Source organism: Papio anubis, chromosome X, assembly GCF_008728515.1.
Source record: "Papio anubis isolate 15944 chromosome X, Panubis1.0, whole genome shotgun sequence".
Lineage (NCBI taxonomy): Eukaryota > Metazoa > Chordata > Mammalia > Primates > Cercopithecidae > Papio > Papio anubis.
In genome coordinates, this window is record NC_044996.1 from 107,084,106 (window position 1) to 107,221,224 (window position 137,119).

Consider the following 137,119-nt stretch of genomic DNA (forward strand, 5'->3'; position numbering starts at 1 on the left):
TATGGCACTACCTTAAAAAATAAATTCTGCCAATAGGATAATTACAGCTTTCAAAGAGAAAAGTTTAAGAAGATATCTTTTTATTGACTCTTCCAATTAAAAAGCAAATGTCAATGGGAGCTGAGCCCTTTGAGAGTTAATGGTTGTTGCTAGGGTGACCAACCATTCTGGTTTATCTTGGATCGAGCTGTTTCTAGGAACACAGGACTTTCAGTGCTAAAATGAGAACAGTTTCCAACAAATCAGGACAGTTGGTTGCCCAAGATGTTGCCAACCACTGTTTGAAAAAGATGGGGAAGGTGTGCAGGTTTCTCTGTGGGTCAAGGGACATTATGCATTTGCCTTTGTCTTCTAGCTTTTTTCTACTCCTACCATCATAGTGGCAGACTGTCGCTCAATGTCATCCATCTCATTATTACCTTTTCTTGCCTACTCAAAGGATGCTTTCAGGCAGCTAGGGTAGTTGGAGGGCTGCATCTTTTTCTGTTTTACATCTGTCTTCTCTGACTTCTGATCTGTAATCCCATGGCAACGAAAGGAATAAAGAGTTGGAAAAACATCTTTGGTTGATTTCCATTTACATGACAATGTGCTGTATGTGGGTGAGTATGCAGGGGCAGAGAGAGGCACACACTGGGAAACATGCAGTTGACTGGGAGGTACTGAACACAGCTTTGCTAATGGTTGAGCAACAAGCCAGCTGGTGCCCAATTTGTACTGTCCTTTATTGATTGATTAATTGATTGAAACAAACACAAAACCAAAGACTTATTTTGGATGTGTTAAAATAATATCTTTACTCAACCTCGCTGGTAATTTATTTGTTGTTTACTTGGTTCTAAGGTTATCAAGTACCTATCACACTGGAAAGTTAATGCTTTTCAAGCAGTTTATTCATCACCATCCTAGCTAAGTTTATTGGACCATAAAACCACCAGAGGTGATAGATTATTAGTTAGCATCTATTGGTAAGTCACTGAGCTGGAGGTTTCAAGTGTTACACTGAATAACAAAGTTGACTCTCTGTTTTCCAAGCAGCAGGCTTTTAAAAAATGCCACACTCTGGTTGGGCGTGGTGGCTCATGCCTGTAATCCCAGCACTTTGGGAGGCAGAGACGGGTGGATAGCTTGAGGCCAGGAGTTTGAGACCAGCCTGGGCAACACGGTGAAACCCATCTCTACTAAAAATACAAAAATTAGCTGGTGTGACATGCTTGTAGTCCCAGCTACATGGGAAGCTGAGGCATGAGAATAGCTTAAACCCCAGAGGGGTAGTTGCAACCTAGGTGACAGAGTGAGACCCTGTCTCATGTATATATATATATATGTGTGTGTGTGTGTGTGTGTATGCGTATATATGTGTATATATGTATATATATGTGTGTATATATGTATATGTGTGTGTGATATTTTATATATATGAAATGTGTATATATATATATATATATAAATTTTATTATCTCTTAGTTTTTGTGGATCAGAAATACAGGCACAGCTTATCTGAGCCCCCTGGCACAGAGTCTCTCCTGTGCTACAATCAGGATGTTGACTATGGCTGCAGCCTCATCTCAAGGCTCCAGCAGGGAAGGACTTACTTCCAAGCTCACTCATGTGGTTGCTGGCAGGTTTCAGGGCCTCAGTTCCTCATTAGCTCTTGAGTGGAAGCCACTCTCAATTCCCTATCACATGGGCCTCTCCAACAGAGCAACTTGATTAGTCAAAGGCAGCAAAATGTTCTGCTAGCAAGATAGAAGCCAGTCTTGTATAACTAACCTTGGAAGTGAAATCACTTTAGCCACATTCTATTTGTCAGGGGCAAATTACTAGGTCCAGCTCACACCCAAGGGGAGAGAATTGTACGTGGATGTGAATACCAGGAGACAGGGCTCATGCGGGGCCATATGAGAAGTCTCCTTTCCATGAAGTAGTTTCAGAAGGAGTATAGAAAACTGCTTGACTGAGCTGCCTCTGGAGCCTTGTTTGGACTCTTGGCATTGCCACATATTAGCTACATAGCTTTGAAAAAAGTTACTTAATCTCTTCAAAGGCCAGCTCACTCATCTATTAATCAGAATAATAATTAGCTCTCCAGATGGTTGAGAGGATTAAATTAAGAGAATTTACGTATGTGGATATTTAGCATGGTGCCTGACACATGGCAGGTACTCAAAAACATGACTTGTCTTAGCCACGGTTCCCCAGCAGCAGACCCTGAGAGATAGAAAAATGGATTCCTATCTCATCTTCCTATGAAGATGAGATGAGCAGAGGAGAGGAAGAAAGGGAGAAAATTTGGCAGCCATTCTGCAAGAGGTAACTTCAGCCTGATCCTGCCAGGAAATTCTGCAGTGTGAGGCCTCCAAGTTGTATCATCCTGAGGTCAGACAGTTGTGCTTTCAAAGTCCCACATTCTATAGCCATTGGTTAACAGTCACCCCCAGGTAGAGGTGAGGGATGAAAACTCTCAGAACTAATCCTCTGACCTGTGGGCAAAATAGCTCCAATAGCCTGAGGGCAGCTTTCAAGGAAGAGCCCACTGAAAGGTGGCAATTCAAAGAACACTGAAATCAGTGGAGGAAGGACACATATAGTAAAATGGCAAAGAAATCTGAAGGAACCTATCTGGAGCACTGACACTGTCCAGTGTATTACTCAATAAAACATACGGTAGTGGTAGTGAGAATGGAGTAAGGGGGCAGATGTAAATGTTGCAAAGAGAGAGAGCTTACAAATTTGGCAATTGATTAGATACTGGGAAGAGCAAAGGATAGGCTTTGAGCTTTTGGGAAAAGGAGGTAATTTGTGAGAGGACATAATGAATTCATCTTTGGACCTGTTGAGTTTGATATGCTGTTGGATTATTCAGGGAGTAATGTCCATCAGGAAGTTGTGAACATATGAATAGAGCTTGAAGAAATAACTAAATTAAGAGAAATAGGTTTTGTAGATAAAACAATGGACTTTGATGAATTCATCGAGGTTCAAGAGAAAGAAAAAATAAGAACCAAGGACAGAGTCTTGGAGAGTCTTTAGAAGCAAGAGGAGGAAGAAAATCAGTGCAAGAGTCAGAGGAGTATCCAGAATTAGGAGAACAAAGAGGCTTCGGTGTCATAAAATTCAGGAGAAGAGAGGCTTGAGAATATCAAAAGAGGGAGAGAGGTGGAGAGGAATAGAAAGAAGGATATAGCAATTGGATTTACAATTAGTAGGTTATCTGTGACACTGGTGAGTGGTTTCAGAAAGGTGGCAGAAATGAAATCCACATTTCGAGGGGAAAAATGGTGAGAATATTATGAGAATTATTTCAAGAAGTTTGAGTGCAGTGAGTTTGGCAGCTCGTGGGAGGCAGGATATAATTATTTTTAATATAGGATAGACGTAAAAATAAAAGTGAGGGGAAGGGCCAGTAAAGCAGGTGTAATTGAAAATATAAATTGATGGAACCAGATCTAAAGTGTCACCAGAAGACAGTGAGGTCAAGAGAATATTCATATTCTTCCTTTCATTTTGGGCTCCAGTAGAGTAAGTAAACCCATTCATGACAGCTTCCTGTAGCTGATGTTATTATCAGCGCCGCCCCCCACGCTGCCCCGATTCCCTTTAAGCTTAGAATCTGTCAAATCATGAGTCAAATAGTGTCTCTAGTAAAGAGTGCTTAATTTCTGATGAAGCTTGCCATTTAAAAAGTAAAATGCAAAAGATGACTATATCAGGATGATGAATAGCAGATGCTTAACTAGCAGTGAGAGCTCACAGATCCACCCACAACACTCATCACTATGGAGGGAAGCAATAACCCTAAAACCAAATGCAATTTACAGACCTAATTTTTGGTTTCTGTGTACTAAAGTTTGCATCAGCATACAGATAAAACAACCTTCAATTGGACTTCATGTGCCCAGTCACTCCTGATATCTATAAAGGTAAAGACTGGGGGACAAGTTTGTTAGTCAAGGGCTCTAAATAGAACCAGAAATAAAAGGATCTTAAAACTAGTCACTGTATTATTTTTCATCTTCAATATGTTTTGTTTTTATTTGGATTTCTTTTCTCAGACACTATGAGAAGGGATTTGGGGTTCTAAATTAGGCCTGGAATGAGGAAAATACAACTATCTTTATGACATTATTAGTATTTTCCCAGAGTATTACCCTGGATTACAAACATGAAATTGAGCTTCTTAGATCCACCAGGACCCCAACTTGTACAGAAAAGGGCTATGGCAGCCCCTGTTAAGAGTTTAGTGGTGGAGGTAAGGACCTCTGAAACCAATTCAGAGCCAAGCTATACTTTGTAGCCACCTTCCTACTGTTAGGCTTATATATGCCATGTTAAACAAACTGGAAATTAATTTCACCATATGATGTATCCATGGAGTGGTTTCTTTTCACCAATCTGGAGCCCACATGAAAAAAAACTAAGGACCAAACAATGGAGTTAAAAAAATTCATAGATGTAATTCAAGAAAACATTGCTGAAATCAAAGGAGCCTTGAATATGCAGATTAAAATGGTGTATTCAGGAAAAACTGGTACTGAATGCACATTCCAGTTATTAATATCTCAGCTCCAAACCTACCCTTCTATATTCCACTTGGTGATGCTGGGACTGGGACCTGCAAATTACATTTCTCATCAGCCAACTGGCTCCTTGTTAGGACCTGCCAAAGAGGAGATATGATGATTAATATTAGGTGTCAATTTGACTCCATTGAGGGATGCCTGGATGGCTGGTAAAGCATTGTTCTTGAGTATGTCTGTAAGGCTGTTTCCAGAAGAGATTGACATGTGAGTCAGTGGACTGAGAGAGGAAGATGGCCCACTCAGTGTGAGCAGGCACCATCCGATGGGCTGCCAGTGTTGATAGAACAAAGCAGGAAGAAGAAGGGGGTATTCAGCTTGCTTGCTCTTCTTTCTTTTGCTCGCTCTCTCTCTCTCCTGGTGCAGTATACCCTTTCCTCCCCGTGCTCTTGGACATCAGACTCCAGGTTCTTCGGCCTTGGACTCTGGAACTTGAACCAGCAGCCTCCCCAGGGCTCTCAGGCCTTTGGCCTTAGAATGGGGATGCACTATCAGGTTTCCAGGTTTTGGGCCTTACAGACTTGGACTGAGCCATGCTACCAACTTCCCTAGGGGCCATGCTACCAGCTTCTATCTTTCTCCCCCGGCAGACAGCCTGTTATGGGACATCACCTTGTAGTTGTGTGAGCGAATTCTCCCTAATAAATTCCTTTTCATGTATGTATATATGTGTATACATATCCATATATATATATATGGTATACATTTTAACGTTTTATATATATCCTATTAGTTCTGGTCCTCTTGGAGGACCCTGACTAATACAGAAAATTGGTACCAAGTAGCGGGGCATTGCTATAAAGATACCTGAAAATGTAAAAGCAGCTTTGAAACTGCATAATGGGCAGAGGTTGAAGAGTTTGGAGGGCTCAGAAGAAGACAGGAAGACAAGGGGGAAATTTAGAACTTCTTAAAGACTGGTTAAATGGATGTGATCAAAATGTTGACAGAAATATAGATAGTAAAGGCCAGGCTGACAAGGTCTCAGATGGAAATGAGGAGCTGATTGGGAACTGGAGCAAAAGTAGCCCTTGTTACCCCATAGCAAAGAACTTGGCTGAATTGTGCCCACGTCCTAGGGCTTTGTGGAAAGCCATACTTAAGAGTACCTAGGGTATCTGGCAGAAGAAATTTCTTTTTTTTTTTTTTTTAATCTTCTCATTTTTTTTTATTATTATTATTATGCTTTAAGTTCTAGGGTAATTTCTTTTTTTTTTTTTTTTTTGAGACGGAGTCTCGCTCTGTCACCCAGGCTGGAGTGCAGTGGCCGGATCTCAGCTCACTGCAAGCTCCACCTCCCGGGTTTACGCCATTCTCCTGCCTCAGCCTCCTGAGTAGCTGGGACTACAGGCGCCCACCACCTTGCCCGGCTAGTTTTTTGTATTTTCAGTAGAGACAGGGTTTCACTATGTTAGCCAGGATGGTCTCGATCTCCTGACCTTGTGATTCGCCTGTCTCGGCCTCCCAAAGTGCTGGGATTACAGGCTTGAGCCACCGTGCCCGGCCTAAGTTCTAGGGTAATTTCTAAGCAATAAAGCATTTAAGAAGTGGCATGGCTACTCTTAGCAGCTTACAAACAGATATGGCAGCAAAGAAGCAATCTAAAGTTGAAATTTATAATTAAAATGGAAGCAGAACATATAAATTTGGAAAATTAGCAGCCTGGCCATGTGGTAGAGAAGGAAAGAGCATTTTCAGGAGAGGAATTTAAGGGTGCTGTGGTGCATCAACTTGCCGAAGAGGTCAGCATGACTGAAAGGGAGCCAAGTGATAATAGTCAGAACAATGGGAAAAAGGCCCCAAAGGCATTTCAGAATTCTTTGACGCAGCCCCTCCCATCACAGGCCCAGAGACCTAAGAGGACAGAATGGTTTTTTAGGGGACAAGCCTGGGGCACTGCTGCCTTGTACCACCTTGAGATACTGCTCCTCGCATCCCAGCTGCTTTGGCTCCACCCACAGCTTAAAGGGCCCCAGATACTGCTCAGGCCACTGGGCCTTCTGGAGGGTACAGTCCATAAGCCTTGGCAGCTTTCACCTAGTGTTAAACCTGAAGGCTCCCAGAATGCAAGAGTAAAGGAGGCTTGGTGCCTTCCACTTAGATTTCAGAGAATGTATTGGAAAGCTTGGGATCCCAGGCAGAAGCCTGCCACAGGTGTGAAGGCCCCACAGAGAGACTCTACTAAAGTGATGCCAAGGGGAAATGTGGGCTTGGAGCTCCCACAGAAAGTCCCCGCTGGAGCATTGCCTAGTAGAGCCACTGGAGCAGGACCACTACCCTCCAGAACCCAGATTAATAGAGCCACCATCAGCATGCAACCTCAGACTAGAAAAGCCACAAACATTCAGCTCCAACCAGTGAGAGCAGCTATGTGGGCTGAGCCTGGCAAAGCCATGGAGTCAGGCTGCCTAAGACCTTGGGAGCTCACCTCTCACGCCAGTGTGCCCTAGATGTAAGACCTGGAGTCAAAAATTATTTTGGAGCTTTAAGAGGTAATGTCTGCACTGTTGGGTTTCAGATTGTATGGGGTCTGTTACCTTTTCCTTTTGGCTGATTTGTCCATTTTGGAATGGGAATGTTTACCCAATGCCTGTATCACCACTGTATCTTGGAAGTAAATACTTGTTTTTGATTTTACAGACTCATAGGTGCAAGGAACTTGCCTTGAGTCTCAGATGAGATTTTGGACTTTTGAGTTGATGCTGGAATGGGTTAAGATTTGGGGGCACTATTGGGAAAGGATGATTATATTTTGCAATTTGAGAAGGACATGAATATGGGGGATTGAGGTTGAATGATATGGTTTGGATGTGTGTCCCCTCAAAATTTCATGTTGAAAGGCAATCCCCAATGTTGGAGGTAGGGCCTAGTAGGAGGTGTCTGGGTCATGGGAGCAGATCGCTCATGAATGTCTTGGTGCCGTCCTCATGGTAATGAGTGAGTTCTCCTTATACTAGTTCCTATGAGAGCTGGTTGTTAAACAGAGCCTGGCACCTCCCTCCCCTCTCTCTTGCTTCCTCTCTTGCCATGTGATCTCTGCACACCATCACTCCTCTTTCCTTCTTCCATGAGTGGAAGCAGCCTGAAAGTCTCACCAGAAGCAGATGCTGGCACCATGCTCCTTGTACATCCTTCTTAACTGTGAGCCAAAACCAGCTCTTTTCTTTATAAATTACTCCCCTTCAGGCATTCCTTCATAGCAACACTACACAGACTAAGTCAGGGGCCCTATAGGGATATTGTAAGGCAGGAGAAGAGACCATTCTTTCTCATTTTTGCATAATGCTCCTGGCAACATTGGCAACATCACTTTGTCGGTTCCTGTCTCCAGTTTCTTTGGCATTCTCACAACTGACTGATCTTGCCCCTTCAGAGACAACAGCAGCAGCCAAGAGTACACATTCTTCAGAGGTCTGAGGATCAGCTCTGCAGGGCCTCTTCAAGCTCCTGAAATGCTAGCACCAGCCAAGCAGCACCCCTTCCTAGAAGGTTGGGGTCCCTGCCTCCAAGCTTCTAGGTCCTGTTAGTTACTTCCATTTGTTCCCACCCCTCCCACCCTGTCTTAGGAATGGTAGCTGTTTCCTGCAGGTATTATCTCTGATGATCACCCCGTGTACTTACATAGTTGTCCCGTATTTTAGTTGTATCTTATTTTTAAGTTTAAAGATTAGATGTTATTATCTTTATATTCACTTGTTTTTTTTATATTCTCCATTTGGATTTTATTCATTATTATTCCTTTTTGCATTTCAGACCTTATGTCTGCCATTATTTTCTCCTGCTTGACTGACAATCCTTTAGAATTTAATGATGATCTACTGATAAAAGCCTTTTATTTTTCTTTGTCTAAAAAAAGTTTTTTCATTTCTGTTCTTGAAATATAGTTTCTGTGGGTATGAAATTCCAACTTGACAGTTACTTAATCTCAGAATATTAAAGATAGTCCACTGCCTTCTGGCTTCAATGGTGGCTATTGATCTAATAGCTATCCTTTTATAAGTGTTTGTTAGTCTTTTCCTCTCCGGTTGCTTTGGATATTTTCTGCCTTTGTTAATTCACAGTTTCACTAAGATATATGAAGGTGTGGATTTTTCTTATTTTTCCTGTTTGGGATTTATAAGAATTTTATAATGAGGCTTGGGTCTGTCAACAATTCAGGAAAATTCTTATCCATTATCTCTTTGAATAGTTGTGTTGCACCATGTCTTTTAAACTTTTCTTTAATAGATTTTATCTCCTATCTCCGGGCTACATTCTAGATCTTCTCTTTAGGTCTCACAGCTGGTGCTATCACAACACATTCCTCTATGGCTCAGGCTCTTGCCTCCCATACTGCAGCAGTGCTGCAGAACTGAGGCTCCCAGTTGCACCTTCTTTTTGTTAATGTGGGCCCTATCTTATGGCCCTCTCAGGAAACATGAATTTAAGTGGAGTTTGTTCCTGGCACCCTCTCTGCTTCGTAGTCATCTACCTTGCCACGTCCTCCCAATTCTTATTTCTCTCCTCCAGGGACAGTCTAGCAAGTTGTCTGGCCTAAGGAGACATCCAATGAGGGAGTGAAATTCCAGTCTCCTTTTCTAACAGGCTATAACTTTATGAATGATTCTCTTGCAACTCCCATCTTGGCTTTGAAAAAGGGAAGTACCCTCGCCCCGAGGTCAATCAGAGAAAGGTTGATGGCAATGGTGAAGGGTCACAACGGCTTACTTTACAGATACAGAGTCATGGGCTCTCCCTGAGTTCTCCTATAGTATATACTAAGAGAAGGGAAGGGGAGGATCTGCTTTCTTTTTTTAATTTCCAGTTCATATTCTTTGCAGTGGAGCAGTTGGCCTCAACTCTAGATGGCTATCTAAACTTAGATTTAGGGTACTATTTAGTCTTTTATTAACAGCTTTAGGCCTTAACTTTAGTTCCAGGGAAACAGAAAAATCTCACTCAACATCTAATCACACATTATTTTTTAGAGAAGTTGCTCAACCATTGGGATACTCAACTGTTACTGTCAGTTGTATTCCTAACTTTACTCCTTAATATACTGTGCTTAACTCAAATAATTCAATGAACATGTGTTTAGAAGAATTATTAAATCTTTCTGAGCTCTTAGTTCTGATATAGCAATTTCTTTTATGATTTCTAGAATTCTATCTAAGGGATAGTTTGTTAAACACTTTAAAACGTATGAAATCTATGCAACTCAATAGACCCTATCCTCATCTTGACTATTCCCTAAAACAGCAGCAAATAAACAAAAACATCTACTTCTGGTTAGCTTCTCAAATTAGAGCAAGTATAAGCACAATCTATTGATTGTCTGGGATGCACACACACTAGCGTCATCCATTAACAATGTTAATTAGAGGAATCATCAATTAAAGTATAGCAGGCCTTGGGCTGAGAATAGACATTACAGAAAACAGTCATGATCTGCTAATTATCTAATCACTAATGGACATGAGTGAGTTAAACAGCATTATGACACTCATAAAAGCAGTAAAAATTTTAAATAAGATGGCATATGCTTTTTGTAAAACAAGTTAAATAAAACAGAAAAGTATTAAAAAGAACGTAAAAATCCCCACAAATCATCTGACCTGGAGGTGAACACTGGGAATATTTTGGTAAACATCTTTATAGACAAATTTTAAAAGAATCACAGTTTGTCATGGTTTTATGTATCACAAGCATTACCATTTCAGATGCTTCTCAATATTCTCTGTAACTTCCTCATATTCTTTCATTTTATAGAAGATTAATGATTCACTAGTGTCTATTTGCAGACATTTGCATAAGGGAGTGGGATTAACCTCCGGAAAACTAGAATGTAAAGAGGTCATGGAGCCTATTTAGAAGCATCAGACTTTAAGAGTTGCCTATAATTTTAAGGAAATTCCCGAGCTTTAATGAGGAAGATTATATCTAAAGGCATAACATAGCAAGTTAGTTTTGCCCTGTTGATCCTATGTTGGTGTTAAATCAGTGGCAAGTTCTTTTTGGTTTTCTTCTGTGTGAATCTTTATAGTTGTCTTTATGGTGTCTCCTTTAATTGCTAAGCAGGACTGCCACCTAGCTTCAATTGCCTAAGCTTTCAGAATGTCAGAGCTTCCATTAGATGATGAGTGGCCAACTTGAAGGTCCCCTCAAATGCCTCTATCACTATCACTTAAAGTGCCTTTATCCCAGGCCAAAGGAGGTCTTCATTTGGCTTTGTTATATTATCGTTGCAGACAATGAAGATTTCAGAGGAAAAAATGTAATTGTTACTCTTTGTATGATCACAAGATAACAGGAATCTGTTAGCAGCCCCTTTGGCTACTCAGAGGATGAAGCCAAAAGTATGCCATGGTCAAGTATGGTGGGCAGGGACATCCTTTTTCCCCAGGCAGATCTTAAACTTCATACATCATTTACAATACCAGGTATTTTGTAATAGAAATAATTATTTAATGACTGTCAGAATCAATGATTCTCAACCCTGGCTGCACATTAGAATTATCTGGGAATCTTTTAATCAGTATCAATGATTACGTCCCACCTCCAGAGACGCTGATTTAATTGTTCCAAGGTTCTTCTCAGACATTGGTATTTTTAAGCTTCTCAGTAATTCTAATTAATGCCCACATTTTCAAACCACTGATTGAAATTAATAGAAAGGAGAGGAAACCTCATTATAGCTATAGTTTAGATAATGAAAGAAGCCAGTTTAGGGCTGGGAGCAGTGGCTCACAACTGTAATCCCAGCACTTTGGGAGGCCGAGGCAGGCAGATCATCTGAGGTCAGGAGTTCGAGACCAGCCTGGCCAACATGGTAGAACCCCGTCTCTCCTAAAATAAAAAATAAAAAAATTAGCTGGGCATGGTGGCATGCACCTGTGATCCCAGCTACTTAGTAGGCTGAGGCAGGAGAATCGCTTGAACCCGGGAGGTGGAGTTTGCAGTGAGCCAAGATTGCGCCACCGCACTCCAGCCTGGGCAACAAGAGTGAAACTCCATCTCAGAAAAAAGAAAAAAAAAAGCCAGTTTGAGCAGATGCTCAAATTTTGAGGAAGGAAAAAATGGGAAAAAGTAATATGTTTTTCATCTTAGTCATGTTTCAGTGCTGTTTCCTCATAGCCAGGATGACCATATAATTTATCACCCAAATCAGGACACTTCTGAGAGTGAAAGAGGGAGCTATTAACAAATATGCTGGAACAAAAATTAACTATTACTGTCCAGGCAACTTGGGACCAGTTGGTGCCATGCTTAGATATATGGCTTGCCTGTCTTCTTGATCTCAATAGTTGCCCAAAGGTAAGCAATACTGTTGTTGATGTTTTAGTATTTGCCTATTGGAAGACTTTTAAGTCACTTTTAAAACTATGTGTCACTATCATATCAAATTCTAGCAGTCATTTTTTGGAAAGTTATTTTTTCCTTGTTTAAAAGATGCATGTTCTCAATATTCTTATTTTACTGCACCACCTTTCTCTTGCAGAAGAGATAGGAAATGCAACCCACATATATTGCCTTAAAAAAAATTTTAACCACTGTGGATACTTTTTAGTACCTCCAGCCAAAATTAAATGAGGCAGAAGTTAGAAACCAGTTGCTGTAATTAAGTTTTTAGTTTGTGTGTGGATCTTGCACACACAAACTTGGTCCATTTCCCATTAACAAGGATAATTAAATGTTAATTGGACTTAAGACATTTGTGAATGTATAGTCTTAATTAATTACGTTTATTGATTAGCTTTATTCTTCTGGCTAAATGAAATGTCTGTGAGAACTCTTTAAAGAAGTAGAAAGTGCCATATAAGTGAAAGACATTATTATATCACTGAAGTTTGTGTTTTAAAACAAATAATCCTAATTTTCCTATGAGATTTGGTTCAATGGGTTTTCAATAGTTTTCTTAACCTGAGAAATATTTTAGCAAATGAAATTTTATTTAGAAACTCAATATATAAAATAGGTTAAAGACCTGCTGCTTGGATTGAAGTGAGAAGAGGAAATTGGGATGGGGACAAGGGGAAGGAGGCAGTACTTTGGCTATTCTGTTCACTCCCCCTCTTTCAGAATAAAGGTATATGAAGAGAGTGGGAGAGAAACTTGGGGCTTTGAAAAATCTATGTTGTGTTCCTAGTTTCAGTACCAGCTTTCTGCTACAGCCCAAAATATTAACTTATTTCCAGGGGTTTCCTTTTCAACTGATAGAGGATAACACAGTCTGCCATCTGCCTGCCACTCAGGGATGATATTTGAGCCAAAGATGATAAATATGACATGCTTTGATTTGCCAATGAGAATTTAATTAAATCTAAAGTACTTTAGGTTTCTATAATAAAATTATTACTAATGAACAAAAGAAGCAACAAGCCCAGAGAGAGAAAAGAAGACAGAGATTTAGTTGCTGAGTTGAAGAATATTTTAGCAAGAATCTTGCTCTCTTTACATCTTCTGTTATTCATAAAGCCAAGCTAATAGATCTACATGATCTTTTACCCAGACTTCTTTCCCTTATGACCATTTTCCCATCAATTGGTGAATGAACAAATTGTGGTATATCCACACAATGGAATATCACTCAGTAGTACAAAGCTAAATGAACTTTTGAAACACATAACATGTCTGAATCTCAAAAACATTATGCTGAAGGAAAGAATCTGGGCACAAAAGACCATATACCCTATGATTCCATTTATATGACATTTGAGAAAAGACAAATCGAATCCATAGTATCAGAAGGAAGATTAATGGTTGCCTGGGCTAGAGGTGGGGAGTATTGAATAGAATGGGGTTGCAAGGGAGCACTTAGGGGTTCGGGAAATGTTTTGCATCTTAATTGTGTTGATGCTTACACGAGTTTATACATTTGTCAAAACTAATCAAAATATACACTTAAAATAGGTGCACTTTAGTGTATATAAACTAATGTCAATTTCATTGATTAAAAAGTTTCATTTTCTTTTCAAAGAAAGAAAGGTATGGGAAGAGAGTGGGAGAGAAACTTTGGGCTTTGAAAAGTTTTCTTTCAGTTCTTTCCAAATTGAATAAATACTAGTTTGTTCTTGGCACTGATGCCAGTGGAACAAGATGAAATATTACATTGAAATACTCCTATGCAATATATTGATCAGTTGGTCTGCTGTTATCTCCTAGACACTATCGTATCTACTTCTAAAGCTTACACTCTAGATGTGAATGTTGTTATTGTTTCTACTTCTATGTTTACTCTTAGCTTCACATTATCCTCTGATTTATTTAATTTCCCTTCATGTAACGCTTGCTATTTTTTATGATGACATGCAACCATACAAGCTATATGTACTAGAAGTACAAGGTAGAGTATAAATTTTTTAAATAAAATAAAATAAACTTATTTGGGTTTTTAAAAATTATAGCCAAAAGCAACGTGAATTTTTAACTCACTGTATGTATATGTATGTGTGTGTGTGTATATATATATACACATAATATATATATAAAATAGAGCATGCATCTCACACACACAATTACTAACCATTAATAGATTTAGAAATCCAATGAAGTTGATGGATTTGGGAAGATAGTTCATAACTGTGACAGGTTCAATAAATGAAATATTTGCTGTGTTCTATGAGTCTTCTCCTAAAACAGAAACTGATCAAATAGGATTAATAGTGGACACCCTGTAATTGAGAAACCTGGCAAAAAATAACTCTAAAAAACCTCATTAGAAAAGCATTGTATGGATTTAGATGTTGCTTTTCATGTTACTGGTGGCAATGGAGATGAGTAACAATAAGCCCTACTCTTGTATTTAGGAATACTGAAAACCAGCTTTTCTTTCCTGGAATCAAAGCTATCTCATGACACCAGTGAGATGTGTTGTTTAAAGGAGATTTGCTATTGGGAAGAGTGCCCAAAGAAAAGTGAATAAATTAAGTTTCAGATATGGAATTGAGGGAACAAATTTAGGAATAACCCTTATTCAGTACTTTCATATCTTATGTATGAAATATATAGAAATATGTCCTTGTAATAAGGATAAAAATCATACAATTCTATTTGAAGGTACAGATGGTGCCTCTATGTGACTGAGATAGGAATTGGCAGTGCAGACATGCTAATAAAATTAAAATTATCTAAGAAAATACCACGTTCAAAATATGTTCAAAATCCAAAAAAGGAAACTAAATAAATGATACAACATAAAACATACAGCAACAACTGCAATCTACGATTTTTGTATCAACTAATTTTTTGTATCTTGAATACCTTTCCTTTAACTTTTTCATAAACATAAATGCTCTATTGGCAAGTACTTTAATTTCTCTTTCCTTCACCATGAATAAAGAGATATGATTATCACATAAACACTTTTCTTTCCTTAAGTTCAAAGTTCAATAAACTAGGGCCGGGTATGATGGCTCATGCCTGTAATCCCAGCACTTCAGGAGGCCCAGGCTTTTCTTTCCTTAAGTTCAAAGTTCAATAAACTAGGGCCGGGCTAATTTTAGCTGGGCTCACGCCTGTAATCCCAGCACTTTGGGAGGCCGAGGCAGGTGGGTCACATGAGCTCAGGAGTTTGAGACCAGCCTGGTCAACATGGCAAAACCCTGGCTCTACTAAAAATACACAAATTAGCTGGGCATCATGGTGGGTGCCTGTAATCCCGGCTACTCGGAAGGCTGAGGCAGGAGAATCACTTGAACCTGAGAGATGGAGGTTGCAGTGAGTCGAGATCACGCCACTGCACTCCAACCTGGTCGACAAAGTGAGACTCTGTGTCAAAAAAAAAAAAAAGTAGATATAAACTGAAATTAAATTTCAAATGTTGAAATGTGCAACGAAACTTAGCATCAATATCCCTACCCTTGACCCTTGCTACTTCAAGTGTGGTCCACAGGTGGATCAGAAGCATCAATATCACCCGAAAACTAGAAATGTAGACTCTCAGGCCCCACCCCAGCCCTGTTGAATCAGAATCTGCATGCATGTTAACAGGAAATTTGGGGACTTTGAATGCAGTTTACCATGAGAAGCCCCGTCCTAAACCAGTAATATAACCAGAATTATTCACAAAATGGCTACAGTAAATAACCATTCCAGTTTGCCCTATGTCTGAGACTTTCAATGCTAAAATTGGGAAAATCCCAGACAAATCCAGATAAGATGGTCACCCCAGAATTGATCAAAATTCAACTTTAGAATTGAGGAGGAACAAAACATGGATGTGGAGAAATTACATCCTGGATCAATTTCCATTCATGTTAGCTCTTCTCCCATAGCCTGTTTCCACTCACTAATTTTAAGTAATAATAAAATAAATGAAATGAGGAACAGCTTTCTGCTCTCTGTGATGTTGAAATCTGAGAGCTCTTTAGGTCCTTCTATAAATAAAAACATGAAAACCAGGGTGAAAGGCCTGAGAGATAAAACTTGCTTTGTCAGCAAATTTCTTGCCACTGGGCTAAAATACTTGATAGTTTCAAGCAAGGTATTCTGTTCCTTTCCTTTCCTGGTTTCTCATTCAGGATTGTTGAGCTGTACCTCTGGCTTCTGTGTGATTATCTTATAGTTGCAAAAACCTCCAACGAAGGCCGCCTGGGATAGAACTGTTTGCTCTCATTAGCTGAGAAAACAAAGCTCTGTTTATTCCTCTTGCTAGTGTCAGGGGAACCCTGGTTTAATTCCAACACAGGTCTGGGTGTTGATTTCACACAAAGGGATTACCCTATGCATCAGTGAAAATTCTAAGGTACCCTCAAAGGAGACATTTGACTCAACACTGTGTGACTAGGAAATACTGGGTATACATAATACATCATAATTTTCTTTTAACACATGTGATTAGCAAATTGTTATAAAGTCAAATCAAGTAAATAAGATGCCAATAATATTGACTCATCTATCATGGACATGGGTATTTATTTTGAAATCATCCCTGATACATGTCTCTTTTTGTACGGTGCTGACCTCCTGTGAGTGTGGAATGGGTAGTCACTCATTAAAGTAGTTGCTGCCAGTGCTCTACCCATAACCTCTTCAGTCTATTCACCATGTTCATGCTTTCTGGCTCCCTGAAGGCTTTCATTTCCAGTATCTACATTTCTTAGTTGGATGACTGCTCTCAGGCAGCTGAAGCCTGATTTGCCCAGAGATATAGAGAGCTGGAAGTGCCTGGGGGCCTGTGTCCCCTGAGAGCAGCTCTTAAGCAATCAGTGACAGACAGTGAAAAGAAAAAACTATTCTACCTCCCTTGCCACCTGTAGGGGACAATTCTGAGGTGTGTTTCACACGGTCTCCGTAACTCTCCTATGAGACTGACCCAGAGCAATATTCTCTGGAACTTTGCTTGCTATCATACCCTGGCTTAGCCTCCTTCTTTTTCTTGTCCCATTTTTCCTTTAGCATACTGTCTTTACATGGACATACCTGCTAATAATTCACAATCACATGAATCCTTGTTTTACGGTCAGCCTCTGGGGCACTGAAACTAAGACATTCATGTTACATAATTTGAAGAGCATTTAAATCTCTTCTGTCTTAAAGAGACAGACTGTCTATACAAATAGATATACAAATGAACCTCAAGCACGTGCAAGGATGCTCTGCTTAATCATGGTAAGATAAACAAATGCAAATGAAAACTACACAGAGATACTATTTCTCACCCATTCAGGGGCAAAAGGAATCTCAAGGTTTGACAACATACTCCATTGGTGATGTTGTGAGGAAACAGGCATCCTCATTGGAAATGCAATGTTTTTGGAGAAGAATTTGTGACATTTGAAAAATTACATATGTATTTATCCTTTGACCAGCAATTTCACTTCTAGAAGTCTAGGAAAAATTCAAGATGACATATACCAAAAACTTCATTTCACCACTATTTGTAGTAGCACAAGCTTGGAAATAACCCAAACGACCCTCAAGGAGACTGGTTGAATAAACTATGCTACATCTAATCAGTGAAGGGCTAGTTTATGTTAAAAAGAATGAGGATGATCTCTTTATACCGTTGTAGGTAATCTCCAAGATATATTGCTAAAACCAAAAAAAGCAAGGTGAAGTAAAATATGTATAGCTTGCCACCTTTGGCACAAAAATGGTCTTGGAACACACACGCGCACGCACACACACACACATGCGCTTGCTTCAATAAGAAACAATGGAAGGAAAAAATTAATAAAGAAATATTACTTACAGGAGGGGGAAGGAAATATATGGGGATATGTGAACAAGAACAATGAAGGAAGTTAGGACTCTGAATGTACCTTATTCTATAATTTTGACTTCAGAATCATAGAATAATTTTTACACAAAACCAAAATTAAATTAGATTGTAGTGATGGAATCTAATTATAGTTCAGTTTGGTGGCATAACCACAGAAGTACTATTTCAAGTGATTTTTAAATGAAACCGTTTTAACCCCCTTAAATTATTTGAGGAATATATCCTAAAGACCAAATAACCTCAAAGAAATCTTACACTGCACTCAATAGTCTTGTTTTTAATAATAATATTGTTATTTCTGAGGCTATGACATATAAAGCAGGAAAATAAAATGATTGATTATTAATATGTTAATATTATTACGATGTTTTCCATTTAAGAGAAAAGGGATACACATCTAAAATAAGTTAAAAACCCAGTAATCTTAAATTTTTCCTTGGAACTAACAGTATAAACTCATGATTTGCTTTTCACTTTATAAAAATGTACACATTTTGTAATTCTGTTCATTGAAAAAATATAGAAGCAATGAAAATCCAGTAGAAACTAGAATCCCTAATGTCCCAATTATGGTCTCTAAATAGCATTTGCCACAAAAAGGAATCAGGGCTCCTTAGAGTAATGTTTGGTTCCATGTCTGCAGCAGAAATGTATAAAAAGAATCTGAGACATCACATTGCTCCACAGAGCAAGGAAGCTATAGAAGCCTATTGAGGTCATGACAAAAAGGCAACAGCATGAGGGGGCTACTGCTGGTGAAAGATGGGACAATTTGAGCATCAAAAGAAATAACGAAGCACACCAGATATATACATATTTATGAATTCACAATATTATTTGAAAAAAGGGAGGCTTCTTTGGAGGTTACTAGAACATCAACTCTTCTGAAAAATCAATAAAGAGACATAATCAAACATTTATTCTATTTATTGTACAAGCTATACTTTAGGTAATGACATAATTGGTGCATGGCATTTCTAGCAGCAATCATCAAAACCTATCAAAATCATTAGATGGATGTCAGTGGGGACCTTTATAATGGAGGATACAGACTTACAACACCTGAACCCAATGTCATCAGTCGGGTCACAGAAGGAAACAATATGGCACAGCCAAATAAGACAGTTGAGGACAGTTTAATAAAAAGACTGCTTATCATAGTATGGGTGTGTTTAAGGAAAACCAACAAGGAATAATGAGGTACCCTAGGAGTCCCATAAGAAGGATACCATTATTGCTTCTCGGCCTTTTGGCTAAGATGAAGTGTAGTGGAGAAGGATGCCATTAACCCAGAGCCTGAAGAGGTAAAGGGAGCAATTACTGGAACGTAGAGAGAGAACTGTAGCTATAAGAGAAGGCCATGCAATGGGAGTTGTGGCCTTTGGTGGAGAACTACAACCACTGCCAACCTGTGGCAACTCAGAAGAGAAGAAACCAAGGGAATAAGTACTCTGACTTCACTCCATTCCCATGCAATGATCTACATGTGTCTACCATTAGACAGCCAGGAATTAGAAGACAAAGAATTCTGTTGATGCAATCTATAAAAGTCAGCTCCTGGGGCAACGAGCATGGTAGAGAGGAGTGGAGAGTATAAATGAGAAAAACATATCTGACATGCAAGTGATAAATCCTTTCAGTACCAGTCTGAATCTTCAATAAACCCAAACAAAAGACCAGACTTCATAAGGATGCTCCCACCATTTAGGATTTTTTAATTCTTCCCTCACTTTGAAAACCAATAAGAAGCAGGCTGATGTTGTAATCAATTCCAACAGAGTCCTCAGGATAGAGGCCATAGGGACCCTATTTGTTCATCCCAATTTCCAGCTGGCGCACTAAAACACCCACAGTGAGATGCAAGATTTGGTTAAAATTCTGAGCTTCAGGAACTCCAGAAAAGGATAAAACTTGTAACAAATTCAATCTGGCCCCTTGCAGCTCCTTTAAGTTGATTTTAAACATAAAATTATCTTCAACAAAATCTTGGCAAAATTTTAAATCTTTCTTCCTCTCTAACTAATTATTTCAGAGTTCCTATCCTTTCTACCCATGAAAAAAACCTAATGACTTTTGTCACTTGATAACTAGGGTGAACTCTCAACAAACTAGGTATAGAAGGAATATACCTAAAATCACTAAAGGCCATATATGACAAATCCACAGTCAACATCATATTTAATAAGGAAAAATTGAAGGTCTTTCCTCTTAGATCTGGAACAAAGCAAGGGTGGTGCTTTTACCACTATTACTTAACATGGTATTGGAAGTCATAGCCAGAGCAATTAAGCAAGAGAAATATATAAAGGGCATCCAAATTGGAAAGGAAAAAGTAAAATTAGCCTTGTTCACAGATGACATAATCCTATATTAGGAAAACTAAATACTCTACCAAAAAAAAAAAAAACCTGTTAAAACTGATAATTGAACTCAGTGACATAGCAGGATACAGAATCACCATACAAATATCAGTAGTATTTCTATATACCAACAGCAAAAAAATCTGAAAAAGAAATCAAGAAAGCATTCCCATTTATAATAGCTACAAAAAATAAAATACCTGGAAATAAATGTAACCAAAGAAGTGAAAGATACCTATAATGAAAACTATAAAACACTGATGAAAGAAGTCAAAGAGGAAACAAAGAAAAAAAAAAGATAGCCCATTCTCATGGATTGGAAGAATTAATACTATTAAAATGTCCATACTATCCAAAGTGATCTATAGATCCAATCCAATTCCTATCAAAACACCAATGACATTCTTAATATAAATGGAAAAAACAATCCTGAAATTTGTATGAAACCACAAGAGACTGTGAATAGCTGAAGCAATTCTTCACAGAAAGAACAAAGCTGGGGCATAACACCACTTGACTTAAAAATGTACTACTAAGTGATGGTAATCAAAACAGCATGGTACTGACATAAAAACAGACACACAGACCAACAGAACAGAGTAGAGAACCCGAAAATAAATCCATGTATTTACAGCTAACTCATTTTCTGCAAAGGCACCAAAAACTTATATTTGGGGAAAAAAACAGTCCCTTCAAAAAATGATGCAGGGAAAACTGGATATCCATATGCAAAAGAATGAAACTAGACCTCTGTTTCTCATCATATACAAAAATCAACTTAGGTGCAGTGGTTCATGCCTATAATGACAGCACTTTAGGAGGCTGAGGTGGAAGCATCACTTGAGTCCAGGAGATTGAGACCAGCCTGAGTAATATAGGGAGATCCTGTCTCTACACACACATACACACACACATACAAAGCGTTATCCGGGCATGTTGGCACATGCTTATAGTCCCAGCTACTTGGGAGGCTGAGGTAGGATGCAGTGAGCCATGATCATGCCACTGCACTCCAGCCTGGGTGACAGAGCAAGACCCTGTCTCAAAAAAAAAAAAAAAAAAAATCAACTTAAAATAGATTGACTTAAATGTAAGACCTGAAACTATGAAACTACTAGAAGAAAACATTAGAGAAACACTTCTGGACATTGATCTGGGCAAAGATTTTTGGGGCAAGACCATAAAAGCACAGATAACAGGCCGGGCGTGGTGGCTCATGCCTGTAATCCCAGCACTTTGGGAGGTCCAGGTGGGCAGATCACGAGGTCAGGAGATTGAGACCAGCCAGACCAACATGGTGAAACCCCGTCTCTATTAAAGATACAAAAAATTAGCCGGGCATGGAGGCAGGCACCTGTAGTCCCAGCTACTCAGGAGGCTGAGGTGGGAGAATGGTGTGAACTCGGGAGGCGGAGCTTGCAGTGAGCCAAGATCACGCAACTGCACTCCAGCCTGGGCGACAGAGCCAGACTCCATCTCAAAAAAAAAAAAAAAAAAAAAAAAAAAAAGCACAGATAACAAAGGCAAAAATAGACTAATGGAATTACATCAAACTAAAAAGCTTCTGCACAGCATAGAAAACGATCAACAGACTGAAGAGAAAACTTACAGAATGGAACAAGATATTTTCAAGCTATCCATCTCACAAGGGATTAATAACCAGAATATGTAAGAAACTCAACTCAATAGCAAAAACAGAAAACAAAAATAATCCAATTAAAAATGGGCAAATGATCTGAATAGATATTTCTCAAAAGAAGACATACAAATGGCCAAGAAGTATATGGAAAAAATATTTGACATCACTCATTATCAGAAAAATGCAAATCAAAGCCACCATGAGATCTTATCTCACTTCAGTTAAATGGCTATTATCAAAAAGACAAACAATAACAGATGCTGGTGAGGATGTGGACAAAAGGTAATGGTTTTACATTGTTGGTGGGAATGTTAATTAGTACAGTCACTATGGAAAACAGTATGGAGTTTCCTCAAGAAACTTAAAATAGAACTACCATATGATTCAGATATCTGACTGCTGGGTATATATCCAAAAGAAAGGAAGTCAATTTAGCAAAGAGATATCTGCACTCCCATGTTTGTTGCAGCACTATTCATAATAGCCAAGACGTGGAATCAACTTACGTGTCCATCAAAGGATTAATAAATAAAGTATGGTATTCAATAACATTCAAGCTGAGAGCCATATCTGTAAAGAAATCATAGATAACACAAACAAATGCAAAAACATTCCATGATCATGGATTGCAAGGATCAATGTAGTTAAAATGGCCATATTGCCTAAAGCAGTAAACAGATTCAATGCTATTCCTTTCAAGCTACCCATGTCATTTCTCACAGAACAACAACAACAACAACAACAAACTATTCTAAAATTCATATGGAACCAAAGAGGAGCTCGAATAGCCAAAGCAGTACTAAGGAAAAAGAAGAAAGCTGGAGTTGTCTCATTATTCAACTTCAAACTATACTACGAGCCTTCAGCAACCAAAACAGTATGGTACTGGTACAAAAACAGACACACAGACCCATGGAATGTCATAGAGGACCCAGAAATAAAGCCATGCAACTATAGCCATCTAATCTTTGACAAAGTCAACAACAATAAGCAATGGGGAAAGGATTCCATATTCAATAAATGGTACTAGGATAGCTGGCCAGTCATATGCAGAAGAATGAAACTGGCTCCCTACCTTTTACCATATACAAAAATTAACTCAAGATGGATTAAAGATTTAAGCATTAGGCCTCAAACTTTAGTAACCCTAGAACAAAACCTAGCAAATACTTTTCTGGACATCAGCCTTGGGAAAGAATTTATGACCACGTCCTTAAAAGCAATTGCAGGCTGGGTGTGGTGGCTCACGCCTGTAATCCCAACACTTTGGGAGGCCGAGGAGGGTGGATCACTTGAGGTCAGGTGTTTGAGACCAGCCTGACCAACATGGTGAAACCCTGTCTCTACTAAAAAAAATACAAAATTAGCCGAGTGTTGTAGTGCACTCCTGTAATCCCAGCTACTTGGGAGGTTTACGCAGGAGAATCACTTGAACCTGGGAGGCAGAGCCTGCAGTGAGCCGAGATCCTGCCATTGTATTCCAGCCTGGGCAGCAAGAATGAAACTCTGTCTCAAAAAAAAAAAAAAAAAAAGCAATTGCGACAAAAACAAAAATTGAAAAGTGGGACCTAATTAAACTAAAGAGCTTCTGCACAGCAAAAGAAACTATCAACAGACTAAACAACCTACAGAGTGGGAGAAAATATTTGCAAACTGTGCATCTGACAAAGGTCTAATATCCAGAATCTATAAGGAAACTATACAATTGAACAAGCAGAAAACATTGAAAATGGACAAAAGACATGAACAGACACTTCTCAAAATAAGACATACAAATGGCCAGCAAACATATGAAAAAATGTTCAACATCACTAATAATCAGAGAAATTCAAATCAAAACCACAGTGAGATACCATCTCATACCAATCAGAATGGCTATTATTAAAAAGTCAAAAATAGGCGTGGTGGCTCAAGCCTGTAATCCCAGCACTTTGGGAGGGCGAGGCAGGTGGATCCACTTGAGGTCAGGAGATCAAGACCATCCTGAGATGAGTGGTGAAACCCCGTCTCTACTAAAATACAAAGAAAAATTGGCAGGTGTGGTGGTGGGATTGCCTGTAGTCCCAGCTACCCGGGGAGGCCAGAGCAGGAAGAATGGTGAACCGGGGTGGAGGGACTTGCAGTGAGCGAGATGCAGCACCGCCGCCTCCAGCCTGGGCGACAGAACCAGACCTCTGTCTCAAAAAAAAAAAAAAAGTCGAAAAATAGCAGATGTTGGCGAGGTTGCAGAGAAAAGGGAATGCTTATATGCTGTTCAAGGGAATGTTAGTTCAGCCACTGTGGAAAGCAGTTTGGAGATGTTTCAAAGAACTTAAAAATAAAAGAGGATTGCCATTTGACCCAGCAATCACATTGGCTGGGTATATATGCAAAAGAAATACATCGTTTTACCAAAAGACTAATGCACTCATATGCTCATCACACCACTATTCACAATAGCAAAGACATGGAATCAACCTAGGTGCCCATCAACGTGGACTGGATAAAGAAAATGTGGTACATATACACCGTGAAATATGATGAAGCTGTCAGATACAACAGATTGTTTCCTTTGCAGCAACATGGATGCAGCTGGAGGCCATCATCCTAAGTGAACTCACACAGGAACAGAACACCAAACACCACATGTTCTTGCTTATAAGCGGGAGATAAACAATGGGTATTTGTGGACAATAGACACTGAAGACTACTGGTGAGGAGGTAGGAGGGGAGCAGGGGTTGAAAAACTACCTATTGGGTACTATGCTCAGTACCTGGGTGATGGGATCAATAGTATCCCAAACCTCAGCATCATGCAATATATTCAGTTCACAAACCTGCGCATGTACCTCCTGAATCCAATGTAAAAGTTGAACTTATTTTTAAAATGTGGTACATATACACAATGGAATATTATTTGATCAAAAAGGAATGAAATTCTGTCATTTTCAGCAACATGGATGGAACTGGAAAACATTATGTTAAGTGGAATAAGCCAGGCACAGAAAGATGAATAATGTGTGTTCTCACTCATGTGCGAGCTAAAAAAGTTGATCTTATAGAGGTAGAAAGTAGAATGATGGCTGCCAGATGCTGAGAAGGGTAATGGGGATGGGAGGATGAAGAGTGGTTGACTAATGGATATAAAAATACAATTAGATAGGAAGGAATAAGTTCTAGTGTTCAATAGCACAGTAGGGTGACTATAGTTAACAGTAATTTACTATATATTTCAAAATAGTTAGGAGATTTGAAATGTTCCCAATGCAAAGAAATGATAAATGTTTGAAGTGATGGATATCTTAATTACCCTGATTTGATCACTACACATTGTATGCATGTATCAAAATATCACATGAATCCCATAAATATTTACAGTTATTATGTATCAATAAAAATCTTTAAAAAATAACTAGGGTAATCATAATATACAGTCAGTTTTCATTATTCATGGATACTGTATTTAGAGATTTGCTTGCTTGCTAAAGTGTATTCATAACACCAAAATCTCTACTTGTGGTGCTTTTGCCATTGTTCATAGACCTGCTCAGAGTGACAAAAAATTTTAGCCACTCAACATGCATTCTCCTTGCTTAGGTTGAAGAAGGTGACACCCTGCCTACTTGCTTCAGCTCTTACACTGTAAACAAGAGTTCTTTTCATGGTCTATTTACTGCCACATTTTCCCCATTTTTGTGCTTTTACTTAATGATTTTGCTGTTTAAAGTGGCCTCCATGTGTAGTGCCGAAGTGCTGCCTATGGTTCATAAACACAAGAAGGCTATAATATTTCTTTTTCTTTTTTTTTTTTTGAGACAGAGTCTCGCTCTGTCGCCCAGGGTGGAGTGCGGTGGCGCGATCTCGGCTCACTGCAAGCTCTGCCTCCCGGGTTCTCGCCATTCTCCTGCCTTAGTCTCCCGAGTAGCTGGGACTACAGGAGCCCGCCACCACGCCCGGCTAATGTTTTGTATTTTCAGTAGATACGGGGTTTCACCGTGTTAGCCAGGAGGGTCTCGATTTCCTGACCTTGTGATCCGCCTGCCTCAGACTCCTAAAATGCTGGGATTATAGGTGTGAGCCACCGCGGCCTATAATATTTCTTAAAAAGAAAATATATATGTCAGATAAGTGTCCTTCAGGTGTGAGATAGTGTTGTTGGCCGTGAGCTCAATGTATAATCTATAACTATATGTGAATGTATAATGAACCAACAGTACACATTAAATAAGGTGTCTTTAAACAAGAACACACAGAAAACAAGGTAATATATTGATTTGTTGATAAAAATGTGACCAGAGCCTTGCAGGAACCTGACCTTATGTTTTACCTAGGAGTGATAGTTCAGTATTCACCAATTTGGTGTTTGCAGTGAATTTATAGAACATAACTACTGTGCATAACAAGAATAGACTCTATTAAATAAAATACTTTGGGAAGTGAAAGATGGCAGGTATGAACAACAGATACAGGGTGGGGCTGCCCTGGACACCCCACTGATAAGATTATATCTAATGTGTTGTAGCCAGCTCCCACTAACCTGCAGAGCTGATTGTGGGTGTCCCTTTCCAACTTCACATTCATTGATTCTACATTGCTAGCTTGATATTGGCCATTGTGGGAGTATTTACACCATGGAAATAGTCAAACCCTGTAAATCATGGATTTTTTCCCCCAGGAGAGCCAGTTGTTAAACATTTACCAGCACACCACTGACTATAACTCTTCATTTCTGTAATTCTCCCCTCAAATTTTTCACCAGTTGGAGGGATCTTTCCTCAGGTCATTGATTATCCCATATGCTTCCTAGAAAATGGAATTAATTTCTGTCTCTAGTTAATTCCTTTTTTGAACACTTCTTCTCAAGTGGAATCGACTAGGAAGCCCCAAATATCCCAAACACAACCATGACAAAATGTGATGAATGATCTATATCTCACCAAATATGTTGAATTACAGGGAAGCTACCAGCAATGATATCAGCTGCCTGCAGCACTGGAGAGAGGAATGCTAAGGCAAATGCCTGGAAGTGTGTGGCAAAACCCCATGCTTTTTGTCTTTGTCTGCTGATGCCCATTGCCTTCTATTGTGGAATAATAGCTCCTCCTTCATTCCACTTTCAATGTCTCTCATATCAAACTCTAACTGGAACTGTGATGGCAAAAGAATCTGGGAAATATAATTTCCAGGCTTTCAGTCCTTGTGGTACAAGAAGGTGTGGATAATAATGAATATCAGTAAACTCTATGTGACATGGAAGGTAAATAACTCTGATATTAATATATATTAATAAATTATTCAATAAATAAATGTGCAAAGCAACACGCTAGAGCAGTAATTTTCAAATTATGGGTAAAAATCTATAATTGGTTGTAATATAAATTTACTATGTTGTGTTCGATATTATTTTTAATACAATTAAAGCAGAATAGAAGAGAAATATCAAAGTGCATCCCACATAGTATGAGTAAATTGTTTTTCTAAAACTTTTAGATAGATATATGTATGTATCTACTTGTTTGCTAAGTAAAATGCATTTCTTACTGTCAATTACAGTCAAAGTTTTTAAAAAAAATGTTGCTTTAGAACAGGGATCAGCAAGCCTTTTCTGTAAAGGGCCAAGTAGTAAATATTTGAGGCTTTGAGAACCATACAGTCTCTGTTGGAGCTACTCAACTCTGCCTCTGTAGTGTGAAAACAGCATATATAACAAATGAATGAGCATGACTGTGCTCCCATAAAACTTTATATACAACAACAGGTGGGTGACCAGTAAGATGTGACTAACAAGCCATAGTTTGCCAACTCCTTATTTAGAGCAGTGCTTTTCAAACTATCTGCATTAAAGCACCAGTTCTGTTGTTCTTTTTATTCCTAATTAATTGCAAGCCAGACCAATACATGGTTCTGCTGCCAGGGCAAGTATACAGCTCACACCACATGCAAGTCATTCTAGCCAGTTCAATCTGGCCTGTGCCTTGTTCTACTAGACGAGTGTACTCATCATGCACTTAGATGGTATGGTAATAGTAAATTTCCACAAAAGATCTTAAATATGTACTCTCAATTTGTGTACTTATCTTGTTGCAAACTGGCAACCAACTATTCCCAGACCAGCTCCTCTCCATGAATCACATCTCACCGCTTTAGAAAATACAAAGAAATAAAAGATACTGCCATTGTATTCAAAAGGTTTGTAAGCTAATGGAGATGAACTTGTTAACAAAGAGCAATAATACAAGGTAGAATACAATAGGTGCTCTAATACAAAAGCTAGCTCATAGCACACATTTTTCCCAAACCTAATTTACCTGTCTGGAATGGCATATGCCATTTACAAAATTTCAAATAAATTATTTAATGCATATCAGTCATTATTAAAACTTTGTATTTGATAATAAGATGTATGTGTGTATCACAATTTTACATATATATATATAAAAGAATTTTTTACCATCTTTTTTGTTTTGAAAGGTGCTCTGTGAAATTTAAGAGGAAAAAGCCTCTGTGAAATTTAAAGGAAAAAGTTGTTCATAGACATCATTATGAACAACTCTGTGAATGAAGACTTGGAAAACATCCAACTCAATTACTGCTGGAACTGCGGTTGACCAACTAGAGACAGAAGCGATTGTTATTTCCATGTCAAATGGCTTGCTTCTGTCTCCAGTGAGAACCATTACTCTCCATATGCTAGTAGCAAAAATAATTTAGGAAATATGTTTAGATTTATAAATATATAATATGGTAGATGAGAGCCAGATCATAGTGCGATGGAGTCACACTTTTTGACGTGAAAGTTTCTGGCAATTCCCCCTCCCCATTCCCTCGAAAATGGACTGTTTTCTTGCTATTTCTTTTTCTACCCAGCAAGGAGGGACTGATGACAGACTGGTTTGAGAGCTTCTATGCTGGAGAATCAGAAGAAAATGGTGAAGCAGGGTGTGTGATCAAGAGTTGCATGGAATCCTGATTTGCTAGATGTGGCTAGATCCTTGCAAGCATGGGTTGCTGACGTCAACTTCAATTTTAGTTATGTGAAATGTACTTCTTTGAAAGATAACACTATGTGAGGGATGGTTTTATAACAGTAATATTGTTGTCTTTAAACGAGTAGCATTAACTAGCAACGTTTTACCTCGTCATTTTCCTCCCTCAAAAGTACTCAATGTTTGAAGCTAGATCTTCAAAATCTGTCAGAGCTATTTTTTTTTTTTTGATGAATGCAAAACCAAACATGGATAATGCTGAAAGAATCCCATGAGTCATAGATTTTAACACTATTTTTGGCTCTTATAATATTGACTCAATTAAAATTTGGGCATTTTCTCCTTTATAAGAACCTATGAAATGAGGAAGAGATAATCAATATAATCTCAGTTTTACAAACAGATAAATTTAGATGCAAAAGATTAGATGCTTGATTTAGAGTCACTTGGTGAATTAGGTCTCCTGATAAATTAAATTACAAAACTGGCATGGACTCACAGAACTTTTTGTCCCAAAGAGAATGACTAGATGATTTTGGCAATTGGAACAGCTACAGACATAAGAATGAAGAGAAACTTCAATCAGCTACTGATGTTCCAGCATCATCCTAATATCCTGCCGTGAACACCAGCATGTTCCACAGAAACACTACTGTTAAAGAAAGATCTTTTGGGACTTTTTGTGCTTTGAAAAAGGCTACACTCCACCTATATCCCAGACCCCCACCTCCAGCTTCTCCTCTGCTCACATATTACCCGAGAAATGTCATACTCTTCATTACTTTAAGTTGGACTGACATCTGGGGGGATTTGGGACAATGCATTTTTATAAAATAAAATTTTTATTTTATACAGTATGTTTTGAGGGGAAAAGACCCAGGAAATATCACCAGGACAAAAATGGGACAGAAAGAAGACAGAGGATGAATTTTGCTTGAGTTTGTTTTTTATCATGCCATGAAATAGAAAGCTTGGAACTATTCTTGATAGTATACCCATGAATAAATGGGTCAAGGAGGAGCATTCTGAATCAGTCCTGTCACTAATAAGAGAAGGGAAAGTTGCCAGGCTCTGAAATACTTCCCCATGGGCAACAGATCTATTAGGTAGATATTGTCCCTCTCCCTGCTGGCAGAACACGATTAATATCATGGGAAAAGCTCAAGGATGATTAGGAAGCACATATTTTATTTTTAAAAAGCCTAACTGTCTAAAACCTGAAATGTATGTATTTAATTTTCTCCAGAAATGGTTTGCAATCATCTTCCCTTGTCACTGCATTTTTCAGGATAGAGAAAGCTCATGCCTTTGTGTTTGTGGTACACTTCAAGTTCTTGGAGTGACTAATAGCACTGCATTCTTGGATGATTCAGGAAGGACATTTAGTATTGTTAATGTATTATTTTAATAAGTAAATTTAAGGCAGACTATTTCTCCAGTTGAATTGCCTTTGTGAAATTCCACTGAGTCTTCCTAGTTTATATAATAAGGCTGACTCTGTTGGAAGGGTGACCTGCCTGCCTGGCCAGAGGGAAGAGAAATCGCTTTTTGACCTAAACTTACTCCCATCATTGATTTATTTTTCCAGATGCTTCAGCACAATCTTACTTACCTGGATCAGGGATACTGCAAGAAAGAAAGCATTGATCTGGGTCGAGAACGGCTCCATATTGTGTTTCTGGTTTTTCTAAGGCAGGAATGCAAACTCAGCATCTGGCAAATGGGTTGTATACAACCTTTTTTAGGTCATAAACGTTTTGAGTATCTGATGAAAGCTGTGTTGATCCAGGTCCTCTGAGATGGGGTTAACTGTGCAAGAGAGTCATTGAGGGAAAGACCTGTGAGGGAAAATGGTGAGAGAGAGGTGGTTAGGAGTGCCATCTGACTCTTAGGGTAGGCCAGGAGTGCCATCAGACTGAGAAGGGGATTCTGACCCCCTGTGGAGGAGAGACAAAATGAAGGTAGGCTAGGTGGAAGTGCCTTAGACTTTAATGCATGTCTAAGAAACTTTTGGCAAAGCTGATGAGTCCTCGGGCCACAGGGGCAGGTCAGAGGAGTCCTGCATCTCCCATTGAGGTGCCTGCCCTAGTGTCCCTGCAGCACTTACTCATGGCTGAAAGCAGCAGGTGGGAGGCATGGCTTCAATGAGTTGATGGATTTCAGAGCAGCAGCACGTCAATTATAATCCTGATAGTCAGGTCTGAGAGGGACATTCTCATGGCTGCCACAGTCTCCTTGCACTGCACAGATGTACTTCACCACACAAGGTCAGGGAGCAGATCCTACGTGGTTTCCATGAACCTCTTTTTCTGAGGGAAAAGCTTAGTAAAGGAAGGTTAGTAAGACGAATTACAACCCCTGTTCTGCAGCAGGTCTTGGGGCTGTCTCTTCCTCAGCCGTCACCTGTGCAGGTTTTACTGGCTTTACCTGATGGTTTAATCCAAATCTTCATTCCTGAGAGGTCTGAGCCTTTGGGAATCATACACTTCTGAGGTTGCAGTCACCACACTTGCCCATTCAAAGTCATAAATGGGCAAGAGAGTACCTGGAGGCACCAAAGTGTATTATCTGGGCAACACGCACACATTCCTCCATGCTCCAATTGTATAAAAACAGCCCTACTTCCTCCTGATGATCAGCATCAATTATTGCCATAATTGTGACCCCTCTTCTTGCCTGCTGGCCCCTGGACACAAGTAGTCCAAAGTGTCCTGGTGGCAGCCATAGCTTAGAGTTCCATGGGACCCTTCCTACATCCCTTGGCAAGAGTGGGCCCTCTTTGAGGATCATAACCACAAACTCTACAGAACCCAGAGTTGATGAGACAAGAAGCACAACGTCCTCCAGTGTAAGGCTACTCATGCTTCCACCCTTTGTCCTCTGGATCTATGTATTTTTTCCTACTGGGGACACAGCACCAGATAAAAGCCTCATATTTAACACATACACTGTATCCTGAAGGATGATGCCTCCTTCTTTCAGAGTGTTGCCTTCAAAGCAACAATTTAGTTACTTTCAAAGACCATTCCAGCACTGGTTGAAGCCGGCTGCTTCTGGACACTGTAGTACCTGATATGACCGGTGAATCTCATTATCATGGGGTCATTTTCACCCCTCCTTTATAGTAACATGGGTCCTCTGGTCAGATGTTATGTTGCATGGGATTCCATGCTTATGAATCAGGACTTTCATAATCCCTCGATAGTGATGCTGGCTGAGATTCTGCAGGAAGTAACAGCAAACCTATGCCTAGAGTGGTTATCTATCCCTGTGAGGACAAACTGCTGGCCGTTGCAGAATGGAAGGCGCCCAGTGTTTTTGACTTGACAACTGACCAAGGGATAATGTCATATCTGGGAGCTCAGTGTGGGTCTCTTTTGTTGACAGGTTGGATGTTCAAAGGCAGCATTAACTAGATCAGTCTTGACAAATGGGATTCCGTGCTGTTGGCCTATGTCTCTGCCAACATGACCCTCCATGTAGATGCCCACGGTGCCCTGCTTGTGTGGCGGATATTTTCTGGTGGATAGTTATGTGTGATACAAAGATATTCATACTTTGTACCCACTCCTATATGTCCATTTACATACCCCTACCCCAGCACCCCTGGTCTCTGATCTAGTCTTCACTTCCAGGATTCTGACTAGACGAACAGACCATTGGCCACTGCCTGTGAATCTGTAAATATTATTATTTCAGACCACTTCTTCCACAGAAAGTAGATGACTAGATGTACCACTTCAGCTTCCCATTCAGAAGATTTTCCCTCTCACTGTCTTTCAGGGCCACTTCTGAATGTGGTTGCAATGAAGCCATCATTCATGTTTAGCTTTCACTCACGTAAAAAAGCAGACTCATCTGTAAACCAAGAAAGAGGTTTATTCTCCTTCAGCTATTTATATGTGAACTCTCCTTCATATGGCTATAGGTGCAAACCAGGGAAGGAGAACTGGTGCATCATTTATGGATGATATGAGGGTCTGAGCTACCTGCTTATGCAATTTACTTGTGTTCTTGAGTCTTGCTTGGACTCCTTCCTAGATGTACCATTTCCATAGTATGATGGATTGATGGTAGGTCTATCTGACTTTATGACTTGGGTGGGTCAGAAAGAACCCAACTCATAATGAGTAGTTCTGGCTGCATGGTCACTTGACACCCATAGTCAAGTGTTTTGTCTTTATTGGGGCCCAGAAACATGCCGGGACTTGTTTTTCAAAAGGCATAACGTTTTTTGCTGCGGGTGGCAGGTCCTTGCTCCAGACCCCTAGGACCTACATTGTTTTGCTCCCACTGGAGCTTGCCATAAACTCCAGACTGTATCTTTTTCCACCACTAATAACTGTAATACCATATGGTCTGCTGGATTATATGGCCCAAGTGGCAAGATTGCTTGTACCATAACCTGGATCTGCTGCAGATTATATTCCTGCTCAGGATCCTACTCAAAGCCAGCAGCCTTGCATGCCACCTTGTGTACAGGCTAGAGGAATATTCATAGGGGTGGAATGTGCTGCCTCCAGAACCCAAAGAGACCTATCAGGTGCTGGACTTCTTTCTCTACAGTAGGGCATGTAACATACAGCACTGTGGTTTACTTTAAAAGTTGTATCCAAGCATGATCCTGACCACTGAACTCCTCTATTGGGACATTTTCCCAGGTCACTATCAGTGAAATCTTTAGCAATAGAACTACCACTTTGTGCTAGGGACTATCCGAACCCCACCTGTTAACCAGGACAACTCCTGGTACCACGTGTGTAGTCCAACTCCTCCAAGAAGTAGATACTACATGGGATTAGTAATGCAAGAGATTTATTAAGGACAGTGTCTATGAGGGAAAATTAAGAGGGAGCCAGGGAAGGCTCAAAGCAGATCTGACCCTGGGTGAAGGACAGAGAGAAGGGAGGAAGGAAGGAAGAGAGGAAGGTTGAGTGGATGCATCTTAGACTGAAGTACAGTTCTGAGGGAGTTCAGCAAGGCTGTCAGGGAGCCCTTGAGCCAGAGTTGCCATCAGAGGAGTCCTGCCATTGTCTTGGAGCAAGCTGTGGGAAGTGTAGCCTTGACATCAACTCAGTAATGGATTTCAGAGTGCTGGGGCCATCAGTCAATATGCTCTTGGCAGTAGATCTGAGAGGTGCATATTCATGGCTTCCCAAAAAGCTCTGATTCCCATCACAGAAAAAAGTACTAATATACACATAAAATGCTGTGTGTAATTTTACACAGTTAATTGATCCACTCAGGTGTATTCATTGCCTCTCATGGGTGGTTAAGAAAACCTGTTTCAGAGTTCATTGTTGATCTCACTTAGTAAGAATAGATTCTGTGAGCTTTTATCTGGAGGATATGCAACACATCAAAAATCACTATAAATTAATTGCTGCTATGATTTGAATGTGTGTGTCCCTCCAAAATTCATGCATTGGAACTTAAACCCCAAGGTGATAGTTTTGGAAGGTAGGGACTTTAGGAGGTCATTAGTTCATGGGGGCTTCTTCATCGTGAATGGGATTAATGCTCTTTTAAAGAGGCTTTACACAGCGTTCATGCCCTTTTGCCCTTCTGCCAAGTGAGTATATAGCAACAAAGCACCATCTTGAAAGCAGAGATAAAACCTCCACCAGACACTGAATCTGCTGGCACTTTGTTACTGGACTTCTTGCTTCCAGAACTGTGAGAAATAAATTTCCGTTATTTATAAATTACCCAGTCTGTGATACTTTGTTACAGCAGCAAGAATAAACAAAGATAACTTATTAAGGAGATATATAGCCTCTTCATTTATAAAAAGGGACCATATACTCTTAATATAATGTAAAGTACTGTATGCATTGTAGATAATCTGAATTTGTCAAATGAGTATCAAATAAAGATACTAGCCAAAATTGTCCCATGTTAGAAATAGCTTTAGGAGTAGGAGTGAGAAGCAGCAATGGCTTTTCAATCTCTTGTTTTCCTCCTTTCCCCATCATTCCCCTGGTCTTTCAATCTTGAACCCCTCTCTTTACTTGTAGTTTGGCAGAGCAGAAATCTGGCGAATCTACCAATTGCAGAAGGTTCAGACCCTCATTCTAATAAAGAAGGTGCTCAATTTCTTTAATCAAATAAGATGATTTAAAAGTGTAATTCCTCTTTGATAGGCAGTTCAGTTGAAGTGATGCAGTAGAATACATTTCCAAATCCAGACTAAAGACGATCTTGGGCAACTCATTTATTTCCTTTGCTTTGGATTTCCTTACCTTTCTTAATGTTTACAAATATATCATTATTTATTTACTTATAATTTTAATTGAGATAAAATTTAAATACTCCCCAGTGCATAAATAGTAAAGCAACAGCTCAATACATCCTTACAAACAGTTAGGTAACCACCAACCAGATCAAGTTAAATTACTGGGTCATAGGACATATGTATGTTAGCTTTGCTAGATACTGCTAAATAGTTCTGCAATGTGGTTGTACCAGTTTACAGTCCCATCAGCAAGGTGGGCCAGGCATGGTGGCTCAAGCCTGTAATCCCAGCACTTTGAGAGGCCGAGGTGGGCAGATCACAAGGTCAGGAGATCGAGACCATCCTGGCTAACGCAGTGAAACCCCGTCTCTACTAAAAATACAAAAAAAAAAAAAAAATTAGCTGGCACCTGTGGTCCCAGCTACTTGGGAGGCTAAGGCGGGAGAATGGCGTGAACCTGGAAGGCAGAGCTTGCAGTAAGCAGAAACTGCACTCCAGCCTAGGCTACAGAGCGAGACTCCATTTCAAAAAAAAAAAACAAAACAGAATTTTAGCTGTTCCATATCTTATCCTTACATACACTAGGAACTGCAATTCCTTTACATTTTGACCATTCTGGTGGGGATTTCCCACTTTTAAGTGAGACTAACTGAGCTACTATTACTCTGTATCACTCTGAGAGTCTCTTAGAAAGCTTGGGATTGTTTTATCCTGCTAGATACACAGAGTAGTGATGTGGTTTCGTTTTATTGACTACATGTTAAAGTATTCTTAGTTCTTTGGAAGAGAGCTTATAGAAACAACCAAAAGAGGGAGGTGGGGGTCTTTAACACTACAAAGGCCCTCAGAAAAAAAACACTGGAAGTGATTCCTGGAAACTGGAAGTTGTGTCTATGGCCAAAATTGAAGTGGTATGAGGAGGGAAATGGCCCCTTCAGGGACCAGAGAAGTGGTCAAGTCCAGAGAAAAGAATGGACTGTGTATTTTATTATTGTAAATAACTGTCTGCTCTTACTTAAATATGTATAACTTCTTCCCAAGGCATTTAAATAATTTAATGATCAAAGAACTTGAGTTGTGTCGAGTCAGCAAAACATATGTTTATAGCCATAAGTTTCTGCTGAGATTTTCCTAATAAAAGGGGAAGGGGAAGGAAGCCATAAATAATCATAACTAAGTAGTTACCCTTCTTCATTCTACTCTCAGACTCATGAGCAGCAAACAGGTTCGTTTGATGTATTAGAGTGTAAATCAAATTTGAAGACAAGAAGTATAGATTCAGTATCTTCTTTAATCCTTTCTTTCCCTTAGCTACTCTCCCCCTATCAAACTGCCTTGATTTGTCTATGAGGGTCCATTTCCAAAAGTATAAAAATAGTTTAAAAAGAACAAACATTTATTAATTGTTTTCCTTATGCTAGGCAAGGGGCTAGGAGCTCTTGTATCTATTATCATATTGATACTTCACAGTAAGTATCTTGCTTAAGTTCTTCTCATCTCTGTGAAGCTAAGATGTTATATTTTATTAACTCTGCTTTAAAGATAGAATTATTAAGGGAAAGAGGCCAAGTGGCCTGCTTTTATACATCGCATGATAATTTTTTTTTCAGACCTGGGGCCTCACTCTGTCACACAGGCTAGAGTGCAGTGGCACAATCATGGCTCACTGCAGCTTCAACTTCCTGGGCTCAAGCAATCCTTCCACCTTAGTCTCCTGAGTAGCTGGGACTACAGGCACATGCCACAGCCACTGGCTTTTTGTTGTTGCTGTTGTTGCTATGTTGCTCAGGCTGGTCTTGAACTCCTGGTCTCAAGCAATGCTCCTGCCTTGGCCTCCCAAAATGCTGGGATTACCGGATGAGCCACTGCAGCCGACTATGATAATTTCAAGTTCAAATTGATTATTCTTTTCTTCAACTTTTAGATTTAACTGCCAAGTCCTGCCGGTTTTCTCTTGGCTCAAATCTTCCATTTTCATGACTACTGCCCTAGTTCAGGGAACAAACTAGCCAGGAGACTGGTTTCCCAAATAAATCTACACAACACCACCAGATTAATCTTGAGGAAGCACTGCTTTCATTATATCCCTCTTTAATGTCAAAATGTTCAATTCCCCAGTGCCTGCAGGAAAAATTCCAAACTTAGTGCCTTATTAATGAAGGTGCTCCTCAGTTTTGTGCTAACATACTAAAGACTTCCACAAACAAACCCTCCACTTCAAATCATGTGGATTACTCACTGACCATCAAACATTCTCATCTCACACATTTACTCACAGTCATACCAACTGGAATGTCCTTCTTTTTCTTTGCCCACCCAAATGTTGCCAGTCCCTCAATGATCAAGTTGCATCCATCCACTGACCTGAAGGGGTTCCTTATCAGTCTTGCAGGTGGCATTTTCTCACTCCTCTTAGGTCTTGTGGCGTTTCATGATTGTATAAAGCAGAACAAATATTTACAGAGTGGCAACAGAATGCAAGGTGATATGGTAGATTTGAAAATAAATGATATACTCCTTGAACAGAAAGTGCTCAAAATGTGAGATAACAGTAAAATTGGAAAGTTTGAATAGGAAACATGAGATATGTCACTAACATTTTTGAGCACATGCTATGTAGCAGGCCATGCTCTAAATATTTCCCTGGACTTGCACATATATTTCTATAAGTAGTTGTTAATACTATCCTCTGTTTACAGATGAGGAGTCTGAGGCTATAGCACGCAGCCAAGGTCATCCAGCTAAGAGGACCAGTAGGATTGGAATAGCTGATATTCTCATCCTTCGGGCTATCAAACTAAAAAAAGAAAAGGAGACAAAATTAACATAGAGAGTTTATTTGGGCAAAGATTGAGGACTGCAGCCCAGGACACACTTCCAAGTTGCCTTGGGGAATGCTCCATTTGGGCCTTTTTGTTACAAGATTTTTAAAGGCAAAAGGGGACAAGGACTTGTCTGATACAAAGTTGTTTGACAGGAATTCTCACTAGTTTACCAGAACAAGATTGGTTAGTGGTTGGTTATGCATTGCTAAACTATGGCTATGAATTATGGTGTCTAGCATATGGCATTTCATAGCTACTTGGCTTCAGTTAGTCTAGAGCCCATATAGCAAGTGCCCTCAAGATGTAATTATTTAGCTCAAGTGGGAGTGAGATTTCACTGCTGTTGATTTTAACACCTCTCTGGGCCTGATAATTGAAGAGGGCTTGCATTCGTCAGATAAAAAGTCTCTTTTCCTTTTCAAGGCCATCCTGCACTTAAGATGAGATCCCAAGTTCCAATTCTTCCAGGAGAAAGAAAGATTGGGAGGATGGAATACATTGAAAGACTAATAGGGAGGTGGATACAGAGAAGCAGAGGAAGGCGAGAATTAACAATAGAGAAATGAAGAGATAGAGTGAAGCATGAACCAGTAAAATGGAGCTCAGAATCCTGGAGCTAGTTCTGCCAATATTGATTGTGCTCCCAGGTACCTATTTTATAAACAGATCTGTTGTACAAACTCAAAGTTGTCTTCACAGGACACTTTTGATGGATAGGTTGTGTCAATGGCTCCCCATCGAACATAAAATAAACCAAATTTCTTATCTTAGCCTCAAAGGCCAATATAGACTGATCCCTGCTGAACTTTTCAGATGTATCTTGTGCTCCTCTCTCTCTTGCTCACTATACTGTAGCTGTACTCTCTTCTTCCAGTCCCATGAAGAAGACAAGCCCTCTTTCATCTCAGAGCCAATCTGTACACTATTCCCTCTAGCTGGAATATTCTTCCCCTCCATTCTTCACTTAATTATGCGGAAATCAGAAATTAAATACCTTGATTTCTTTTACTGACCTTAAAGAAATGTAATTTTTACAATTATATTTAATGAAAAGCCTTGAGGGGAGATAATCTTATTAGCATAAGCACTTTGAGAATTAATTCAAAGTGTCATGCTGGTTGTTAACTTCCTAGCAAGACAACGAAGAGAATTTCAGAGAACTCAGAATTTATCGTTCAGTGACTATGTAAAAAGGCATTGTCAGAAAAAGAGCCAATTGTAGTGAAATGTTTTAAAGGTAAAGATATGTGATCTGTCCCTTGTTAATGGGATAAGTCTTTCAGAGAGATGTTCCGTGACATGGTTAGTAAATACAAAATGTCTAACGTAACCACTCCTGCTCATAAAACACGTTTGTTGTAGGAACCCCTCTAGTCATTCACTTAAGTAATCAAATGTATTTGTAATAAGAAATAGAATGGGCTCACTTAAGCTGTAAGTGAACTTCTCAGCCCTACAGCTGAAGCACTGGCATCACCTCAGACAAATCTGATCCAAATCCAGTGAAAAGCCTGTTTTTCCCAATTATTCTCATCAGTCAGGACTCAGTTTAAGGTCACCTTCTTTGAGAGGCTTACTCTGGGAACTACATTTAAAGCAGTACTACTCAAAATTTGGAAAATCATTTGGTAAAAATACAGAGGCCCAGGCTTTCCTTACTTTGATTAAGCCAGGACAACTGCATTCTTTATTAGCTCTCCAGTTAATTCTGATACCCATAAAAGTTTGAGAACTACCAATCCAAATGTTTATCTTTCTTTTCATCCCTTTATTTTCTATTATAGCATCCAATTTGTTTCCCACACAGCTCTTATCACAATATCTATTTACATGTGGTTGTCAGTCTCCCCTACTAAACTATAATCATCTTGAGGGCAGTGATCATGTCTTTCTTGTCAATTACTGTATCCCCAGAACCTAACACAATGCCTGGCACACACTTGGAGCTCTAAAAATAGACAGCTTTGTATGCATAGAATTTTTTAAAAAAAACTTCAATGTGAATTGCCTCCTAGTACAGCCAAGACTTGTTTTATAATAGTAAATCATAAACTTTTTTATTTTCCACCAGAATCTTTTTGAGGGAATGCTAATAATATTACAGATAAAATCAGAATGACAGTTGGGCCTGGTGGCTCACGCTTGTAATCCCAGCACTTTGGGAGACTGAGGTAGGTGGATTACTTGAGGTCAGGAGTTCAAGACCAGCCTGGCCAGCAGGGCAAAATCCCGTCTCTACTAAAAATGCAAAAAATTAGCCGGGCGAGGCGGCGGGCGCCTGTAGTCCCAGCTACTCGGGAGGCTGAGGCAGGAGAATGGCGTGAACCCGGGAGGCGGAGCTTGCAGTGAGCCGAGATCGCGCCACTGCACTCCAGCCTGGGCGACTAAGCGAGACTCTGGCTCAAAGTAAAAAAAAAAAAAAAAAGAATGTCCTCGATGGCTGGGGCAGTGGCTCAGGCCTGTAATCCCAGCACTTTGGAAGGCCAAATCAGTCCGATCATTTGAGGCCAGGAGTTCGAGACCAGTCTGGCCAACATGGTGAAACCTCGTCTCTACTAAAAATACAAAAATTAGCTGGGCATGGTGGCAGGTGCCTGTAATTCCAGCTACTCAGGAGGCTGTGGCCTGAGAATCGCTTGAACCTGGGAGGCAGAGGTTGCGGTGAGCCAAGATCACGCCACTGCACTCAAGTCTGGGTGACAGAGTGAGACTGTCTCAAAAAAAAAAAAGTCCTTGATGAAACAATAAAAATTGTTAATATTAAATTTCAGCCCTTGAGGACACATCTTTTTAATATTCTGTGTGATGAAATGGGAGGTGAGCATTAAGTCCTTCTGTGGCATAATGAAGTATGATGGTTGTCTTGAAGAAAACCACTTTTGCAATTCTTTGAATTGTGCATTTAACTAGCCACCTTTTACATGGGACACCAGTTTTACTTGGGAAAAAAGCAACTGACAAAATGGTCGCTGAGACTTGGATATTTGGCAGACATCTTGAAAATTAATAAAATATACCTGTCACTTTAAGGAAAGCAGTTGGCATTATTATTATTATTATTATTATTATTATTATTATTTTGAGACGGAGTCTCGCTCTGTCACCCAGGCTGGAGTGCAGTGGCGCGTTCTCGGCTCACTGCAAGCTCTGCCTCCTGGGTTCATGCCTTTCGCCTGCCTCAGCCTCCCAAGTAGCTGGGACTGCAGGCGCCCACCACTGCACCCGGCTAATTTTTTGTATTTTTAGTAGAGATGGGGTTTCACCGTGTTAGCCAGGATGGTCTCGATCTCCTGACCTCGTGACCCACCTGCCTCAGTCTCCCAAAGTTCTGGGATTACAGGCATGAGCCACCGTGCCCGGACAGCAGTTGGCATTATTTCTTGTCAAAGATACAGTTTTTGCTTTCAAGAGAAAACTAGAATTGTGTAAAATGTGTATCTACTTCTCAATGCTTAAAGATTTTTCTAATGAGATCAGCAGTGATATTAACAAATATGATTTTCTGATTTTATAGAATGAAATGTGCCATTATTTGGAAGATCTGTATAACTCAGTGAACTAATATTTTCCAAACGATCAGTGTGGAATCATGTGTGAGTAAAAGGTTCATTCAAAGGGCAAGATAGACATGAAATTGAATGTAACAGTGTAGAAAAGTTAATTTATATGGTTTCACATTCCACATTGCAACTAATCTTTAAGGAGTTATAATCAGTTGTGGAGTTTCAGTGTAACAACAAAAGATATCCACAATTAGCTGCAAAGACTATTAAAATAGTCCTTTTTTCCAAAAACATATAATGTAAGGTGAGATATAAAACAAGTTTAGCCACTCCATTGATTAACTTTATTTTGTTGTGGAAAATATAGTTGTTTCTCATAAAATATGTTGCTTATGTTAACTTGTGATATGTTTATTATTGATATAATAAATGAATCAGTAAATAAATATTTCTAAAATTTCTGTTTTACTTTCTAGTGTGGCATATACCGATATATCCCACATAAATAAAAGCTTTTTAAGATCTTCATAATTTATAAGAACATAAAGAGTTTCTGAGTCCAAAATTTTTAAGAACTGCTGCCTTAAGAACAGTGTGAAAACTTCTTCTTTTGAGCAGTGCTATTCTCAAAGATGGATGATAAACCTTGATCAGTTCTTCCTAATCTTTTCCTCTTTTGCCAGCTAGACCTAAAGTCCAGCAATTACTAAATGCCCCTGATTTATTTCACATAAATATATATTCCTGTGATGCCTTTCTAAGTAGAGTTTAGTCACCTTGATTAGATTTTCAGACTTGTTGGCCTCCATGATTCCATTTGGCAATGAGCCAAGTCACTCCCCTCAGTTGCATATTTACAAACCAGCTCCTAGACAGAAATTACTAAATAAAGTGTCAGCTGCTGGACTCTGCCAATTTCAGAAGACAAGCTCATTCCTTGTACTTTTTTTATACCAAATATTCCACTCAATATCTTTCTGATGATGGGATATAAATTTTTACAAAGGGCTAAAGAAACAATAGACAGTGTTAAAAACAATTGAACAAATAAAAGGGGGCTAATATTTGTTTAGCATTTGCTCTAAGCCAAATACTATTATATATGTTACTGCATTTAATTCTCCCAACAACTCTGTGAGATGAATATTATTATTCCCATTTTACAGATGAGAAGAGCAGGGTTGGATAACTGTTATACAGTAGAGGAGGGATGAAACCCAGGCCTCAGTGACTCCTAAGACAGAGCAATAGTCAGACAATCTGGGTTGTGTCATATACTTTATAGTGGTATTTTACGGATATGGGGGGTGAAAACCCTTCATATAAGCCTTCAGAATTGCCTCAGACCAGGGATCTCAGTGTGGTCCCTGGACCAGCAGCATCAGCATCCCTAAGAACTTGCCAAAGTACAGATTCCTAGGCCTCACTTCAAATCTGCTAAATCAGATACTTTGTAGGTGGGGCCCAGTAATCTGTGTATTATCAAGCCCTCCAGGGGATTCTGATGCACACTTAAGTTGGAGAACCACTAAAACAAGCTTTTGTTTGTCCAACTCGTGGCCCATGGACCACATGCAGCCCAGGACAGCTTTGAATGCGGCCCAACACAAATTTGTAAACTTTCTTAAAACATTATGAGTGTTTTTGCAATTTTTTTATTGTTAGTTCCTCGGTTACCATTAGTATTAGTGTATTTTATGTGTGGCCCAAGATAATTCTTCTAATGTGGCCCAGGGAAGCCAAAAGATTGGACATTCTTGCACTAAAGTATGCCAACACAGCCTCAGGAAGCCAGGGCAAGGGGCAGACCAACTAAACAGCTACTGGGGTTGCCAATCTATAAGGGTGCTAAAATTCCACAGAAGTTAATCAGAAATATTGTGGCAGTTAACTTAAATCTCCTCTTCTCTGGGGAAAGTAAATTGGTCTCATTCCTATTCCATGCAGGTAATAATTTCCTATTTTGAATTTGAATATGTGACAGAAAAATAGTGTTTGTTATTTTTAATATTCTGCTGTCTACTACAAAAGGTTGATCCTGGTAACTGGAAGAGTTTTTGCTTGCTAAACATGAGTTCTTCCACATTTGTCTAATAGCCTCTTAGCTCTCTACTCCTCCTTGACGTCTGAAGGATGAGCAGTACAGACCGACAAAACATCTTATTCATGGGTCATCTTAGATCGTATTCCCTAGAACGTAGCCTGAGATGGGGATTCTTGTGCCAGTGATTTATTGAGGACACTCTCAGCAGAAGGCAATCAAGTTGAGGTGTCAGAGAGGGGTTGGGGGAGCAGTGTGGAGAGAAGCTAAGCAAGGACGTGGTCTCAAGTGGTTACTAGCTTCAGCCTGATCCCACCCACGTGGCGTTATGGGGCTGAAATTTCACCCACACACTTGGTCCTGCCTGGAGAGAAGGGAGCCAAGTTTTTATATCCCTGTATCAGTCACTCATTAACTGTGGGCTACTAGTGGCCAGGCCAGGGTGAGAGTCTGACATCCTGGGCTAACAGTACTTCCTGGTGCCTGAGAGCAGCACTTTAAAGAAGGAGGCGGCTGTGAGGCATTAGCGCGCAACCCTGTCAGCAGCTGCGGGATGGACGAACCCAGGTGAAAGGCATCTGGATGGGGCACCACCAGCATCTACTACATGGATGTAATTTTAGGTTTCTGTTTGTATCTCTGGATATCAGTGTCCACTTCTGCCTAAGGTATGAATTTTCCTCTCTATCCCTTGGCCTTATAGAGCCATAGCCCTGGACCAGCCAGCTTCCCGTTCCCCATTCAGCCTATGGGTAAATCAAATCAAGCAGCTATATGTGTAGGATCCCAGATCATTTGCAGAGGGGCATTGAACACGTGAATTATTCCTCCCTATTGAATATATTTCTATACTAGGAACATTGTTGTTATTTCCTAGTTTTTTCTTTTGTGAAATGAAGGGATAGACTGGATTTTTAAAAACCCTGTACCAGGGCCGGGCGCGGTGGCTCAAGCTTGTAATCCCAGCACTTTGGGAGGCCGAGACGGGCGGATCACGAGGTCAGGAGATCGAGACCATCCTGGCTAACACGGTGAAAACCCGTCTCTACTAAAAAAATACAAAAAACTAGCCGGGCGAGGTGGCGGGCGCCTGTAGTCCCAGCTACACAGGAGGCTGAGGCAGGAGAATGGCGTAAACCCGGGAGGCGGAGCTTGCAGTGAGCTGAGATCCGGCCACTGCACTCCAGCCCGGGCGACAGAGCGAGACTCCGTCTCAAAAAAAAACCAAAACTAAACAAAAAAACAACCCTGTTCCAGTTTTAAAATTCATTTGCCTAATAATTTTGCTCCAGAACGCAGTTATGCTTGCATTTTCTCTGGGGATGAGTTTCACAAAAGTGTGTATTAGAGACTAAGTCTACTGTCATGGACATAAGTGAGGCACTAATAAGACTGTGAAATGTTTTAGCACCTGCCAGGGAATTCAATTCCATTTGATCTGACCATGATTCTTTTATCAATAATTGATATTAATTTTTCTGAATAATTGTTAGGGAAGAATTTCTTTAAAATATTAAAGAACTACAGGGTTGATTCTCAAATACTTGTTTCAATGATTCGTGTCATATGTTTGCCACACAAAATGGACAGACGCTATCATTTTCACTATGGGGTCTTAAGGAACCTAGCAGAAACTGAGGCAAGACACCAGAACTATCACTGCATTGTATGTGTCTCATTGCCCTCAAGTACAAGGTGATACTGAAAAAATTCCTGATATAAGTTGTTGATGGCAGGGTCTCCCCTACTAGACACTGATCCTTTGTATGATTTAAAACAAAACATCTATTCGGGTATATGAAATACTAAAAAGTGCCCCCTCTCCATGGACAACATACAAAAAAGGCGTTCCTTCCTCCTGGCTACAAGGCCTGTAAGGAGACACAAGACTTGGTGACTGAAGTGCAGACTGGGTCTCAACCTTTATTCATTTCTTTCACCTGAGACTTTTACACAAACCACAACTTGCAAGGCAGTATGTGGCATTCTTGGTTATAGGAGTCTGATCATTGTGACTTGAGTGGTTTTCTGTTATTTAATATGACCCTTTATATTTGTCAAAGGATATCAATCCTACAAGATGGCCGAGTGGCACCATGTCTCAGATTTGCCTCAATCATCTCTATATAAGACATCAGTGAGAGCTTCCAAGACGAAAACGCTCAAAAGGAATGTGTTCTGAATACTTTCTTCATATGTAGTGCTCACTCATCTTTATCGCATGAGAAGACTTGCTATGGAATTTTGGCACTGGACCAAGGGGGCTCTGACATTTCAACTGAGGTTCTAGGGTCACTTGTATAGGAGATCTACAGTGACATTGCCATGCTGATTCTCTATGCAGATCTTTCTACCCAGGCACACTACCAAAGTCAAGTAATTAGCACAATCTCCAGATAGAAATATCTGATATTGAGGCTGGTTATGGTGACCCACGCCTGTAATCCCAAGCACTTTGGGAGGTCGAGGTGAGTGGATCACTTGAGCTCAGGAGTTTGAGACCAGCCTGGCTAACATGGTGAAACCCTGTCTCTACTAAAAATACAAAAATTAGCTGGTCGTGGTGGTACGTGCCTGTAGTCCCAGCTACTCGGGAGGCTGAGGCAGGAGAATTATTTGAACAGGTGGAGGCTGCAGTGAGCTGACAGCATACCACTGCACTCCAGCCTGGGTGACAAAGTGAGACCCTGTTTCAAAAAGAAAAAGAAAAAGAAAAGAAAAAAGAAAAAAAAGAGAGAAATAGCTGACATTGAATTATTTTTCTTTATTTTATTTATTTATTTATTTTTTTGATGGAGTCTCGCTCTGTCACCTAGGCTGGAGGGCAGTGGCGTGTTCTCAGCTCACTGCAGCTTTCACCTCCAGGGTTCAAGCGATTCTCCCACCTCAGCCTCCCGAGTAGCTGGGATTACAGGTACCCACCACCACGCCCAGCTAATTTTTGTACTTTTTTAGTAGAGATGGGGGGGGTGTCACCATGTTGGCCAGGCTGGTCTTGAACTCCTGACCTCTGGTGATCTGCCCACCTCGGGCTCCCAAAGTGCCAGGATTACAGGCGTGAGCCACCATGCCCAGCCCTGACACTGAATTATTTTTCTAAAGTACCTGGAAACTTATCACTGAAAACAAAAACAAAAACAAAAACTGATGACATTGAAATCATTGCAGTGTAATCACTCGTGGTTTCTACTCCCAATGTTATTGTGGAGAAATCCTGGAAGAAAAGAGCTCTTTGGCTAGTTATGTTAGGTAATAGGATTTATTATGTACACCAAAGATGTAAGGGTCATTTCTATAGTTCTCATTAGACTTTGGAGTTGTAATAGTTATACAGGAAAAGGGGTAAGAAGAAAGAGGAGATGAAAACAGCTTTGCAAAAATTAAGGGTGAATTTTCCTCCCCTATTTTCTTTTTTCCTGACAGTATAAATAATGTCTGATTAAGATGAAAAGTTAAGAAAGCATATACATTCCTACAGAATTGGGCTGAGAATGAGGTTAAATTGTATGTACACAATAAAGCAAGCTATAGGGCTTTTTGAGGAAAAAATGACTATATTTTGGCAAGAAAATTATTACAAGTTCTTTCCAATTGAGGGAAGAAGACTATGCTATCCATTTAATTCAAAGAATAACCAGGAATGAGACGGGACCTCGTTACTATGGGAGACCATTTGGTAAGTGGAAGGACACTTCTTTCTGTGTAGGCAATTTGAGGGTGAGCCTTCCACAATCCATATGACACCTTCTGGTTAAATCATTGTTATACTCTCTGCTGAAAGATATTCCACTGAACTCCACTCTCTTTCTAAGTGCTTCCAATAAATTACCACGGACATGAAAGTCACCTTTGACATTTACTGGAAAATTTGATTTTTTTTTTCTGTAACATTATAAGCCTCTTTCCCCCACAAAAAAAAAAAAAATGTTTTATTGCATCTTCATTGCAAATCTAATTTGTAATTCATCCCTTGCTTACTCATTTAAGTCAGAGATGTGTGCTGAAGAATATCAGTCAACCAGCCTGGAAACATTTTTCTAATAGTAAATGTAGAATGTAAAGGAAATTACATTATTTTGTGTTCTGTAAAATGTATAATTTAAAAAAAAAACTTCACTTATGTTATTTAACATTTTAACTAAAAAATTCAAATTATGTCATAATCATTCAGCAATACAAATGTTGGTCACCCACAAGAGAAATCTAGTTGTAATTACATTATAATAATTCAATAATGTAAATTTTTATTATCCCAAAGAAAAATTTGAGGAAAAAGATTGGCCAAAATGTTGCAAGTAGTAGATTTATGGAAATATTCAGCATTTGGTGTGAGCAGATGCATGATAAACACAGACATGAAAAAAATTAAATTGCTCTTGCTGGAGAATTTGAACCTAAGAAAATGCTACTCTAGGTATCCATGGTTTTACCACTTGCTAACAAAAGCTTCTTATAGCTTGTAACGGTAAGTACTCATTACAGAGAAGAGATGCATGCTCTTGAAGAACTCCCCACTACCACATTCTCACAAGTTATTGGAAAAAACTTCAGAGTTTGGGAACAGTAATAGCTATATTTTAAGAATTGTGTTATTTGCCTCCATAAATGAATGCCTGTCTACCTCATTGGCCTGAAAATTGTACCACATCTGTAAGATGAATCATTTGGCTTTCTAGTTGGTCCTGGGGGACAGGAACGCAGCCCACAGATTTACCAGTAGCTCACTGCCTGGTAAATGTTTACTTATAAATTAGTGTGGGTGATAATTTATTCAGGTAATAAGCATAGATTACATTTAATGGCTTAGACATTATACATTATGAACACAGTATTTTATGTTGAAGTAAATGTATATGATAATATGATATCTAAATGTAACTCAGAAATTGTGAATTAGAGAGTTTAAGCAAAGTTAAGCGTGTATTACAGTGCATCAGCACTTAAAGGCTTCAGGAAAGTTTCACAATGGCAAAGCGGTATCATACAGTTCACCCATACCATGTGTTAGGGATCTGTTTATTTTTTAGATTCTCTTCTCCTTTCCCCACAAACCAACTCATTCTGTTACTGAAGAACATTGCTTCTTTCTTGACAAGCAACACAACATCAAAATTTAGGCTTCTGGAGCTGAGGTGAGTAATCTGTCAGCAGGGACACCATGACAGCCTGATGACACAACAAAGAAAGAAAGAAATGGATAAACATTAGTGACAGTCTGCTTAGGGACCTAGAGAAGGTGAATTAGGTTTCAGCTTTGCAGGGCTACAGTTAAAATGCGTTTTCTCAAGAAAATGGTAAGAGAACAATTCTGAACTAATATTTATTTATTTATTGGAGGAGGGGATAAATGAAGGTCAACAGAGATCAGACTGACCCAAAGAGATACACAAACACTGCATAATTAGGACTCACTCCAGGACTAGTGGGTCACAGAGTTGAAATGAGATGCTACAGTGGTAGCCGTGATTGAATTTTCCAGTCATAAGTAAACCTAGTTATTGGCTAGTTTTAGAGAAATATAATCCCTCCTATCCCAGATCCTTCTGTTTATACTATGGTTTGATCACTCACAACCTAGAGAAGTTTAGGATGAATCAGATGTAGAGTGATCTGAGCAATGTCTGCTGTCTGAAGCTGGGTATTCCTGAAAGAGTATTATCTCTGTAGCCAAGAGTATACAGCTTCCCCTTGGTCTGTCAACCACAAATGGTAATTTTCACTTTTACTCTTCTCAACCTCCACAAGAATGACAATAATAATATCAGAAACAATGGTGAATGTTAGCTGAGTGCCTACTAGGTATTAGATAGAATACTAAGTACCATTTCATGTATTAGCCAAGAAATATTTTTCAAGCACTGTGCCAGGAGCTTTGGTGAGCTAGAGGGAAATGCTCACTCATTACCTCGTTTAATACAACAAAATTCTAAGGTAGTTTTTATCATTATAATTTATAGTTGAGGAAATCAATCCTTGAGATGACAGATAGTGCAGAACTGGGTTGGAACCCAGGTTTTCTCTGACTCTATTCTTTTTAAAAATTATTATTTTTTGATTGATAAATTATAATTGTATATATTTATGGAGTACATTGTGATGTTTTGATAGATGTATACAATGTGCAATGATTAAATCAAGCTAATGAACATATCCATTACCTTACCTATCTTTTTTATGGAGAGACATTTGACATTTCTTCTCTAAGTTATTTTGAAATATATATTATTATTGACTATAATAATCATTCTGCTGTGTAATAGATCTCAAAATCTATTCTCCCTGTCTACTTGAAACTTTGTACCCTTTGATCAACAACTCCCCATTGCCTTCCTTCCCATCCCCTAGCCTCTGGTAATCATCATTCTACTCTCTACTTCTATGAGTTCAACTTTTTTAGAGTCCACATATAAGTGAGATCATGTAGTATTTGTCTTTCTGTGCCTGGGTTATTTTACTTAGCATAATGTCCACCAAAAAACTGTTAGAACTGATAAGGGAATTCAGTAAAATTACAGAAAATGAAATCAACATACAGAAATCAGTAGCATTTCTAATGTACTAATAATCAACTATCTGAAAAGAAAATTAAGAAAATAATCACATTTGTAATAGCAACAAAAAATTACTTATGTATAAATTTTATCAAGAAGTTAAAAGACCTGTTTACTGAAAACTATAAAACACTGATGAAAGAAAATAAAGAAGACACAAATAAATGGAATGATATCCCATGTTCATGGATTGAAAGAATTAATGTTGTAAAAATGTCCACACTACCCAAAGTGATCTACAGATTCAATGCAACCCCTATCAAAATTTCAATGTCATTTTTCACATAAATCAAAAATACAATCCTTAAGTTTGTAGGGAACCACAAAGACCCCACATAGACAAAGTGATCTTGAACAAAAGGAGAAAGCTGGTAGCATCACACTCCTTGATTTTAAAACATATTATAAAGATATTTTAATAAAAACAACGTGGCACTATCATAAAAACAGACACATTAACCAACAAAACAGTAAGGAAAGCCTAGAAATGAACCCATGCATTTATGGTCAATTGCTTTTTGACAGAGGTGCCAAGAGCACATAATGAGGAAAGGACAGTCTCCTCAGCAAATGGTATTTAGAAAACTAGATATCCACATGCAGAAAAATAAAATTGGACTCTTGTCTCACACCATATTTAAAAATCAACTCAAAATGGATTAAAGACTTAAATATAAGCTCTGAAGCTGTAACACTACTAAAAGAAAACATAGGGAAAAAGTTCTGTCTTAGTCTGTTTTCACGCTACTGATAAAGACATACACAAGACTAGGAAATTTATAAAGAAAAAGAGGTTTAATGGACTCACAGTTCCAATGGCTGGGGAGGCCTCACAATCATTGCAAAAGGCAAAAGGCATATCTCACATGGTGGCAGGCAAGAGAGAGAATGAGAGCCAAGCAACAGGGCTTTTCCCTTATAAAACCATCAGATCTCATGAGACTTATCCAGTACTGCGAGAACAGTATGGGGGAAACTGCCCCTATGATTCAATTATATCCCACCAATCCCTTCCACAACACGTGGGAATTATGGGAGCTACAATTCAATATGAGATTTGGGTGGGGACACAGCCAAACCATATCAAGCTCCATGACATCAGTCTGGTAATTGTTCACTATGACCCTGAAAACACAAGCAACAGAAACAGACATAGACAAATCAAATTGCATCAAACTAAAAAGCTATTGCACAGCAAAAGAAACAATAAATAAAGTGAAGAGACAATCCACAGAATGGGAGAAAATATTTGCAAACCATACATCTGTTAAGGGATTCATATCCAAAATATATAAGGAACTCAAACAACGAAAGAGAAAGAAAACAAAATAACCTGATTTAAAAATGGGCAAAGGACCTGAACAGACATTTTTCCAAAGAAGATATACAAATCATCAAGTTCATGAAAAAATGCTGAGTATCACTAATCGTTAGGGAAATGCAAATTAAACCACAATGAGATATCACCACATACCTATTAGAGTGGCTTTTATTTTTACAAAAATGAAAGATAAGTGTTGACAAGAATGCAGAGAGGGAGGATCTCCTGTGCATTGTTGGTGGGAATCTAAATTAGTATAGCCTTCATAAAAAATGGTATAGAGGTTCCTCAAAAACTAAAACTAGAACTCCCATATGATCCAGCAGTCCTATTTCCTAGTATATATCCAAAGGAACTGAAACCAATCTGGTGCAGGGCTATCTGCACTTCCATGTTCACTGCAGCATTATTTACAATAGGTAAGATATGGAATCAACCTAAGTGTCCATCAATGGATGAATGGATAGAGAAAATGTGGTGTATATATCCAACGGAATAGTATTCAACCTTAAAAAAGGAAATCCTGTCATTTGTGACAACATGGGTGAATCTGGATGACTCTACTCTTAAAAGGTAGTTTTGTGGTCTCTCAGGTACTTTTTCTTACACTTCAACCATACTGTACACGTGTTCCTAGCCTATATCAAAAGTGCAGGTCTTGTATTTCAAAGGTGTTAACTGAATATACTTATCAAAGTTATCACATGCCAGGCCCTGTGCTGAGTGCTGTATGTGCATCATAACATGTAATATCCTTTCCTACTGTATGAAATGGTAAGAGATGTAAAATACAGATCGAGAAACTGAGATGTAGGAATTTTCCTGAGCGGTGGTGGTGAGAGGTGGATCCGCACCTACCTGTCCCTGGGTCCTGACTACAATGCTCACATGACTCTGATCTCATTGAATCCTCATAACCTTAAGAGGTTGGTTCTATTTTTTTATCCTCATTTTTCATATGAATAAACTGGTCTTAGTGAAGTTAAGGTATTTGCCTAAGTTGATTAGGAGCCCAAGATCACAGAGAGAGCCAGAATTTTAACCTTATTTCCAAAACTTATGTTCTAAAACCAATTCCCTATATTGCCTTTAAGCTGCAAAAATGTATGAGTCCATATTTAAAGTATGTGTCAGGCACACTTCTAGGTATAATAAAGAATGTTACAGACAGGATTACTGCTTTCATAAAGAAGTTTTCATTATAGTGGGGGGACAGGCAACAAACAGACAAAAAAATACAAAAATATCAAGTAGTGCCATTAGAAAATAAAATGTTAAAAGGAGATAAAGGAGCCTTGGGAACCACTTAAGAGTGAGTGGCATGGGAAGATCTTGCTCAACAGTAACATTTAAGGTGATGTCTGAATGACAAGAAGGAACTGGTTTACCCAGGGCAAACTTTGGCATAAGAATGTCTACCAGGTAAAAGACACTGTAAACTTTTTAATGGGTTCCTGGGAGCCCCTCTCATTTTTGCTTTGTTTTTAATTGTCTATGGATTGTATCAACTTTATTTCCAAATAAAAGCTTACAAATTCAACTTGGATTAGGATTGTCAGATTCAGTTAAATAAACGCAGACAGACAAGCAGTTAAACAAGAATTTCAGATAACAACAAATATATTTTTTACTGTATGTTCTAAATAGTACATGAGACATACTTAGACTAAAAATTATTCATTGTTTATCTAAAATTCAAATTTAACTGGGTGTCCTGTATTTTACCTTCTAACTTGGGGAGAAGTAAATGACTATAAAATACTGTGAGTTACATTTGCAATGGTGTTTTGGACTTAAGAGTCATATGTGGATAACAGTGCTTTGAAGTGTCAGCTTTTTTTCTTTTTTTCAAGGTCCCTTTAGGTTATTTTAGCTCCAGTGTAAAATTTATAGGCAGAGGAAAAATATCTGTCCACATTTTGTGAGTCCTACTGCCTTATTAATCACTGAAAAATACAAAAGCAAGCTTCATGGGGAGGAAATGGGTGATTTTTGTTTTTAAACAAAGGGATCCAAAGACCTGTGCACTATGAAGAGAATGATGCAATTAGTGAAGCGTTCTGAACAGCACTACTGGAAGTCTCTTAGCATGGAGGCCTTAAAAAGCTACTCCGAGCGCTGAAAGAGGACACTTCTGCTTTAAGAAATGCTACACCATTAAAGAAAAAGCCCTTCATCCTATTTTAGTTATATACCTTAAACATCAGTCATTACAGGCATCTCAGAACTAGAGGGTCACGTTGCGGCTTTCCTTTCTTATTTCATCCTGATTTTAAATCAAGTTGTATGTGTGAAAATTATTCCCTGGAGTAGTGCTGTCCAATAGAGCTCTCGGCAGTGATGGAAGTGTTCGATGTCTGTGCTGTCCAATACCAATAGTGTAGCCACCAGCCACATGTGGCTATTGAGCATTCAACAACTTGGTTGGTATAATTGAGGAACTGAGGAACTGAATCTTCTTTTTTTTTCTTTGTGTTGAGATGGAGTCTTGCTCTGTTGCCCAGGCTGAAGTGCCGTGGCACAATCTTGGCTCACTGCAACCTCTGCCTCCCAGGTTCAAGCAATTCTCCTGCCTCAGCCTCCTGAGTAGCTGGGATTACAGACGTGCACCACCATGCCTGGCTAATATTTTTGTACTTTTAGTAGAGATAGAGTTTTACCATGTTGGCCAGGCTGGTCTCAAACTCCTGACCTCAAGTAATGCCCCTGTCTCAGCCTCCCAAAGTGCTGGGATTACAGGCATGAGCCACCGTGCCCAGCCTGAATCTTCGATTTTGTAAAATTTTAATTAGTTTAGATTTAAATTTAAAAAGCCACATGTGCCTACTGGCTACTGTATTGGATAAGCTAGTCTGGAGGAAGACAAGTATTAGAACATCTTAGAAAAATGTATCACAGCAGTGCTGAACCTAAAGGCCATTCTAAATAAGCTGTATAAGAATAATTAATTTGCGGCCGGCTGCGGTGGCTCACACCTGTAATCCCAGCAATTTGGGAGGCCGAGGCAGGTGGATCACCTGAGGTCAGGGGTTCGAGACCAGCCTGGCCAACATGGCGAAACCCTGTCTCTACTAAAAATACAAAAATTAGCCAGGCGCAGTGGCGGGCACCTGTAATCCCAGCTACTCGGGAGGCTGAGGCAGGAAAATCACTTGAACCCGGGAGGCGGAGGTTGCAGTGAGCCGTGATTGTGCCATTGTACTCCAGCCTGGGTGACAGAGCGAGACTCTGTCTCAAAAAATAAATAAAAATAAAATAATAATAATTTATTTGCCTATAAAAGAGGAATTTAACATGGATAATCTCCAAGGTCTCATCCCACTTGAAAATGTTTATGCTTCTATGAACTGTACAGGCTATGTGGTGACTGCATACTATTCTCTTTTTTTCAATCTCCAATGCCTGGCAGAGGACCTGGCACAAAGTAGATGCTCATTGTATGGCTGCTGAAATGAACTGAATTCAAAGGGACCTCCAAATCATGTAGCTCAGAGACACAAAGAGCACGGACGCAGCTGGAAACCATCATTCTCAGCAAACTATCGCAAGAACAGAAAACCAAACACCGCATGTTCTCACCTATAGGTGGGAACTGAACAATGAGATCACTTGGACTCGGGAAGGGGAACATCACACACCGGGGCCTATCATGGGGAGGGGGGAGGGGGGAGGGATTGCATTGGGAGTTATACCTGATGTAAATGACGAGTTGATGGGTGCTGACGAGTTGATGGGTGCAGCACGCCAACATGGCACAAGTATACACATGTAACAAACCTGCACGTTTTGCACATGTACCCTAGAACTTAAAGTATAATAATAAAAAATAAATAAATAAATAAATTTTAAAAAAATTAAAAAAAAAAAAAGAGCACAACACATGGCCTCACCACCTCCTTTCTAGTGTCTGTGTAAGGCACGCTAATCAGTTATGCCACTCTTTCTGTCTCACATCATAGGCAGGCTCAAAATCCTTCTCAACAGAATTTCTGTAGCCTGGTGATGAGATTAGGGATCTAAGAATTAAAACTCATTTGCCATCTCTATGGCTCAATCTGCTTATTTTACAGGAGAGGACACTGGGACCTAGAGAGTTTATACTTATCTAAGATGGCACAGCCGACTAGTATTAAGGCCAGTTACAGAAGTCAAGTCTCATCACTTCCAGATGAGCATTCTTTCTACTTTAGACTCTCTACTTTCATTTTAACACGATTCTGTCTCTTGGTTTCTTTTTTTTTTTTTTTTTTTTTTTTTTTTTTTTTTTTTTTTTTGAGGCGGAGTCTTGCTCGGTAGCCCGGGCTGGAGTGCAGTGGCCGGATCTCAGCTCACTGCAAGCTCCGCCTCCCGGGTTTACGCCATTCTTGTGCCTCAGCCTCCCAAGTAGCTGGGACTACAGGCGCCCGCCACCTCGCCCGGCTAGTTTTTTGTATTTTTAGTAGAGACGGGGTTTCACGGTGTTAGCCAGGATGGTCTCGATCTCCTGACCTCGTGATCCGCCCGTCTCGGCCTCCCAAAGTGCTGGGATTACAGGCTTGAGCCACCGCGCCCGGCCCGTCTCTTGGTTTCTTTAAAATATTTTCCTCTAATAATAGTGGATAACTCAGGGGTATGGGGAATGGGGAGATAGCGGTAAGATCTAGATGGATGGAAAAATGGGTGGATGTAAGATTTCACCGTAAATATTTCAACCATGTGAATACATTCCGTATTTAATTTTTCAAGTAAATTGGTTTTAAAGATGTTGTTTAATATGCTCTTTAAAAAAATCAGCAGTTCAGAGCGTCTCCATAATTGATGTTTTAGAAAGTTTTCTTTTTTGGCCGGGCGCGGTGGCTCACGCCTGTAATCCCAGCACTTTGGGAGGCCGAGACGGGCGGATCACAAGGTCAGGAGATCGAGACCGCAGTGAAACCCCGCCTCTACTAAAAATACAAAAAATTAGCCGGGCGCGGTGGCGGGCGCCTGTAGTCCCAGCTACTCGGGAGGCTGAGGCAGGAGAATGGCGTGAACCCGGGAGGCGGAGCTTGCAGTGAGCTGAGATCTGGCCACCGCACTCCAGCCTGGGCGACAGAGCGAGACTCCATCTCAAAAAAAAAAAAAAAAAAAAAAGAAAGTTTCCTTTTTGTTTTCCCTACTGAATTTCTACAAAGGATCTACTTTGATGGATTTACTTGATTTATCTTTGTAACTTCAGTTGTCTTCTGATGCAAAACAGAGCTCAAGGAAAATGTTTCACTGTGTCTCTTCCTGAGGTATGTGGTTGGGGAGCTCACATTTTCTTCTTTGTCATCTAGCTCTGTTACTCAAAATGTGGTCTGCAGGACAGTGGCACCTGCATTAACTGGGTCCTTATTAGAAGTGCTGGGCTGGCACGGTGGTTCACACCTGTAATCCCAGCACTTTTCAAGGCTGAGGTGGGTGGATCATTTGAGGTCAGGAGTTCGAGACCAGCCTGGGCAACATGATGAAAACCCCATCTCTACTAAAAATACAAAAATTAGCCGTGCATGGTGTCGCCTGCCTATAATCCCAGCTACTCGTGAGGCTGAGGTAGGAGAATTGCTTGAACCTGGGAGGCAGAGGTTGCAGTGAGCCGAGATCGCGCCATTGCACTCCAGCAACAGAGCGAGACTCCATCTCAAAAAAAAAAAATAGATGTGCCAAATCTCAAGCCCCATCTTAGACCTGCAGAATTCAAATCTGCACCTTAACAAGACCCCCTAGGTAATTTAAATGCACATTAAGGCTTCAGAAGTACTGGCCTAGATAACAAGGCAGTTGACATTTTGGCCAAAGTTAGTGTCCTGAGGTGGCAAGCTGGAAAGATGCGGTGAAAAAAAATCATCCCTGTTATTAGATATGACAAATTTAGGCCTAATATACAAGCTTCTATTGAAAAGGGAGTCATGGTTGGCTGCCAAGCAACCATAGTTGAGCTTGAACCCCTGCTTATTTTATTGGGTCTGTATCAGATCAATAGTGAAGATGATGATAATGAGGGTAATAATTATGATAACAATATTTACCATGTGTTATGTGTTATGTACTATGCTAAAAGCTTTACAAATATTACTTTAATGTTCACAATAACCCTATTCCAATTTATAGATTAGATAAATAATTAGCAGCTCGTCCTTTCCAACTTGCTTTTCTCTACTCCAGAAGCTGAAAGCTAAAAACTACATTTCCCAAACTCCCTTGCAGCTAGAGTACAGGCATCCCACTCAGCTGCGTCTACTCCAGACTTGGATGCAGAAGTGAACAACATGCAGTAGAAGCCGTCTTCAGAGAGATTGGATCTTCTGCTATATATGCAGGTAGAGAAATCTATTTCAGCTGTGGTGGCTGTAATGGAGTATCTGACATCTAGTTTCAAGGGCCTTAGGCACCAGGCTGTGTCAGTGGTGTTCTGGCCACAGAAGAACCACAGTGTCATTGGGCAGTTTTTCTGCCTGTGTTGTCCCTGGCTATGTGGTGTCCAAGAATTATTCACTGCACTTCCTTTCCCAAAAGATTCTGGGAGCAGCTTAATGTCTCTTAATACATTATTCTCCATGTATCTACCTAGAGTGGACTCCCGTTTGCAAGTAAGATCCTGGCTGATACAGTAATTGAGACCAGTTAAGTCACTAAAAGCTAAAAAATGGTGGCGCTAAGTTAGACATGTCAGTACTATTTTCCAGAGCAGGTGACATTTGGGATTTTGTAAAGTAGACATATGGTTAATATTTCCTAGAATGACAGTGATGGAGATGAAATGAGTGGCTTTATCTGAAAGGAACCATTAATTTTTAAGATAAGTTTTGCCATGAAATTTGGAAATGTTCTATACCTAAAAACACATGTATCCCTATGGCCAAACTCAAAGAACCAAAACAAGTATCTAGCCCAGTCATAAAGTAAGGCATGGAATGACGAAAAAGAGAAGGGAAAAAGTAAGATGTTTTGAATGCCCAGTTTATACAGGAACTGAATTAGGGCCTTCTCTAAACATGAACAAAGAGATTCTAAAATAAGAATTATACAACTTACAATGGTTGGCAAACAATGGTGGCTGGTGCTCAGGCGGATCAAGGGTGGTACGAATTTTGGTTAAAATGGATTTATTTGAAAGGAGATTAATCTCACTCCATGCAAATACACTATAAATGCTAATAAGCACTAATGATGTATTATAAAGTTTCTGGAAAAAAAATAGATGTTACATGAGCAAGTAATGTAGTTGGATAATCTCACTTGCTTATTCTTTCCCCAAAGGCATGAATGACCAAGTTGGAACCACACAAATAACTTATCCTCCATTCCTTGTTTCTTGCTTACCATGATTGTCCACTTTCTGTTTTCTGCCTCTGGGAACACTAGTGATCGTGGAGAATAAAAGACTTCATCGTCCACTTCTTCTGGCTTTCTGGGCAAGCAGTGTAAAAATGTCCAGTCAGAGGCAGCAACTTTAGCAGTCTAAAGAGATGGGAATAAGACCATATTTTGACTATTATATGTGGCAGTCATATTTGTTTTCTTCGGTATTTAAAAACACACATGGCCTGCAGTCAGAGATCAATGCAAAGGGAGAGACAAGGAGCAGAGCGGTGGTTTTATCTCAAGATACTCAGGAGAAATATACGTGGTACTTTCATTTATTATTATTATTTTTTTTTTTGAGACAGATTCTCGCTCTGTCGCTCAGACTGGAGTGCAGTGGTGCGATCTCGGCTCACTGCAACCTCCGCCTCCAGAGCTCAAGCAATTCTCCTGCCTCAGCTTCCTGAGTAGCTGGGACTACAGGCATGCGCCACCATGCCCAGTTAATTTTTGTATTTTTAGTAGAGACAGGGTTTCACCATATTGGCCAGGCTGGTTTCGGACTCCTGACCTCAAATGATCCGCCTGCCTTGGCCTCTCAAAGTGCTGGGGTTACAGGCATGAGCCACCGTGCCCAGCAAGTCTTTTTTTTTTTTAATTTAACAGAGCATCACTTCAAGTTACACCAGTAACTCAGTTTTCTGGTATTCTGTCTAGTGGAACAATGGACATTTCAGTAAATAACTCTACTAATGTAATATGTGGCTGATAGTAAAAGTCACCAATTATAGTCCACTGTATTTAAAAAGTTGCTTTGGTGTGATAATATTATATTTGGAGCTTATCTCCAAATTATTATTTTTAGCACTTGAAGCATACTTCATCACTAGTTAAAACAATTTGGATCAAATTACTGAGGTAGGGGTGAATTAAACAGGATTATAAGCACTATGCATTCGATTTTTCATTCTTAATGCAAATGTACTAGCAGTTTTAATTTTCTCCAACAGTTAATTCCTCAAAGTTACATTTCCCTATATATTTCTATTGTTCACATACAGATTCAAAACTACATTCCTTCATACTTTCTTACCTCAAAATTACTGCCTTTGTACTAAAATTTTGTTTTACCTCCCACCCAAGCTCTAGTTTCAGAACACTTAGAGTTTCTAAAATACCAGCAAAATTACATGGAAAAAAATAACATTTATACATGCCATACATCAATAAAATGACTGTTCTTCAAGCCTACAGTTCCAGCACCAGAAACACATATAAGATTGGCCAAGCAAGTGTAAGTATGAGGTGATTTATGTAATTTAAAATATCTCCATGAAAATATGTTCCACATGTATAAGGGATTAGCCATAATATATAAAGAGCTCCTATAATCAATAATAGAAAAGGTGAAAAAATAGAAAATGGGCAAAAAATGTAATAGCAATTTTTAGAAAAAAGGGCAATGCCCAATAAACATAAAAAGATGCTTAACTTCATTACTAACCAAGGAATTGCTAATTTTAAAAAAGATGAGATGCCATTTTTCCTCCAGATTTAGAAAAATTAAAAATGTAAATGAAAACTAAACATGGAGAGGGTATGGAAAAATAACTATAATATGCAGCTTCAGGAGCATACATTTTTAATCTTCTTTGGGTGAGCAGTTTAGCAGCACTCTCATATTTTAAAAAGTATATACCACTTCACCCCAAAATTCTTCTTCTCAGGATCTTATTCTCCAGTAATATTTGCACAAAGAAATATGTATAAGCAAGTTCATTGCAGCATTTTTGTAATCGGCATTCTCAGAAATAGCCTAATTTATCAATAGGAAACATTTTAAGTTAATTATGGTTCCACTTATCCTTTGGAATTCTATGCAGCAACTAAGAAAAATGAATGAGCAAGAAAATCTAAGATTTGTTAAGTGGAAAAAGTAATAATAATAATAAATAATAAATGTCTAAAATTTATGAAAAATCAATAGTTATGTGTGTATTGCATATATATGTGAATGCACAGAAAAGGTCTGCAAAGAGACACATCAAATTGTTAAATAGTGGCTACCTCTAGGAATAGTCTCTGTTAAAGAGATGGGAGAAAGACATTCTTACTTTTTATCTTTCAAACTTCTGTTCTATTTTATATGTAACAATAAAGAACTTGTATTTATGTATTACTTTATCAATATAATATTAATTGTACTTGCTTAATCCCTTTCTCCACCAAAGTAGATTTTTTGCTTTGCTGACAAAACCTCTGTGCACTTGGCTTTTAGGGTATTTCTCCAGAACATTGCTTCTCAAAGTGTGGCCCTGGAGGCAGCAGCATTGCATCACCTGGGAACTTGGTAGAAATGCAGATTCTCAGGTCTCACCCTGACCTACTGAATCAGAAACCCTGGGAGTGGGACCCAGCCAGCTGTGTATTAACAACTCCTCTGGGGATGCTAATACCTGCTCCAGACTGAGAAGCACTGCTCCAGATCTTACTGGAAGACCACCAAACAGATGAGTCCCCTGGAACGCCCTGGAGGGAGTTAGCAAAACCAAACTGGATTTAGAGGTCCTTGGAAAATGGAGGCAAGGACTAGCCTGAGGAGCATAGTTAAGGGGCTTTTCTTAGGGGAGAAATCACAAGAAACTGCATGCATCAGAAGTAACCTAATTTCTTTAAACACACAAAGAGTAAAACACTGCAATGCCTCGATTCTTGTGAAAGGGAAAAGCCTGCTCCTCTCTTCTGACCGGGTTTCAAATTGCTTCATCCAGCACAAAAATGCCTTTCCAAAGGACACAGCTAATCTTTGGAAGGAGAGAAGTCCCTAGGGGATAGAGTCAGTGAGTATTTTTATAGGGAATGAAAGGACAGTCTGCTCCCCGTAAAGTGAATGAGTGATTAGATGGTTCTGGCCTTTATGAATGGAATTAAGGAACCTTCAGAGAGGCATCAATTTGTACCTTCATTGTAACCTGGTAACCTTGGAAAGCCTGGAGCCGCTTTTTCTTCTCCTCTTCTTGTCCCATGCTTATCCAAGTGTCTGTAATTAATACATTGCCTCCATGCGCTGCTTCCAATGGATCATTCGTCAGCAACAGCTTGGTACCATTCTAGCATACATAAGCACGCTGGTTAGATAACTTCATGGGACAGTAAAAGGCAATCATAGCTTTACAGGTAAAGAGCATACCTCTTTGGCATACTGCTCTGCCAACTTGGTTACACTAGGATCCGGCTCATAACCCTACAGGAGGAAGAATTTAACTGTTATTTAGGTAATTTTATTATACATGTTTTCTTCCATATATATTATTTTCTTTTCAATATCTCCTCTCCTTCCCTTTTTCAAGATGTGGTCCCACCATGTTCAGTAAAATATGATTTTTACACCTAGAATTCCAAACTCAGTAGTGCCTTTTGGAATTTAAAAAGACAACAAATGGCCGCATCTTTCACTATCTCCAACCTCTTTAATCATAAAGGCAAACATAAGGCATGGTGCTTTCTAACTCTTGGACACACCTCTTCCGGTTTCCATAATGGCTTAAGAGGATTATATTCAGAAGTGTACAAATGAATGCATGTTTGCCTATCTTTGCACATGCTATCCTTTTTTGTCGGAAATTCTTTCTTCCACCCACTCCATGTGGGTAACTTTTTCAGGTCTCAGTTGAAATGTCCCTTCCTCAGAAAAACCTTCCCTGACCATCCCAGCTCAATACCCCCTCCCCCATTACACACGTCTCATTCTTTGGCATTCCCCAGCAAGCGTTTTGAGTGCAGGGTGCTTGTTTTGCAAGGCATTAACAGAATAAATACATTGTTTTGCTAAGATTATATATTTGTTCAGGATTGTTTGGTGAGGGCAGAGTCAGACACCGGAGAGGCAAGCGAAGTGCCTAGGGCAAAACATTTAAGGAGGCGCTATAAAAAAATTTAAAGAAACACGCATTCTCAGGGCCATGCATGCACAAATTTTGCACCCTAGGTGACTCGCTTGCTCAGCCTAGCTCCTACTCTGGGTGAGGGGACGTCATGGGAACAGCTAAAGCTCCCCCAAGCTATCCCAGGTTCCCACAGGCAGCCTCCCTGCCTCTACCCTCACTCTCCAACCTATTCTGTACACAGCAGCAATAACTGTTTTCTCTGAAGCCTCTGATGTTTACTACTTGTTTCTTAAGTCAAAACTGATTAAGAGCATCAAGGCTCCCCACCTCCACCCCCTGCTTCTGTCTCTTTTAATTCTTCTCAACATCTTGCTGCAGGAAAGCCAATCTTATTGTCATCCCTGTACACATCTTGCCCTTTTCTGCCATCACAGCCTTTCACCCTTGAACACCTCCTCTCTCATCCCCTCCTGGGTGTCTTCATCACAATGTGTCAGCTCCTCAAAACTCTAGCCCAGCTTCACCTCCAAGAGCCTCCATATGGAAGTCTCGTCAGTTCAAACACTGTCATTATCCTCACCTTCCTCTATCCTTCTCGTTTTCCCAAGTTCTTAGCATTGATTACGAGTTGACTTTTATCACTTTTCACTGAGGCATTGTGGTGAATGCTGTGGTCTGCTCCCCAGATCCCCCTCCATGAATAATCATGAATAAAGGACTTATTCCCCCAGCTGCTGGGAGTGCTGCCAGAAGATGGCTTTCAGCTGTCAGCCCCCTTTGGGCACTGCCTCAGCTGCAGAGAGCAGCCTCACCCAAGGTCACACACCCTTTCGGGGCAACCCACGTTCAATGGCTGATTGACAGGAGGGTAAGAAAACCTGACCCCCTATGCCCAACTTCAGACAGCTGAACGGACATCTCAGATCCAGAACTTTCCATAAGATCAGCCAAGGCTGTTGTTGGGCCTGCATCGCAACTCAGCTTCTCCCTCTTCTTACTCCTGCTTCCTTCCCTTCCTTTCCACAGTTGTTGATTTCAAGGGCAAATGCTAATAAGCATCCTGCCTGTCCTGCACGCTAAACTCTGAGTCTGCTTCCCAAGGAACCCAACCAGTGACAGGCATGTCTAGGTTTATTTGTGAAATTGTGTTTATTTGCACGTGATTGTCTACCATAGTTTCTTCTTCTATTAAAGCATTCTTGAAAGAAGAAACTACTCAGAGGTTGATGAAGATGCCTGCTGACATTTTAGCAGCTTTTCTACCCTCATGTAGTGATGAATTCTGGGGCCTTGTTTATAGAGATTTGGGGAAAGTAATTAATAAAGGCTAGCTAATTTAGCAACTAATGTTGTGAACAGCCATACTGGTAAACATAAATGAAGAGACTTGGATATTACCCCAGGTGCCTCCTACCCTGAAAATTTAGCCTTCCCTTTGGAGAGTAGGTTTTATACTCCCTAAGTATAATAATTCTTAGAAAAGGAATCAATAAGTACTTAGAGAACCAACAGAGAGGTTTGGAAATTAGAAAATCACCCAACCTTGCACGCACTGTGGCATGACTTAGAATACAGAGAGGAATTCTTCACTCACATCTCAGCTTTCAATACTAAATCACTCACTAGCCTTTACATAAATTTTAAAACCAGACAAAGAAGGTGATTAACACACCCAGTTCAGTCTAAGTATTCACTTAGAACAATGTTAAAATCATTACTATTGATAGTTTATGGAGCAATTTTACAATCATGGACAAAATTATTTTTTCTTGAACATGTAAGTTACTCTTGGTTAAAGAATGGGAAAATAGATTAATCATGGCCTTGGAAACGTTTCAGTGTTTCTAAAATTTACAATAAATCTCCTAGCTTTATCTTTAAAGGAAACAGGTCTGCTAACAACTGAAGACTTACAAATTGATGGAACGACTTTTGCACTATCAGACTTTCCAGGAGACTTTGCAAAACTCTTACTCCCACCAAGGTTTAACCAGGTTTTAGTACCCTTTATCATTTAAATGAGTTTCTGCATAAGAACAATACTGCAATTACTCTGTAATATTAGAATTTTTTCCTTTGATGTTAATAAAACATCTTTGTCATACAATAAAATGTTTAAACCATATATTTCTTCAACAGAATGAAGCCTTCCAAAAGATCTTTATACCAGCGAACAATTATTGTTAATGTATGTTTCATCTGTGGGAACCAAATGCAATAAGAGTTTGCATTAATACAGAGCCTTTCTTCAAACTAGCTTTGTATGGAGAGTGTACTCACCCTTCCCATAAAGTGAATAAAAGCCACCTTAAGCACATATCGGATCTGACCCTTATTTCAGTTCACGCTGAATAAAAGAGGAGAATTATCTGTTGTAAGGATCATCTCTCTGAGTCCCGCAAATTTACTATAATAGGATGACTTCCACTGCATGCAGTGGAAATTTTTTCTATGGCAAGTGTACTTGGTTGAATAGTGTTCTTCAAAATTCACGCCCACCCAGAGCCTCAGAATGTGACCTTATGTGGAAATAGTCTTTCCAGATGTAATTAGTGAAGATGAGGTCATACTTGATAAAAGTGGGCCTAAATTTAATATGGCTGGTGTCCCTATAAGAAGAGGGGGGATTTGTACAGAGAGACACAGACGCAGAGGTAAAGTGATGGAAGCAGAGATTAGAGAGATGCACCCATAAGCCAAGGAACGCCTGGGGCTACTAGAAGCAGGAAGAGGCAAAAAATGATCCTCCCTGAGAGGCTTCCCAGGGAGTGTGGCCTGTCAACACCTTAATCAAACTTCTAGTCTCCAAAACTGTGAAAGAGTAAATTTTTATTGTTTTAAGCCGTGCAGTTTGTAGTAATTTGTTACGGCAGCCCTAAAAATCCAAGACAGCAAGATAAAAACACCTGGTGAAAGCATTTGGTGGTGTCTAGTTTTGTTTTGGCCGGATGCAGCAGATGATGCTGGTGCTCTACTCAGAGGCACCCGGGAGATCCCTTTTCATGGCTTCTGCTCCCTCCCCCAGTTTCAGTGTTTTTAACACCTAGTGCTTGTAGTTCGTCTTCAGGGGACAGCTCTCTGGCTACCAGGCTGCTTTTCCCATCAAAAGTGCCAGGGGATTTACCACTCCACCTCTTCTGCTGCCCTTGACCAATGCTGGGATAACTTTAGGGCATAACTTACACTCCAGAGCTCACCTGTGAGATCAGACTGAAGCTGCTTTCTGTGGGACTGTGCATGACATGGGACTAGGCTGACCAAATCACCTTGGTTTGCCCGGACTCTCAATTTTAGCACCCCAAACCCCATGTCCCCAGAAATCTCTTGATCTTGGGCAAATCGGGATGGTTGGTCACTGTAAATGGCATCCTTGCTTAGATTCTTCCCTTTCCCTGTCCTGCTCCCTCTAATCCCTTAGGGATCTCCCTCGGAAGTACTTCCTTAATGAATCATCTGTACACAAATCCCCACAGTGGTGTGCTTGTGGGGAACCTGGCCTAAGGTTGATATTTAGTAATGGTGCTGGAACATTTATTTCACCATGTGAAAGAATACATATAAATAAAAATATATACCATCTACGTTTGTGTAAGTACACTGTATGATGTTCCCACAACGACAAAGTCACCGAAGGACCCATTTCTCAGAACGTATCCCTGTTATGAAGCCATACGTGACTGTATGGTGAAAATAAAGTCTCCCTCCTACCTCTATCCTCAAGCCTCCCAGTTCCCCTCCTCAGAGTCAACAATTATTACCAGTTTCTTGTGTATCAAAAGGGTTACATTGGGCCTATGAAAGAAGTCATGTATTCCACACATGCTGTGAGAGATAGCAGCAAGGTAGGAGGTATGCAAGGGTCATTTTCATAGCCACGTGGGGCTCAAATTTTATAAGCCAAAAGGCCCCCAGCGTTGAGTTTTGAAATACTAAGCTGATGTAGATGCCATCACTGTGATCCTCACATTGAATTTACATTTTTCTACCAAATTGCAGTATTAGAAAAATGACAGTATCATTCCCATGGGTTGAGAATTCTATGCTGCCTGAATTTTATTGCTTTCTTCAGCCTTCGTGGTGGTAATGCACGATGCCAGTCATCATAATGGCCTACAGCAGGGTATTCAAAGGGATAATTCAGACATGCTTTCAACACTGACTCATAGAATAAAAGGCATCAGCCAAGACTATCTCTTATTGTAGAGATCGGAAATTGGACTCTCAAGAGGCCAGATAGCTATTTAATAGTAGGGCTAGTAACGTAACCTAAATTTTGTGGCCTCACCTGTGCTATACTTAAATAGAAGAAAGCTTTTTTGTCACTGGGTAATTGCATCTGAGGATGATTTAAGAGAGGGGTTAGTTTCAAGGCAAAAAGTTTCCCTACCTTTGGAGTAGCTGCCTGAAGGTGCATCCCGAATTTCGCTGCGCTCATCATGATGGAGTGCAGGATATTGTTCCCATCCCCGATCCAGCTGAGGGTAAGACCTTTCAGAGAGCTATAGTGTTCCTAAAAGGCAAGGGATGAAGGAGATGAAATCCAGGAGTAAATTCACTTATGCATAGCAATTATTAAGGTTAAAATAAATAGTCTTAATCTCAATATTAGTGCCTTATTAGAAGGAATGAATTCCCAATTTTTTGCATTACACAGAGCAATTCAATAATATGAATGTACAATCACAAAAACATGGTAAAATGTCTTAATATCTTAAACCAAGGCATCATATGAACTTGTACAGAGACTAAGAGTTTCATACATTTCAAATCTGAATCTTAGTTGTATTCATTCATTGGATACAAATGAGCACCTTTGATGTCCAGACACTGAGACACTGTCCTTGGCCCTGGAGATATAACAATAAACAAAAGAGACACAAATCACTGCTTTTATGGAGCTGAAATTCTTTGGTATGAGAAAGGGGAAATACAGAATACCTGGAACAGTGTAGCATGGTGGCTCAGAGCATGTTCCTATTATATGAAGTTGACAAAGATGCTCAATAATACTGTTAGTTGGCCAGGTGCGGCGGCTCATGCCTGTAATCCCAGCACTTTGGGAGACCGAGGTGGGTGGATCACCAGAGGTCAATGTGGTGAAACCCCATGTCTACTAAAAATACAAAAATTAGCCAGACGTGGCACACACTTGTAATCCCAGCTACTACGGAGGCTGAGGCACGAGAATCACTTGAACCTGGGAGGCGGAGGTTGCAGTGAGCCAAGATCATGCCGCTGTACTCCAGTCTGGGTGACAGAGTGAGACTCTGTCTCAAATAATAATAATACTGTTGGTTGTTTATGGCTATAGATATGTGTAAAGATACTAATATCGGGATAATAATATATTTGTGGAAGGGAAGAAAATGAGATCAGGCAGTGTCACATGGTGGGCTTCAACTCTATCTGTAATGTTTTATTGAAAAACAGCAAAGAATTATAAAGTAACTACTCCATCACGTTAAAAATTGACAAAAATGTGTGAACACGTGAATGTTTGTTTTATTTTCTTGAAGTGTCTGTAGGTTTTATATATTTTATATATTTAAAAAGATTAAAAAAGAGAAAGGCTAAGCAATTTGGAGATCACAGAACTACTAGTTAGCTAAGCTAGAATTTAATTCCAGATCCATCTGATTTCTATTCCATGCTCTTAACAAGCTGCTATTTATTCATTCAGCTCCTACGTTAAGTATCTCCTATATGAAGGCATTGCACGAGGTCCTGCAGGGGACATTATGATGAACAGGACAGCTCATTTTCCCTCAATGAATTTATAATCTAGTAATGAATGATAAAGCCCCAGGGGGAAGCATTAAATTATCTGGTGTATATGTAAAGCCACAGCCCCAGACAGTTACTTTGGTATCTGACATAATTATATCATCTTCTCTGCATGGATCTCATCCTCATGTCCAAAGTGTTTTATTTTGAGCTTAACCTCACATTTAAATGTGTGTAGTTTATTCAAATGTGGAAGAAGATGGGCCTATCCAGTTTATCTTGTCTCCTCAGTCATCCATAGACATAGAAACCATGGCTGTTAGGATTTCCAGAGGCAATACCATGTAGATTGGCTGTGGCAAACCAAACAAGGGAAATCTTTCAAAGTTATTCAAGTTCCTAATTTGGGAGGACTAGAATGGCTAAATTTGAGCTCCAATTCTATAAATTCTGCATATTCTTTTTTTTTTTTTTTGAGACGGAGTCTCGCTCTGTCGCCCAGGCTGGAGTGCAGTGGCCGCATCTCAGCTCACTGCAAGCTCCGCCTCCCGGGTTCACGCCATTCTCCGGCCTCAGCCTCCCGAGTAGCTGGGACTACAGGCGCCCGCCACCTCGCCCGGCTATTTTTTTGTATTTTTTTTTAGTAGAGACGGGGTTTCACTGTGTTAGCCAGGATGGTCTCGATCTCCTGACCTCGTGATCCGCCCATCTCGGCCTCCCAAAGTGCTGGGATTACAGGCTTGAGCCACCGCGCCCGGCCAATTCTGCATATTCTTAAACCTACTTTTAAACAACCAGTTTGTTAAAATGATAGAAAGTGGCCCCTGTCCCAGAGTGACTTAGTAACTGACCGTTTTGAATATTCAAAGCACACTCCACCAGTCTTCACTCCCAAGCCACAGACTCTGATGTCTATAGAATCACATACGGCTTGTCCATGTTGTATGCTCCAGTGTTCTCTATTCATTCATTGTGTTAAATATGGCACCGAAATCAAAGGGATTGACAGAACAGAAGATGAGATACGGGCTAAAAGAGTTTGGGAATAGAGTTGAGTGCAGAAGGATCTTAGAGTCTGTTTTTAACAATGCCCTGTTTTCCCCAGAAAATGCACACATAAGCTATAATTCTTTGTCAAGCTGGTATTTGAAAATAAAACCCCAATGCCATGATTTAAGTAAACGGTTTCACTTAGAGCAAGTCAGAAATTATTTGTTGATTTTTCTCTTTTGTAAGACAAATAAATAAACCAACCTGGAGCGTGAGGTAATCAGCCAGGATCTGGATAGGATGGTACAAATCTGACAGCCCATTGATAATTGGAATGGATGCTTCTTTAGCCAGGGTGTCCAAATCTGATTGTTTATACACTCGAGCCAATACTGCATCTGTCATGCTAGACAATACACTGTGGCAAACCAAGAAAAAGATAATCTAAGTTAATTATGCTTAATAATGCCTTATTTAATATAAGATAAGAAATAATAACAAGAAATACTAACAAATAGAATTTTTACTACGTGGAAAAACCTACCAACATTACAGGTTTAAAAGGTAATATTAAACACATATTCATTACTTAAGCCAGATGTTCTACCTTCCACGACTTATCCAGTGACCAGCGATTTTACATTTTTTATGGAGATAATTGTGGGCCCAGCAGACATAATGATGAATTATAATTGATAAATGGCCATTGGTTAAAAGGGACAAGACCAAAAGCAAGATATACAGAGAAACATTAATGACCTGCCATATGGCTAATTTTCTTTTACATCATCCAACAGAAAAAAGATACATTTTCACTGTGGAATTGCAAGTCCCAGTGTGGCAGCCATGGAAACGCACACACAGATCGCCCTACAGAAGAGAACTTGCTTGAAGAGAGCCATTAGCTGACACTCTAGCTGCTACACCTTCGGATGCCCTGCAGCATTCCTGCTAAGGCCACCCTCCCTAGGCTGTTCCAAACTGATGACAGAACACGGTGGGGAGAATAGCGCTGGGCCATTCCTTCCTGACAGGGGACCCCTCTGATGGGCAGTCTGTGCTCTGGGGCTCCCCATCAGCCTGGCTGAGACTTTCTCAGAGCTGCACTACTGGATGAGGCTCTCCCTACCCACCCGTCCTTCCTTCCCACAGGGGTCAGACCTGCCTCCCTGTCTGAAGGCCCTCTTGGCCCATTCCTGCTTCCTCTCTCATTTTGCTTCTTGGTGTTTCCCTCAATAAATCTCTTGCAAGTCTAATTGCTTCTTGGAGTCTGCTTCTTAGTGGACCTGAACTGACACAGAAAGCAATAAACTCTGGTGCTTACAAAATTCAAGGACTGCTTGGCCCCAGAGATTACAGGATCAAAGATTAAAAACTATATTTCTATAACAATATTTTTCTAGACTTACAGATCAGATTTTTTCTAATTTTTAGTGGATTTATCATGCCCATGGCTCCCAGATTTTCAAATTTCATGAACCAGCAAAATTTCCAAAAATATGTGGAGATCAACATAAGATTTGCAACTCTTTATTTACCAAATTAAGAGCATGAGAAAAGCAAATAAACAGGTATAATATGTTACTACCTTAATTTAATTTACAAAGGATATTTTTAACATCAAAAAGGTGTGAAAGACAATTTCAAAGAATAATCCTTGAAATGAATTATTTGAGCTTTATGAAATTCACTATATAATTCTTATCCTTATTTTTCTTATTTTACCACTTCTGATGGAAGTTTCTCCACACCAGGGTCAGTGAGGACAGAGATTTGTAAACCACTGCTTTGAACTATCTAAGCATGCTGTATTTGATAGCATGAGGAGTGAATAAAAGATCCATTTTACAAAAAAAAAAACCACAAAAATCAAAACAAGAAAACGTGATATTGGTTAACTTTTGATGGTGGACTAAGACAAGGGGTTTTCAAATTTTGCTGCACAGGAAAGTCACTTGGAGAGTGTTTGTTTTTGAGATGGAGTCTCAGTCTGTCTCCCAGGCTGGAATGCAGTGGCGCGATCTCAACTCACTGCAACCCCCTCCTCCCAGGTTCAATCGATTCTCCTACCTTAGCCTCCCAAGTAGCTAGGATTACAGTCTCGCCACCACACCCAGCTAATTTTTGTATTTTTAGTAGAGACGTGGTTTCGTCATGTTGGCCAAGCTGGTCTCAAACTCCTGACCTCAGGTGATCCGCCCGCCTCGGCCTTGCAAAGTGCTGGGATTACAGGCGTGAGCCACTGCACCTGGCCACTTGGAGAGTTTTTTTAAACTCTTGATGCCCAGGCCATATTCTCTATCAATTAAGTCAGAGAAATCAAAATCTCTAGGAGTGGGACCTAGGGATCATTATTTTTAAAAATATTCCTACTATATTCTAACATGCTGCCAAAGCTGAGAACCAAAACTAGCACCTTGCTCCTCAGAGTAGCAACATCAGCATCATCTGAGAGCATATTAGATCTTCAGAATTTCAGGTCCCACCCAGATTTACTGGAGCAGAATCTGCATTTTAACAAGGTTTCCAGGGGATTCATTTGCATATTAAAGTTTGAGACTCCTAAGAAAGAGGGAATTGAGACCGCCATATTTTTGAAAGCATCATCTATTATTTTCTTAAAATCCTAACCAGGCAATATATCAAGAGTAGACAAAGCTTCTGAGATGGCAGCCCACAAAAACAGAAGACTCTATCTATAATATCCTTAGCAGGGAGGGAATTGAGGGAAAAAGGCAGCTAAACTCCTCTGAGCAAAGAATAATTCACCATCTTCTGTTAAGGCCCTTCTCATTAGAGAAGCAACTACCCTTCCTTATTCGATGCCCTAAGACAATGGTTCCCAGACTTGGGTGTGTATGGGAACTAAGTGAAGAACTAATACTAATAGATTACACAGAAATAGAGTAGGTCCTAGGCCTTTGTCCTCTTACTAAAACAGACATTCTGTTTTTCATACTATAAGAATGCAGGCTTCCATCATGGAAAAGTAACTTAAGTGGAGGTAGATATGTCAATAAGGTCTATAATTATAATCAACTATCAATTCCCTATATCAGATGAATTCATTAATTTTATGATGCCTAAAACCCCAAGAAAGAGAGAGAGAGAATCAGAGGGTGGGGGCAGAGGAGTGTTTAATCCTAGAGGTCATACTTCAGACTTCTTTAAACATGTAGCACTCCCTAAAGTGTGTACAGACAGGATAAAAAAAGGATAAGAAAAGTGTGGATTAACATTGCAGTTGACCTTCTGGAATCTCATAGCCAGAGAAGCAGATTTAACTTCTGTTATAGCTTCTCAAATCCTTTTAGGCAGCTAGGACCCTTGACTGCCAACTTGTTATGGTTTTTTCGAACTTTACAATACGTTGTTGAATTTTACTAGATTTAGTGTGTGTCACATGCAGACATTATCTTAACCTCAGAGATGAAGAAATCAAGGCCTTTTAAAATCTTGGAGTAATTAGAGCAAGGTTAGGAAAGAGTGAGGAAGATGAGGCTGAAAGACAGAAATGCTAGTGGAGCAATTGGAGAAGTCAACGACCTGTACACATGAGTCTTTCAAGAAGATTGAAAAAAAGGCAGATATGTTTTCCTCTTTAACAAGTCCCCATCCCCAAAGCTCCTGAAGCAAAGCAGTCAAAAGATAAGCATTCATTTAATTTCTCTGTTTATAATGTCAAGCTGATATCCCTGGAACCTCTGTGGTGTAATTTCATGGGACTGTGCCTGGTTGGTTTTTTTCAGGTTGCAACACTTTTCTAGAACAGAGGTTCTTTGCTTTGGCTGCACCTTAGTATCACCTATGGAGCTTTTAGAAAATCCTGACACCATATTCTGCTTTTTGGAAGGTTAAATCAGAAGCTATGATAGTGGGACCCATATCAACATTTTTAAAGCTCCCCAAGCTGCTCCAATATGAAAACTAGGCTGAGAACCATTGTCCCAGAAAACAGAGAGTGAGAGAGGAGGTGGGAGGAAAGTGGGCTACCGTGCTGCTGGGTGACACAGTGCATCAATGTAGAGGAAGAAACTCTTAGTAATTGCTGAAATCTCATACAATAAGAAAAATAAGGGATAACGATATGATAAGCTATACTGGAAAGAACAATATTTTACACACTTATAAAAGAAGTATTTTCTTTAAGCTCAGTCACTACCAAGAGAAGTCCCAAAGCAGCAGTAATAGCTGTACTCTTTCCCTACTTGACACTTGTAAACATCTCTAGTGACCAGATTTTTGTCTCTAATATTGTTCTATTTAAAAAAAGAACCAGAAACCACTAGAGGATAGTCAATTTCATGTTATTGGGCAGAATAAAATCAGAATAGGTCTGTAACATTTTGTTGTTGCCAGGAAACAAGAGTGATTTGTTTTCTAAATGGCAGGGACACTGCTGAAAGGAAAAACAGTCAACTTAAAGGAGCTCCCATTTTTCAAGTTGTGATCATTTGTAGTAACAAAGATCATGAAATGAAATAAATTATGCTTCTAAAGGGACGTGATGCACATAAGAAAAAAGTTAATGTAAATAAAATGTACAAAATTATGATAGTAATATCAAAGAAGAGTGAATATTGTGTACATTTAAATTTATTTACTTAAGTAGGAAAGTGTTTATACATAGCTATAACTATAGATAGATATTTGTGGGGTTTTGTTAAGTATATTTCTGTTCATATAGTATAGATATGTATTGTTTTTATCTGCATAAGCCACAAATAACTAACATAATTTGTAAGCCAAATTATTGCAAGAAATAGTAGAAACTGTACCATGAATAAATAGGCCTCAGCAGCATTTGTGGTGTTATATATATAAGTGAACTGGAAAAGGAGTCCAGCGGTTAGCTAGCACCAGGCACATATGCAATTTCCAATGAGGAAGACAATAATAACCATTTACTCCAAAATACCAACTTAGTTAAATGTCCATAAAAATAAGTCAATATTTTTTTTCCAGATGGAGTCTTACTCTGTCGCCCAGGCTGGAGTGCAGTGGCGCTCTCTCAGCTCACTGCAACCTCCGCCTCCCAGGTTCAAGCAATTCTCCGGCCTCAGTCTACCGAGTAGCTTGGATTACAGGCATGCGACACCACGCCCGGCTACTTTTTGTATTATTAGTAGAGACGGGGTTTCACCGTGTTGGCCTGGCTGGTCTCAAACTCCTGACCTCAGGTGATCGCCCACCTCAGCCTCTCAAAGTGTTGGGATTACAGGCATGAGTCACCGCACTTGGCTAAGAAGTCTAAATTTTAAGATTCACTTTTCTGTTTCTCTGGAAGTGAAATCTTTTGATGATTTTTTAACTAATTAATTACAACACAATGCCAATAAGAAAGGTCAATGTTTTTAAATATTGAAACCAGGCCAGGTTAATATATTATTAAATATTGCAATGAGTCATGTGATGCCAGAGATTAAAAACAAACAAATAAAACTTAAATCTTCTAAATTTCTTTAAAAATCAGAATCCATGGCGGGGCGCAGTGGCTCACACCTGTAATCCCAGCACTTTGGGAGGCTGAGGCGGGCAGATCAACTGAGGCCAGGAGTTTGAGAATAGCCTGGCTAACATAGTGAAACCCCATTTCTGCTAAAAATACACACACACACACACACACACACACACACAAATTAGCCAGGCATGGTGGCACATGCCTATAATCCCAGCTACTCGGAAGGTTGAGGCAGGAGAATCACTTGAACCTGGGAGGCAGAGGTTGTGTTGCACTCCAGGGGACAATGACAGAGTGTAATTTTGATCGTGGCCATTTCAAAAGCATTTGAACTGGAATTAGTTGGCCAGGTTGGGCCACCATATCTTGCATGTCTATGTCAGGGAGACTTGGCTTTCAAGGGGACAGCACTCAGCCCCAGGAGGAGCCTGCAATTCATCCTTGTCTCACAGTTTGTGCCATCCATGGGGATAAAGGACAGTAAGGAACTAAACAGAACCTGCTGTCTAAATGGGGGAACCTGCACGCTGGGGTGCTTTCGTGTCTGCCCTTCCTCCTATGGATGGAACTGTGACCTTGTTGTGTGCAGAGAGAGCTGTGAGTCTGTGCACCATGACACCTGGCTGCCCAAGAAGCATTCTATGTGTAAATGCTGGCATGGCCAACCCCACGGCTTTCCTGAGGCATTTCTACCTGGTTGTGATGGCCTTGTGATGGATGAGCACCTCATGGCTCCCAGGACTCTGGAATACTACCATCTACATGTACCACTTTTATGCTAGCTGGCATGTGCCGTTCCATACAAAGTTACTATTAACTGACATTTACCTATTTCCAGAAACAACAATTTTAGATATCATGCAATTTCATGACCAGTAAAGTCTGCTTCTCCAATGTCCTAACTGAAAGAAGATCATTTGTTAGTTGCCTTAAAATAATGAATACAATTTTGGGAGACCGAGGCAGGCAGATCACAAGGTCAGGAGTTCGAGACCAGCCTGGCCAACATAGTGAAACCCCCGTCTCTACTAAAAATACAAAAATTGGCTGGTTGTAGTGGCATGCGACTGTAGTCTCAGTTACTTAGGAGGCGGAGGCAGGAGAATCGCTTGAGCCAGGGAGGCAGAGGTTGCAGTGAGCCAAGACCACGCCATTGCACTCTAGCCTGGGTGACAGAGTGAGACTCCGTCTCAAAAACAAAAACAAAAACAAAAACATTTCCATAATGGTCCCTAACACTTCCTCACTTCCTTAACGTACCAATTACTTCTTACCTCTGCCCTGCCCTCCCCTCAGAAACTACTTTCCTTTTTCAAAAGAAAGTCAGCCGTATGTACATTGTGCCCAAGTCCTATGTTTCTTGATACATGTAACTCTACCAAGGTCTTATTAAGATGGTCTTTTAAACAATTGAATTATATCTTCAGATTATTAAAGGCTAATCCTAATGTGAACCTGAGGATAAAGTTTTGAGCAGAGTTGATCAAAATCAATTAAAATGGTCTCTTTAAAATGAAAGAAAGCCTCTTTAAAGGGAGGTGATGGAGGGAAGGATCAGAAAGCGCTGGGATAATAGAAATCTGTCTGCATGTGTGCCAGTGAGATGGGGTAAAAAGGAGGAAGCAAATGGGAGAGATGGACAGGAAAAGAGAAAATGAATTACTTGATTGATGATTAGGTGGATGTAGAGAAGCAAGTTAAAAGACTAAATTGAAGGGCAAGTTTCCATCATCTACAGAAAGTTATACAAGACAGACTCTCCTTTTTGCTAACAGCATTATAAAAAGAATGAAATCTCCTTGGAAAAAAATTATACCTAAATTTCCCCAACAAGATTGCTTAGTAAACTATATTTTCTCCAAGCTATGCAATTATTTTAACTGTTATAAAAGAAAAGAAAATGTTCACAATATATTTAGTTGTAAACCAGGCAATAAAATTATATATTGTAAAGCCTAATTAAAAATACATTGTGTATATGTGTATGCACAGTAAAAATGGGAAATACATTGACAAAAAGTGTCAGGTGGTAGACAAAATAATGGTCCCCAAAGATGTCGATGTCCTAAACCACAGAATCAATGAACATATTGCTTTACTTGACAAAAGGAATTTTGCAGATTCATATTCATAAGTTAATGATCTTGAGATGGGGAGATTACCCTGGGTGGGCCCAATATAACACTAGAGAATAAGAGAGAGGCAGGAGGTTACAAATGAGAGGAGAAGCTATGAAGACACTGGGTTTGAAGATGGAGAAAGGGGGCCTCAAGCCCAAGGATATAGGCAGCCCTTGAAAGCTGGAATGGACAAGGAATTGGATTCTCCTCTGGAGCCTCCAGAAGGAACACAGCCCTGTGTACTCATGTTAGACTTCTGCCCTCCAGACCTGTAAGATAATATATTTGTATTGTTTTAAGCCACTAAGTGTGTGGTAATTTGTTAAAGCAGCGATGGGAAATCAATGTAGATTCCATGACAAAAAGCAAAAACTATGTGATAAAAAGATATTGTCTAGTGGCCAGCAGCTTGAGTTTAAGTCACCTTGAATTTAGCAATCAGTTCCCACTAACCAACCAAAATTAAGTGACTTGCCAGTAATCCACTTAACCTGTATCCATGACTTCCTGAGGCGATGTGTTTGTTCTTTCCAGTCTGAAAAAATGACATAAACCCTGAGAAAGTATAAAGAGTCTCTTGTAGAATTCCCAGCAACCCAGCAATGCACAGAAGTTTAAATTCCAGGACCATACAAAAGTAAAAATAAAAGGAGATTTAAGAATAAAAAGCAAAATTAAATCTATGACATTAATAGCTTTGTGCCCAGTTATATTGTCAAAAAAATAATTGGTTCTGTAATCAGTGTGGTACTTTACGTGTATTTTTTCCTTTGTAAGATGTTTAATGCAGGGAAATCTGAAATGTTAGGCTTGTGATTAAGTTGAATGTTTAAATGTATTTCACTAAGTTTGCAATCAATGTGTAAATGGTTGAGGAGATTTGTTTTGTTCACTTAATATACATTTGATTTATTGGTTGTATAAGTAGTATGTGAATATTTAAAGCAACGAAAACTTGAACAGGCATCAGAATTACCGGGACGACTTGGTAAAACACAGCCAGCTGCTTCTGATTCAGGAGGTCTGGGTTGAGGCCCGAGAATTTGCATTTCTGAAAAGCTCCCAAAGGCTATTTATGCTGTTGACTTGGTGGCCATGCTTTGAGGAACACTTATCATTTTAGGTTTTAAAATGCTAAATGTTTGACAAATTCATAAGGTTATGAAACTGGACTGTAAACAAAGGACAAAGGGTGTGGAATATCCCTGTAGGCACAAAAAGCCCCTTGGACATTAAAGAACCTGTGGGCAAAAGGGAGCATGACAAAGCCTGGCAGAAAATGCCACTTTAGTCCTCTTTCAGCCTCAAGAGCTTCAAGTAAGGTGGAATCCAATGATATGGGGTTTGAGACGGAGCAGCTTCTAGGTTACTTTCACATTGGACTCAGTTGGGGGAACAAAGATATTAAAGACACTTAACTAGACAATTAGTTCATATTATTTTGTGAATGACATTGATATCTACTTCATGCTTAAAATTACTAGAAATCACCATTTTAATTCTTCCAGGCTACTAAAGATCTTTAAAAAATGAAAACGAACCTTTTTCACTGGAAACAATGACAACCCTGTAACTAGAGCTGGACTACAAGCACATTAATAGTAATCTGGGATTTATAGAGCTCTCCATCAATCTAAAACCCTAGCTTTAAATATTGTAAGGGTTTTATTATACGTGCTACAAATGAAAAGTAGACAAGTTTAAAAAATACTCTCTGGTTCTGTAATGACTTTTCATTTTGGCGTTTTTTCATTTCTATTAATACATACAGTTCTGCTTGCCTTCCAGTACATTCTTACAGCTCTGCAGACGATCTTTGGCATTAGCCAACAATGGTAGCAAAAAAGCTTTTGCAAAATCCAAATTACTCAAATTTAAAGTTTCCCACATATACCAGTTTGCCCTGGAAGTTTAATGGCCAATATTAGAATTTTTCAAACATGATTAACAAGTTAAAATATGTATTCAACCTATTTTGTCTAAATATTTAAAATGTCTAGTTTCATTCATCATCTCTTTTCCTACTGTTTAGAAAAAGGAAAGGCATGGCATGAAACTTTAAATGGAAAGATGGTTTGAGAGATAAAATGTTAACATCCATTATTTCTGGATGATGGTGGTATCAGTGGCTCTGTTTTTTTTTTTTTTAAATGTTCCTTAGTATATTCTATCAAAAGGAATATTATTTTAATAATCAGACAAAATACCATTCAAGAAAGGAAATTTCTCCCAAGCATGACTTTGAAAGTAATTGAAAATACCCCAAGTCTTCTTAGAGCAATGGCTAACTCTTGGTCTTGATAAAGAAATGTACAAGATGAGCCTGCAACATCTTGTCACACCGCAAAGCAAGGGAGTTATCGAAGACTGATGGAGTTAGGTCAAAATGACCCAACTTGAACAAAGATGACATTGACCAAATATGGGACAATTTGATAATTAATAAGAATAATAATTATAATACATTGAAACGTTCAAATGTATGAGCATCCAATGAGTTTATAAAGATACTAATAAAATGGAAGAACAATGGGAAGAATCATAGCAAGACCAATTCTAACTCAATTTCAAAGAGAATTCTCAGATTGTATAAACTTTTGGTGAGAATAGTCAGACTACATAGATATCAGACAAAATAGCTGAGTATGTAAAGAGTGCCTTAGTACTGGGTACTTTTATGCAGGGCTCAATGACCATTTTGAGAGAGTGACGGTCACTCTCTCCATGAAAACGATGGTCGCTATAAATAAATCCTTTCCAACCCTTAGTTTCTGTTGTTGTTTGGTGTTTTTTTTTTTTTTTTTTTGGTATAAGATTGAAACTTGTTTAGGAATTAATGAAAACACCCTGAAGGCTGAAACAAAACAAAGCAAAATGAAACAAAAAAAGACAATAAACAAAGCCCCTCATGACCCCAGGAAAAGCTGGTGCAGAGTTAGTGTGGTTGGGTGAACAAATACTAAAAAATAAAAAACAAGTAGTGTGCTGGGTCAGATCAAACATGGATGTTGATGAGCAAACATGGATGTTGATGAGATGGACAATCATACAGCAATCCTGGTCCTCTTAGGAGTTGAGTTGTTCCTAAAGTATTGGAACATGGTGAAAGTGTCTCAAAAGCCAAAGGCAAACAGGTTGTATTCTCATAGGGTCCTGTTATTCACTTCCTCTTTTGTCTCCATCCTGCCTTGTTCGAATCAGACTGCATGCCCTCTAAACTCCAGTTTCTTTCACTGACAACTCTTACCAGTTGAACAGCTGACTGGGAGATAGAGGAAGGACATTTTGGTTGTGCATATTACATCCTTGAGAACTCCGTAATCACTTAAAAATGGATGTTTCTGATTTTATTTTTTGTCAAATTCGGCCAAGTCCCAAAAGGAGACTTAAGCAGACTTCATCTCTATCCCCAATGTAAATTCGTTATGAGATAAACTCTCTGAGTCTCCCTCTAGGAAACAGAATATTCTAGCCCTCTGGCATCTCTACCCAGATAATGATTTTAGTTATATCAACATAAGAATGATGAGGAAATAAGATGGATAATACCCTCAGCAAACCTAGATGGGTTCTTGTCAAATGGGCTGGTGTTGGAAGAAGCCAGAGATGTTGAATAAAATTGCCATATTCAATTTATTAATGAAGGATCTATAATGGCCAGGTTGTTTTGATTTAAATGTTAGATCCCAAGTTGGAAGACCTTAGAGAAAGGTGAACGGGGTATAATGCCATTTAGAATAACTTCTTCAAAATGTGCTAATGGAAGTTCAGTGGGTCAGTGTAAGCTGTTTAGGAAAACCACAGATATAGCCAAAATTGAGTCAGTGCTTGTCTTGAGATTGGGTTAGATCGTAACTTGATTCAACCAACATTGCTTGAGTTTCTTCTGTGTGCCTGTCCTTTACAAGCATGATCTCATTTACCCTCATATAATGCATTAAGATAAGTAAAAGTATCTCCATTTTGCAACTGAGGAACCTGAGACTCAGAAGCATCCGGCCCAAACCATAAGGGCTAGTGTGTGGTAGAGCTGTGAATTGAACCAAAACGTGCCTCTGCTTTGAAGGCCCTGTCCTTGATGCTCCGGCACACTGCCTCTAAGAGAATATATCATTGCTCATGCTGTGAGAGACTGGTTTTGTCATCATTCTTCCCAAGAATACAGAATTTTCATACCTGCTGGGTTCTTGGTGTTCTCTGTAAAGGTTCATGGAAGTATCATATTTCCCATTAAGTACCAATTTATTACTACCTCATGAGGTACATATTTCCCATTAGGTACCAATATTTTGAAACATTTTACCAAAAATTATAAAACATTTAACCTTTTCAGTCTGGATATAATTGTTATAAATACATAAATAACAGTATTCCAGCTTTTTTTTTTTTTTTTAAGAAATATTCCTTTTAATATGACAATGATTCACTCCTCTTGAGGATTGGGCCTCATCCACAAATCCCTCTATAACTTTCATTATTTGAGAATAGCAATGATTGGAAACCCCTTTTATGGTGTCATAGGGACATGTGGATATGTGGTTGTAGTGGGTTGAATGGCGTTTCCCCAAAATCCATGTCTACCTAGAAACTCAGAATGTGAGCTTCATCGGAAGTAGAATATTTGCAGATGTAATTAGTTAAGATGAAGTCATATGGAGTAGGGTAGGTCCCAAATTCAATGACAGACATTCTTATAAGAAGAGGAGAGGATACACAGAAAAGCCCAGGCAAAGATGGAGGCAGAGTTTGGGGTGATGCCAAGGAATGCCAAGGATGACTGAGAGGCACCAGAAAGGGAATTGTGGTCCTGTTGAAACATTGATTTTGGACTTCTAGCCTCCAGAACTATGGTCCTGTTGAAACATTGATTTTGGACTTCTAGCCTCCAGAACTATGGGAAAATAAATTTCTGTTGTTCTAAGCCACCAGGTTTGTAGTAATTTGTTGTGGCGGCCCTAGGAAACTAATACAGTGGTCTACATTCGTTTTCTTTTCTACTGGTTTTACATTAGCTAAACACACTTTAGCAATCACTACCATACGTAAATTACATCTATAGGGAAAGAAATTAGAGTAGAACAATGTTACATTATTTGGCTTTATATGGAGCCTTTCATACACCTGGTTCCTGAAGCTGCATTGCTAAGTACAATATTAGAAGGCAAACGACTGTGAAGCTATTATGCACTTTTCAGTAGTACACTCAGAGCATTAGGCATGAAAAGCTGTCATTACAGAAGAAACAGAAAGCCTTGAAACTGGAGTGATAATGCCCCACTTGCTATTGCTAAATTCCATATGATTTAAAACTTCTAAAAAATCAGTGATCTGAGTCATGCAAAGGTGTCACTTCTAGTGTCACGTCTAAAAGGACAAGCCCAGAGCAAGAAAAAGAAAAAGAATATCCAGTTCATAACCCCAGTAGAGCACCTGGTAACTGACAAAATCTGAAAATACCCTCACCTCTGACGTAAACTTAACTGAATACCTATGTGTATGTTTTGTGTTTTCTGATATGTTAGGGGGTGAGAAAGAGTTTCTAAGGGAGACTCTTCAATAAAGGGAAGTGAGCAATAGGACTGATTCTATCCAGGGGAACCTAGGCCTCCAGGGATCCATACTGAAGCAAGAAAACAACTCAAATCTTAAGGCTGTCTTCCCATGGATATAACATACACTCCCTTACCAGTTACAGTACATCTAGGTAAAAGAGATTGAGCAAAATTCAGAAGAGAGATGAGAGCCTGGTTGTGTAGAAAAAAGCTAACATAGCAGCCTTGAGGTGGCTGTCCTTCAAAGGGCTGCTTACAAGGCTGACCCTTGACTAGCATCTGGGAACTTGGACTTTAGGAGGGTTCCCACCATTCCCAGAACTGATAAGGGTGGTTCACTGTGCCCAAACTATTTGTATATGCACTTTGTTTAATGCTGAACACCTGCTTTCCTTCTGGAGTCTGGAATTTTGGGATCACGCTAGGCAGAGGGCACTTTTGTAACTAGGCCCCAGTAAAAGCCTTGCGAACTGGTTTGCTGGGGAAATTAAGCACATCCTGTGTGACACCACTGGGAGGGGACTTGTGGAAGCTTGTGCCTAGTCTCCCCTAGACTTTACCTCATGCAACTTTTTTCTTGGCTGATTTTGCTTTGTGTCTTTTGTTGTGATAAGTCTTAGCCATGAGTATCACTGTATGCTGCTCCCTGTGAGTCCTTCTCATGTGGTGTTAGAGACTCCAACACATCAGCTCCTCCAAAATATCAGTGGACAGCTCCACCTCAGTGCTCCCCTTCAGTCACCTTCAGATTATACAAAATGCAACTCAGACCGAGCTAAGGAGATTTCAGCCACAATATTCTATATAGTGAATAGGTTTTATTATTGTAACAAGGAAGAAAAGAACAAGACATTTTTTTCCCTCCTTAATTGTCAGATCTTCTTTGGGATACTTGTTTATTATGATCTAATTTTTAAAATCTTACTTAACTCTAAATGTAAGACTTTTTATTGTAATAATACTTCAAATGAGATCTAAAAAGTTTCTGCACAGCAAAAGAAACAATCAACAGAGTGAAAAGGCAACCTATAGAATGGGAGAAAATATTTGCAAACCTGTGTCTCATATGGGGTTCATGTCCAAAATATTAGGAATGCCTACAATTTAACAGCAAAAAAAGTCAAAATTAAAAAAATAGGCAAAAGACTTAAATAGATATTTCTGCAAAAAAGGTATATGAGTGGCTAAAAGGTATATGAAAATGTGCTCAATAGTACTAATAATTAGGGAAATGCAAATTAAAACCACAGTGCAATATCACTTTACACCTGTTAGGATGACTATTATCAAAATGACAAAAGATAACAAGTGTTGACAAGGATGTGGAAAATTGGAACCCTTCTGCACCATTGGTGGTGATATAAAATGGTGCCACTACTATGAAAAACAGTGTGGAAGTTCCTCAAAAATTTAAACATAGAGTTATCATATGATTGAGCCCCCTTCTGCATATTTAGCCAAAGTAATTGAAATCAGAAACTCGAAGAGATACTTGTATTATTGTGTTCCTTGAAGCACTATTCACAATAGCAATATGTGGAAACAACCTAAATATTCATCAACAGATGAATGGATAAAGAAAATGTGGTATATATTTACAATGAAATATCATTCAGCCTTACAAAGAAGGAAATCCCAGCCTATGCAATATCACGAATGAACGTGGAGAACATTATGCTAAGTGAGATAAGCCAGTCACAGAAGGACAAATATTGCATGAGTCCACCTATGTGAAGTATTAAAATAGTCAAATACATAAAAGGAGAAAGTAGAATGGCGGTTGCCAGGGGTTGGGGGTGGGGGGCAATGAGCATAGATGTTCAACAAGCATTTCAGTTATAGAGGATGAATGAATAAGTTACATATATATATATATATATATATACACACACATTTTTTTTTTTTTTTGAGACAGAGTCTCACTCTGTCACCTAGGCTGGGGTGCAGTGCTGTGACCTCAGCTCACTGCAACCTCCAACTCCTGGGTTCAAGTGATTCTCCTGCCTCAGCCTCCTGAGTAGCCAGGATTACAAGCATGTGTCACCACGCCTGGCTAATTTTTGTATTTTTAGTAGAGATGGGATTTCGCTATGTTGGTCAGGCTGGTCTCAAACTTCTGACCTTGTGATCCGCCCACCTCAGCCTCCCAAAGTGCTGGGATTACAGGCGTGAGCCACCAAACCAGCTTTTTTTTTTTTTTTTTTTTAACGGAGTCTTGCTCTGTTGCCCAGGCTGGAGTGCAGTGGCACGATCTTGGCTCACTGCAACCTCCACCTCCTGGGCTCAAGCGATTCTCCTGCCTCAGCCTCCTTAGTAACTGGGACTACGGGCGAGCGGAATTTTATTTTATTTTATTTTTAGTAGAGATGGGGTTTCACCATGTTGGCCAGGCTGGTCTCAAACTCCTGACCTCAGGTGATCCGTCTGCCTCGGCCTCTCAAAGTGCTTGGATTACAGGCGTGAGCCACCACACCCAGCCATAAATAAGTTCTAAAGATCTGCTGTACAATACATTGTATTTTGAATGTGTATTTAGGATTTTTATTCCTTGTTCTGATTTTATCTTTCCTTTCTTTGGTGGGTGAGACTGAGGACCAATATGTAAGGTGCTTTTTAAAAAATCAGGTTTAAAATATGTTTCTTTGAAGATTTTAGAATATTAATGGCTTCCCTTTTGTTCCTGAACACATCCAGCTTGTTGCTGCCTTAGGCTGATGCATCAGCAGTTCTTTCTGTGACGCTCTTCCCACAGCATTGTGTACCTGGCTCTGTCATTTTATTGAGCTCTTAACTGTCCCCTCCTCAGAGAGGCCTTCCCTGACCACCCAATCTAAGGCAGCCCCCACCCTACCAACAAATAACCCTGCTTTAGCTTCATCGTAGCACTTATTTCAACCTGCTCATCTATTCATGCTTTATTTATTTGTTTAGCAAAAGCCTCCTTGCTCCAGAATGTAATTTCCACTCCAACAAGAATCTTGTTTGACTTGATCAGCATTTTATTTTATTTATTTCTTTGAGACAGAGTCCCGCTCTGTCACCCAGGCTGGAGTGCAGTGGCTCAATCTCGACTCACTGCAACCTCCACCTCCCGGGTTCAGGTGATTCTCCTGCCTCAGCCTCCTGAGTAGCTGGGATTACAGACATGTGCCACCACACTCGGCTAATTTTTGTATTTTTAGTAGAGATGGGGTTTTGCCGTGTTGGCCAGGCTGGTCTCGAACTCCTGACCTCAGGTGACCCCCCCCACCCCCCCACCCCTCGGCTTCCCAAAGTGCTGGGATTACAGACGTGAGCCACCGCGCCCAGCCTTGATCAGCATTTTATTCTCAGTGCTAAAACAATGTCAGGAAGAAAAACGAGGCATTCAATAACTATTTCTGAATAAATGAATAATTAAATCATTTGAACAAATAAGTGACACTTTGGAAATTGCATTTAACAGCTTTCAAGAGACTGGCCCGGTTTTCTTTCTTTCTGTTGATATACTCACTATATTCTCCCTCAGGCTCTTCTTTCACCAACGTGCAGGCACTTTTTATTTGACCAGGCTCTCAAAGCACCTGGACCAGCAGATGGAGAAGCAACACCGTCAATCAGTGTCAGGTATGCACGATTCTTTTGATTTGAAAGGGCCAACAATGTCATTTAATCATCCTCCAATCCCTTTGCACCTTAAAATGTTAAACTTCTACAAAAAGCAAAGGAGGCGATTGCTGAGGGTTACCAGGTGCGTATCAGCAAGGTAGATGTCATTAAGATTCGCTTCCTTGCATCTCCTGTTCAATTGCATCGGTAGAAAGTGGTGGATTTCTCTTGTCTTCTTCAATTTAGCTTTATTGAATTTCTGAGTCCCAGCATATCTTGTTTGTCAGATATTTTGGCAGATTAAGCAGTAATGAGGTACACAGAAGAAAGTCAGATTTCTACAATAGCTACCCTACTCCTTTTTCGGACATCCCCCATCTCCCATCCCATACTCTTCCGATATTGTACTATCTTTCTTCTCTTTGTACCTTGAGGATTTCCTCCTCCCACTCCCTAATTGCACCTGTTCTCATGGCACAGCCTTCTGCAATTCTCCCACATTGAGACCATGGAGCTCATTTTTACCACTGAGCTTGTATTTCTTCAGCTCTCAACTTCACTCAAGGTCTTTATCTCCAATGGCTTGTGAACATTTGCACTCAAAGGTTCAACCTTTAATGCAATATGTTCAGTACCTAATCTGTCACTGTCTCCACAAAGCAGAAACTCCTTTCATTTTCCTGCTTCTGTCTTTTCCCTCTGTTGATTGTGCTTGGTATACTTTCATTGTAATAAATCATAACTATGAGTATGACTATATGCTGAGTCCTGTGAGCCCTCCTAGAGAATCATCAAACCTCTGGGTTGTCATGGGGACCTCTTGACGTGAAAGTCAATGTTTTCTTTTCTCTTTTTCTTTTCTTTTGAGATGGAGTTTTGTTCTTCTTGCCCAGGCTGGAGTGCAATGGTGCAATCTCGGCTCACCGCAAACTCCGCCTCCCGGGTTCAAGCGATTCTCCTGCTTCAGCCTCCTGAGTAGCTGGGATTACAGGCATGTGCCACCACACCCAGCTAATTTTTGTATTTTTAGTAGAGACAGGGTTTCACCATGTTGGTCAGGCTGGTCTCGAACTCCCGAACTCAGATGATCCACCTGCCTCGGCCTCCCAAAGTGCTGGGATTAGAGGAATGAGCCACCGCGCCCGGCCCAATATTTTCTATAACTTGTTTCACTGTCCCTCTCATGGGCTGAATAGAAGAAGCATTATGGGGTAATCAAAACAACACAGCCTTAAAAAATAAAGACAGCTTGATTTAAACCCTGACTTAGTCAGCTTCTAAGCTCCATTAACTTCTCTGAGCCATGCTTTCCCCATCTATAAAACCAGGCCAATAATACTTACTTTGCAAGATTTTTAAAAAGATGTAGAGATAATAGCACAAGAGGTCCACAGCAGACACTCTTTAAGGAGTAGCTATTATTTTCCGTGTTTTGCATAAGATAAAATGATCAAAATGAATTATATGGACTCCATTTTGTGGACCCATGTATTCATGTAGCGATGGAACTATAATAATTATATGGACTCAAAATGTCCCAATCATTTTGGAACTTGTAACAAAAAAAAAAAAAATCTGTAAGCAGGCTGTTTTGCTAAGGATCTATGTAGAACTCCTCTGAGGATTTGCAGTGAGAATTGTGTGGACAGCAAGCCCAGAAAAGAGCACGTTTATACCCATCCTCAATTTTCAGCCCATGCTTGGCTGTTTGTCTCTTGCTCTTGGGATCCTGCCCACTGCACTGATTTCTGGACCCTGACCTCCTTCTGACTGCCAACCTGCACTGCTCACCTCCTTTTTTGGATACTCAGCTGTTCCTCCCACTGAACCCTCTTCCAACCAGTGCTTTACATATGACTCATTCACCATCTTTCACCTGGTCCTACATGGAGGATCCCCGCTGAAACTTTGCTTGGATATGTCTCTGGTTTCATCCCTTGATCAGCTTGTAATATTTGCTTTTGAATAAAGTATATTTCACTTTTGTGGAAGCAGAATTGTTAGACAAATATAATCCCAGTCAGTGGCAGATTATTTGAAAGAAAAAATTTATGTTCCTTTATTCCTTTTGCCCCTAGAATCCAGAGGCTAATCACACTTCTTAATACTTTCATTGTCCCATCTGAAATAACGTAACTAAAAGGTTTAAAGATGAGTTATTTGAAATCTCTTCAGCAAGTCAAATGAAGTGAATTTTTTAGTATATACCAGGGTGGTTGCCATAAAAAGCAGACGGTATCTCAATAAATAACTTTATCGCGTATCATTTTCAGGAAAAGAATCATTAGTCTTCTCTTTTGAGGGCAAAACTTTTAACAAAGATATTTGCTCTGGATTTTTTAGCCGGACATGATGTAGTGGTAAGAGCATTGCATGAGGAGTCAGGAGGCCTATGCTTCAGTCTTTCATTATAATATAGTGGGTAAGAGTCTTTCCCCATCTCTCCCTTCATCTAGATGGGAGTGAGCTACTCGTACTTCCTAATGAAATATAAGTGGAATTGTTTGCACTGCTTCCCTGCTAAGGCGGCTTTGAAACAAGTATGCCTTCTCCATGCTCTGTTCTCCTTGGTCCTGGCTGGATGTTAACACCCAAACTGACCTTGGAGGTCACATGTTGAAGATGGTAGAACCACTCTCAGCCAGTGTCCCTGAATAACCCACGTAAATTAATAACCTGTTCTTCCGTCTTACCAATCAGGAACATCTGCACTATGTTAGCACATTGACATTTGAGATTTTGTGTTATAGCAGCTAGTCTGTGCCTAATTAAGTTGTTTCACTTCTTTATGACAATCTGTTTGGGTTGTTATAAGGATTAAACAAGTTAGAAAAATACCTGGCACATAATAAATGCTCAATAAATGTTATTAATAGTTATCAATGTGATTACCTAGTCTGATAGTAACTGGTTATGAGTCACTGAACGTCAGTTTCCCTGGACCTTCATTTCCTCCTCAACTGTTAAATCTAAGAGTCATACTTGATGAACTCAGTATTTCCATAAGTTTGAAATTTTATGATCAGAAGCTTCTTCAAAAAATTGCCAAGAAAAATTATTTCAACCCATGGAAAGTGGCCACCATAGGATGAGGGAGAGGCATTCCGAATATCAGGGAAAGAGGGAAAATGGAGAACAGAACAATCAGAGGGAAAACCATTATTTAAAGAGAAGCATGTTTTCTTTCTGAAATTTATCCATCAGATTCTGAAATCGGCTTTGGAGAGAAGAAAATATTTACAAACCGGGCCGTGTCCGTGAGACTTTCATTCACACCCAAATGAATATCTTGTGTGGTAAGAAAACAAGGGTGTCCTCCCAGAAGTGCAAAGCCTACAATTAAAAAAAAGAAAAGAAAAGAATCATTTTGAAAAAAAGAGCTAAAGTGGAAAACAAAATTACAAAGAATTGGCATAATCTCAACTGAAAAGTCAAAATCTTTAAAGCTCTCCAACTTCTCTGATAGAGAATTCCCATGCAAAACAAAATGAGGAACTGAGGGAAGTAGATAAAATTTTGTGCTCAAGTACTTAACTCTCCTTCATATGTGTGCCCATTTCTCCACCCTCTTATTCAAGACGTGGCAATAACGAAGCATCATTCCCTCTTTGGGGCTATCCCTGGTTTTGGTTCTCTAAAACATATAAAGCTGGCTGGGTGCAGTGGCTCATACCTATAATTCCAGCACTTTGGGAGGTCGAGGTGGGTGGATCTCCTGAGGTCAGAAGTTCAAGACCAGCCTGGCCAACATGGCAAAACCATGTCTCTACTAAAAATGCAAAAATTAGCCAGACATGGTGGCAAGCGACTGTAATCCCAGCTACTCAGGAGGCTGAGGCAGGAGAATCGCTTGAACCTGGGAGGCGGAGGTTGCAGTGAGCCGAGATCATGCCACTGCACTCCAGCCTGAGCAACAGAGCAAGACTCTGTCTCAAAAACATAAAAATAAAAAATAAAAAAAAAACCATATGACACTGTCTTGGTTGGAAGATAAGGAAAACAGTAAAGTGGCCCTTTGACTTTTTTGACTCTTAGTGACTTGAAACCACTATCTCAATGCTTATTTTCTTTTATTTTTAAGCCTTTCATTTTTATTTATTTATTTTTTGAGACACAGTCTTCCCCTGTCACCCAGGCTGGAGCACTTTCATCACACATTCTGGGGAAAGTTATGGGAGATGGTGACATCCAATCAGAACTTTAGTATCTCATTTGAGACTGGTTTAACGCTCAGAATTTCTCCAATACATAATTAAAGGCAAATACACATAATTGCAAGATAGAGGTTTGTCCAAGGAATTTTGCAAACATTACTTTTCTCCTCCTTATTATGATGTCCCTGATTTATCTTTTGGGAAATAAGCAACAGTCACAATTTGCTAATCCCATCTGTTTCCCATAAAGAGGGAAGAAATCATTAATTGCACGGTGAATTGGGGAATGAGGAGTTTCAGATCCACAAAGGAGAATTTGATTCAAAATCTCACGAAACATCCCACTGAAGCCTTAACACAGTTTGAATGTGGACTGATATTAAATGCTATTAAAGAATCATTATTTTTGTTCAGTGTGATCATGACATCATAGCCATATAGGACAATATCCTTATTTTAAGATACAAAATGATATATTTTGGGGTAAAATATCATTATAACTTTAATTTACTTTAAAGTAGTTCAACAACAAAAACAAATAGATAAAGAAGGCAACATATTAACAATTGTTAGACTGATGTAAGAGTATTGGTATGTTCATTATGCTAATCTTTTTACTTTTCTGTTTATTTGAAAGTTTCACTATAAAAAGTAAAAATCAAACCCACACAAAGCAATGGTCCCCATTTCTGTTACTGTATATAAAATGAAATAATTATAGTCTACCTATTTTATACTCAAAAGTGTTCTCTTAAATATCCCTAGACCAAATGATCTTTTACTAGAGACCACCATGTTCTGACCCTAGCAATGACCCTTCACAGAGTATGATCATGTGATGGCACATTATTAACATTCTTTCATTGAATCCCTTAGTCTGACAAAGTGTACAGTAGATATTACAAGAATTTTACAGAAAAGGGTTCTGAGAGTCAGAGTCTAAAAAATTGTGCAAGATTGTTTTTAAGTCCCCACAGTCCTAGGCCTTGCCACAGGGATGCCAGCTATTGAGTCAGCTCAAAGTGTGATCTACAGAGACAGAATGACATAGTGGGACTGGGCTCAGTCTTCTTCATCTGAAAAATAAGACAGTCTGCCTAGAGTTGTAAGATTCCTTGCAGATCTTATGTGCTAGGTGCCAGGTAGGATCAAAGAATATGAAATGCCCAAACAGTCCTACTTGCTATAGGACCTACAATGAACAATCTGACCCCATTTCTGATGTTTGCCTGCCCACCTCTCCCCGCCTGACCCTTCAGCCCTACATCTGGGCAAGCTGATAAAGAAGTTCAGGTGCTCCCTCCTTTGGCACTAGTAGGAGGTTCAAACTGCACAAGCCCTACCCTGTGCACGGGAATCCTCATCCCAGCCCCATCGCCAAATCACACTAGAACTCCGTATCATTTCTCTGCTCTCTGAGGCTACTTTTGGACCTGCTTGGGAGCCAGACCTACTATCCCCAGAAAGCCACATGATGTGAGTAATAAACTTTTTCCTATCTTCCTGGTGCATGTGAGATATTCTCACTCTCAGCAATCAAACCAAATTTTAGGTGGATGGCACATCTCATGTCTATGGAGTAACTACACACCACAAGAAGTCCTGGTCTCACTGTATGATTCTGAAATTTATTCATTCATTCTGAAAATATGTGCCTGGGGCTGTTCCAGGCACTGAAGAAAGCATTGTAAACAATAGACAAGTCTTTGACTACACGGAACTTACTTTCAAATGGGGAGAGACAGAGTGTAAACTGAATGATTAAATTAAATATATTGTGTGTTAGGTACTGATAAGTGCTATAAGAAACACAGAGCAGGGAAGGAGAATAGGAAATTTACAGGACCCTAGTTGCAATTTTAAGTAGTATGGTCAAGGAAGCCACACTGATTGTGGGACATTTGAGTAAAGACCTGAGGAAGATGATGGGTGAGCCATAGAAAACATATGAGATAGTGGGAAAAGCATATGCAAAGTTCCTGTGTAAAGGTCATGATTGGTGGGTTCAAGAGACAACAAAAGGCTGTGTGCGGTGGCTCACACCTCTAATCCTAGCAATTTGGGAGGCCAAGGTGGGCGGATAACCTGAGGTCAGGAGTTTGTGACCAGTCTGGCCAACATGGCGAAACCCCATCTCTACTAAAAATACAAAAATTAGCCGGGCGTGGTGGTGGGTGCCTATAATCCCAGCTACTCGGAAGACTGAGGCAGGAGAATCACTTGAACTCAGGAGGTGGAGGTTGCAGTGAGCCAAGATTGCACCACTGCACTGCAGCCTGGGCAACAGAGTGAGACTCCGTCTAAAAAAAAAAAAAGAAAGAAAGAGAGAGAGAGAGACAACAAGACGGTGGTGTGGATGGTGCAGAGGTGAGGCTGCTGAAGGAAGCTGGGGAGAAGGCAACAACTTTGACTTTTGTCTGGATAAAATGGGAAGCTTTTGAAGGCTTGGAGCAGCGGAGGGACATGATTTGACTTACATTTTAATTGGACATCTGTAGCAGAGCCAAAGCAGGGAGACAAGTCAGGAGACTGTTGCGAAAATCTGGGTGAGAGTTGATTGGCTGGAACAGGGTGGTAGCAGCTAATGTGGTGAGGAAATGGTTGGCTTCTTCATATGTTTTGAAAGTGTATCTTTTCAAAAACGCAACTTTTTATTTCATTGATCTTTTGTATTTTTTTAGTCTCTGTTTCATATATTTCTGCTCTGATCTGTATTATTTCTTTTCTTTTACAAATTTTGGGTTTGGTTTGCCCTCGCTTTTCCAGTTCTTTAAGATGCATCATTAGGTTGTTTATTTGAAGTTTTCCTATTTTTTTGATGTAGGCATTTATCGATGTACACGTCCCTCTTAGTACTGCTTTTGCTGTATCCCACAAGTTTTAATATGCTGTGCTTCCATTTTCATTTGTTTCAAGAAATATTTACATTTTCTTATTAATTTTGTCAATGACTCAATGGTCATTCAGGAGCACATTTTTAAATTTTCATGCATTTATATTTTTTCCAAAATTCTTCTTATTATTGATTTCTAGTTTTACTCCATTGTGATCAGAAAATATATTTAATATAATTTAAGTATTTTTTTAATTTGGGGTACCTGTTTTGTATCCTTGATAATGTTCCATGTGCTGAGGAAAAGAATGTGTACTCTGCACCTGTTGGGTGAAATGTTCTGTAAATGTCTATTATGTCCATTTGGTCTGTAGTGCAGATTAAGTCGAATGTTTCTTTGTTGATTTTCAGTCTGGATTATCTGTCCAGTGCTGAAGGTGGAGCGTTGAAGTCCTCAGCTATTATTGTATTGGGTTCTATCTCTCTTTTTAGCTCTAATAATACTTGCTTTATATATCTGGGTGCTCTAGCATTGGGTTCATATATACCTTTAGTTGTTATATTCTCTTGCTGAATTGGCCCCTTTATCATTACATAATGGCCTTCTTTGTCTTTTCTTCCAGTTTTTGTCTTGAAATCTATTTTACCTGATACAAGTATAGCTACTCCTGCTCTTTTGTAGTTTCCATTTGCATGGAATATCTTTTTCCATCCCTTCATTATCAGTGTATGTATGTCTTCAGAGGTGAAGTGAGCTTCTCAGCTGTTCACCTTGCTTCCTACCTCACTGAAAAAATTACAGCAATAAGAGGAGAACTTCCAGATTCCACTCCATTTCCTCACTAGTCAGCATCTGTATTCATATACTCTGCTTTCCTTTCTATTAAGCATAGATGAATTTTCTATGCCCCATGTAATGCCTCCACTCATGCACTAGAAGCCACTCCCCTTGCCTACTCAAAGACATTGCTCTAGCAATTCCTCCCTTTCTCCCTTATGTCACCAACATCTTGAATGGGTTGTTCTCATTTTTTCACTCATTACTAAAAAACAGATACAGATTTTCTGTTGGTCCTAATTTCTCTGACAAGTATTCCTTTAATTGTTTGCTCCCCTTTGCAGCAAAGCTCTTTGTTCTTCTTTCTCTTTCTAGTTCTTCTCTTCTCATTTCCAACAAACCTATAAGGCTTTGTCCCCAACCACTGCTGCACCAAAACTCCTCTCACCAAAGTTATCAGTGACCTTCACGTTACTACATCCAATGGTCATTTCTGATCCCTCTTCCTTCTTGACTTAGCAGTATTTAACAAAGTTGATCTTCATTTTCTACTTGATAAACTTTCTTCACACAGTGTCCAGGACATCACACCTGTTTGCCTTTGCATCTACCTTGGTAGTTGCACCTTCTCAGTCACCATCGTTGGTTCCTTCTATTTTGCTTGACTTCTGAATGTTGGTTGTGCCCCAGGACCAGCCCTTGGTTCTCTTCTCTCATCCTTCAATCTATACTTACTCTCTTTATAATTATATCCAATCCCATGGCCTTAAATATCATCTATATGTTGGACATACACAAATATCCCTAGGCCAGTTTTCACTCCCAAATTCCAGACTCATGTCCAACTGCTATTTTAACATCTTTGCTTATATGTCTAATAGACACTTCAAACTCAATATATCTAAGACCAAATTCCCAACCTTCCCCTTTTCATTTGTTCCATCAGCAGCCTTCACATTTGCTCAAGCAGAAATCTTAAAGTCATCCTTGACATCTCTCTCTTACCCAATACATCAGTAATCTTGTCTCTCCCTTCAAAACATATCTAGAATCTGTTCCTCTTACCCTCTCCACTACTGCCACCACAGCCCCAGCTTCTATAATTGATAGCTATCTATTGACAGGCTTCACTACTTCTACCTTGTTTTCACCCTGGCCCCCGCCCCCACAGTCTATTCCACAGTTTATTCTCAGTCAGTGGGATCCTTTTAAAATGCAATTAGATCATGTCCCTCCTTTGTTCAAGATCATCCAATGATTCCCCATTTCACTCAAAATAAAAGCCAAAGTCCCAATAATGGTGTGCTTGTTTTTCCCTCAGTTCCAGGCACATTCTTCTCCTTGCTGAGAGTACTTATCATCTTCCAACATACTGTACCATCCACTTATTTATTATGTCTGTTGTTTATTGTCTGTGTACCCACTAGAATGTAAGCCCCATGAAGGCATGGATTTTCCTGTTTTGTCTACTGAGGTATCACTCTCGAGCACCTAAAATAAAACCTGGCAAATAGTAAGTGCTTAATGAATACTCATTGAATGATTAAAGGAGGAATTTTGACTCTGAAGAAAGGACCCATTCTTCTCATTTGTGAACAGCCTCTCATTTTGCTAACAGAAAGAACAGAAATTTCTATTGTCTGTGAAGCAACGTAATGAAGTTTAGTGGTGATTATAATCACTAATCACTCTTGAGTACTTAATTTCTTTATAAAAGGCAACTTCAGCTAAACACATATAAATACTGCACATTCGTCCAAAAATTATTTATTGTGCACCTACTAAGTGCCTAGTACAGGTATGAGTACCATTGAGGGTTGAGGACTATGGATGAAGATTTCAAGCAAACTTTCGGACCTCCTGGTAGGTCTATTCCAAGTCACACTCTTTCTTTGATGATAAGTCATTTTGCTATAGCAACTCAGGATTAGTCTGCTGCCCTTCTACTTCCCTGTTTGTGCTATACAGAAGATCCATATGGTGCCTGGACTTACAAAATAGGGGTAGGAAGAAGAGTAACAGAAAGTGTGTACAAGTAGGAGCCAAATACTTCAGCAGTTCATGAAAAAGATTAAATGGGGAGGAAATACTGCCTCTGAGAAGAAATTGCCTTTGCAATTGTTGTCACAGATCAAAAAGAAGCCTCAGATCCCTGCCCAAAAGTACAAGTCACGAATTTGCCAGTTTGCCAGGTCTGGATGGTAATACGTGCTTACGAAGGGCATCAGAGATTTTGAGAGGCCACTAGAAGCTGCCATTGCCAAAAAGAGGACAGAGAGATGGGCTTCCACTCTCTTTCCACCCTTTATCCAGAGGAGCCTGCTTTTACCTGTTTCATTTGTTTATGCTTTAACATCAGCTATTTTTGAACAAAGGGTTTCTTCTGTTTTCTGTTAATTTCTTTTCTTTCTTTCTTTTTTTTCTTTTCTTCTTTTTTTTTTTTGAGATAGAGTATCACTGCCCAGGTTGGAGTGCAGTGGCGTGATCTCGGCTCACTGCAAGCTCTGCCTCCCGCGTTCATGCCATTCTCCATTCTCCTGCCTCAGCCTCCCAAATAGCTGGGACTACAGGTGCCCACCACCACACCTGGCTAATTTTTTGTATTTTTAATAGACATGGAGTTTCACTGTGTCAGCCAGGATGGTCTTGATATCCTGACCTTGTGATCCACCCGCCTCGGCCTCCCAAAGTGCTGGGATTACAGGTATGAGCCACCATGACCGGCCTCTTCTGTTAATTTCTTAATTTCTGTTTGGGAAAATAAAAGTAAATCTTATTTTGCTCTTTCACTTCCCCATAGATCCCTGCCCGCTTTGGAAAAAAGAGTATAAATAGAATTCATTCACTGGAAATATGAGGGCTCCGAGGACCCTTGCTGGTAGAACGAAGGCAGTTATTAACCTCTCTGTGCTTGGCTTTTGTAACTGCAGAATAGTATCACAATTTTTATATTGGCATCTTTGTACAGATGATGATTTTGAAACAGCTGTTAAAACACCAGCTTCCATTTCACCTTGAAAGTGAAATACCAATGTTAAATAATGAAAAGAACCATCTCTTAGAATGCCTTTTGCATCTTTTATCAGCTACTGCATTTACTGAGATTAATAAATGTATCTGTCTATCGGCTCAATTCATTTGCTATAAAAGAATATAATCATTGGTAGACACATAGGAGAATTGTCTGGTTTGCCAGGCAGGCACACACAAAGGGTGGACGAGGCATGAATGATCTACAACTACACACAGCTACATCGATACATCTCACAATGTTGAGTGGACGAAGTGAGACACAAAAGAGCGCATGCTGAATGATCCCATTTATGTAAAGTTCAAAAATAGGCAAAACGAATCTGTGATGTTAGAAGCCAGGATAGTAAGTTATCCTTGGGTGGATGAGGAGTAGTGACTGGAAGGAAATAAAGGGTATTGGGGAGCTTCTGGGTGCTACTACCATTCTGTTTCTCTAGCTGGGTATTAGTTAACGATGGTTTTTTCATCGTAAGAATTCATTGAACTATACATTTAATGATTTGTGCACTTTTCTGTTTGTGTGTTACACTTTAGTAAACACGTTACATAAACAATTACTATGGTAAGAGTTGGGTGGAGAATTTGATTCTGTCTCCTGAGATAAGTAGGAATATGAATGTAGCTCTGAAACTCAGGCTTGGAACAGAATTGCCAAAGACTGTCCTGTGAGGATCATCTCAGAGGCTGGCACAGATTTGGGGCAGTAACAGTTATAATTATACCTATTTTAATTCTAAGCACCAAAGTAACAGGTGGTACTTGTTGAAAAATTGTACCAAAGGACAACTGTTAAGATGCACATACACACAATAGGAATATTCTGTCATGATTTTGATTGGGGTTTACTGTTTCTGTAAACAATTAAGGCAGCTACTCGCTTTGAGTGATTCTACTGTTGAGTTTGGCAGGATGCCATATGCAATTATTGAGGATAATGACAAATGCTCCATGAACTATAAGTTTTAACAATCATACGTTCCTTGCTTCATGTATTTGTTGTTATTATTTACGATTTTGGGAAGGTTTCTAAGGATTTCTTTATAGAAAACCATCATTTAACAAAAGGCTTAATGCCACCAGTAGAAACAATTTTACTAGAATAAAACATGACTATTGCATTCCGTATAATTAAATTAAATCAATAGATTCAGTTTACTAAATTAGATATTTAAAAATATATATTTAGTAATAGCTTCCAATCCTGGGTCTGCCATTTATTAGCTACGTGCCTTTGAGCCATTTGCTGGCCCCGTTTCAGCCTGTTTTCCTCAATGGTCTTGCTCTCACAGAGTTGTCATGAGGATTAAGTGAGATAACACACATAATTAATGTAGAACACCTGGCACGGGGTCTGCATCCAAAAACTTGTTAAATTGTCACTCTCGTTTTTATTAATAGATTAACTACCACATTATTATACATGGTGAAACCGATCATTTATTCAGAAATATTCTGGTTTCAAACATAACATTTGAACGGGGAAAAGTCATAGAAATGCCATGAACTCAGCAAAATCCCTTTTAAAAAAAACTTAAATTTGAGAAATTTCTAGGTATGAATCAATTATTTTGGTGACTCCAAAAAAGACCACTTCTCTTAAGTACTAATGGTAAAAACAAACAAACAAAAAGATACAAGATAAAATAAAATAAAATAAAATAAAATTCTACCCAACCCATGAAATACTAGTGTTGAAAGGCAGCAGAATTTGAGAATTACTGACTGGTTTATTCATTTCTCCCCTACCATCTGTCAGATATCAACATGATCTCTTATAGCAGCCAGCTTTAACGAGCAAAATGTTCTTATCTGTTCTCTTCCTAGGGCTTTAAAGATTAGCACCTTATAAATTTTCCCTCTTCCTCCTTCCTTCTCTTTAGGGGGAAGGAGTGTGCATTAGTAAGAATAGTGGGCTTCAGATCTGAATCTTGGTGCTACTGGTATTAATTGAGTGAATCTGGCAAGTTGCGTAATCCCCCTGAACTTTCTTTTTGATATCTATTTGGTAAGCTTGCAAGGTAAAAATCTGATCATTGCAAGGTAAAAAATCACATGTAATAGTTGTTTGCGTCTAAGCCCTAGGAAGCTCTGATACTCGTAAGGTAGAATAATCTATTTGAAATATCAACGAATATGTTTTTGTTTGTGGTACTTCCTCCTTAACCCTGTCTGATTGCTCACTTGGGCAGTCATATTATTGATTCAAGTGAGGTCTGGTAGAGCAGAAATGCAGAGAGAAAGAAAAGAGGCAATTTGTGTTATGAGTTTCAAAGTGTCCATTTTGAAATTGCAGAGATGATAGCTTGAGAAAAAGAATATCCTTAACAGCCTAGAATTCTAGGCACAAAAGCATAGATTTGGAATAATCCATGGATAGTCAGAGCCAGTTTTTCCTCCTGCTTTGTTTCCTGGCCTCCAATACTGGGAACTGAAAGGGGAAGAAGAGAAGCAAGAGAGGAGAAGCAATAGAAATAAAAATTGGTTGACCTTTGACACTGTACCCTGCTATGTGTTCCCCAGGTCAACTTCTGAAGGATGGGGAGCATGCTGGAAAGCTCCATGAGTTTGGAGAATCCTAGAACTGAGGACAACCTGTCTTGCTTTTTTTTTTTTTTTTTTTTTTGAGACGGAGTCTTGCTCTGTGGCCCAGGCTGGAGTGCAGTGGCGCGATCTCAGCTCACTGCAAGCTCTGCCTCCCGGGTTCATGCCATTCTCCTGCCTCAGCCTCCCGAGTAGCTGAGACTACAGGCACCCGCCACCACGCCCGGCTAATTTTTGTATTTTTAGTAGAGACAGGGTTTCCCCATGTTAGCCGGGATGGTCTCGATCTCCTGACCTCGTGATCCACCCGTCTCGGCCTCCCAAAGTGCTGGGATTACAGGCGTGAGCCACCGCGCCCAGCCCTGTCTTGCTTTTAAGACAGACCTCTAGAAGGCAATAAATGTTATAGAGCTCCCTGGCACCCAGCAAGAGGAAGAAACAATACAGTAGAGGCAGCCTTGTAGTACCTCTGTGCCTAATGTGTCTTGGAGAGCTGCTAAGAGGTTGAGAGAATGAAATCACGAGATACATTGTTGTAATGGGGTCACTGTCACACAACCATGAAATATTAGGCTCACAGACACTTTGAAGGGTGAGAAGAGTAGGGTTTATCGGGTGAAAAGAGAAAAAAGGGAAAATAGGGACTCTCAAAAGAGCAAGAGTCCTGCTAGTAGTCTTCCTGCCTCTCAGATTGAATCCCAGGTTCCACCTCGGAACAGAAGAGGCCAGCTCTTCCCCGCTGCAAATGGTGTGAACTTCCTGAGGCTTCACCCCCGTGTGCACTCCTCCCAGTGTGCAGGCCGGCTGGAAGTTCTCCAGTGACCTCTTTATACTTGGTTGTCTCAATATCAGGTCTTTTAATGAGAGTGAAGCAAACCTTGCAGTAAGTAGGAGACAGCCAAGATCCAATGGGAATATAGAAGTCCCAATAGAACCCAGCATGGACATTTGATGATGATGTTCTAATGACCAAGGACCATCGGATCCCCATAGCCCTACATGTCTTGACATTCAGATACTCTCCATGATTTAACCATGGCTGTGGGGAAATGGAGAGGAGACCCAAAATGGACAAAATAAACCATGAAACAACTGAGGATTGCCTAACATTGCAAAGATTAAATTTCCACCATCTAGCAGAATTGAGACACACAACGAAATGTTCTTGACATGCTAGAAAAATAGACACATTTCCTACCCACTGAGTTCGAGGCCTGAAAATGTGTGCCCACCTACATTTATTTTCTGAACATAAAGAGTTATATGGAACTTCTACTCAGTTCCTTATGGAATTCTTATAGATGAAGCTAATTTTTCTGCTTGCAGCTTTTATGAGAACTGGAAATCTCATCCACAGGCTTGCACTGCTGCTCCCAGTAAAAAATGTTTTTTTTTCTTTGTGGTTGTTAGAGGCAGACAAATCCCCGCACTGGGTTACCCCTCCAAAGCTTTCACCCTCGATCCCTCTCTTTAACACAAGTGTGAATTTGGCAGTGGACTTACCTGTTTCTGTAGACAATCTTGTTCGGGTACTTCTTTTCTCAAAAATCATGCCTAAGGACTTCCCTTGCAATAAAGGCAAATACTATAAATCAAGGACAAGAATAGAATTAAAATATATCTTATATATAAATTATGTTTTAAAACATATTCTTTATTAGAAAATAAGTAATAACTACCCCCAAATAAGTGTTTAAAATATTGTTTAAAAACTGAGTTTAGGCCAGGTACAGTGGCCAATGCCTGTAATCCCAGCACTTTGTGAGGCCGAGGCAGGTGGATCACCTGAGGTCAGGAGTTCGAGACCAGCCTGGCCAACATGGAGAAATCCCGTCTCTACTCAAAATACAAAAAAAAAAAAAAAAAAAAAATTAGCCGGGCGTGCTGGTGTGCGCCTGTAATCCCAGCTACTAGGGAGGCTGAGGCAGGAGAATTGCTTAAACCTGGGAGGTGGAGGTTGCAGTGAGCCAAGGTCGCGCCACTGCACTCCAGCCTGGGCGACAGAGCAATATTCCATCTCAAAAAAAAAGTGAATATAAATTTTTTTTAACATACTATACAAATGGGGGAAGAGAACAGTAATTCCCACAGCTTATTGACATGTAATTAGAAAGCAGTATTAATTGTTCTGAGTTCAACATGTGAATTTTTTCCAAAGTATATTAATATTTCATACTGGAACCACCTTCTTACTTAACGCCATTGAAATCCCCATTCAGTTTTCAATGACCTCGAAGGTGTTTGGTTTGGAGGTGTTTTCTCAGCTAGGAAAATGCTACTCTGTTACAACATGGGGCACTATGACTTCCACTTAGATCAATGATGAAGCCCTAGTGTTTTAGCTACACATTCATCATGCATCCTAATGGGAATACAAAGACTTTGCTTCCGGAAGTCATTTGAAAACAATCTGGAGAGTTCGAAATGTGGGGCGGGGCGCTTCCTCCTTCCTCTTCTGTAGAAGGGCTTCCGGATAGAATGAGTTCTGGAACAAATAGATTCCTGCCAGCTAACCTCCCTCATCCACAAAGTGTCAAGAATATAGGCCTGGGCCTGGGGAGACCTTTTCTCCTTATTTCAGGTGTTATATAGGAACATCAACCCATAGCAGTTGCAGTCACTCCTGTCCACAGTTTCTCTTAGGAGCTTGGAAAGCCAGCCAACTAAATAAAATCAAAGCCGTGTCAAACTTTCTCAACCTGAAACCAACTCTTTAAAAAAGTTGAACAAGCTTGGAATATGAAAATGCTTTCACAATTAAGCAGTCTAAATGAAGCTACTGTATTAATTGTGTTTCAAAGATAAATTGCTCAAAATGCAGAATTAAGCTTATAGCTAAGAACCATATGCCATCTCTTCTCCTACCTGGATACCATTAATTGTTTCTTTGCTAAACTAAATGCTTTTTAAAATGCTGTCACATCATTGTGAATTTTTTGACATTATCCTAATGATTCTATATCTGATATGCATCCAAAATTAAAATTTGTCACTAGGAAAAAAAGGATCACTTTCTTCTTCTTCTTCTTTTTTTTTTGAGATGGAGTTTCGCTCTTATTGCCCAGGCTGGAGTGCAATGGCATGATTTCGGCTCACTGCAACTTCCGCCTCCCAGGTTCAAGCGATTCTCCTGCCTCAGCCTCCCTAGTAGCTGGGATTACAGGCATGTGCCACCACGCCTGGCTAATTTTGTATTTTGAGTAGAGACGGGGTTTCTCCATGTTGGTCAGGCTGGTCTCGAACTCCCGACCTCAGGTGATCCACCTGCCTAGGCCTCCCAAAGTGTTGGGATTGCAGGCATGAGCCACTGCACCCGGCCTTAATTTTTGACTTGATAGAAAATACACAGAGAAAAGAAAAGGGGTATAAAAATAAAATCTTGACAGATCACCTGAGGTCAAGAGTTTGAGACCAGCCTGGCCAACATGGTGAAACTCCGTCTCTACTAAAAATACAAAAATTAGCTGGGCATGGTGGTGTGCACCTGTAATCCCAGCTACTTGGGAGGCTGAGGCAGGAGAATTGCTTGAACCCGGGAGGCAGAAGTTGTAGTGAGCCAAGATCGTGCCAATACACTCCAACCTGGGCAACAGAGCAAGACTCCATCTCAATAAATAAATAAATAAAATAAAATCTCTTCAGACAAATGATTTCTTAGGTTCGATCCAGTTAATAATGAATTTCAGCATTCCACATGAAAAAAGTGCAATGACTTGTCATTCAATAACTGATTTTTATGCTCTTTTGTATGCCTGTATGCTCCATGATAATCAATTACCTTGACTGTGAGGGTTCATTACTTAGCTACTGTTTAAGAATTTTAATGTATTTTCTTTTTCCTCTTTTTTTGGGAAGGCTGCCTTTAAAAAGGCGGACTGATAGTAATGGAAGGTAAAAAGAAAATGTTACATACCTCTCCTTTCTGTTTTATCCTAAATTTCAGATCTGCTGATAGCCATAGCATATATTTAATTTCTTCTCCAGTAAAGTTTTTTAGAGTGAGAAGGTCACGGCCCTTCAGCTGCACTTTATTTTGTAGTGGTTGTCCACACCTATAAAAAGAGATTTAAAAAGGAGAAATATGTATTTCAGAAAAAGCCCATGTACTATGGTGATTCATTGTTTTATTGTTGATAAAGCATTCCTTTTCTTTTTTTTTTTTTTTTTTTTTTGAGACAGGGTCTCACTCTGGCCCAGGCTGGAGTGTGGGACAATCTAAGTTCACTGCAGCCTCTGCCTCCCAGGTTCAAGCGATTCTCCTGCCTCAGCCACCCAAGTAGCTGAAACTACAAGCACACGCCACCAAGCCCGGCTAATTTTTGTATTTTTACTAGAGATGGGGTTTCTCCATGGTGACCAGGCTGGTCTGGAACTCCTGAGCTCAAGTGATCCGCCCACCTTGGTCGCTTGATAAAGCATAGCAAATGCTTTATCTTTTTATTCTTGATAAAGCACAGCAAATCACATATAACCTCATGTGTCTCTGCGAAGTGTTAATGCATTGAAATTTGATATGGCCATCGTTTATATTTTATATGTCCAGTATTTTGGATGTTTGACAGAAAAAAAAAAAAAGAATTTGCAAAAAGAGATTGAATTCTTATTTGTTTGAAATAGCCACATGAGTGGCTTTGTCACTTACTAGTCATACAACCTAGAGCAATTTACTTACCCACTCTCTGCTTCTAAATTTCTCACCTAGAAAATTACTATACTAATCTTATAGAGTTGTTGTGAAGATAAAATTATTTAATACATGTAAAGCAGACATTGTCTGGAATATAATAAGCATTTGATAACTTTTAGCTATTATTATCAAAATCATTAGGCTGTACAAGCAGCATTTGTAATGCACAATAGAAAATAATTTCATATTTTCCCCCTACTGCCCTTCAAATCTGTTCTTGGGGCTTGTTCTTTTTATCCCTGGATGAAAATACAATGGACACTGTAGCTTCTCTACTAACTCAGAAAAATACAAAATGCCCTCTGCTTATTTTACTACCTCAAAGAGTCTCAGTAAAATAACATGTAACAAAAATATGATAATAATAATAATGATTAAAAAAAAAAACTTAAGAAATTTACTGCAGGTTAACACCTTTTCCCTTCCAGCTTATGCCTGATTAAAGCTGGCCTCCTCTATGGGGAAAGAGGGGTCAGTGTGCTATTTCCTCTGTTTCCTTCCTTTCAGTTCCTCGAAGTGAAGCCAAGGGAAGATGAGGAGTTAAGAGCCAGCAAAAGCCTGGTTCTGCTCTAGCAATCTAGCATTGGTGCAGGTGTTTCAAACACCTGACTGTCTTGTGGAGTGTTTTTGGAGGTCCTTTGGAGAACCCCCCCTTATCATTAGGAATTGCTCATAGCAGTCTTTGATGCAGACAATTACATTTCCTCTGGCATCCAAGGGAACACATCCAGCCTCTATTTTGCTGAGATTTCCCCCACCCCTCCAGGAGGTCTCTTGGTCATGATCTGAAACAATACCATGCTGGGTTTTTTTTTTCTCATTCCCTATTGGTTCACGGGAAGGTCTCCACGTTCTTTGCTCTAACAAGTGTCAGGTCCATCCTGGTATAGACTCCATCTTGTTCTGCTATCAGAACAGCTAACTAGCCTGTCCTCCTTACTTTAAATTTCTCCTGACATCAGTTTACTGTGGGCCCTAGTGAAGCCATTTCCTTGGGCTTGAAGTGAAGGAAGAGTATCCCCTTCATGGGGGAGGGGGCATATGATACACAATAGAAACACTCTCTATAAATTATCTTCTAATTTCCAACCCCTTTCTTGGTTTCTGCAACACATTTTATAAGCTGAAGGTGGTACCCAAGGGATTCCAAACTGAATTTTGTCTATTTCCTTTGCAATTCCATTTGTAGTGGTCTAGCATCTCACTTTAGAATGAGAGAAGAATCAGTATCTACTGGGCCTGGGCCTGGGCAGAAACCAAAACTGAAAAATATTGATTTTAACATTTTGTTATATTGTTATGACAATAATTGTTATTTGCGGTAATCAGTCTGTAAAATAAGCATCATTTTTCTCTCATCATTCCCAGTGTCATCTGTGTTTAACAATAATTGGTATTTTCTACCATTCGAAATCATAAATAGCCAAAGACAAATTGTGGTTCACCACATGTACTAAACATTAATTTTACTAGAAGTAAAATAACCATCACAAAATGATCATGCTTTAATTCTAACCTAATGAGAGAGCTTGTGCTACTTGGGATGAAGAGTTAATCATCTGTTGGGATTTATGGAGGCCTTTTGCAATGGTAATAAGCTTATAGGTGGGAAAATCACAAATTCACTCAATTTGTTGTTTCCACTGCATGATGTCAGTAACTTAGACAAGTGAATATTGCACTACATATGTTTACTGCAGAGTTGATTGGTTCATTTAATGTTCAGTAGGTGAATAGATATTTTTCGGTAGACATTTTGTGAGACTGAGCCCTTTAGAGGTCTAGTTAATAGGGAAGAGAATTTCCATAAGGATTGAGAGTTTCTGGGTTGGTTGGCTAATTGGTTGATTGACTGATTTTTTTTTTTTTTTTTTTTTTTTGTGACACAGTCTTGCTCTGTCACCCAGGCTGGAGTACAGTGACATGATCTCGGCTCATTGCAGCCTCCACCTCCTGGGTTGAAGCGATTCTTGTGCCTCAGCCTCCTGACTAGCTGGGATTACAGGCACCTGCCACCACACCCGGCTAATTTTTTGTATTTTTAGTAGAGACGGGGTTTCATCATGTTGGCCATACTAATCTCAAACTCCTGAGCACAAATGATCTGCCCACCTCAACCTCCCAAAGTGCTGGGATTACAGGTGTGAGCCACCGCACCCAGCCAATTGACTGATTTAATCTAAGACATTAGTGACATATTCAACTACAAATAGAAATTACTGTTTTCAGCTTACATGTGGAAACAAAATTTTGATTAACATTCCTATTTCAAAGATGTATTATTGTCTTTGACTTTTAAAAATACGTGAATCGTAGGCTCTCCAAATGGAAATTTCTTTAAAGCAGTGGTCCTCAACTTTTCAGTACGTACCTCTAACAGTAAAAAATTTTAAACATGGATTCATAATGTATGTTTTATTTGTTTATATGTGCTGCTATACTAAAAGATTATGTACATAACAAAACATAAACAAAAATAAAAATTTTAAAAGTTTAGACTAAAAATAATCAAATATTTTATTTTATTTTATTTACTTATTTTTGAGACGGAGTTTTGCTCTGTCACCCATGCTGGAGTGCAGTGGCGTGATCTTGGCTCACTGCAACCTCTGCCTCCCGGGTTCACGCCATTCTCCTGCCTCAGCCTCCCGAGTAGCTGGGACTACAGGCATGTGCCACCACGCCCAGCTAATTTTTGTATTTTTAGTAGAGACGGGGTTTCACCATGCTGGCCAGGCTGGTCTCGAACTCCTGACCTCAGGTGATCCACCCACCTCAGCCTCCCAATGTGCTGGGAATAGAGCACGTGAGCCACCATGCCAGGCCAAGAACCAAATATTTTAAAAATAAGTTTGTAGATATACAAAGACATTTTGTTGGCTAAAGAAGTTTCTAGACAGCCCTTCATTTTCTTCCTTCTACTGAAACCCTAGTAAAATGCTTACACAACTGTGCCCAATATCTCCATCGTAGTCAGCAATTTGATAACTTTGGAAGTAAGGCATTTAGGCAGAAAATTTGTATTTACATACAAATTTTGGTTATGTGTTTTCTTCTGATAATATTAATTAGTAGTAATATTAAGCAACACTTGGAATACCAAGTACTGATAATGTTAAGGAGTAAACACTGACTAATATTCATGCATTTTTCAGGGTCAACTGAAATCTTCTGGGGATTGTAAAACAGATTTGCATATGTGGCCTGAAATGAAGGCACGGCAGCTTAACCTTTCTCAATTCACAGTTAGGGCAGATTTGAAAATACTTTTCTTCTGGAATAAGATCCAAGCAACATAAAATTACAGAAAATAAACCTTCTTGACTACATGTCTTACAATAACACATTAATATTCCTTGGCTTAAGACTTCCTCTAATATTATTTTAAAAGGGGAAGAATACTTCGCTGGAAAACCCCACTCCCTCTGTTTCAAGGAATTTGGGAAACATCACTGTAGCTGTTGAACTCACATCCATCAACCACAGGAAAAACCACTCATGAACTAATTTTGAGGCTTTCAGTTTTTTGCCTTGAGTAAAACGTTTTACTCAGACTCCTGGTTATTTTGGAGCCCACAAAAGCTGAGTCTCCAAACTGCTATACTTAAAGGATTCAATACCGTCCCCTATTCTCAGCCTCTGCGGGATTTTGTTGTGTGCTCTCACTTCTGAATGCTCACAAGACTACAGGTTTTATTTAAGAGAATGTCGTAGATCTTAGAATTGTGTCGTTCTTGTTGAATCTCAGAGAAATAGAAGTGGAAATGAAAATTTTGCAAAGAACTAAACTTTTTCTCCCCAGTTTCCATAAAAGGAAACAGGAAAGAGGAGGACCAAGAATACCTTACCTTTTACTACTCCAAAAGCTCCAACTTCCAGTTCTTATTTTTTTTATTTTTTATTTATTTATATTTTTTTGAGACGGAGTCTCGCTGTGCTCCCAGGCTGGAGTGCAGTGGCGTGATCTCGGCTCACTGCAAGCTCTGCCTCCCGGGTTCACGCCATTCTCCTGCCTCTGCCTCCCAAGTAGCTGGGACTACAGGTGCCCGCCACCACGCCCGGCTAGTTTTTTGTATTTTTAGTAGAGACGGGGTTTCACCATGTTAGCCAGGATAGTCTCGATCTCCTGACCTCGTGATCCACTCGCCTCAGCCTCCCAAAGTGCTGGGATTACAGGCTTGAGCCACCGCGCCCGGCCTCCAGTTCTTATTATCCCCAGTAGAAGACAGACTGGAGGAAGTAACAAGTTTCTGGGGCTTCCTCAGCTTTTGTCCTACATACTTAGAAGTTTCTAAGTTGGAGGTGAAATTAAGCTTGTAGTTAGGGTTAGGGTTAATGTTCTGCTGTGGGTTTGCGTCGTGAGATGCTGCTGTTTCTATTTCTCCACTGACAGAAGATTTGAATATAAAGGTAGAAAGAACACACAAACATCCTGCTTGAACCTTTCCTTTTTGTCAAGGCCTTTGATTTTCAAATGTATATAGAACAGAAACTTTTATTTCAATATTTTTCCCTTGGACTACAAGTGATCGGAAAAATCTCTCTTTCTGACTCTAGACTTTCCATGGCAGCAGCTGATAATGTTGCCCTCACTCTTGCTGCCCTCAAATCACATCTCCAATAAATGTTAGCAGACAACCTTCCCCCACCCCAGAGTTTCCTTGTGCCCCTTTGTGTTTTTGTTTGCTGATTGGTTTTGCAGTAAGGACACTTAACATGAGATCTAGTCTCCTAATAAATTTTGAACTGCACAACGCCATATTGTTAACTATAGGCACTAAGTTGAACAGCAGATCTCTAGAATTTATTCATCTAGAATAATAGAAAGTTTATATCTATAGAAAAACTCCCCATTTCCCCCACTCCCAACTTCTGACAATTGGTATTGTCTGATGTTTTAAATTAGAATCTATGAGTTTGGCTATTTTTGATTCTTATATAAGTAAAATCATATCATATTTGTCCTTCCTGGCTTATTTCACTTAGCATAATGTCCTCCAAAGTTTTTTTTTTTTTTTTTTAAATAACACAGGCAGTTTTTAATTTGCATGGTAGTGTGTGGGACTGTGAATAGCCATTAAATCTGAAACCATGCAAAGTAACCTTAATATTTAGCGGGAAAACTGTAATTGTTCTGTGACTTTTAAAAAATTGTCAGAACATTAAAAACTTTTATTGTCAGCTATAAATGTGTAGGGAAGTGAAAAATAGTAAAACTGATGTATTTTTTAGTACAATGCAATTTAAAACATTAGAAGCATTGAGAATTATAGTGTTTTATTTCCTTGTAAAACTCTATCAAGAGTAATTTGAACAGTGCTTGCTTTCTCATCATAGAACTTATGGTATAGAGCAAGCATCTTTTCTATGTTGTGATAAACTGTCATAATTCTTTCTAAGTTTGGATAAACTTTTAACATTTTCCTTTGCACTTTGAACACTGTGTAACATCTCATAGAGTTCCTTTAATGTGAAGTGTTTTGCTGGTGTTACTTCCCCTGGGACATCTTCATCCTTTTTGTCACAACCACTTTCTGCAGTTATGTCAATAACTTTATCTTCACTAAGTTCCTCTGGCTGTATATCTACAGTCTCTCAAACAGCAGCAGGGTAACAATCACATAATCAGCTGTTTCTTCCATAACTCGATTTACATTCAATTCAAATTTAACTTCCACTGCTATCACTTTTTTTTTTTTTTTAACAGAGTCTCACTCTGTCGCCCAGGCTAGAGCACAGTGGTGCAATCTCAGCTCACCACAACCTCTGTCTCCCGGGTTCAAGCGATTCTCCTGCCTAAGCCTCCCAAGCAGCTGGGATTACAGACGTCTGCCGCCACGCCCAGCTAGTTTTTGTATTTTTTAGTAGAGACGGGGTTTCGTCATGTTGACCAGGCTGGTCTTGAACTCCTGACCTCAGGTGATCCGCCCGCCTCAGCCTCCCAAAGTCACTTTTTATTTCTCTGCTGCACTTTCATGTACTGCACTGTCATTATCCATTTATCCATTATCCATTTTTGTAAAATGTCCATGGGTTTATCACTGGGAGAAAAGGAGGCAGCACAGCTATACTCTTTGCTGTCTGTATGCAAACTGTATGACAGATGCACAGTGACCAATCACCAACAGACTTTAAAAGAAGTGATGTAATTGGTCACTGATCATGATGTACTGTGTATGTGTTAGTTACATGGTGATTTGTAGACTGAAGAGTTAGCAATGAAGTTTTTGCTTTATGAATTACTTATAATTAATATGCCACGATGACTGAAATTTGAACTGTGTTCGTAGTGGCCTAGTGCTATTAACTAAACTGTGGTAATTGAAATTTGTTCACGTTGGGATCTTGCAAAGGAAGGGCTGCCTGTACTCCAAAAGTTTTCCGATCACAGGACTCTGATATACCATTCCCTCTGTCCAGAACACTCCTCAGTTCTCAAAGCTGGCTCCTTCTCATTCTCAGGCTGTAAGCTTAAATATCACCTCCTAAGAGATTCCTTTCCTGACTCTACTGTCTAAGTAGTCTTCACTTGACCTTCATTTTGTTTGTAATACTTATCACAATTTTAACATAGATTTATGTGTTTATTTATTGCTTACTTTTACTCTTCTCACTGGATTACATATGATCCACAAATAGCAGAGACCTTTCCTGTTTTATTCACTAATATATACCCAGTGCTTAGTACAGTGCTTGGAATATAGTAAGCATTCAATAAATATTTCTTAAGGAAATGAATAAATGATAATAGGTCTTCAGGGCAAAAGTAAATCTATTTGTATAAGAAAGAATTCAGGCCAGGCGTGGTGGCTTATACCTGTAATCCCACTTTGGGAGGCCGAGGCGGGCGGATCACTTGAGGTCAGGAGTTCTAGACCAGCCTGGCCAACATGGTGAAACCCCATCTCTACTACAAATACAAAAAATTAGCCGGACGTGGTGGCAGGTACCTGTAATCCCAGCTACTCCTTGGGAGGCTGGGGCAGGAACCTGGGAGGCAGAGGTTGCAGTAAGCTGAGATCGCGCCATTGATTGCACTCTAGCCTGGGTGACAAGAGTGAAACTCCATCTCAAAAAAAAAAAAAAAAAAATAGAAAGAAAGAATTAATTCCTAGCAGATTTCTGGGATGAATATCGAAAGATTTGTCATGATGGATTTTCAACATCCTGACCAAGTTCTGATGATAAGAAAAGACATAGGCCAGGTGCAGAGGAGAGAAAACAGTGCACTTTGATTATTCACAATGTCAAAACTTAAAATGAATGCCTTTTAAAAACATCACTTCAGCCGGGCGTGGTGGCTCATGCCTGTAATCCCAGCACTCTGGGAGGCTGAGGCGGGGGGATCACCTGATGTCAGGAGTTCGAGACCAGCCTGACCAATATGATGAAATCCCGTCTCTACTAAAAGTATAAAAAATTAGCCGGACGTGGTGGCGGGGGGCCTGTAATCCCAGCTACTCCGGAGGTTGAGGCAGGAGAATCGCTTGAACCCGGAAGGCAGAGGTTGCAGTGAGCCAAGATGGTGCCATTGCACTCCAGTCTGGGCAACAAGAAGGAAACTCCATCTCAGAAAAAAAAAAAAAAAAAAAGACAAAATGTATGTTGTGGGAAGAGCAAATATGGGGTATGGTCCAGGCTGAACACAAGGCCTGAAAATCACGGAGGATAATTAACTGTGGCCTAGTGTGTTGCTAAAGCTGAAATCCCCTAGAGCCCCACCACTCTGGTATAGTATTTGCACTACTGGGAACAATGGTTGGACATATGTATGTGAAACAAGAGTGGACTAATCTTGGATCCTAAGCATAGCACTGTGAGTCAAGGGCCAAAACCTGGAAAACTGGTAAGAACACCTCATGGGGCCAGTGTTTGCTCATATCACCATGAAGACTGAGCTGGAAGTACAGTAACAGTGGACTACACTGATACTTTGGTTCTTTCTTGCCACAAACTCCTTTTGGACAGACTAACTTGTCAGGGTTCTTAGGGACAAAAGCAGTAGAGAGGTAGATACTGTATATCTGGTCATACCAGCATCTGGGGGCTTGAGCGATTAACTAGAATTTCTTTTAAAATTGCACCACAGCTGGCCAGGTGCGGTGGTGGCTCACGCTTGTAATCCCAGCACTTTGGGAGGCTGAGGCGGGTGGATCACCTGAGGTCAGGAGTTTGAGACCCGCCTGACCAACATGGTGAAACCTCATCTCTACTAAAAATGCAAAAATTAGCTGGGCATGGTGGCAGACGCCTGTAATCCCAGCTACTCGGGAGGCTGAGGCAGGAGAATCACTTGAACTCGGGAGGCGAAGGTTACGGTAAGCTGAGATTGCGCCATTGCACTCCAACCTGGGCCACAGAGCAAGACTTCATCTCAAAAAAAAAAAAAAAAAAAAAATTCCACCACAGCTAGTGAAGGGGGGTTATGCTGTTTATACCACTGAAAAATCATTAGAGTGGTCACCACCTTTCTCAATTCCATCCAGGAGGTGGGGCAGGAAATGTTAGCTTGGGAAAAAGGGATGTTTTTCATAGATATCAAAAACTAACCAGGAAAATTTATCACTGGAAGGAAAGCAAATACAATGGTCCCAGTTTAAATTCCTATCCTGTTTACTCTCTCCTCATAGACCTCCCCTTGGCTCCAAAATGGAGTTGCCACACTTCTTTCCTAAGCTACATAAAAATTAAAAGAGTTCACAATTGTACCACATTAAGACAGTTCTGACATAACGCCTCCTTTTTTTTTTTTCTGGTCTGTATCAAGCATTTTCTTGCTTTTGAGTGAAAAAGCAAGCTTGAATTAGCCAGGTAAGACTGCTGGCATCAGTGGCTATTGAGTTCCCCTAGAGACCTCATTCTTCAATAGGAGGCAGCCTGCTCTGGTTCACAAGCACCAGAATCAGGGCCAAATGCATTATTCGAGTCTTCTGTAAAATGCTTGCTTTTCTTGTACCAAAGTATACAAGAAGTAAATCAGAGTAAACAAGAGATCTCCTCGGTGCACCAGACATAAACCACATTATTATTCTTCAGCCTGCACATAAGAGGGAGGATACAATGTTGTAGCAAACAATGAGAAGCACGTACAAATATTCCATCAAAACTGTCACTGCAGTCTGGTCAGAGCCAGAACCCTTGAAAAAGGCAAGACTAGTTCCTTATATTCATTTTATTCCTTGAAAACTAATTAGAGATTTTTTAACCCCAAATCACTGAATGCTAAGAAGCTAAGCCAAGGTAATAAGAGATCCTTGTATTAACTTTACCCAAATATCTTCCTAGCTACAAAATGGAAGAGTATTCGCTACTGGCAGAATGAAGCCTTTCATTGCTAGTGTCTGCATTTTCCAGCTCTGGTAAACTGGGGGGTGGGAGATACTTGGACGTATTCCCTGGTATAATTGTATTTTATTGGAAGAGAAAGTGCTTGATTTGAGTAAAATGTGGTCAGTCAGAAACTGATTTTGCCAGAGTAGGAAAAAGTTCAGTGTTAAATGATACTCTGCTCCCCATGGACAATTTGAGATAAAGACTTTAACTTCTGGAGATGTAAGAAGGGGCCAATGGGCCTTATGGCTGAGGTTTTTATGTTTCTTTAACCTTGCATTAATGCAAGAGCTAAGGCATGTTTTCTTTATGCTTTTTTTCTTCACTGAGATATTCTGACTGTACCTAAAAAAGGATATTAGGCAAAAAGGTAGATTGGCCAACTTGATCAATTTGAAGGCATCAAAGTAATATAAGCAGTGAAATGAAAAGAGCAGTGCCTTTAAATATTTGTAGTCCTAGTTCAGCCCAGATTTAGGAATAAACAATGGCCTTTGGAAGGTTATTTGCCACCTCGAGCCTCAATTCTTCATCTGAAAATTTAAGAAAGTGAACGAAATCAGTGATTCTCTTTGTCTATGTTTTCCCCACACTCATGAAGTTTGTGAACTGGAGCCACGTGAATTTTCAGTGGCCTGACTTTAATTATATCCCTTCTTTCCTTCTCAGAAAGGCATATTAGAAGGCATGCAAGAGAAAGGAGCTGTATTTTCACACACAAAAAAAAAACCTTGCAGTGATCCCACTGATGTGAAAAAACTCACAAATTATTTCCAAATTTATTCTTATTAACAATAACAATAATAATGTATTAATAAAAGTTTACTTGAAACCCTCCTCACCGTTGCCACATACCCATATGTGATATAAATTATTGATAGAGACAGGAGGCAGCCAAGGGACCCCCCACCCCGCAACCCCCAGCAAAATACCACGTTCAAGCCTAAAACAGTCTGTAGGCTGAAAAACAGGACTGCCTGTCCTGGATGAGACCCGCCCTTTCCCCTCACTCCCCTGATTGATTCTTTCTGAATAATGCCCACCTTCACACTGGGAGGACAGGGTGGGGCCTTGGGGAAGTTCGCACTGCAGCGTTTGGAGATGGGAGGAGCCGGGCCTCTCCTGTTCCTGTGTGGTAACCTGGTATTCAATCTGTGAGATGGGGGCCTGTTAACAGGAACCCCTTTGGCTTTGCTGAGTTTTTTCCTTTTCACCCAATAAATTCCGCTCCCCCTCACCCTTCAAAGTGTCTGTGAGTCTAACTTTTCCTGGTCGTGTGAAAAGAACTCAGTTTTTTCTACAACGTTATTATTGATCACTGAATGACTAGTCGTTTCTAAGATACCTTAGATCATTAATAGTCTAAAATTGTGAAACTTCTCCTTATCTGAAAATTGAAGAATTCAGATAAAGGCTAACTTTCTGCAGACCTACTATTAAAGGTCTGGAAACCTGAAACTGTCAAAAATCAGTGGCTTATTTTATCTAAGTTAAATTACTAAATTACTAAAAATAGACTAGGAAACAAATTCCCCTGTTGGCCAAGGAAAACATCATGACCTCATTCAACTTTTGGTCCCTTCTCTTATATGATTTTCTGAAGTGAAGTGTTTTTTTTTTTTTTTTTTTTTTTGAGACAGAGTCTTACTCTGTCACCCAGGCTGGAGTGCATTGGTGCGATCTCAGCTCACTGCAACCTCCGCCTCCCAGGTTCAAGTGATTCTTCTGCTTCAACCTCCTGAGTAGCTGGGACTACAGGTGCATGCCACCAGGCCCAGGTTTTTTTTTTGTTTTTTTTTTGTTTGTTTGTTTTTTGTGTTTTTATTAGAGACAGGGTTTCGCCATGCTGGCCAAACTGGTCTCGAACTCCTGACCTCAGGTGATCCACCCACCTCGGCCTCCCAAAGTGCGGGGATTACAGGCGTAAGCCACTGCGCCCAGCTGAAGTGATGTTTTTAAAAGGCATTCATTTTAAGTTTTGACATTGTGAATAATCAAAGTGCGCTGTTTTCTCTCCTCTATGCGAGAACATGAATGTCTTATAATCACGTTGTCTGGATGTCCACGTGCGTATGGATGGGCAAGTGTGAGAGACGGGGGAACATAATGAGTTATGTGAGCCCTTATAGAGGTCTGGAATGAAATACCTGAGAACTCGTCACCTCTGGCTCCAATCCATAACCTCCACAGAATTGGGTGGCTTAGCTCAATATTCTCTGAAGAAATTTCTATTTGTGAGATGAAATTGAACTGCACTTACAAATTAGTCTTTTCTGATAAAGAGATTTTTTTTTTTTTTAGTGGTTTCTTAAAAAGCTCTAAATGGTTTCCCTAATAGGCAACGAATCACAGGACATTCTCTATTATCCAAACACAGCAAGGCTTTAGAGCCTTGTTTACGACATGGAAAGCCTGTGAATTGGGTGTTTTCAGCAGTCTTGGTTTCTGATCCTATCGATTTTGTTTAAAAAAAATTTAACTGACTAAAAGTGATTGATCCAGGGGCTGTGTGGATGGTTTCAGCCTCATTTAAGCTATTATTTTATCATGTCCATGGCGATATGACTGCTCACTTCAAAACTGCGATTCCTATTTTGTGGCACTATCAAACTCTAACCACATATTTCCTATTACTCTGAAGTAGTAAACTCACGTGATATGTTACATAATAAGGGCCCTCCACCTTTCCCAAGAGATGTGGGAGAAAAAAAATCACTTGAATCCCTGTGAAAGGCTGAAAAATCAAAGTAAAAATACAGAACAGGCAGAGCTGACAGGGAGTTTTTCTCTGTTGTTGAGGGCTTTGTCAAAGGTTATAGGTCTTGTTGGAGATGAGAAACTGAATTTATCTAGCTGACAGGTAGTGCAACTAACCAATAGAGTAGGAAAGAAAAATACCTACGCCACGTGAGAATGCATGTCGAAACCATGTCAACATTTTCTCATTTTTCAATTGAGACTCACGCTATTGAGTTTCTAACAACATGGGTGACTCGAGGCTTTCACACTTTCAAATAGAAAGTTTGGATTTGGGCTGATTTAGCCGTACTTTTGCGCCAGCCCCCATTCACTGTGAGAAATAGCTCGCCAGGATTTTCAGAAGTGTAGTCTGGCTACTGGATATAGACAGTAGTGTATCAGTAAATACAAAAAAAAAAAAAAAAGTCCAACTATTTTGAAGAGGTTTTACTTGCAAAATTTAATCCGTGATAATTATTTTAAAAATCAATTATCACCATAATTATCAAAGAACAGTATAAGTTTAAGTTCCAGGCTTTGGTTATTCATTCAGTTGGGTGTTTTCAACTCAGTGATGATTCCTTGTTAAAAACTATAGAATAAAATTTCATCATCTTTTTTATCTGATGTAACTCAGTGTAATGGAATACTAAAATAAATAATGAACATTGGTCTGTCACTTTTTAGGTTTCATATACATTATCTCACTGATTATCACTAGACTATGAATTCATGTAGCTGGAGTGAAGTGTGTTTTTATGTTATTTACCACTCTATCTCCAACTCCTTGATAGGGCATGGCACAAAGTAGATGTTCAATTAATATTTGTTGAATGAATGATTGAACCACCCTGTAATGTAGGCAGAACAGGTATTATCCTTTTTTCCATTTTATAGGTGAAACAACATTGCAGGCTGGGCGCGGTGGCTCACGCCTGTAATCCCTGCACTTTGGGAGGCTGAGGTGGGCGGATCACGAGGTCAGGAGATCGAGACCATCCTGGCTAACACGGTGAAACCCCATCTCTACTAAAATACAAAAAATTAGCCGGGCGCAGTGGCGGGCGCCTGTAGTCCCAGCTACTCGGGAGGCTGAGGCAGGAGAATGGCGCGAACCCGGGAGGCAGAGCTTGCAGTGAGCCGAGATGGTGCCACTGCACTCCAGCCTGGGTGACAGAGTGAAGACTCCGCCTCAAAAAAAAAAAAAAAAAAAAGAAACAACATTGCAGAAAAGTTTAGTGACTTGTTCAACACCATATAGCCAGCAAGGGTGGTGCTAGGCCTTGAACCTGGTTCTTTAGACTTTTCCCCAGGTTATTATCTGATCTAACTCTGGCACTAATTGGTAAACTCCATAATCATTCTGGGCTTTTTTTTACCTTATACTTAAAACAAGAGAAGTGAAACAATTTCAATTGAATATTTGAGCTGTCTAAGAAGTAAAAATCACAATTCCTCCCAAAATAAAATAAGAGAGGGCATTATTTCATGGTTCTGAGGTCTCAACTAGGTCTAATATTATGGACTTAATTTACAATATTATTTACAGTATCATTCTGACTTCTGAGAGCCTTATATTCACTAAAGAAGTAGTGCTAATGGTGGAGTCCAAAGAACCTAGAACTATCAGCTGGTCCAGAGAAGGGATGCCCAGGGCCACTATCACAGGTCCACTTCCTAATAATAAAAGAAAACTTCAGACCAAAAGCTTCTTCCTTAAGGAAGTCAGGGAGGTTGCTTTAGGTTATAAAGAGGCTCTGAAGAAATTCTATTTCATTATTAATGTGAAACTGTTCTAGAAGCTTTCTGGTAGTGATGTCTCCACCTGATGGCCTTGTTTACCCAGCTAACTCATGTCCCCTGTTCCCTTCCCCTTTCCCTTCCCCACCGACACACCACACCATCTTCAACCACATGCGCAATGGTTGTAAGCAGGATGTAAACTTTTATAATGAATTCATTGGAGACAATCTGCTTTACACACGCCAGCAAGAATTTCAGGGATGGTTTTCAAACTTGTATTTTATTTAAAAATGTCGTTATCCCCATCACATATAAGACTTCTTTGCAGCAGCTTTGTCGGTATTTATTAGTTGCTACTTGGAGTCTGTTTTTTCAAAGGAATGGATTAGTCTCAACACCTTAGAGTGATATATTGTTTTCTAGCAAGCCCAAATACAAGCGGAAGGCCCTGTGTAAATTACTTCCCCTAATTTCCTTCAGCCACTTGCTTGTTTAGAATGTACACAAAGGAAACATGTCAAGAACGTTTAGTCTATTATACCCGCCATGGGCGGCTTCCCCTACAGCACACGGTGAAATCTGATTACAGAAGGACTGAGAAATGAAAGTTCCGCTGGAATTAGAGGCAGCTGTCTCAGATGAGAGTAAAGCAGAGCGTGGCACTACACTCTGCGGAAAGAGGCCTTACTGCAGAATAGAATTGTATGCATCACCATGATTCCTAAATCAAACCCAAATCTCTGACCATCACTTACCGAAAATTTCGAACCACGAAGCTGTGACCATTTCTAAAAGCTGCATTGTTCAACAGGATCCTCAGATTAAACAGCATCTTCTTTTAATAGTGAAAAGGATGATTCTATGCTCTTGAAAACTCCACAGCAAGTTAGCCAGTGGGGGCCACCTAAAAACTAAGAAATGTGTTCAGTTGCAGTGAGGGAGCAAAGGTAATATCAGCCTTCAGCTTCCTTATCAAAGTCCCCTGGTTAGAGATACTGCAGGGCAGGGTGCAGGAGCATTTGAACTTCATGCCAAACTCCACCACTGTGTATTTTTTTGCGGGGGGAAGAAATCCTGACTCTTTTATTGCCTGGCCTCCTCATTTTTCATAATATATTTATACTGTCACATGCATGTACAAAATCAATTGACAAGTACTCATTGAGCATATAATATATGCAAGGCACTGCAGTACTGGCTGCTGTGAAGATGCGTAGAAGTAACTCACTCAGAAAATGCAAACTGGCATTGCAAAAACACAGATGTAGATGTGACAGCCCTGAGTAGTACTATTTCCATTTATTTCACTTTTCTATCTCTAATTGCCAGTCTTTCCACAAAAACAAATACAAGTGCCCTGGAAGCTATTTTGGGGGTACAAGAAGATAGAGAAGGTATAGTAAAAATATCTCAGTCCTGGAGCTCCCTTTGTGCCTTGCACATAAGTCTTCAATAAAGAAATAATTGCTGGCCAGGCGTGGTGGCTCATGCCTATAATCCCAACACTTTGGGAGGCTGAGGCAGGCGGATCACTCGAGCCCAGGAGTTTGAGACCAGCCTGGCCAACATAGTGAATCCCCGTCTCCACTAAAAATACAAAAATTAGCTAGGCAGGGTGGTGCACACCTGTAATCCCAGCTATTTGGGAGGCTGAGGCATGAGAGTTGCTTGAACCCGGGAGACAGAGGTTGCAGTGAGCCCAGATTGCACCACCGTACTCCAGCCTGGGTGACAGAGTGAGACTCTGTCTCAATAAAAAGACAGAAAGAAAAAGAAAAGAAATAGTTGCCTATTGATTCTAACAGGAGCCCACAGTCAGTACAAGTGGTAAGTGGGGATACCATATACTCCTCCCCTAGCAGCCTATTCAGATCACTAGGGGGCCATCTGCAACTTCACATTTATTCATTCATTTATCCTCAGTTATAAATCAGATGATTCGAAGTCAATTCTGTATCAGATACCGGGCTACACTGAAGTTTCAGAGAGGGAAGATGACATCACCTTTGCAGAGTTCACAGTTCAGTAAAGGTAGTATGATTTATAAACAAATATCCATAATACAAGCCTGTAGGAGAGGTCCAGACAAAATTGTCCAGCTTCATCGAAGCGGGAACCCTCTAAGGTAGGAAGGGTAGGAGGAAGGAGAGGAGGGGTAGGGGTAGGGCTGCCTCTTCTGGTCAATTTATATGACTTTAGCAAACCCAAGTAAATATTTGCCAGAAGTTTGTGGGATTCCAAAAACTGTTAATTAAAAACCAACTATGGCCACCTCAGGAGCCGAGATGTTTGTGATGTCATAATTAATACTAGTAGACAAATAAATATTGACACCATTTCCTATGATGTGAGATGAAGTGAGGGGAAAGACTGACATTTCTAAACCTCTACCAAATCTTCCGTTCTGGAAAGGATATTCCAGGCAGAAGCAACTACTTGCAAAGGCACAGAGGTGAGAAGGGAGAGAGTGACTTTGAAAACATAATAAAGCATCTCTGAAGAGGCAAACAAGGCCAGTTATTGAATGGATTTCAGAGAGCAAAAGTGCTCCACATAATAGAGGAGTGAAATAGAATGTTTGCATGGAGCCTGAGGGAGATGAGGCCAAACCACAGGCTAATATAAAGCCCATAGCTTGACCCCGTATCTTCACTGAACTGTGCTAGTCATACACACAACTCATATTGGTAACGCTTGGGGAGAAATCAAGAAGTGTCTGCAGTTCCATGCTAGAGAGTACAGGCAGCATTTTGAGATGCCAAAGCAATTCACAAACCCTCCTAATGCTACGGATGCAGGAGCTCAAAGCCAGAGGGAACTAAGAAAAAGTTAAGACACCAATAACTCCCAGAGAAATTGGAAAAGGGGAGCTGCACCACAAATGGGATGAAATTAAAAGCAATTTCACTGAATCTCAAAAGGCAGGACATCTCAATGGACTTGTTGAGGGGTAGATTTCAACTACCCATCTTCTGCTGATTGTGTCATATGTGGAGTCTGTGTTACTTTACAGGCTTTGATGTTCATCCTCAGAATTCATCCAGGGGCTCTTGTTGACCCCATGATTCCTCTAATTCAATTTTAACTTTCTTGTTTGGATACCTATCTAGTTCTCTTTATTCACCTAGACTTTCATTCATCCAGTTTTCTCTGCCACCATCAACAATTGTGCAGCCATCATAAGCCAATCCTCTGTGCTGTGTGGGTTCTGAGAGACAGAGTGATAAAACAGGAATGATGAGTTCCTTCCAATATTCACCATTTGGAATGACTCCAGAATACAATTTCTGTCTCTGCTTTCTGACCCCAAACATCTTAACCAGGGGGAGGGGCTTGTTACCTGCTCCCTTGCTTCAAGCCACAGGAGACCTCCAGCTTGACTTGATGGTCATCCAACTTGTATCATCAGGGGATGGGGATTAGATGGGATTCCTGAAAAAGGTGGCACTGATTTTTGATGAATTGCAAGAATCAGAAAATAGTCAAAACTAGAGGGAGCTACAAAAGACATTGTAGCAAAAAAAGGAACCTATGAGTAGACCCAAAGGAAGGAACAAATAGAGTGTGTAGGGTAACAACAAATGATACATAACTGGAAAAATACATTCCATCATTGGCCATTGAATTGAAGCCCCACCACCACCAAGCATGCTATGAAAACAAAAAACCATGAGTGTCTGTATCCTGTTTATATCCCCTTGCCATTCGGTCTTCCCCTACACACCTGCTGCTTCTTAATGCAAATACCCACTGCTGTTTTCTTGAGGATAAACTTCTCATATTCCTCACTCTTCATGTGGGTGGCTTAGTCCATTTTGTGTTGCTGTAATAAAATACCACAGACTGGGTAATTTATAAAGAAAAGTTGATTTGGCTTACAGTTCTGGAGCTGGGAAATCCAACAGAATGGTTCTGGCGTCTGCAGAGGGCCTTTGTGCATTGCCGTCCTGTGGCAGAAGGTAGAAGGGCAAGAGAGGGTGAGAGTGACAGACAGAGAGGATTGAACTTGCTTTTATAACAACCTATTCTCTCGATAACAAACCCACTCCTGTAATAACCACATTAATCTATTCATGAGGACAGAGCCTTCATGTTCTAAACATCTCTTAACAGTCCTACCTCTTACTACCATCACAATGCCACTTAAATTTCAACGTAAGCTTTTCAGGTGACATTCAAACCATAGCAGTGGCAACTATGAAGCATATTCTACATGCTCCCCAAAAGGTCCCCAGTGGAATTGAACCTCAATTGCCCACAGTAATAACCTGCTTATCAATCTACCCTGTATTAGCCACCTTCCCTTCCCTGTCTCATTTCCCTCACTACCCTACTAGTGCTTACTGGGACTACCTCCCAAATAAACTACTCGAACCCAAATCCCTTTCTCGGTGTCTGCTTCTATGGAAACTCAACTTTTGCCCAGATCTACCTTCTCAACAGTTTTGCAACACAGCTTCCTGTTCTTTTCCCCCTGGCCCCCCTATCTTTGAGTTGGTACCTAGGCTTTCTGTGTCAACAACTTGGTCCCCAATACCATATTGCACCCTCACTCTCAAGTTCAGTCCCAGTTAGCCTGTAAATAGTGGTATGCTGGTAAATGTTTAATAACTAGCTCTTCAAACAAACAAAAAAAATAAGCTCTGAATTGTAGCAGTCTGACTTGTAAGGTGTAAATATTCCCACCACAGCCAATTTCAAGCTACTAATGTGACATCACTGAACACAGAAATGAAGAGAGAGGTATAAAAATAGTTCCTGCAAGCTCCTGTGAGCTGGCTCCTGTATACCACTGTCTAGTACTCCCATCCAGAAAGGAGGGTTGTCTCAAGGTTTGGAACGAAATATTGAAGCCAGATTGCTGAGGGCCTTGAAAGCCAGATTATAGAGTTGAGAATTTAATCTGTAGTCAAAGGAAGATTATTAAAGTTTTGGAGCTGGGGCAGACAAGAAGACATATGTCATTATTTGCATTGGGTTTTGAAACCATTAACCTGGGGCCATTGTGTGAGAAGTACAGTATGAAGAAAATAGAGGCAAAGAGACAAAGAGGTTATTGTGTGACAAATATAAGGCCTGAACACATATTAGAGCTGTGGAAATAGAAAACAGGAGATGGATGCAAGAGAGATTTAGAAATTAGAATTTGCCCATCAGGAAAATTGATTGGATGTTGAGAGAAGGGAGATGAAGAAGCTAATGAGACGCTAGGATTTCACATTTATCCTATTACTGAGAATAAAATTCCAAATAGCCAAATGTTGCTATTGGGGATATAAAGAATGTTAGTTATCTGACATTTTGAGCTTTTAAGTATCTGTATAAACTTGAAATATTTCTTTGAAATTGCCAGTGTGCTTCCCTAGTGAAATCCAAGCACTGAAGAGGGAATCAATGTGATATAAAGGAAAGAATGATGGGAATGATGTTTGAAGATCAAATGTGACCTCTGGCTCAGTCACTCGCTCATGGTGAATTTGGCTAAGTCATTCAGTACCCTCAGAGTCCTCACCTGTCCTACTAAATAAAACGAGTTATTATAGCGCTGTGGGAATTTTAACATGCTAATCAAACATGAGGTATAGTGTCTAAGAGCCCTGGCATAGATAGTTATTATCAAAAAAATACTGCAAATGTGAGATCCATACAAAAAAAAGACAGATGGCGATTACTGTAGTGCGAAGTTCTGATTTGTTTCCGTGTTACTAGTTACATAAATAATTTTTATAGCTGCTTGCCTAGAATCTTTAAGATCCTAAGAAGCCACGGCATTTGCATGCAGTACACACTAGTTAAGTCTTCCGAGTTCTGTGGGATTGTTGCTGGTGAGCTATTTTCCACTGGATATGGACAAAGAAGCTTGTATCCTTGTCTGAGACCAGTAGCCACCCTATGACAATGAGGAGAGGTAGCCTTAGAAGGAAGCTGTGGTTGACTGAGTGGAAGAAGGAAGGAGTCTTAGTCATTTAGGATATCACTGAGTTGCAAAATTAACCAGCCTCATGAGCCTCCCTACCACTTGCCACTTCATTATGTGAAATAGCAAATGTCCTTATAGAAGGACAATCCCTCTGAATTGGGGTTTTCATTACTTGCAATCAAATCCATGCTAACTAATACACAATTTGGCTTAGGTATTTGAAGGTTTGTTTCTCATATAACAACAGAAAAAAATAATGTTCTAGAAGTGGATTCTAGTTCAGAACCTATTTATTGGTTGAATAATCTTGGGGAAGTCAGTTTCCTTATCTGCAAGTGGAAATCAATACTCTCTTACAATTTTTCTTTTGTTAAATGAATGTACTTGATATGTTTTGTTATTTAAAAAATGCTTACATTAGTATATAATAAACTTAACGTTTTTTAGCCTACAGTGCTATGAGTTGTAATACATGTGTAGATTTGTATAACCACCACCACAATCAGGATACAGAATGGTTGTATCACTCCAGAAAACTCCCTTTTAAATTCCTTTGTAATCACATCCTCTTCTTTTCTAATCCCTGGTATACTTCTCCTGTCTCCCTTATAGTTTTGCCTTTTCCAGAATGTGACGTCATCGGAACCGTAAACTATGTAGTATATTTGGACTTGCTCCTTAGCATAATGTCTTTGAGATTTACCCATGTTGTTGTATCACTAATATGTTCCATTTTATTGTTGAGTAGTAGTCCATTGTATCAATACATCACAGTTTATTTATCCATTCCCTCATTAAAGGACAATTGAGTTGTTTCCTGCTTGAGGAGTTTGTAAATAGAACTACTACAAACTTTTGCATATAGGTTTTTGTGTGAATGTAAGTTTTATTTATCTAGGGTAACTATCTAGGAGTAGAATAGCTGTATATCTGGTAGTCATATGTTATGTTTAACTGTTGAGGAAACTGTTACGTGGTTTTGCAGAGTTAGTATAGCATTTTGCAATCTCAGCAGTAATGCATGAGAGGTCCGTTTGTTCCACAACCTTTCCAGCACTTGGTATTGCAAATACTTTCCATTGTCACCCTAACAGTTATGTAGTACAAATTGTGGTTTTAATTCTCATTTCCCTAAAGGCTAATGATGTTGAGCATCTGTTCATGTCCTATTTGCCATCCATTTATCTTTCTTGGTAAAATATCTGTTAAATATTTTCCGACCTTTTTTTTTCTTTTATAGATAGAGTCTTACTATGTCACCCATGCTAGAATGCAATTGAAACCACCTTTGAAAGTTATGACTGAGATAGTGAAAGAGATCTAACTTAACCGAGTCCATCTTGCTTCTAACCTCCAAGCTGTCCTTGTTTGTTCCTGGGCAGAGGCTGAACTAACTTTGAGAGAAACTTAGTTCATAGTTTATAGTTTAAACAAAGACGATAACGGTCCTTTCCCAAAGCAAACCTCCTTCCTGCCTGGGGACTAGATTGCCTTTGTAGTAGAAATTATGGTTTAGGGTCGGTCACGGTGGCTCATGCCTATAATCCCAGCACTTTGGGAGGCCAAGGTGGGCAGATCGCTTAAGGTCAGGAGTTCGAGACCAGCCTGGCCAACAAGGTGAAACACTGTCTCTATTAAAAATATAAAAATTAGCCAGGTGTTATGGCACACACCTGTAATCCCAGCTACTCGGGAGGCTGAGGCAGGAGAATCACTGGAACCCAGGAGGTGGAAGTTGCAGTGAGCTGAGTTTGCACCACTGCACTCCAGCCTGAGTGACAGAAAAAGACTGCGCTTTCAAAAAAAAAAAAAAAATTATGGTTTAGGAGTCATGCAGCTGGAAGTTACAAGATTCTGACCCTCCCTAAACTGCTCCTAAAATCAGTGCTTGGGGTATCAGTGCTGCACTTGATGGATCAGCTGGCACCACCAGGTCAATAAACTGGCTCATCTGATCTGGTGGCTCTCGTTAGTCCTACAAAGGAAGTCTAGTCCCCAGGCAGGAAGGAGGTCACTTTGGGAAAGGGGTGTTACCGTCTTTGTTTAAATCAAAAACTATAAACTAAGTTTCTCCCAAAATTAGTTCAGCCTATGCTCAGGAATGAACAAGGACAGTTTGAAGGTTAGAAGCCAGATGGATTCGGTCAAGTTAGATCTCTTTCGCTGTCTGTCATAATTTTGCAAAGACGGTTTCACAATGGTGTGATCATAGATCACTGTAACCTTGACCTCCTGGGCTCAAGCGATCCTCCAGCCTCAGCCTCCCCAGCAGGAAGCACCACACCAAACTAAATTTTTTGGTAGGTATAGAGTCTCACTATGTTGCCCAGGCTTGTCTCACATTCCTGGTCTTGAACAATCCTCCAGCCTTAGACTCCCAAAACACTGGAATTACAAGTGTGAGCCACTGAGACTGCCTGACCCCCATTCTTCTTCTTCTTCTTCTTCTTCTTCTTCTTCTTCTTCTTCTTCTTCTTCTTCTTCTACTTGAATTTTTTGTTTTCTTAATGTTTCGTTTTGAATGTTCTACATATATATTCCAGATACAACACTTTTATTGGATATGTAACTTGCAAATCATTTTCCCAGTCTGTTGCTGGTCTTCTCAGCCTCCTGACTATGTTTTTCACAAGGCAAAATTTTCAAATTTTGATCAAGTTCAATTTACTATTTGTTTCCTTTCTCCGGATCATGCTGTTGAACTCTTTGCATAACTCAGGGTAACAAAGATTCTCTCCCTATGTCTTCTGAAAGTGTTGTAGCCTTATATTTTCGATTCAGATCTATGATCCATTATGAGTTTTGTCTAAGGCTTGAGGATGAGACTGAGGTTTTTTTTTTTTTTTCCACATATGGATGCCCAATTTCTCTTAAGAGTCCTCTATGTCCCAGGTCATATCTAATGTGCTGAAGGACCTAAAAATCTTCATGTGTTAATATTCTAATATTCCCAGAATGTTTTATAAGCTGTAAAGCTCTGCTCTGTTGTGAGACTATATTGTTTTGTGGCTTAGACCTGTGTGGAAAATGGCAATAAGAAATAAATTAGAATTATTATAGTAAAGGAAATCATCTATCAGCTGGCTCCTTTTTTTCTTTCCACATGCATATATATATATAAATCAGGAGCAAAAGAGCTCCTGATTTACAGAGAATGTGAGAATTACTTTATTTTCCATTTTTTATGGTTTTTTTTTGGGGGGGGGGACAGAGTCTCACTCTGTCACCCAGGCTGGAGTGCAGTGGCACAACCTCAGCTCACAGCAACCTCCGCCTCCTGGGTTCAAGCGATCTGAGAGTTACTTTCTAATTAACAGATGGTAATGGTAATGGTAGTTTGTCTAAAAATACTGATTCAGGGGTGTTTTCTTGCTATATCACCACTAGGTATTTATTCAAACAGGCGGGCCCTAGGGGGAATTGTGAAATCAGTGAAGATTATCTCTGACCCCCTCTTCATCCCTTTTCCTGCCATACTCTTTCAATTGAGGCATTTGAAGAAGGTAGACAGGGGTCCCTCATAAAAACTAAAATTCTGAACAGAGTGTGAAATGCCAATCATCAAATTCAAGTATAATCTCACTTCTCTCTTGTCGTATAGACTACATTTCCATTGAAATCATTCTTCTGTTAATCATTTGCCCTGGAAGTTATTGATTTTAAGCAGAATCCAGAATTTTTCGAGCTTAGATATGGGCAAAAATCTCAAGTTTCCATACCTGGTTCTTTTTATTTTGTGATCTGGTAAATTTCTGCATAGAAGACAAGATTAGGAAATGCACAAGACAATTTATGAGGTAAGAAAGGGGTAAACAAATATGATTAATGACCCAACCTTGTGTCAGAGGCAGTTGAGATGCAAAGGGCGAGGATGCCCTTTTATCTCTTCAAGTTCCCACACAGAATCCTAAAGCTATCTCTTCTCCCATAGGCTGATTCCAATTCCTCCCCATTGGAAGTTCAGAGGTCAGACTGCATAAAGGGGATTTGTCAGCAGACTGAAAGCTATCAGGCACTGAGCAAACAGGGAAATCACAGAGGTTCAAAGTTCACCAGTGTCTCAACAATCAGCCCTAATTCTCCCTGTGACTACCAGACACTCCCAGGGCCTGAGTGATAGGGACCCCATGAGATCATTTTCATTGCTTTCTACTACCAGGGCTTCGTCCAGGAGCACTGTCTCAGTAATAATTTTCATGGCAATATTCTCCCCTTGAGCCCAGGAGACATGTCTTGGATGGCTTCAAAAGTCACTGCTTGGTGAATGCCTTCTCTGCCCATTTCTAGTTTTTGGTGAAACTCGAAACCATCTTTGTAGTTGGTGCCTCTCTCCAGACCCTACTTGGGAAGTGCTCTTGACCTGCTCTTGATTGCTTTATTGGGCTCTATCTGCTAAGCAGGGGCTCTGCCCTCATCTTAAGCTAACAATTAAACACAGCCTTCTTCTCTCAAGGCTGCTCCACTGGTAACAACTCTGTGGCCTGTAAAGATGGAACCTATTTAGGGTCTGGAAGATAGACCATGGGAATCTTGTCTTCAAAATTCAAGAGAAACAAGCCCTTTTCATGGGGCTTTGTTGAATGTTTGGAGCCTGGGTCATGGGTGCTACATATTCACCATTATTGTTTTATTCCTCCAGAATTTTTCAACTGGAGTTCACCATTTCTTCCAGGGAACTAAGGAGTTCGTGGATTTCCAGGTCATCTTCATTGTTATGCAATGTATTGCCATTAAGAACTAAGCAAATCACCTGGCAAGCAGTACTAGCAGCTCCTACTCATAGCTTTGTTGTGAGGATGAAATGTAATAATGGATATAGAGTACTGTAGTACAGTACCCAGCTCAGTGTTCAATAAATGTTAGCTTTGTTAACTGCTACCATTGGCACATGTGGTGAGAGGCCCCATCTCTGGCTTAGTTCTTGGCTTATTCTAACCACTTTCCTAGAAATAAAAGTGTTGAGGTGTCCGTCTCTCTTTCATCCCCCCAACCTCACCCCGGAGCTGTATTAAAAGTGAAATTCAGGCTGGGCATGATGGCTCACGCCTGTAATCCCAGCACTTTGAGGCAGGCAGATCACTAGATCAGGAGTTCGAGACCAGCCTGACCAACATGGTGAAACCCTGGCTCTACTAGAAATACAAAAATTAGCCAGGCGTGGTGGTGGACACCTGTAATCCCAGCTACGCATTGAGAGGCTGAGGCAGGAGAATTGCTTGAACTTGGGAGGCAGAGGTTGCAGTAAGCTGAGATAGCGCCACTGCTCTCCAGCCTAGGTGACAGAGCAAGACACCATCTCCAAAAAAAAAAAAAAAGTGAAATTTAAGAAAATAATAAATTTAAATAAAATAAAATAAAGAATAAAAAGGCAAAAAACAACAAACAAAAAAAATCACACTCTTGTCCTCTAAACTAGTGGAAAATAAAAAAGAAACAGTGTTTCTCACTGAAGACCTATGATGTGTTTTCTTATTTCTTCTTTTCTCTTCTTGCCTAAATAATGTGAAAGCCAGGATCTTTGTTCTCCCTCAGTACAACTGTCTAACATTACAAGTTTCTAATCTGTTATTGTCCTTCTGTGACCCTGTTATGCTAACCAACCTATCCCATTTAAGATGAAAATAAGATAAAACAATAAATGATTGTTAAGTACTTCGAAAATACAAAAGACTCTATAAATGCCAAGAGTGATTATTGCCTTCCGGTGTAATGAAGATGTATAATAAAAATGGATCATAAAATCCCTTCACTACCTTTTTGCTGTTAAAATGTACAATTACAGTCTGTTTATTCAAAGCAACAGGGTACATGGAAACAGCTCAGTCTTTTTCTGAAGTAGGTTCCCCCAATCACTTGAACACAGAACGACCCTAGAGACATCAGTGATACATTTTTCAAAATCCATATGAAAATAACACATCAAGATCATCTTCAGTTTCTAATAATGTCACTGAATCCTCCCCACCCCCATACTCTTTTTCTCCAATGCGTATGTTGTTCACATATCATCTTCTGTATGTATTGGTTAGTTTATATTACTACCAGGTATTTTTTCTTATATGCCATGCATTGTGGCAATAGGACACCAGACAGAGAGATAATTTTGGGTTAGGAAGGGAGAAAAACAATAGGAACAACTTCACAGAAATAACAGTGAGTGAAAAAACTAGATATAAAAAATAAAGCGTGTTTTTCATTTACAGAAAATTCAGAAACTGGCCGGACGTGGTGGTTCACACCTGTAGTCCTAGCACTTTGGGAGGCCGAGATGGGTGGATCACTTGAGGTCAGGAGTTCATAACCTGCCTGGTCAACATGGCAAAAACCCCATCTCTACTAAAAATACAAAAAATTAGCGGGGCATGGTGGCAGGTGCCTGTAATCCCAACTACTCAGAAGGCTGATGCAGGAAAATTGCTTGAACCCAGGAGGCAGAGGTTGCAGTGAATCGAGATCGTGTCACTGCACTCCAGTTTGGGTGACAGAGCAAGACGCTGTCTCAAAAAAGGAAAAAAGTTCAGAAACTGACAAAACCAATCTATGCTGGTAAGAGGATACAAGAGTGGTTAGATTTATGATGGAATGTTCATTAAGAGGGCACAAAGAAAGCCTTACTTTTACTTTAAAGAACCATATTATCTGCATATTATGACTTTGATTCTTCTTATTAGTTTCATAGTGTTTTACATATGTTATTATTCTACAAAAAAATTAAATACTATGGGGAGAAATAAGCATTTTTGCCTTCTACCTAACTTTTAAAAGAATATCCTGGTTTATAATTTATCTTGTATAAAAAGAAACATGCATGATTTTGTTTGCAAAAAGCAAATAAAAAAAAACAAGGAAGGGTGCAAAGTGTGAATGTATTATTTAGTTTAGAAGAAACTATTTGATCAATTTAAAGTTAAAGCTATTTGCTAATATTCCCATTATAATTTCAAGTGGAAAAGCATTTTAAATCTGCCAGATGTAATTGCCATTCCTGGAAGCCCACTTATTTATTTGGGTCTGGGGAAGTTTTTGGACTTTAGTAGAATTCTACAAGTAATTAAGATGTGTGGAGGGATGCAAAAAATGGGGTTTTCATTGGAGAGTCTGAACGTATTCTCCACCTAGGAATCAGGGTTATTTTCAACCAAATTCATATAATAGTGTTTCACAATTTTGAAATTTACCACAACTTTCAACACATTCTGTGCTATTTTCTTCTTTTTCATCCCAACACTGCCCTTTGATTTGACAAAGTGATGTTGGCACCTGACACTATTCCTTAACTTTATTAAGTGAGTATAATTAAAAGTTATTTGCGTTCAATTATTTGCTTATCTGCTTCTTTGATTGTGCTTTCTCTTTTCATCAATACCAATTTTGGCTTCATTTAATCAAACTGGTGAAATAATTAGATAGATAAGAATTTTATAGTTAAACTGATGCATCCACCTTGATAAGACTCTAAGGTCTCCTGGAATATCAACTTCCTATATCACCATTCTCCCTAAGGTTCACCTTGATTTTTATATGCATTTTAACTTTGGTGGACCGGGGTGGAGTGGTTACTGAGGGGTCCATTAAAATAAACATAAAACGTTAAAGGGTAAGTAAAGTAAAAATGCGTTAATATCAACGATTATAGGGGAATTCCCTAAATATGTAGAATCTGACATATGTAAAAGTTTCTTATTCAATAAGAAACTGGGTCAAAATGATCATTTAAAACTACCCATTAGTAGGAGGAGGGAGAGAAGCAAAAATAAGTAAATAAATAAATAACTATTGGGTACTAGGCTTAGTACCTAGGTAATGAAATAATTTGTACAACGAACTCCTGTGATAGGAGTTTATCCATATAACAAACCTGAACATGTACCTCCGAACCTAAAATAAACGTTTAAAAAAAGCAACCATTTAGATAAAGGGAATGATCTTGGACTATGTATGCATTTATTAAACTCCTCATGTAAGCATAGTACCTTCCTTACTAGATTTGAGAGACGTCTAAGATGATAGAGCGTTAGACATAGATGGATTAGATATAGATGCACCCTGAATATCTTAGTTTAACTCTCTGCTCCAGAGGACCAGAAAGGTATAGTGATTTCCTTAAGATTAGGTAAAGGAGGGAGAAAGAGAAAGAAATCAAGTGTTTAAGTGAGAAATAGAAAACAACTTCTGGATTCCTAATGAAAGCTCTTTCTACTACTGATTCAGAGAAAATAAATTTTCATTGCCTGGCATCCGAACCCGCCCCCCAACTAGTTCCCATTTTATGAGTCTGTTTAGTGTAAAGTATTACGCCCTCTCTCCACCCGCTGCTAAGCCAGGTCATGGGCACATGATCCGGTCTGGAATGCTCCCCACCTGGGGCTTTGGATCTTGAAGGACTAAAGTAAAAGAGGCAGTAAATTGAGATTTACCAACAAATAATGCTGTGTCCCGTGGCTAGCAAGGCCTTGCCATGGTGTTTAGGTCCCGTAGCGGTTGTGGGCTACAGCAAAGTCAGCAGCAACATCCTAACCCAATTTCCTGCTGCTTCTCTTCCCTAGTTTCTCTCCTTTGCCCAAGCATTTATCTCTAGACTTTCCGTAAACTCTAAGCCTTCCCTGATGGTTTTTTGCCTTCTACCTAATTTTTAAAAGAATATCCTGGTTTGTAATTTCTCTCGTTTAAAAATAAACATGCCTGATCTTGTTTGCAAAAAACAAATAAACAAAAAAAAAAAAAAAAAGGAAGGGGGCAAAGTGTGGATGTATTGTTTAGTTTAGAAGAAACTATTTGATCAACTTAAAGTGATCCCACTAAATCCTTTTTATTTCTCAAGAACTCTGACTGATTCAGAAACCGGTATCACAAAATAAGCCACAGGCAACTGATTCTCAGGGAAAATTAAAAATCAGGACTGGTTGACTGGCAGTAAACTGAATCTTAGAAACACACGTGCAAAACAACTTAAACAGTTGCCTATGGTCACCTGGAATGTCCATTGAGAGTATGATTCAAGAATAGTATAAAGGGCATGAGGAGTTCAATGACAGCTGATGAGGTGGCTATTTCTTATAACAAATAGCTTAATGGTGAAAAAAGTCATTTGCCTCAGCAGATCTGAGGTGATCAAAGATAAATTCAGACTTTGGTTTGATCTTGTGTGCTGATGAATTACAGTGTCAGTAGTACTCACAGCCCTGACAGGTTTCTTAGGTGCGTATTGTGGCATTATCTGGGTTAGATTGAAAGCTGGAAAATTGACATGGAAATATATGAGAAGAATTAGAAGACCCCATAAATGCTGAACCCTTAATTCTCATTAAATCTCTTTTGCCAGCTTCAGAAATCTCTCTTACTTTGTCTGATGAAACTGTTCTTCCCTTGATTGAAGATGCTTTTTTTTTTTTTTTTTTTTTTTTTACCTGAGGGAGTTACTTGCAAGAGAAAGCCAATTCTCATCATCCTCCTGTCTTCTCTATCATTTCCCAAGATTGTCAGATTTCAGCATGGCCCTTGGAGGGCAGTAGCAATAACAAAATCAAAAGCCAGACAAGGCCAAAGAGCTTCCAGATTTCTAGTTTATACTGGAAAAATTCAGGGAATTGTGTATGGGAATAGACTGTAAGGATGATTGATGAAGGTTGAGAAATGTAATTATAGATTGGTCTGGATCCAACAATTCAAGATTCATTGTAGGTCGAGCATCTATGCTGAATCCAAGGGGTGAATACAGCAAATGCTCCTGGTGAGCAAACCTTCAAGCAGTGCCTCTCACTGCATTTTACCTGGAGAGAGAGAAGACCTGAGGCATAGACCTATACCAAATCACGAGCCGGGGTTAATGGTTTGGCCAGATATTTAGGGACATGGAAGGAACAAGACTAGAGACTGGAGGCAAGGAAATTGGGAGAAAAGTGTAGATGGACTTTTCAGAGAGTGAGAATATTTGTTGTCCCTTGTGAACACATACCAGAAGGCGCATGCAGTGCAGAAGAGTCTCTTATATGTGTCTCATCTTTTACTCTGTTAAAAAATGTTACATTGTATTTCAAGGATGTAAATATAATATAAATGTTTCCCACAGAAAGAGCAGCTGAGAAAAACACAACATTGTATTGAGATACATGCATCTTCAATGAAGTTTAGGTATCAATGAACCAAGAGGTTTCTACCAGGAAAATGTCGACTAAGGCATGCTATTTGGTGGGCCTATATATGTTTTTTGACGGCACAGAATTTGAACTCTCAACTAGATTTGGTGATCTTAATGCTGCTCTCTTGTACAAAGATCTAGAGAGATAAAGGGGCTTTCTGAGATCAGGAAACGGAGGAAGGAAGGAAATGAGGGAGAAAAGATAGAGAACTGGAAATAGAAAGACAGATCTCTGTACTCTTGTCTGCTAGTTTCCTGTTGCAGATTAATAAAGATTTAGGAGGTCATTTGTTAGTGGAGACTTAACTTTTTTTAAAGGAGAGAGAACTCCCTTGTTTCTGAGCTGTTTTTTAATATCTACAAATCTTTAATTATGTGAGTCTTGAAAAAAAGCAGAAGCCCAGTTCCTACCAGGGAGGGCAAAGGCAAGCAATATTCTTTCTCCCTACCCCTTGGCAAAGAGGGTGTGGGCAGATGAACTAGCCTCAGCCAATGGAATGTTCCCACCTAGGACTTTGCTCTGGAGACTGTGATTGAAAAATAAAGGGACAATAAAATTAAAAGTTTGGTGAGAGCGGTACCTGCATCCAGCAGTAGTGTCCTAGCCAGATTGCTCCTGCTCTGTAGCTTTTCTTGATCTCTCTCTCTTTATTTTTATTTTTATTTTTTTATTTTTGAGCACCAGCTGACAGCCTCAAGTCATACTAGGTATCTATGTATGAAAGCTGATTTGAAAGCTCATTTGCATGGCTACATCAATGAGCTCTCATATCTTCTAGTTTCTGGTTGGGTTTGGCCAGTGAAATCCCAGCAGGAGAATGGAGGGAGGGAGTAAAGTCAGAATATTTATTCTCCCCTCTCTGTAAGGACATCTTGGGTTGGCTTGCTTCTTAGTAGAAATTCACTGTTTCTCTCAAGGTATACTGCTCTACACAACTCTCTTTCCTTCCAAGTTCTAATAAACTCTCCATCCCTTTCTCTCTTTGGGCCAAAGAATAGGAACAGCTCTAATGCTGTTATCCCTGGATCTTCTGCACTACACCTCCTGGTTACCCCAGTCTCCTTCCAACCCCTCAAAATTAGTTCCTTTATAAATAAATCCTTCCCAAATTATCCTAACAAGAGGGTATAATCTGTTAGTTGGAAATCTGACTGATATGCCTTCAAGGACATTTCTTTTCTGGTTAACTTTGTGCCAAAGAAACCCAACAGACTTAACACTCTAAAGGAGGGTTAAAGAAGGAAAAAAACTCAGAGTTGGGATCAAAGGTGAAATTTTTAGTGAATGGTAGTAAATGAGACAGAATATTTTCAAGGGACCCTGTTAGGAAAAAGTCGCCCACAGAAAGGCACAGATAAAAATGGCTCAAAGTACACTCAGAATTTTCAAGCCTGATTCCCACTCACAAAGGGCAGTGACTAAGAGCTGATGTAAAACGGAGCTTCTGTTCACAGATATACAATTGCTGAACAGTTGGGCCATTCATTTTTAAGTGTCTGACAGTCAGTGAGTCCTCCCTTTCTCCCCCCCTTCCCAATTCCTATAGTGCTTTGCACAAAGTAAAATGCACGTAGGTTTTTCCAGATATCTCCTCCTCAATTTTCTGTTCTGTCAGAGACACAGCTGCGCCATATTTGCAATAATGCAGCGTGGAAAAAGCTATTAATCTGGCTCCATCTAGATGCACCACGTCTAACTGCAGGGCTGCCTGCAGCTTAATTACAGGAGTGGGTAGGAAGTAATGAAATTTTAAAAACACAGACCATGAAACACAAATATTAGGAATTAAAATTCTGGGAGAAACTAAGTAATAAGTAAAAAGCTTGCTGAAAACCAGGCACTGCAAGTTTGGTACACATCATATCAATTAAACCACACAACAATCCTGCAAATTAGGAGGTGTTATCCTGATTTACCAGATGAAGAATCAGAGACAGAGAGTAAGCAGCTTGCTCAGATTACTAAAGTAGTAAGTGATAAAGCCTATTCTCTAAATTGGGGTGCATGTCCCCTAGGGCAGCGGCCTCCAACCTTTTTGGCACCAGGGATCACTTTCTTGGAATACAATTTTTCCATGGACCAGAGGGTGGGGAATGTTGGGAGGATGAGGAAGGTTTCGGGATGAAGCTGTTCCACCTCAGATCATCAAGCATTAGTTAGAGTCTCACAAGGAACGGGCAACCTAGATCCCTCACATGCGCAGTTAACTATGGGGTTTGTGCTTCTATGAGAATCTAATGCCTTCATTCATCTGACAGGAGGTGAAGTTCAGGCAGTAATGCTCTCCTGCTGCTCACCTCCTGCCGTGTGGCCCAGCTCCTAGCAGGCCATGGACCAGACCGGTAGAGGTCTGCAGCCCCGGGGGGTTGGGGACCCCTGCCCTAGGGAATGCTCAAGACAATCCATCTTGGTGGATCAAAACAAATAATATAACTTTTAGTTATGTTTATTTATCACACCCTTTAAAATCTTTTGTTTATTGTGTATGCTTTACAATATACACAATATAGTAGTACAGTAGCACATGCATACAAATATATAAATACACATGTATTGCTTCTGCTGAGTAATCTTCCTTGATCTCTGCCTTTTTTTCTCAGCCTCATTCCTCAATCTTCTAACTTGAGTCTGTGCACCAGCTGATCGCCTCTAGTGCTAGATATCTACCCAGGAAAGCTGATTTGCATGGGCTACATTAATGAGCTCTCATGTCTTCTGGTTTTTGGTTGATTATAAATGAAGATGTGTAAGCTAAAAGGTCTGAAGACTACTGTTCTGTGCTCTTTCAAGACGCAGTAGAGTGTAGTTATTAGGAACATAGATTCTGGAACCAGGCTTCCTGCGTTCAACTCTCAGCCCCCGCCATGCTTTCGCTGAGAGACCATGGGCAACTTAACCTCTCTCTGCATGCCAGTTTTCTCTTCCGTAATATGGGAATTTAAAGAGTTCATACATAGAGTGCTTAGAACAATATCTGGCATGTAATAAGAGATATTAATCTAAACCATTATCATCATAGTACATGGTCCTTCAAAGTAGTCATTCAGGACATTACCTATTCATACAACTACTGTCACAGATACCTCAAAATTCTTCTTTTGAAACTCTATCCTGGCCGGGCGCGGTGGCTCAAGCCTGTAATCCCAGCACTTTGGGAGGCCGAGACGGGCGGATCACGAGGTCAGGAGATCGAGACCATCCTGGCTAACACGGTGAAACCCCGTCTCTACTAAAAATACAAAAAAAATTAGCCGGGCGAGGTGGCGGGCGCCTGTAATCCCAGCTACTCGGGAGGCTGAGGCAGGAGAATGGCGTGAACCTGGGAGGCAGAGCTTGCAGTGAGCTGAGATCCGGCCACTGCACTCCAGCCAGGG

The 137,119-nt window shown here is 39.7% G+C and overlaps 1 protein-coding gene across 2 annotated transcripts; it reads right to left on the reverse strand.

The window, feature by feature from the left end:
• Window positions 1-46,594: 46,594 nt before the first annotated feature.
• OTC (ornithine carbamoyltransferase) lies at window positions 46,595-119,707 on the reverse strand. 2 transcript variants are annotated; one of them, XM_009197403.3, is made up of 11 exons: window positions 119,691-119,707; window positions 118,442-118,597; window positions 103,101-103,239; window positions 100,691-100,772; window positions 89,094-89,181; window positions 69,392-69,545; window positions 66,801-66,923; window positions 61,717-61,770; window positions 61,487-61,636; window positions 58,545-58,682; window positions 46,595-48,515 (listed from the first exon to the last, which is right to left on the reverse strand). In XM_009197403.3, the coding sequence occupies exons 2-11, from the start codon at window positions 118,516-118,518 to the stop codon at window positions 48,456-48,458; spliced, it is 1,065 nt and encodes a 354-aa protein (XP_009195667.1). In that variant the 5' UTR covers window positions 118,519-118,597; window positions 119,691-119,707; the 3' UTR covers window positions 46,595-48,455. The 2 variants fall into 2 exon arrangements, with proteins under 2 accessions (XP_009195667.1, XP_003917627.1); XM_003917578.4 differs by lacking the exon at window positions 119,691-119,707 and having other exon boundaries at window positions 118,442-118,727.
• Between the last annotated feature and the right edge of the window lie 17,412 nt (window positions 119,708-137,119).

Bases quoted from the DNA above. Each gene is read 5' to 3' on its own strand.
- OTC (XM_009197403.3), bottom strand. From the start codon at position 118,518: ATGCTGTTTAATCTGAGGATCCTGTTGAACAATGCAGCTTTTAGAAAT. The intron at 89,182-100,690 runs GTAAGTCCACTG...TTTTAATTGTAG, and splicing joins AAGATTGTCTACAGAAACAG to GCTTTGCACTTCTGGGAGGA. The intron at 58,683-61,486 runs GTACAAATTGAT...CCATCTCTTTAG, and splicing joins GTTACCAGGTTACAATGAAG to ACTGCTAAAGTTGCTGCCTC.